Source organism: Triturus cristatus, chromosome 7, assembly GCF_964204655.1.
Source record: "Triturus cristatus chromosome 7, aTriCri1.1, whole genome shotgun sequence".
NCBI classification, from domain to species: domain Eukaryota; kingdom Metazoa; phylum Chordata; class Amphibia; order Caudata; family Salamandridae; genus Triturus; species Triturus cristatus.
Genome location: NC_140590.1, coordinates 6,806,160 through 6,950,338, shown reverse-complemented (window position 1 = coordinate 6,950,338; position 144,179 = coordinate 6,806,160).

Genomic DNA, 144,179 nt, shown 5'->3' with positions numbered 1-144,179 from the left:
GCCATGGATGTTGCTGGGAACGCCCTCAGCAATACCCATTGCACGCCCCTTATCATAGAACACTGCGTCAAAGGGACTGATATTTATCCGGCAGAATTAGGCCCAAAAAAGTGGCTTAGTGCTGCCTGATAAATCTCACGCAAGCTTCCGTGCCACGGAACGTCACAAAAAGTGACGTCCTGGAGGAGCAAGGAGTCTCATAAATGACTCCCAGGGTATTTTGCTGATTTAGCGCCGTCTGCTAATAAGGACAGGGCAAGTATATTCGTTGTTGTTCCCATGCGCTTGCAAAAATCTGTTTGAGTGATGGAGATAATTGATTTTTCTTTTGCCCAGGCGGTGAGGTCATCCAGAAGGAGGCTAGCATAGTATTTGGCCTCAATATCAATTAAAGCTACAAGCCTGTTGCAATTTGCTATGTTCTTGGCCCCTTTTTTGTATATTGGGGATATCTTAGAGCCTCTCCACTAGTCCGGGATGTTGTCTCCTCTTGAGATGTGTGCGAACAATGGTAGTAGTGCGGGAGCCCAGTATTCCGTATCTTTTTTTAATAGCATCAGTGGAATCTCGTTTAAGCCCGGCGAGCCCTCCAGCTTACCTTTGGCTATCCTGCTCTTGATCTGATAAGTTGGAAATGAAGGATAGACATTTGGTGCTGGGACAGTTGGATTGGAAAGGTTTGCCTCAGAGATATAACGGGAGCTCTGCTTCTGTGATGAATTAAAATAAAGCAGCAGGTGTGAGGCCCAAGCTTCCTCTGTCAGGTGTGAGCTAAGTCTTTGCATGTTCGGGTTGTTTAGACTGTTTATTGTGCGTCAGAATTTTGCACTATTGTTCGACTTTGAATCGTGCTGTAGTCTAGCCCACAGATTTTCCTCCGATTCCCTTTTTGACTGGCAGATTTTTTTTTCTTTTTTTCTTTTAATTGCTTTAGCACCTTTTGAATAGTGGGATCTTGTCCTGTACGCCAAAGTCTGCGTTGCATTTTGTTTATTGCTTTCTTGAGCTTCCGAAGGTTGTGAATTTTCGGAGATAATAAAATGGTTCTCTAGATGGTGTGATAAACCATTAGGCATTAGAGCTGAACATGCGCTTGCTGTGTGCTTCTCTCCTAATGTTTTAATGAATGATTCCCAGCGCGATATGACATCTGAGTCAGTCTCTTCCCGATTTTCCCACAGTGACTTGGCTGAGGCCAGCAGTTCTTCTGGGTGGTTGGTTTTGCATTTGATCCTCCTGAAGTTGTCAGTGTGTATGGATTCTGGATCCTCAACAGGCTGGTCTAGTGATGATCTAGATACTCTTACAGAGGTTTCCTGTGTCAGGTGATCACTTTGATCCTGAGTCCCTACCTGGAAGCCTGCAATCTAGCAGAAAAGTGGTAGAGTTACAAAGGTATAATCTATTAGCGCATTTGCAGCTGTGCTGTGAAAAGTTGCCCCGTGGGCTGATCTGCAAGGGAAGCGCCCATTTAGTGCTACCAAGCTTAAATGTTCCGGATCCTTTACAAAGTTCCTAGTGAGTGCTGATTGTTGCTTCCTGTTATTCTGCTCTTGACGCGGAATGATCCGGGCCGTATGTTGGTCCTTCAAGAGCTCGTCCCTCTTCTGTGGCCCAAGTAGGTGCATGTTTAAGTCGCCCGTCAACAGGAGGTTGGACGGTGGTTCTTCTGAGAACATTCTGGTTATTTCTGATCTCACTAGTTTAACTCCTTTGATTTTGTCACGCGGCTGTATATAGATGTTTAGCAGTATTATTTGATGTTTGGTGTTGCCATCCTGTATATCCACTCTGAGTGCTTTAATTGCATTTGTTAAAGTTGTGATAGTGTCAACATCTTTGGTTGCCGTTATGCTCCTTATTGATGTGTGAATTGTTAAACTGCCCTTGAGGTGCCTACATTTAAAGCCTTTTACAGCTGGAGTGTGGTTCTTCTAACCAGGTCTCTTGTACTAGGATGAGGTTGAAGCCTTGTAAGTAGTCCAGAAGATCTTTATCAGAGGTTTTGTTACCCAATCCGTTTATATTCCAGGTGTCAAGTTCCCAACTTCTTCACAGAGACAGAATGATGAATGTTCCCAACGCCCACTACCCAGAACCCACTGCAGCTCAGGCAGCTGTTCCAGGAAGGGGGAAAGGGGAATTGGACAGAGAAGAGACACTCCGACTACTCCTGGACTTCCTCCGCCTTGCTGCCAAGTCTTCGTTTGGCTATTCTATTGGCTGGAATTGGAGTTCACCTAATGCACACAGGAGATAACACCTTGGTAACACTTAAACATAAATATATATATCCGTTCACAGTAGGACTTGATCTAAACCTTCTCTTTTACCCTACCAGGTTCTGATGGAGTCTTGCTTCTCTTCTTTCGCTCAGTAGCCTCAGTTTGTATTGGGACTGAAGACTCCTAATACACACAAGGGAAAATATCTGGGGTTAACACATTACTTTTCCCTCCCCACATCAATGACCAATTTACCTCACATTCCCCACCTGCTATATGCCTGTAAACTATTGTAGAATATGATTTGGTGAGCAGTTAGACAGTTGAAGACAAATTGACTTTATCTCTGCAGACAGCTCAGTTCCTCCTGAAGAGTAGGAAGGAGATGTTCACTGCTTCAAGTTCTTTTGATGCGCGCAAAAGGGGACAAGGGAGGAAAAAGTAGGAAGGAAAGAACAGGAAAAGCGCTAGGACTCTGGGGTTTTACTTTTCATAGCAGTCACAGTCAAATGATGACCAGCAATCCTTATGCCGGTGCCGGAATAGTCTTACTTGTGATGCTGGAAATGGTGTCCTCACCGGAAACTGGCGATTCCCTCTCAGTAAACTTCTGAGCTGAAGGAAATCCGAAAGGGTCGGGGATGAAGAGCTGAGGTTCACCAACTGGATACAGCCGTATCTTACCACGAAGAAGGGAACTCCGAACCCTTCCTGAAGTGGAACAATGAAGTCAAAACGTCCGAGTGACTGGACGTAACACTGCAGGATAAACTCTAGAAGCCTGACATGGGGGAATACTTCCCACAGCAGCTAACATATAAATCTAGAAGAACTCTCCCTGAGACAAATCATTTACGGAGAGTCATTCAGAACCACCACTCGTCTCCTCATACAAATTGAAGTGCGCAGATTTGCGCGCCGACTCGCGTCTCGGCACCTAAAGTCTTGCGATAACTTAGACTCCCATAGACTCCATGCCGCGTAATTGTTAAACTAAGCGGCCATCTTAGAACGTGCAACTCTTCTAGACATTCAACCACAGGTTGCACAAAGAAGGTTTTACGTAGATTCTAGGTCTCTTGTAAAGTCTTCTGCATGTCGCACTGACCTGATTCCTGACAGTAACCCCTCTCAATGACCGATTCATCGGTCTTGGCTTGAAAGGGTGCTGTAAATGAAATCGTTTAATCAACAAGGGAGCATGAACATTCTGTGCTGGCTCCCAAGATCTGTCTTCAGGGCCATAACCCTTCCAGTCAATCAAATAGAATAATTTCTGGTGTACTCTTTTTGAATCCAAAATTTCTTTTACCTCATACTCTGAGTGTCCCTCAATATCTAAAGGAGGTGGTGGATCACCCAATCGAATGTGAGGGACCGTCTTCTTCAACAGGGATACATGGAAAACTGGATGAATACCTAAACTAGAGGGAAGCTTAAGTTTTACTGTTACTGGTCCTAATACTTTCTCAACAGGATAGGGACCTACAAAACGGGGTTGAAATTTCCTATTCCCCTTTAAACGAAGGTTCCGGGATGATAGCCAAACTAAATCCCCTGTGTGAAATATTGGTGCCTCTTTTCGATGTTTGTCTGCTTGTTTCTTGTAATTGTCTTTTGCTTTTATCAAATTAGCTTCAGCTGATTTACGGACTGAGGATAGGTTCTCTAAAAGATCCCCGACAGCGGGTACCCCTAAATCCCCCTGAAAGCTAAAAGGATTTGGATGCAACCCAAAATTCAAAAAGAAGGGGGAGTACCCCGTAGAGACATTGGTAGCATTGTTATGTGTGAATTCTGCCATCCACAAAACATCCGCCCATTCACCACCCCGATCCAGAAGAAACAAACAAATATATTGCTCCAAATCTTGGTTTACTCCTTCAGTCTGTCCATCTGTTTCAGGGTGGTAACTGGTCGAGAGTCGAATTTCTACTCCCAATCCCTGCAGAAATGCCTTCCAAAAACGGGACACAAATTGGGGCCCTCGGTCCGAGATCAAAATCTTAGGAATCTCGTGAATCTTTACTATATTCTCACTAAAGAGTCTAGCTACTTCCTGGGCTGAGGGAACCCCTTTTACCGGGACAAAATGGCTCATCTTGGTGAAGGCATCTACTACCACCAATATAGTATCAAACCCTCGGCTCAGGGGCAGGTCAACAGTTAAATCCAATGTGACTGTGTGCCATGGATGTGTAGGAGTGGGCAAGGGTTGCAAAAGTCCCCGGGGACCCTGTCTACTGGATTTCCCCCGTGCACAGAGTTCACAAGATTCAACATAGCTTTTAATTTGGGAAGTCATACTGGGCCACCAGAAATAGCGTTGAATCAGGTCTTGGGTCTTAAATATGCCTTTATGTCCTGCTAGGGGTTGATCATGGCAGTCTCTCAAAGCTCGTTCTTGGATTTCTTTGGTGGGTAAATATAGAACTCCGTTATGATAAGGCAAGGAGTTGATAATGTCCCTGCCATCTTCCAATTGTGCCCATTCCTTCATCTCCTCCTCAGACATCAATTTTCTGACTTCTTCTTGATAATTGAGCACAGACAAGGAACATACAAACTTAGAAGTTGGAATAATAGGTTGGGGATCCACCGAATGTTCTGTGGTCTCAGTTTGTATCCGTGACAGAGCATCAGCTTTTCCGTTCTTGCTCCCTGGGCGATACGTGATCACAAAATCGAAGTCTGCAAAATATAGGGACCAACGTAACTGGCGAGGTGTTAAAGTCTTGGCAGATCTCAAAAATTGAAGATTCTTGTGGTCTGTGAACACCGTTATTGTATGCCTGGCTCCAAGCAGATAATGTCTCCATTCTTCAAAGGCATCCTTCACCGCCAGTAACTCCTTCTCAGCAATCGTGTAATTGACTTCTGCAGTATTCAGCTTCCTAGACCGGAAGGCCACCGGATGTAATTGCCCCGTAGATTTGTGTCGCTGAGATAAAACTCCTCCAATCGCTTGATCAGATGCGTCGGCTTCCACAAAGAAGGGTTCAGCGGGGTCCGTGTGAAGCAGGATCGGAGCCGAAGTGAAGCTCTTCTTTAAAAAAGCAAAGGCTTGCTCCGCTTCTTCTTCCCACTGAAATTTTACTCCCTTTTTGAGGAGTCTCGTAATGGGAATGATTTTCTGTGAAAATCCCAAGATAAACCGCCTGTAAAAGTTGGCAAACACAAGGAACCGCTGAACCTCTTTAACATCTCTTGGAGAAGGCCAATCAATGACTGACTGAACTTTCTTCATATCCATAGTGATTCCCTCCGGAGACAGGATGAATCCCAAAAATTCCACAGACTGCACACTGAAAGCACATTTCTCCAATTTTACAAAGAGCTGATGCTGACGAAGTCTTTCAAGGACTGATTTGACATGTTCGGTGTGCTCTTGCGGATCTTTGGAAAAGATTAAGATGTCGTCTAAATAAACCACAGCTATTTGTCAATCAAATCTCCCATGATGTCGTTGATGAAATGCTGAAAGGCGGCTGGGGCATTACACAGGCCAAATGGCATCACCTGGTATTCGAACAGCCCATATTTCGTTCGAAATGCCGTCTTCCACTCATGTCCTTCTTTCTTTCGTATAAGGTGATAGGCACCTAGAAGATCAAGTTTGGTAAAAATCTGAGCCTCCTTAATCTGATCCAAAAGAACTGAAATCAAGGGAAGAGGATAGCGATTTTTGATTGTTACTCTGTTTATGGCTCGGTAGTCAATGCACGTTCTCAAGGATCCTTCTTTCTTAGGGATGAAAAATAATGGAGATGAGACCGGGGACTGAGATGGTCGAATAAATCCATTGGCTAGATAGCGGTCTAAATATTCTTTAAGATAGGCATTTTTCCGCTTCAGTCAAGGCATATATTCTACTGCAAGGCAGCACAGCACCAGGTTCCAAATCAATGGCGCAGTCATACGATCGATGAGGCGGCAGTCTTTCAGCTTCTCGCTCATTAAAGACTTCTTGAAATTCTTGGTACTCCCACGGAATCTCTGTTGCTTCAACCACTCCAATTACTCCTGGACTGAATGACAACAAGGCGGCTTGAGAGGGTTCAATATTCTCTTCAGTATTCTCAAGGGTCGAAGGGAAACAATGCTCCAAGCAGAATAAGGAATCCATCTCCACAGTCCGATTCTCCCAATCAATGGTAGGATTATGTATGGTTAACCAGGGGAGCCCCAAAATGATTTGGAACTGAGGGGCATCAATGAGATTGAATTGGATTAGTTCTCGATGTCCATTGGCTTGAATGAGTTCCACAACTTCAGTATGATGGGTGATGGGGCCGGAAGAGAGATTAGTCCCGTCCACTGCCCGAACAGATTCTTTTTTGTCTTTTAATACTGCTTGAATTCCGATCCTCTTAGCGTACTTAATGTCGCAAAAATTGCCTGTGGCACCTGAGTCAATCATTATCGCCACTCCAGTAATTTCTTGTTCCCCAAACTTCAGGGTCATTTGCAATATTAAATGGGGGGCTTGCGTTTGAAGGGTATTCATAACTTGATGGAAGGTTGGAGTCTCGTGTTCCCTTTTCGCCATCTGAATGACTCCTTCTACAGATGGTTTTGCACGTTTCCCGAAGCTGGATTCTTAGGTCTTTTAGGGCATTCCTTCACAAAGTGCCCCGAACCTCCACAATACATACATAATTTCTTCGCTCTCCTTTGTTCCTTTTCTTCCTTGCTCAGCGGACCACGTACCGAGCCAATCTGCATTGGTTCACTCTCAGCAGTTTTTTTCTGAGTTCTTGCCACCCTCAGAACGAACTTTATCAAATCGAGGGTAGTTCCATCGAAAGTCTCTAAATTTCTTTTCGCCTTTTCTTTCAGAGCTGCGAAAATCAATTTCCAAAACCAGATCCACTAACTCTGAAAATTCAGTTGGTCGGTTCGGAATCTGGGCCAAAGTGTCTTTAATCTCATCTTTCAAACCTCGATAAAACAAGGCTGCTCTCTTCTCCTCCGGCCAATTAGTCTCTACTAACAATTTATTAAATTGCGTCAAATATGCAATTAAATCTTTATTGCCTTGTCGCAGTTCTAGCAGTTCATTATCAGTTGCTTGAGAGATCTTGCGTCTGTCAAAAATCCGAAGGAATTCAGCCTTGAATCGATCAAAGTCATACAGCAGCGGATCATCTTGAGTAACTAAAGGCATCGCCCAATTAGCTGCATCTCCACTTAGATAAGAGAGAACGAATGCCACTCTAGACTGTGCATCTGGAAATAGGGTGGAGCGACACATGAAATGTAGGGAGCATTGTGTGAAAAAGATTTGGGCTTTCTGGGGATCCCCACTAAACTTCTCTGGAGGGGCCAATGGGATAATGGGTGAAACAGAATGGAGAACCTGTGTGACAGTGCGTGTATTAAGTTCAGGGGAGGACCTCGTTGGAGCTGTTTGAGAAGAACTAGATGCTCCCCCTGTAATCTCACTAACTCTTTGGGATAATATCAAGGTCTCCTGACGAGAAGCCTGAATTTCTTGCCTCAAATTTTTATTTTCCTCACTGAGGGTTCCTAGCTCTCGTTGAATCCCTATTAACATTTCTCCTACAGCCTTTAAGTTAAATCCTTCCGCCATTATGTCTGGGTGAAAATACTTTGTGGGCACTTCAATCTATCAAGTTCCCAACTTCTTCACAGAGACAGAATGATGAATGTTCCCAACGCCCACTCCCCAGAACCCACTACAGCTCAGGCAGCTGTTCCAGGAAGGGGGAAAGGGGAATTGGACAGAGAAGAGACACTCCGACTACTCCTGGACTTCCTCCGCCTGCCTGCCAAGTCTTCGTTTGGCTATTCTATTGGCTGGAATTGGAGTTCACCTAATGCACACAGGAGATAACACCTTGGTAACACTTAAACATAAATATATATATCCGTTCACAGTAGGACTTGATCTAAACCTTCTCTTTTACCCTACCAGGTTCTGATGGAGTCTTGCTTCTCTTCTTTCGCTCAGTAGCCTCAGTTTGTATTGGGACTGAAGACTCCTAATACACACAAGGGAAAATATCTGGGGTTAACACATTACTTTTCCCTCCCCACATCAATGACCAATTTACCTCACATTCCCCACCTGCTATATGCCTGTAAACTATTGTAGAATAGGATTTGGTGAGCAGTTAGACAGTTGAAGACAAATTGACTTTATCTCTGCAGACAGCTCAGTTCCTCCTGAAGAGTAGGAAGGAGATGTTCACTGCTTCAAGTTCTTTTGATGCGCGCAAAAGGGGACAAGGGAGGAAAAAGTAGGAAGGAAAGAACAGGAAAAGCGCTAGGACTCTGGGGTTTTACTTTTCATAGCAGTCACAGTCAAATGATGACCAGCAATCCTTATGCCGGAATAGTCTTACTTGTGATGCTGGAAATGGTGTCCTCACCGGAAACTGGCGATTCCCTCTCAGTAAACTTCTGAGCTGAAGGAAATCCGAAAGGGTCGGGGATGAAGAGCTGAGGTTCACCAACTGGATACAGCCGTATCTTACCACGAAGAAGGGAACTCCGAACCCTTCCTGAAGTGGAACAATGAAGTCAAAATGTCCGAGTGACTGGATGTAACACTGCAGGATAAACTCTAGAAGCCTGACATGGGGGAATACTTTCCACAGCAGCTAACATATAAATCTAGAACAACTCTCCCTGAGACAAATAATTTACGGAGAGTCACTCAGAACCATCACTCGTCTCCTCATACAAATTGAAGTGCGCAGATTCGTGCGCCGACTCGCGTCTCGGCACCTAAAGTCTCGCGATAACTTAGACTCCCATAGACTCCATGCCGCGTAATTGGAAAACTAAGCGGCCATCTTAGAACGTGCAACTCTTCTAGACATTCATCCACAGGTTGCACAAAGAAGGTTTTACGTAGATTCTAGGTCTCTTGTAAAGTCTTCTGCATGTCGCACTGACCTGATTCCTGACACCAGGTGCAGATTCATAGGTGATGATCGCCTGACAGTGGTTGCTTTGTTTTCAGTCTAGTGCCCTCATCTTGTTGATTTATCGTTCTTGCTAGCCAGGGCCAGTCTTCCAATTTGGTTGCTCGTTCTGATGGTCGTGCATCCATGCTCCGTGCCCCTTTAATCATGGATTGTGGCTGCATGCCCGGTGATGCGATGAATAGAAATCAAATCAATTGTGTCCTTCCCATGATCATAACCTTTTAAAGACATACCACGTCTGAAAGAATTGGAATAAATTAATTTACTGTGGGTCAACATGACTTTTGGATAGGAAGAACCACTCAGTTTAAAATAATACGACTCAGGATTTGACCTATCAAAGTCTGTAAAGTATGTAAACTTATTTATAAGTGTTTTTGAGCTTTCTTTTTACGGTGTTGGGCAATGTTCCTACTTAGTGTAATTAATCACAGGACGTAATGTATTAGTCTTGTTTAGGAAATGATGCCCATAATGTTGATAACAGAACAGATCGGCATAATTGGCAGAGTTCATATATAAATCTTCAGCATCAGAAGCAGCATAATATTTTAAATCAGAAAACAAGGCTTGTATTGCATGCATATCCCAGTTGTCTGAACGTATGTCCTGTGTCACCACATTACCCATAGAAACACAAAATATGTATGGTACATTGATGATCTCAGTCGGACCATGGACCTGATAATCCACTTTATCCCAGACGATACCATCAGAAACTGGGAATGCTGAAATGTTAACAAGTGTCTGGTCATGCTTCATGATGTGGGAAGATGAGTGGGGGGCCAAAATACCAGCAACCAAGTTCACAGCAGAGCGTTCGGGCAAATAGTGACCATTGATGAGCAGGAAAAAAAACGGTTACAAATCCAATCGACATGAAAAGAAAAATCAGGATTAGGACCAACCAGATGTATGTCCATGGAGGGACCAAACAGGTCTCTTCTAACCAGGAGAAAAAAATAACCAATTCCGATGGGCCACTGGAGGATGTGGAGGAAGAGTCGCAAGAAAAACTGCCATGGTTCAAAGGACTGTCTGGCAAATCATGCAAAGAGTTATTTTGTGGGATACGTATATTCAGCCTCCGCATTACAGGAGGAAGCTGGGGGAATAGAAGAATGGTCAACAACAGGGTCCATCTCGAGGACAGTGTTGTGAAGTATACTGAAAGACGTTCCACTCTGACGAGTCTACGAAACTGTGGGACACGAAACAGCAGGTGACACACTATTCAAAATCGGCCAGATGTTTTAGCTTGACATTGTCCACTAAAATGTATCTGTTGTCTTTGCGACCAGGAAGAGAAGGTGAAATCACAATTAAAGTACCCTTTAGGCTAAGCCCTGGAACCGGTGCACGATTAGAGGGACCAAATTATTTTTTGTTCTCCACCTTTTCTTGGACCAGATCTCCAACTTTAGGAAGTCAGCTGACCACCGGATTAAGGAGTGCTGCATCAGTTGCTGAGGACAAATGTTCAGTAGCAGGACTGGTACGGGTCTCTTGTAGGTTCTGTAAAATAGTAGAATGAATATCTACGTCAAGGGTCACGGCAACTGCCACAACGTCTAGACCATCAAGGTCTGGCACAAATATTTTAATGCCAAAGAGCATCTTGTAGTGGGGTCCGTCCACCCAGAGGTCTTCTAGGGAGATTATTAAGTGCACTTTGGACTCCATACAAATGGGCTATCAGTTCCTGCCAGTACCTAAGACTCTAGCTGTCAAGGATTGCTTTAAGTCATGGTTCATTTGCTCCACAATTGAGTTGCCCTCAGGCCTGTATGGAGACAAAAACTGCACCCCCATAGACTTCATCGCATCCTTCTACGCCTTAGAGGCGAACGCTGGACCCTGGTCAGAATGAAAGGTGCCACAGGCAAAAATCCCTACAAAGACATGCAAATCCCTGATGACATTCAGAGCGTCAGCACTGCGTTGTAGCCAAACCCAAAGGAATCTAGTGCACGAATCAACTGCAACTAAAATGTATTTATATGCAGTATCAGAAGAAAATAGACTGCATTGATCAAGATACACACAAGCAAAAGGGTGATTGGCAATGCAAAGCAGTGTTTGTGGTGGTTGTGTTACCATAGAAGGCTTGATTTGCTGACAGATGCCACAAGAATGGATGAAATGGATGAAAAACAGCTGCCTACAACTAAACACCAATAAAACGGAAGTACTCATCATGGGTCCAAACCCAGATGCCTTGAACGACTCCTGGTGGCTCCCCGCCCACCCCTACAGACCACGCACACAACCTGGGAATCATCCTGGACTCAGAGCTCAAAATGGACAGCCAGCTTCCACATTCTCCGCCTCCTATGTAAGACCTTCAAATGGATCCCCCTCGAACACAGAAAGACCATCACTCACGCCCTGGTCACCAGCAGGCTTGACTACGGCAACGCACTGTATGCCGGAATAAACAAAAACCTCACCCGCAAGCTACAGAACATCCAAAATGCCGCCACAAGACTGGTCCTCAACCTGCCAAGACACTGCCACATCTCCCAGCACCTGCGCACACTCCACTGGCTCCCCATCTAAGCTAGAGTCACCTTCAAGATGCTAACCCACGCTCACAAGGCCCTCCATGACACCGGACCAGCAAGGAGAAGTGTGGCTCACTTCTCAATGGTTAGAGCAGCAGACACTGATGCAGAGGTCTGGCCCGGACCAGGGTTCAATTCCCGCCTCGGCGGGTCTTGGGCTCAATTTCCCCGGACCCGATAATTCTCGCCTCGGTGCCTATTCTAATCATGGGACCCACTCTGCAACTCTGGGCAATAGCTTGCTTAATCTCCACAATGGCCCCAACAGCGCTAGGATGCCTGGCTTCACCTTGGGGGTGCCCAGGAGAGGGCACTTTTCACGGGGAAAGGCCAGGAAGGGTTCCACAGCGGTATGTCCACAGCGCCTGAGAGATCCTTTCGGGGTTGTGCGAAGCACTATATAAATGCACTACATTTACATTTAAATTTACCTGAATAGCCGACTCAAATTCCACGCACCCCAAAGGACCCTACGATCAGTGCAGCTCTCCTAGGCCGTGATCCCCTACACCAGAAAGACCAGATCGGGAGGCCGCTCCTTCTCCTTCCGCGCGGACAGAGCCTGGAACGACCTTCCACCTCACCTCAGACAGATAACATTGCTCCCCATCTTCGCAAGAAACCTCAAAACCTGGCTCTTCGACAGACTCCCTCCTTGATGGACTGGAACCTGCAAACCCCCCCCCCACACCCCTCAGCGCCTTGAGACCCTTACGGGTGACTACTCGCACTTAACAAACACCTGATTTGATTTGATTTGAAGAAAGTACATAATTATGGGTTTGTTTACATAAACCACGCCACCAATAACGTTATTGCAAAAGTTTAAAGTGTGTCTGCGGTCCGCGTTGGGAATCAGCCGATCTACAACATCAGGTATTCTAGTAAAAGGAGCTTGTTCGGGAGTTAACTGATAAGAATCTTTTGAAGGTAAGCCCTGTGGATAATTAGAGCCCTCCGAAGTTGCAGCAATTGCTGTCAAAATATAATTATCGATCTCAGTCAAGGACCTTGTAACGGCTGCTATGGAACACATGGCTACTGCAGATTTGGCCGCTTCATCAGCCAAACAATTCCCAACAGCATGTGCTCCCACACGCTGGTGGCCAAGAGAATGAATAACATGTGTGAGTGGCAGACATTGTTTAAGATCCGCCACTCAAACCCAAAGTTTTTTATGCTTAATTGTGCTGCCTTTAGAATCTCGATAATCATTTTGAGACCAAAAGAATAAGTTGTCAATGAAAGACTGAACACAGTAATACGAGTCACATACAATAAGAGTTGACCCCTTTGGATCTGCAAACTCGAGAGCAAGAAACAGCGCGCGCAGCTCGGCCAACTGAGCGGTACAGTCTCCTCGCGCCTGTGTATGCACTACGTTAGACTTGAACTCACCATTGTATCAGCCACAATAGACACGTACTCCTCCAAAGGAAGCAAAGACAGAGGAGGCGGATGAACGTGTTCATACTGCAAGAACTCCTGTGTCTGTAGAGAGGGGTCAAAAATAAACATGACATCCGGAGACGTCAAAGAAGTAGCCCATTGTATCCAACGGGGATGTAATGCTTTGGAGTTCGGCTCACTTGTCTTTGTCACCGCTTCTAAAGCAGTGTTAGGCATAACCACGAAAAGGCATTTCCCCTGTGCCAGTGCAGTGCACGTTCCTTCAGGACCGCCATCTGTACAGCTGTCAAAACTTTCTCAACATTCGAAAACCGCATCTCGGCAGAAGTGTATAAGTGTGATTTATATGTGATAGGTACTGTGTCACCTTCATTGTAAGCAAGTAAGTGAAACCCACTTCACCTGTTACGATTCGTATCACCAGGTTTGTGTGGTTATCACGTGTCAATAAGTAGGGGTGGGCGGAATTTGCGAAATCCACTTTCGCAAATTATCGCGAAAATGTTTAAAATTATCGCAAACAAGCAGAAATATCGCGAAGATGCGGAAGTTTTTTTCCCGCATGTTCGTGAGATTTTCTGCATGGTTGCGGGTCGCCAACTTACCCATGTGGTTGCTCGCGGGGGCGGCCATCTTATTTTGAGTTGTCTCGCGGTGCATGATGGCGAGAAGAAAGACGTGATCGCGCGACGCATGATGTCACTGCGGGCGCGAACTGTCGCGAGACAGCGCAAATGGCTAAAAACAATACAACATCTCATGGAGAACGCAACCGGATCAAGAAAACTTGTCGGCGAACGCAGGGATTCAGGTAAGACGATCGCGCGCACGCGAGAATGTATTATTTTACAGCACGAGCAAGAAACAAATTATCGCCAAGCTGCGGAAAGCGGAAATTTTGACATTTTCGCGCTCTCCGCGGAACGCGAAAATGTCAAATTATCGCAATTTCCGCGAACGGAACGAAATTTTCACCCAGGCCTATCAATAAGTACTTAGATTCAAGCAAATCAGATTGTAAAGAATGTAAAATAGGAGAATTTTTCAGGAGCCAGCTGGCTTTTGAAAAGGTTGGTTGTATCGGGGCATAAAGAGGCTTGATGCGCTTGACATATTCGGGAATATAAGATCGTCCGAAATTCAAAAATCCCAGCAAAGACTGAAGTTTTTTCAGGGTTGTCGGAGATTGCAAATGTGCGCATTCCTCCAGAAAGTGGGGCACCAAGCCCCAACCTTCATTATTGAGCTCATAGCCCAAAAAGAGCACCGCATAACAAGTGATGAGTGATTTTGCAAATTTAAATTTGTATCCGTAGTCCACAAATTCAAGAATTATGCGGTCAACACGGCATAGATGCGGTCATAATTCGTCATCAATATACGAATACGCATCTGGGTCAATGCTGCCTATGAAGGAGACAACACGCGCGGTGAAAACCCTGGGGCTATTCCTATACCCCATAGGTAAACGCCAAAAATGTTCCTGTTTTCCACCGGCCGTGAAGGCGGTCCATTGACTGCATTCAGGGGACAGGTTGTGGCTATAAAAACCATTGGAAATGTCCAATCTGGCTCTGCTAACAAAATGTCATAGGAATCAGTCAGAGTCTCCCAAAAAATCCCAGTGACTACACGCTCAATGTCACCCTCAATGCGAAAAACTATATTATACAGCCGACCAGGGGGGGGGGGGGCATCCTGGGTGTCAGCTGTCTCTACAGTAATGAAAGTTTCAGTTGCTGTCGTTTCCAGACAAGGACGCAGTGCCTCCCGCACTATTGTAACTTCCGCTGCGCTGTCTAGCATGGTTTTACCGCCCAAGTCCAGTCCAGCAGTGGTTCTCACAGTCTGAGGCATATCTCGCTGTCAAAGCGGCAACTTGTTTCTTTTGAAACGGGGCACGGAAGCGTTGTTGTTCCTCCTGTTTCCTCTTGCCGTCAAACTGACGAGGCTGTTCACGTTCCTGTGGTGCAGGATGACTTTTGCCGCGATCCTGGCGCTCCCCACCACTGACCAGTAAGCCAGATGAGTCCTGTGAAGAATGAGGAGAATGCTGATCAGGGACCTGAAATCTATCAGGAATCTTAATTTTCCCACGGTAGTGCAAGTATGCTCAGAAGTCTCAGGTTTCGGTGACCCAGCATGCGACCCTTGCTTCTGTTGCTGCTGCCCCTGCTTTTTATTTTTCCAGTTCTTTTTAGAAAAGACTGGATGCCCATGTGTGTCAGATTGAGCTTTCTGTTGTGTTTGAGACTGTGTTTGCATCTGAGCAAAAGGCTTAGCCCAAACTATTGTGGCCAATTTTTTTATAAGCCTTTGCAATAATTTTTGGTAATTTGCATGGTTTGTCCACATCAGGGATAGCCTCTAAGCCGTTAGCGACTTGAAAGCTTACTGCATCACCCTTGACATTGGCAATCATCAGATAAGCAATCACGTCGAACACCCCCACCAGTCTCATCCCCAATTCCACAGCCACTTCAGCACCATACTCATCTTGAACACGCTTAATCACGGAGGGGAGTACAGTCATAGAGGGAGTGCCAAAACACTTTGAATACACAGCTGCGACCATTTTTCCCCAGGTGTTACAATCAGCCGACTCGGGAAGTAAGTCTTTAGGCAAACTAATAGTCAAAATCCAGTGTTTTTCTACAAGAGATGTATTAGGAAAAACAGTTTCAAGCTGTCCAAATTTTTCGGCATGCCAATAAGGTAATTCATCCTTATTTTGTGGTTGCTTGCCCATCACCGAATTAACCATGACGGGACTGATAGTAACCCCACCAGGTCCCGCAAGCTGTGCAGCAACGCCAGGTGGACCCACCTGGAAGTTCCGCGACATGAACTGAATAACAGCTCTATGTACTGCTATCAGTGAAGTATGTAACGCACGTAGTTCAGGCAGCGTAGCCGCCATCAACGCATGTGGGTGAGGGGTATACCCAGCCAACGCTGGCCAAGTGGCACCGTCAATTGACAAAGGACCTAAATGGACCGGCATGTATGAGTGTGGAAGGGTGCCATTGAACCAAATTCGATGTTGCCAAGCTGTGAGCAGAACCTCAAGGGTCCGATAGAGCTGATACGCAATCGGAACAACCGTGTCAGTGTATTCATGGAACAGGTTATTCGTCCCATCCACCACCGGAAAGGTAACCCAAGAGTAAAAGACTTCGAAGTGGTATGCTGGATCTGCCTCTGCTACAAATATCAGGTCCAATCCAGCATCAGGGAGGCCATGGAGTTGTAAATAATCCCTGAGTGGAGTGCGATTATGTGGTGAAATATTATGTTAAACCACAACAAGTTCTGTTCCTATGGTAGTGACCACTGTAAAATTATGACTGAATTGTGAGTGTAGGCATCTAACAAAATGTGACTACACTCACAATTCAGTCATAATTTCACAGTGGTCACTACACTAGGAGCAGCTCTTGCTGTGGTTAACATTTGTTATTGGAGGCTGATAGCTCCTAGAACCCCGCTCCTCTAGTTCCCTTCTCCACGCATCAACGTGGGGCTCTCTTGTGTTTATGCAAAATATTATGCGCCATTACAAAAAGCAAAGAAGTACAACTTAAAAATCGGCAGCACAACAAGGGTTAAGAACAAAGAGAGAAACCTTTTTAAAACTTCAAGTTTATAAAACCTATAAAAACGTCAATATAGGAGGCTACACCATCACAGCTGTCTCCGGAGGCAGAAATGAGGGAATTGTGGACAAGCGCAAGCACTACTCAAGAGTCTAGCAGATAAGAACCAAACCAAACGTTGGCGGCACCATGTTGCAGGGATTCTGCACATATACAGAACAATGTACAGGAAAACGGGACCTCACTGAATAGGGGTGTACCAACCTACCACATTAATACCCAAATTCCCAAACCGACTAGCTATAGTGTCTCATTCGTTCTCCGACTACAGTGAAGCTGCCAATGATTAGACAAAACAGAAGACGTCACTCTCTCTTGGTAATCGTCGAAGCCAGACAACTCTTATGCGCACTCACTCATACTTATTCACAATGCGAATAAACAGAGACACGGTATAGTTTAAAATGTTTATTTTAACTAACGCGCTCTATGGTACAGTACACGTGCCGTTACTAGCAGCAAAATGCATAAACACAATATAGTCAGCATTGTCACAATTCCATAGAGTACAAACGGGGATATCATTTTATAAAGACAGTGGAAAAGGGACTAAGAGACCTAACCACCCTCCCCGTTGTTAGAAATAGTTTATTTTAAAAAAGAAGACCTCTGGGATTTGTCAGCTGCCCCCATACCTCAAGGCCTAGTTGAAATGTTCACATCACAGGACAAGCGCAGCTCTTCTCTCTGGAAAGGTGTCTCTCTAAGTGTGTCATTACTTGTTTTCGCCGGAAAATTAAAGCACACGATTTCCAGTAGTGCAGCTGTGGGTAGTATGTATGTCTAGGTGCGAGGAACTGACCAGAACAGAATAACAAGGGGCGTTGTTTATTGACCTTGTACATCGTGTGCAGACTAAACCTCAGAACACAGCAAAGAATGCGAGAAGCAGACAGTTCTCATGTGAACGGGGCACAAACAGAGTCTTGCAAAATATATGCTTACAGTGTTGTGCGCAAAAGCAGCCTCATGGCAGCGAAGCTCATGCTAAGTTAGCAAATGTCGACAATGGGCCCATAAGCTCTACTACACAGGAAGAACAGTGACCATCTACTCAGACTATTCATACGTCACCGACACAGTGTACTCGAGCATCAGAAGGTGGAGGAGACAAGGGTTCCTAAAATCAGATGGCACCCCCTTTGCACACCAAATTGCTGATAGATGTGCTAACTTTACTTAAATGTGTAGCTGTGGGCAAGTGTGACACCCACACGGGGGCAACAACTTTGTGCCCAAATGCGTTAGCAGACTGGATGGCATAGATAGCAGCATATGGGTGGGTTTGCGAGGCTCACATACTGCCCTTGCAGCAGAGTGAGCAGCCCAGAATATCACATGACAAACCATACATGGATACAGTAAGTTTATATCTATAGGAAGTACAAGACATGGCCCCAGCTGAAGAGAAGAACTGGTGGGGGGCCAGGGGCTGCCCACAAACTGCACATGACCTCATAGACCGACACCCCACTTTCGGGAAACCTGTTATGCCCGCAGTTCAGTTGGCACAGCCTTACCCCAGCTGCAACTGCCCACATACATGGGTAAAGATAACATGGCACCAAAGCTTCATAGTAACCAGTTTATCCCCAATGTGGTTGAGATAATAACTATATACCTCAATGATTGCACTGTTTGCCAACTATATTTTACAAAGCCCACGGTGAAGGTCATCAGGTGAGCATTCCTCAACCTATAGAGCTGTTCAAAGCCCTACATATCGATCTTGTTGACATATTAGACCGATGAGCCAAATATCGGTACCTGATAGTGGTGGTCTGACCTTACTCCAGGTGGATCGAAGCTGGACCTTGCATGCACTGCAACTCCAGGGCAGCGCCCCCTCTCCTAGTCAGGGAAGTAATACTGAGATGGGGAGTGAGAATAACGTCAGGCAATTTGTCAAATGCATATTTGATCATATCTGCACACTCCTGGGTATCACACACAAATTAGTGTTGTCGTACTACCCGCAAAGCAATAACATGGTTGAGAGACTGAATTGCCATCTCAAGAACTAAATTAGTAAAATTTGTACCAATATTAATAAAAAATGGCTCCACTGCCACACCCTAGACCTCTTTGCGTAAAGAAACACACCCAGCAGCGACCATCACCTTACATCTCACCAAATTATGTCTAATGGGGATGCCCAACCCAATGACATAGACCAAATTAAGTGCCGAAGCTAGCACCCAGCCATTGGGGGATGAGCTGAGCTTGTACCTCTCTGAGCTGACAAGGACTGCCATGTACTTGACCAAACAAGTCCATAATCGGTGCACTCGAGAGCCAAACACCAAGTTACAATAGGAAACACCACAGTTAGGGCAAGAAATCAACATCTGCAACATTGTACGCAAGTAGAAGCAGGTTAGGTTGTAAGGAACCCACTGGGTAATATTCTCAACACCAACTTCCATCAAGGTGGAAGGAAGAGAAGCCTGGGTCCTCCTCTCTGACGTACGACCCAAGCGTTGATCTAGGACATACCTCCCCAACAATCTAAAAGTAAACATCCACCTTTCCTCACAATAGCATGCTGCCCATGCTGGTCGAAAGGACACCCCTGCACCTGTTAAAACGTCATACATTTAAGCAGAGCAGCCCACAGGGAGGAGTTCTGTCCCTTCAATTTCAAGGAGAGGGGAAAAGCCATATTGCGTATAGCCTTAAAAAATGTAAAAGTCACCATTTCCCCCAAAATTCTAGTACCTACTAAAATTGGGTTAAAACCCCACCATTTCACTAAAATTCTATCACCTCCATCCAGTGTAAGAAAAATGTGCCCCCAGTAAAACCAGAGTGTACCATTTACAAATAAACACAGAAATGTTCAAAAATTGCCTAATAATGTGTTTTTTTCCAAGCTAACTAATAACCGGCAGCTCTTATCCTGCAGGTCTGCGATCGAACTACAAGTACACCAACACTGCCATGGTTTGCTATTCCTTTAATCAAAACTTTCAAAGATTTTTACAAGGCCAATCGCTTAAGTATCATAAATTCAGAACCGACTTTTGTAGCCTCGTCTTAAAAGACATTTTTCTGCACCGCACAAGGACAAGACACCTCTGGGGGCCCACACACCAACAACAAACAACAGGCAACAAACAACCAACGATAGGCCCAGACAACACATATCTCCCTTGAAGACAACCCTACAGCCTACAAAATACTTCCCAAGTGATGTGTTTTTGTATTTTTGTACATGCTCTCTCTAGCCTGGGTGCTCTCAAGCTCCTCTGGAAACAAAGGTTTGCATAATCTCATGAGCTCTATTTCTACATTCTTGCAATACATGTGCAGAGACTTCTGTCACCTCACATGCACCTCACACACTACCCGGTATGAGACCAATCCCACTGTATAGTATCTCTTAACCAATCTGAGGGATATCCAATCTGAGGTAGACAGCACGCGTAGGAAAGGCGCTACAGGGGAAGACACTGTTTGGCCCCTGTACTTTGTAGAAAAGAGGTTCCTGGAGGTATCAACAACATCACACCAGTGCACAAATACGTCTGTCTGTGGTCCCTGTGCAGCCCTTAACATCTTTGGAGCCCCTTCTTTAAGGATAAATGGACCCCGGACATGGAATTCCAGTGCAGGACGCTCATCTCAATCATGTGGGTGGCAATGAGTCCCATGGGAGGGCATCAAACTGCAAAGTTTGTTTTTATATATCCCTGCAGGTTTTCAAAACAGATACATAAAAGGCATTGACATTTACAATGCCAATAGCTCAAACTTTCACAAATGTAAGACCTATTGCATTGCAAATCCTTGTTTTGGTTGGGCTCAATACAAAGACATTCAAGAAGAATTCAGACTGTTCACAGAGACTCAGGTAAATGCCCGAGGGTCAATACCCATTTACACCCTACAAATAAAAGCAAACGTCCGCTGGTTAAAAATAAACAGATGGGAGACTATGAAGATGATAAGTAATACTGATCTCATCCTAAACGCTATCAAGGAGGAACTGATGGCCATGCACCTCATGGTGATGCTACATAGGTATGCGTTGGACTTGATGACCACAATGGAGGATGGGCTGTGTGCTAAGATTGGTGCTTCCTGTTGTACTTTTATCCCTAAAAACGATAAGGATGATGGGACATTAACGCATGTCATTCAAGAATTGCATTGTCTGTAAGCCGACATGAAGAAGTAGGGAGGTGCCCCGAAGCAGGACTGGTTGCATGGTATATTTTCATGGATCCCCTTATGGATATCCAAACTATTCATGTCACTAATGCCAATAAGCCGCGGTCCGTGCAGGACCGCGGCTTTTACAATACCAGGAATACCAGGAATGAAAAATAACACGACAATGCCAGGAATGAGAATTACATGACAGGACAATACCAGAAATTACGTGCCCCAAGGGGCGGAGTCAGGCAGGGGCAGCAGGCAAAAGCACACAGAGGAGCACTGGTAGGCAGGGGTCTCGAACACCTCCCAGGCAGAGGATCAAGGCTCAAGGGCAGTGCAGAAGGTGCGGAGCTGCTGGGGAGAGAGTATACCTTCGACCAAGGGTCAGAGGTCTTACTCGCGCTCCCCCACTGCGGCCGGCACCTTCACAAGGCTGGCACCTTTACATGGCTGGCCTGTCCTGGGGGCGTTCCTGTACAACTGGCCCAGCCACAACCTTCATCTCGGTTTAAGAGTGGTGGGGCCGAGAAAGGGGGGATTTCGAGGGATGATGCCGAGGGCAAATTAACTATTTATTTAATTTTCTCTTGGCATTGTCCCTCGAAATCCCCCCTTACCTGGCCACCCCCCCCCCCCACCGCTGTTACCTGCACGGACCGCGGCTGATTCTCATTGGGGGACTTTTGTTATTCCTACAAGCAGAGGATTCCTACTGTCAAAAATCTGTCCTCAAATTTGGTAGTATGCCTATGGCTAGGGAAAAAATAACATACACTACACACACACACACAAACCACACACACAAACACCTACACACACACGCAGAGAAAGGCCCCAGCGACAAACTGACACAAAAAATTAAAGCAAACACATTGTTAAAATAATTCTAGATAGTACAGGGAGAAGTGGGGCCCCTGTTCCTATGGACCACTGTGCCACTGCACGCACTGCACTACAGAGAAAAACTCCCTCCCCCATACAATTCAGCACTTGTCAAGTCCTCTGGCAATCTTCTCTAGCTCCACACCTCTGACCATCAGCCGTCTGTGAGCTCCTCAGCCGCCTTGGCTGATGCACAAAGTAGGCAGCATGGCATCCCAGGGCAGTGTGCCCGAGAGAGTGATGATCCTGTCCTGTCGCAATAGAGATGTGTCTCGAGATGCCCAAGAGCACACTGGTGAAATGATGACTGAGGATTGCCGTGAGTTGAGGACGCCTCCAGACTCTTTGCCATTGAGATGTTGAAGGCCCAGGCTGCCAAGCAGCAGTGTGAGCCGCCATGTCTACCAAGGGCTTGTAGAGTGTGGTGAAGAGGAGTAGAGCTTGCTGGGTCTATTGGCATGTGTTCCACCTCATGGTCATAGGGTCAAATCCCAGAGGGTCCTCTCAGCCATTTATCCTTCTGAGGTTGATGAAAGGAGTATCATTGAGTTGGATAACAATAAACATTGTTACTCAGTGCCAAGATACCCTTAAGTGAAGGTGTGCTTTACAAATACACGTTATGTTATGTTAAGAGTGAGCCGAGCGTGAAGGGCAGTCAAAGTAAGGACATGCTCCTGAGACAACCACCCAGTAGACTCCAGTAATAACGCAGCACAAGGCTGGCACCTTCACACGACTCAATCAATGAATTAATCTGGGAAGTACAAGTGCGCTACTCACCCGTGAGGGTCTCAAGGTGCTGGAGGGGGGTTATGCCACTCCGTTCAGCCGAAGAGCCAGGTTTTGAGAGTTTTCCTGAAAGTGTTCAGGGAGGGGGCGAGTCTGATGTCTGCTGGTAGCTCATTCCAGGTCTTGGCTGCAATGTGAGAGAACGATCTTCTGCCTGCTCTGGCTCTGTGGATGTGCGGGGTTTCGGCCAGTGCGAGGTTGGACGATCGCAGGTTTCTTTTGGGTACGTGGAAGTTTATTCTGTCGTTGAGATATTTGGGTCCGTTGTTGTGTAGGCATTTGTAGGCGTGAGTGAGAATTTTGAAGGTGACTCTTTTCTCCATGGGGAGCCAGTGGAGTCGCCGCAGGTGTTGGCTGATGTGTTCGTGCCGGGGGGATGCCGAGGACGAGTCTGGTCGCGGTGTTCTGTATGGTTTGGAGTTTGCAGAGTAGGGACTTGTTGATGGCAATGTAGAGTGCGTTGCCATAGTCCAGTCTGCTGGTGATGAGTGCATGGGTGACTGTTTTTCTAGACTTGGGGAGGATCCATTTGAAGGTCTTACGGAGGATGTGGGGCGTGTTGAAACAGCTGGAGGTGACGGTGTTGACCTGTCGGTTCTTGGCGAGGGATGAGTCGAGTACAATGCCAAGGTTTTTGCCGTGGTCTGTGGGGGTTGGGGGGCTTCCGAGGGTGGTGGGCCACAAGATGTTGCCCCATGCTGAAGGGTTGGTTCCCAGGATGAGGACTTCTGTATCCTCAACATTGAGCTTTAGGCAGGTGTTAGTCATCCAGACTACGACTTCTTACATTCCTCTCTGGAAATTGAGTTTGGCAGTGGTGGGGTCTTTGGTGAGGGAGAAAATGAGCTGGGTGTCTTCAACGTAGGATACGATGTTAAGGCCATGTTGTCGGATGATGTCTGTGATGGGGGTCATGTAGATATTGAAGAGGGTCGGCCTCAGAGACGACCCCTGTGGGACTCCACAGGTAATTTCCATGGGGCAGAGAGAAAAGGCGGTAGTCTGATCCTCTGGCTTCCTCCAGTGAGGAACGAGCGGATCCAGTCAAGGTCAGTTCCTTGCATGCCAGCGTTGTGTAGTCTGGTGACCAGTGTGTAGTGAGAGACGGTGTCAAAGGCTGCAGACAGATCAAGGAGGACGAGGGCTGTGAAGTGGCCTTCGTCCAGGATAGTGCGGATGTTGTCTGTGGCGGTGAGTAGGGTGGTCTCGGTGCTGTGGCTGGTTCAGAATTCGGATTGGGATGGGTCGAGGACAGCGTGCTCTTCGATGAATTGCATCAGTTCCTTGTTGAATGTTTTCTCTGTCACTTTGGCTGCGAAGGGGAGGAGCGAGATGGGCAGTTTTCTTTTAGGTTAGTGGGGTTGGCCGAGGGATTCTTGAGCAGGGGCCTGACTTCTGCGCATTTCCAGTTGTCTGGGAAAGTGCCTGTTTTAATCGAAGGCGATGTCGGGCGAGAGAGAGTTGAGTAGGTGCCAGATTTCCATGTGTATGGAGCGCATGTTGAGGAGGATGCATCTGAGGGTGTCGTCAGTGCTGGCGTTGTTGGTGTTGAGGGTCGGGGTGGTGGTAAAGGTCCGGCGGCAGCGGAGTCAGGAGAACTGGCCATGGATCGTGTTCTGTGAGGCTTGTTGGCAGTCTGTGGGCCTTCCGCGATTGAGTGCGAGGAGGGCAGCGTAGTCGTAGCGATGGAAGGTCATAGATCCGGGCTTCCTGGTGCCGGCCGAAGTCGGGTCACAAATGGGCAAAGATGGGCTTGCCTTAGGCACGCCTTTGGCGTGCCAGCGGCGTGCCAGATGCGCGACCGCACAGTGGCCGCCATTAAGTAGGTGAGGTGGGAGGGATGAGCAGCTGGGAGGCCGGAGGCAAGAGCAGTTGTGGGCAGAGGGCAGGTTGAAGGGGCAGCAGCGGCGGGAGATAGAAGCGGGGGGAAAAAACTGTGCAAAATGGGCACACAGTTGTATGGAAAAAAAATTAAAAATACTACTTTTACAATACCAGGAATACCAGGAATGAAAAATAACACGACAATGCCAGGAATGAGAATTACATGACAGGACAATACCAGAAATTACGTGCCCCAAGGGGCGGAGTCAGGCAGGGGCAGCAGGCAAAAGCACACAGAGGAGCACTGGTAGGCAGGGGTCTCGAACACCTCCCAGGCAGAGGCTCAAGGCTCAAGGGCAGTGCAGAAGGTGCGGAGCTGCTGGGGAGAGAGTATACCTTCGACCAAGGGTCAGAGGTCTTACTCGCGCTCCCCCACTGCGGCCGGCACCTTCACAAGGCTGGCACCTTTACATGGCTGGCCTGTCCTGGGGGCGTTCCTGTACAACTGGCCCAGCCACAACCTTCATCTCGGTTTATCTCTACAAGGCCTAGAGCTGCTCCTGGAATGGCACTCCTGTGGTTAGCAATGGGTGCTGCATTACAGCAAAGTCTGCCAAACCACCCTGACTGGTGCACACCTGAGGAACAAAGCCAACATACATATCCGGCTCCGGGTGCCCTCTCAGGCCCCCTGCCAGGGAAGGGGATTTAGACGATTGAGTGGCACACATCTGGCACAGAGTCCCCCAGTGAACCCTTTTATGCCAGAGCAGCATCAGAACTGCTGTTCAAGCCCCTGTACTCTCTCATCCGGAGGGTGCATAGAACATAAGGCAGTGATGGTGAGACCCTGGCCCTTCCAGGAGGAGAGAAGAAATATTTAAACACAATGTTGAAGAAAGCTCTGTCTCGTGTTCCTCTTGAGTCTGAAGGTTTTGTTGTGAAGCAGAGATATTTTCGACAAGGGATCCCTACACATCAGGACAGGAGCGAGGCTCCCCAAGACAAGGGAGAGCCCAATGGACGCCACGACACGCAGAGCTCCAGATGTGCAAATATCTTGTTGCATACTGTGGCAAGTATTATTGTGACCAGTAAAGATTTTTGAGAACTGACTTATGTACTAATAGGTCATTTATTATCAATCAGAATCATATAGGGTCAGAATCTGACTTACCTCATGAATATTAATGAGGCGCACTTTAAGCAACCTGGCACTGCCAGTGTGTACGCCATTCTTATAGCCTATGCGCCGTGTCAGAATAAAACAAACCTCAGAGGTGCCCCTTCAGGCTGACCCATCTGGCAGTGCCAGACTGCCCAGACTTCGAGTCCAACACTTATGAAGTAGGTCACACATTTCAAACACCGCGATTAGAGGCTGTGGGGAAAGGAGGTGTGTTATATGGAGGAGTTGTGCGATCTCACTGTGTAATACAGTTACCAACCCCTTTAGGTCCAGGAGGTTTCGTCTGTAAAACCCTCAGCTCGATCCTTGGTATCTGTGGCACTGAGCAGCAAGGCGTACACAGAGGAACAAGTGCGACGCGTTTGAACTGAACCAAAGAAAGTGAAGAAGAAACTGGCACTGCACTCTAGAAACACAACACCAACTCCAAAAATAAACGATTCTTAGAAGAATTAGGACACTAGAACTAAAACATCCACTGGAGGGTTCCGGAGATAAAGGTTTTGCAAGTAGTAATAAATTAAAGCAATTTCACCTAACCACGAACAAGCATTGGAAATTTTACAAATTTGACACTAACTACGCTTTACAAAGAAAACTTAGGTACATGTCTATGCGGTTATTTAGAAGTACTTAGGGCAACCAAATCTGGCAGGGAGCTAGTCAAGGGGAGCAGCAAGGCAAGGCCCTTCAGAACAGTTATACAAAAGAAGGTTATGCCATTCCTCTATTATAAAAACTTTAGGAAGAACAGAGTCGGGGAAGACAAGGAGCCCCACTAACCCAAGGATTGGGATCTGTGTGGGGAATCCATATTCCGGATAGTAATGCCCTCACACACCCTTGCAGGTGTCATGCTTCATCATATGGGCTGCTCCTCGTAGGGTCGGCGGTGCAATACCCGACGGGCTCCCTGTAATAGGGGCTCTTTATCGGAGATCTTCTTATCCGAATGGCGTATGGTGAAGTGCGAGTGTGGGGGCAGAGTGGTGTAGAGTAGTGTAATAGATTAAAATAGGGAGAGGAGTACCGAAGTAAGCAAGTTTCATTCTGGGGGTCTCCTGCCCTAATTAAAAAATTGTAAAGAACAAAAAACAGGGCACTCACCCGAGAGTAGTGTGGTTCCTTGTTTTACTCAGTGTGGCTCAACATGTTTCTCACTAGAGGAATACTATCCTTGCGATTCTTCAGGACCTAAATGATAATAGTGTTCTACACTCACTCGGGTGAGTGCCCTGTTTTCTGTTCTTTACAATATTTTAATTAGGGCAGGAGACCCCCAGAATAAAACTTGCTTACTTCGGTACTCCTCTCCCTATTTTAATCTATTACACTACTCTACACCACTCTGCCTCCACACTCGCACTTCACCATGCGGCATTCGGATAAGAAGATCTCCGATAAAGAGCACCTATTATAGGGAGCCCGTCGGGTATTGCACCGCCGACCCTACGAGGAGCAGCCCATATGATGAAGCATGACACCTGCAAGGGTGTGTGAGGGCTTTACTATCCGGAATATGGATTCCCCACACAGATCCCAATCCTTGGGTTAGTGGGGCTCCTTGTCTTCCCCGACTCTGTTCTTCCTAATGTTTTTATAATAGAGGAACGGCATAACCTCCTTTTGTATAACGTTCATTTGGGCCCCTTTATGCTGGACCTCCCACTCTTTTGAGAGTGGATATAGGCCACTTCGTCCCCCTTGTTTGGTCACACCTTCAGAACAGTTACCTTCACAGAAAAGCAGTCCTTGGCAGTTCCAAGCACTTTATCCGTGTGGCCTGATGCAAGGGATGAAAAGCCTGAGGATGCTGTGCATGTGATGAGGTCGATGGGGGTCTTCCTGTAGGAATTCCTTGGTACAAGAAGATGGTGCGGGGGTCCTTGTCGCAGGGTCAGAGTCCCACAAAGTCCTCGATGGTCAGACCGAAGTCCAGTCACCACTCGACCACCAGTCGCTCTTTGTCGCAGTAACAGGCCAAGTCTTCCTGGGTTGATAGCTTGCCTTCTGAGGGTGCCAGAAACTGAAAGTACACACATAAGGTCTAACCCCCTTGAGGACCAGACCTCTTTGCTAAATACATGTTGGACTTGCTCATTGACAATCCGTGAACATTGGTCCTCATTTACAATCCGTGAACATTGGTCCTCATTTGCCACTACTTGGATGCCTGAATGGTATTGTTGTACATAATTGAATGTTCATACCAGATTAATGTTTATGTTTATCCAATGCATTTTCGCAGCACTTTCATTTTCTGTCAAGGCAAGCCACCTCACTTTTTCCTTCTTTCTTCTATCTCTAATTCGCTGGCTGCCTTGCACTTCTTCCTACCCTTCCAATATGGCGCCCGGAAACACCTACGTTTCTCCCATTCACCTGCACGGCACAGCTCCATGATCACATGACTACCCATGTGACCGCCCACATGATCGCACACACCTACATTATGATGCATGTCAACTCCCCCTTCACAGTCGATACGGCATCGTCCGAACGAGCTGTCCTCTGCATGGCCACGGAACGCATCTCTTTTATTATATTGAGGTAAGCCTTGCCACTGCGGCCCTGCCGCCTGCCCGTTTCGCTCACCCCTCGGATCCTGATATTCTTAATTTTTTCCCCATCAGATTTCCTTTACCGTGTCTTCCACTCCGGAAATTGATGGTCTTAGGTAAGCCTTTTATCCACCGCACTCCCTACGGTCATGCCACAACACTTCGCTCTCCTCCAATTAATTTTTCCCTCCACAGGCATCGTTCCTTCACAACGTGTCCATTTCAATTTACGCACCGTTGGTTGACCGAGACCCGGCGCCTGCTCCGTTGCCTCAACTGGCAACACGAGGTATTCCCCTCACTTGCATTAGCGCCGCTACCCCGTCTTCTCCTGACACCGCCTGTCTCTTCACGTAGCACCCTCCTACGGCTCATCACATCTCTCCGCACTCCGTAATTAGTGAATTTTCTTAGCACTGAAGTGTGTATAAATCACCTACCATTTCTCGCAATCTCTCGTACCTCGCAATTTTTTCTATAACCGCACTTGTTCTCTTTTACCTTTCAGTCTTATTCTTTCCGGTTGGTTTATGCCCGCAATAACACTACTGCATAAGATTGCAAATAGGGACTAGCCCCTGATCTGACATTAATGTTTTTCTGATGTTAAATGTTTCGTAAAATGTAACAATAATTGATTCATTGCTATTTTCTTTTTCCCTTTTCTCCCATGAATTTTTCTCCATACCCATGTGTGTTTTTTCGTTTGCCTTATTGTCCTATGTTTACTCAGGCAATCTAAATATGGGCAATTTAACTAAACAGTCCTGATGATGATCCTGAATCCCTCTGATAAGGATCGAAACGCGGTCGACTCTGTTGTCCACCTTACACATTTAATATTTCTATATATAATACATGGTGAAGGTGGCACCGTTGTACATAGAGGGCAACGTAAAAAACAATGGGTGTTGCAGTGGAACTCCCACGCAACACCCACTGCCCTGCTTAAAGCTGCCTTGTAAATTAGGCGTAGCCCCTATCGCCACCAGAACAACGATAAACGTGAAATTGTGGTGGCGATAGGGGCTCGCCAAATGTTGCTTGGGTTCACATTCCTAAGTAAAAACAGAAGGCAAGAGGAGTTTGCAAAACAGGAACAGTTTCTTTAATTAATCAGTTTGGCACAGTTACAGGCATTAGGTCTGAGGACTATCTTAATTTACATTGTTTTTGTGTGCATCCTATATACAGTATAACAACAAGCAATACAAGTTTCCGGCATACCATATATGGTGAGGAATGTTGGTTACTGCCTTATAGTCTTAAATTAATGGTCAAATGGTTACAGCAGGTGGGTCTCGACCTTTTGTGTACACTGTATGGCCAGTGGGGAATGTGTCCAGAGGTTCGGAATGTGGGGCGGGTGATCACTACGTGTCCTAGGCCCGGATAAGCTCTGTATTCCTAAATCATGTGGCATCTGACTTTAGGGTGTTTTCAGAAGCACATGTACCTCTTCGTGCCATGTGTGCTTTATTGGGGGCAATATCCCCTGACCACTGTAAGGTCACTGCACCTATCCATGGGATTGATCAAGAGTTTCTTGCCTGCCTGTTTGTTTGCCAGATAGGCACCCTCCCCCTGTGAGCCATCAATCAGTAAGACCGGGCCTAGGTCACAGGGCCTCCCTGACCGCACGCCTGCATGTCGAGGGAGGTGTCGAGTTCATGACGGAGGGTCTATTAATAAGGACAATAACTTATTTTTATTGATAAAAGCCTTGATATCCATATTAACAAGACAACGCAGAAGATTCAAAGTAAAGGGAGCTCTTAGGTCTCTCTGGGATATCAACAGGGCTAAATTTGTGCTGGTGGTCACAGGTGGCGCGCACAGGCACAAATCTTTGGGGACTGGCACTTATTTTCTTCTTATAAGACTTTGACTCAGAGCGAGAGAAAGACAAACACAAAAGGGGGAAAGAAGGAGGAAGAGAAAGAAGGAGAAAAATATCCAAGGGAGAAAGTAGGGAAGGTAAAAAACCTCCAAGAGTGAGATAAAGGGGAGGGAGTGTCTGAGGGTGGATAAAAGATACATGAGATGGAATCAAAACTACACAGCCTTGGTATTCATCAACCCTCACATCCTTCAGCGCCGGAGGCAGGGTTCTGAGCAAATTGTGGGCCCCAGCACATGCTCTGTTGCATATGAATCCCTTGACATCAGCCATCCTAACTGATGTAGGCAAACTCCTCCCACACACAAAGAAAGAAATACTGACCTTTGGATGTTTTTCACGTTGCAGCGTGAATGTAGCAAAAAAAGAAATCATGAGTTGGAACCCGATATGGGAAACTAGAGAGAAAAATGACAAAATAAGATACCTGGGGAAAGAGTTCTTCACAACCTTAATGAAATTGCAGACACGAATCTGTAAAAAATCATTAGAGAATCTATAAATAAGATGATGAAATCTTCATTTAACATAATATGCTTAAATGTAAAAATTGATACTTGTATAGCGCACTACTCACCCGCAAGGGTCTCAAGGCGCTTGTACGAATACCGCTGTGGAACCCATCCTGGCTTTCCCTGTGAGGCGTCCACTCCTGGGCACCCCCAAGGTGGAGGCCAGGCATCCTTAGCGTTGTGGGGGCCGTTGGGGAGATTAAGCAAGCTATTGCCCAGAGTTGCAGAGTGGGACTCCATGATTGGAATGGCACCGAGGCGATAATTATCAGGTCCGTGGAATTTTTGAGCCCAAGACCCGCCGAGGCAGGGAATTGAACCCTGGTCCCGGGCTAGATCTCTGCATCAGGGTCTGCCGCTCTAATCATTGAGCCACACTTCTGCAAACCTGGTAAACCTGGTAAACATGTTGGTGCTTATTTACTAGCCCCTTGTGCCGCCACTGAGTCACTTTTTGTGATGCACCGGTGGCCCAACCTGCTGCCCCATATTCACATTACAAGGACATGTAAAGCCACCCTGTGTGGTTTTTCGTGTCCTTTTAAATATGACTCCTTTACACGCAACACTTTGCGTGAAAGGGGTGTGCCATGGGTGTTACTGCGGGTGTTCCTACGCAACACCCATGACTTCTGCTGTATTCCCAGATTTAAGAGAAATCGCAAACCTATAAATGCGTCAGAATGCTACGCATTCCCAGGGGAGGCGAAGGGAGGCGCAATGAGGAGAAATGTTTTAATTTCTCCTCGTTTTTTTCCTCTTTTTATGTGTTCTGCATTCTGCAGCACAATTAGAAAGAGGAAAGTGTCCCTCCTTGCACAAATACAATGCTGCCTACAACCCAGGAACTCTTGCACCATGTTGCAAGGGTGCCTGGGTTGGGACTAGACTGCCAAAACAGCACCAGTGCAGGGGGGGAGGATAGGAATGTGCTGTATTGGATAAATATGGTGCGTTCCTGCCTTTCCCTCTGTGACACAGGGCAGTGCAGCAAGGTGACTTACTGTGTTTCCCCGCACCACAATTTTCATAACGATGGCCCTTTGTGTCGGGTTTGTGTTACTTTTTTAAGACAAACCCGACACAAAGTGTTGTGGTGAGATTTGCAATCCAAGACAAATTGTGATTTGAAAACATGACCTTACCATGAGAACTAAGTCATCCTACAACCGCAGGCCAGAACCAGGAATTATAATCCCAACTTCAATTGCAATCTACAGATATTTCTGGAAGTGACTTACTGTGACATAGACTGCCCGTGTCTCTTATAAATAGGCTATCCTCTTTTCAGTGTTTATTTTTTGTGGATTTCAGTGGTGTTTTTTCAGTGCTGTCCAAGCCTTTTGAAGTCTGTGCTTATCTGTGTTTATTCAGATGCCTAACCCCCAAATAGGCATAAACTGTGTTTTCCAGTGTTTACAAAACTTGTAGTATTTTTGCAGTGATTGCTAGAAAGCGCATATGTAATTGAAAGGAGAGGGGATTCAGGGAACGCAGCGTTTCCCAGCAGCAGCGTATCCAGTGGACCTAAATTACACTGTTTAATCATACAACGTCTTTGCATTGCACTTAGACTCACATCTCATCAACCCCTCTCAAATCTTATTACATCTCACACTCACTCTCTCGGGACCTTGTCTGGTTACAATACTATTACTGGATTGAACATTTGAAACATCAAAGTGTTACAATTGAATGTTTTCTAACTCCATGGACACAGTTGGGAGTCATTCACCTACTCCTTACTAAATATTATGACATTTTAGAGGTGAGGAACATAGTACCCTGTGAAACCTTCACATTTTTGAATTACCAGATTATTTATGGCCTTGCAATCTAAGGCACCTGCAACTTGACATTCCCCATGACAAATTTCTCACTTTTAAGTTAGTCCTGACCTTTTACCAGATATTGCATTGTATTCTGGGACTTGAAATCTTGTTTTTGGCATTGTAACCACAGGCTAAAAACCTCTGCAGCAAAATGATGTTTGGTAAAAGTGAGGATTAGCTGAATGTATCGCATCCAACAAGGAGACAATTGAAATTTGTTGATATGTGGAAAGTCTTGTGTCATGTTTTCAACACTATCCCATGTGCATGTTGAATAATTGTGATAGTATATATTGGGCAACATTTTTATGAGCCAGCCAGTTCACCAATTTGTGAAAGAATTAAACACTGCCAAAAAATCAAATATGCTTTCAGTATTCCCAGATTCTCTACATGCATAAAATAATTAGATTAGACCTAAAACGTGCCCAATGCCCTGCATCTTTAATCCAAGCACGCAAAACTGAAGGAAACAAAAGGAAGAATAAACAATATAACCACCTTTTATGACAAAGTTGCCTTTTGTGGGCAACTTCTGAAAGAAATAAAAATGAATCATTCACTCCCATTTTCCTTTGTTTTAATGGGATTTTAGTTTTTGGTTGTGAAGGTGTTTATCAGTGTTTAAATGTTTACACTTTCTCTTTTGTTGGGGTTTTATCCGTTACTATAGGTTTAAACCTAGAACAGCATATCCTACTCAAAAAGTTCCAGATTCACTCAGAGTTGTGGTTTGTCTAATACCCAGTGTGTCCAGCATTTCTCAGATGCTTCCAATGTTAAATTTATGATAATATATGGACCCACATAAAGATCACTCCGGATAGCCCTCAAAAATCCATGCTGCTTCCAACACATGGAGTCTGCAACACACGGCGAGGGCCGATGTACAGATATAGTATTAGTTAAATGTACTCTGCAGGAACTTGATCCTGACAGTCTTGATACAAGATTGGCTCCTGAGGCGGAAAGCCGGGAGCAGGGCTATTCACTTTTTAAAAACCTGTACTTGTAATACTGTGTTTTTATCTCACTTACCTGCATCACTGGGCTTTCTCAAACAGCGCTACTCGCTGCAACGATCCCCGCCATTCCCGAGGGAGAGGCGAGACACGCCCCCTCGGCTGGACACGCCCCCCGCCATACCTACAAGTAGAGCGTGCCGCCCTACAGCGTCGCATTAAAGATTGGCTCCTGAGGCGGAAAGCCGGGAGCAGGGCTATTCACTTTTTAAAAACCTGTACTTGTAATACTGTGTTTTTATCGCACTTACCTGCATCACTGGGCTTTCTCAAACAGCGCTACTCGCTGCAACGATCCCCGCCATTCCCGAGGGAGAGGCGAGACACGCCCCCTCGGCTGGACACGCCCCTCCAACCTCCTGACCCGCCAACATAAAGCATGTGTCTTGCCAGGAAGCGCAGCGGACGTGCGCAGCGGGCGCGACTTTTGCGCGCCGAAGGCGCGCCTAAGGCAAGCCCGTCTGCGCCCGTCCGCGACCGACCGGGACCAGGGGCCATATCCCCTGTAGGTTCCAGCGCACCTGAGGTAGCCACCATTCGCTACAACCGTAGCGATTTACTTGCCCTGCATAAACCTATCGAAACAACAAACTGCATCCAAACCGGCCCAGGCATATCCTACGGTCCCATCTCATGCCGTTCATGTCAATGGACCAGCTTGGGTCAACTCTCAACTGATCCTCACATAATCCCTACTAACCCCCAGCATGAATTAAAATGTCTATATTTTAATGCCAGATCACTACCCAAGCATGCATTAGACATATGGGACATTTTATCCTCAAAAACGCCAGATTTAGTTTTTGTCACAGAAACGTGGCTATCCGATGTCAGTGCTCCAGACCTAGCCAACGCCCTCCCCCCCAACTATAAAATATTAACACAAAACAGACAAAGTAAGAAGAAAGGAGGCGGAGTCGCCGTAATTTTCAGGGACCACCTAACTTGTCTAACGGATACAACTAATGCGGATCCTGAACATGAGCTATTACCATTTAAAATTCTCGCCGAGAACTATGTTATGTTAGCGGGCGCAGTTGTCTATAATCCACCAGGACAACAAATCAAGCTCAGCGCTAAACTCCTGAATCAAGTACTCCCTTTGTGCTTAAAGCACAAAAACTACCTGATTATCGGAGACTTCAATGTCCACTACGAAAATCCTAATGCTCCTGGAGTCGCACAGCTCAAATATGACATGGAAATCCTCCAACTGAAACAATTAGTCGATGGCCCTACGCACATAGCTGGGCACACCCTGGATCTCTTTTTTACGAACATCGAATCGACCACCCTTAAGGAAACTCTCCCTCTGTCATGGACCGACCATTTCATGCTTTCATTTTCATTTGAACTTCCTGGCAAACCCGTTAAGACCAGATCCACCCCCCTCACCTCTAAGAGAGCTTGGAAATTAATCAATAACTCCAACTTCCAAAATCATTTTCACGAGACAGACGTCTCCCTACCAGACAATGAACCTATCGGTAATAATGTCATCCGGATAGAAACCAGAATTCACCAAACATTGGACAAAATAGCACCCTTACGAGAAGTTAGAAAAAAAACAACCATTAACGAAAAATGGTACACCCCCGCCCTCAAGAATCTTAAAAGGGAATGCCAAAAAACAGAACATCAATGGAGACAAGCGAAAGACCCTCTAACCAGAGCCAACTATACTGCCAAAAGGAAACAATACATTCTTGCCATCCGAGAGGCAAAAAAGGCATTTTTTGTGCAACGAATCAACGAAAACCATAACTCTGCAAAAGAGTTATTTAAAATCGTGAAAGAGCTCAGCAACCCATCCTGCACCTCGCAAACTCTCACCCCTTCCACAGAAGCATGCGAACGGATTAGCACCTTCTTCTCCGATAAAATTAATAAAATTTATTCAACCTTCACCCCTTCCCATCCCGTCCCCCCTTGTGATGACGTATGCTCATCTGCATCCGACTATGACAACGATTGCCTAGACTTGGGCAACTCCCCTTGTCTATCCAATTTCCAACCACTCTCTGAAGAAGAAGTGTTAACAGTCCTTAGAGCAATAAAATCTGGCTCTCCCGCAGATCCCTGCCCGCACTTTGTATTCTCTGAAATTGCACCGACTCTATGCCCACTCATCACCAAATTATTCAATCAGTCCCTCGCCTCCGCGTCCTTTCCAGACTGCTGGAAGCACGCATCTGTAACCCCCCTTTTGAAGAAAGCCGGTTCCGATATTCTCAACCCTGAGAACTATAGGCCTATTTCACAACTCCCCTACCTCTCCAAAGCATTGGAAAAAATGGTTAACTTACAGTTATCCAAATATCTGGAGGACAACTCGCTCTTGGACCCCACCCAAACCGGATTCAGATCCAACAACAGCACCGAGGCTACGCTGCTGGCAGTGTCGGACAGTGTCAGATGCATCACCGACCAAGGGGGCTCGGTGGCTCTGATACTGCTAGACCTGTCGGCGGCGTTCGACACGGTGTCGCACAAATGCCTACTGAACATTCTTCGGAGTAAAGGAATACAAGACACTGCGTTGCAATGGATTGAATCCTTCCTGAGCAACCGCACCCAAGCAGTGCACATGGGCCAATTCCATTCAGAACCCCGTCCCATTGGCTGTGGAGTCCCACAGGGGGCCTCCCTAAGCCCCACTCTCTTTAATGCCTACGTATCATCTCTGGCCAACATCGGAAGAAAGTGGGGCATCGGCATCTGCTCATATGCCGACGATACGCAGCTGATGGTGACCATGGATGAAAGATCGGAAAGGTCAGAAACAACCAAAAATAAACTCCACAGTTGCCTCTCCGAAATGGCAGATTGGATGCGCAACCACTGCCTCAAGCTTAATGCCGGAAAATCTGAGATCTTGCTGTTCGGAGGAGCCAAACTATCGTGGAACGATTCATGGTGGCCACCGTCACTGGGAACAGCCCCGACCCCGAAACAATACGCCAGAAATCTAGGCATTATGATGGATGACGCACTATCTATGAAAGATCATGTGCGCACACTGTGGGGTAAGGGATTTGCAATCGTGAAACTCCTCGCTAAGATTTTCACCTGGATCCCACTCGACTGTCGTCGTACGATTACCCAGGCCCTCCTAGTCAGCCGCCTGGACTATGGCAATGTTCTATTCGAAGGAATGAAAGAGCAGCTATTCTCCCGCCTACAGGTTCTGCAAAACCAGGCTGCTAAACTGGTATGCAACAAAGGCAAACGTGACTCGGCATCAGCATGCCTAAAACAACTCCATTGGCTTCCGATGCGCCAGCGTGCCACATTCAAACTACTTTGTCATGCGCACAAAGCCCTCCACAAAACAGGCCCTACAATCTTGCAAGGGAAAATTGAATTTTATACTCCAAACAGGAACTTGCGATCCACCAACTCAGCCCTAGCAAAACCTAAGCGCATCTATAGAACAAGGACGGGAGGACGGGCCTTCTCCCACCTGGCGGCCAAACGATGGAATGAACTACCGACTGACCTGAGACATACCGTAAACCTTCTTTCATTCCGAAAAAAACTCAAAACACACCTCTTTCCCAAATACTAACCCCTCCTGCATAAACCTCAGCAGCCTTTTCTTTTTTTTAGCGCCTTGATATCCCTTGGGATGAATGCTGCGCTCTACAAATACCAGAAATAAATAAATAAATAAATAAATACAAGGTCAAGGAGGGCGTCTTCATAGTAAGATTTAATATGTGGGAGTGCAAGTCCCCCCTGATCTATTGGTAGTTGAAGGATATTCAATTTAACTCGGGGGGCTTTCTTCTCCCATATGAATTGCCTAAAAAGCGTATCTATTTCCCTAAAAAATACCTGGTTAATTTTAATGGGGACGTTCGTGAATAAAAAAATCAAAAGGGGATTGTTGGAGCCGGCCTCGTGGCGTGGTCCTGTTCCCCCTCGCTCAGCCGCACGAGGCCCCATGCACCTCGGGGCTCCTCCATCTTGGATTACACGTCACTCCACGTGACCACCTCCGTGACCCTGCTCTACCCGGCCTCGGTCCCAGCGAGGCCCGACATCGAGGCGCCAACCCCTGGCCCGGGGGATACCACGTGAGCCCTTCCCACCCCCGGCGGAGGGCAGTATCGATGGGACCCCCAACCGTCCTTCCACACCTAGGTGCGGTCGCCCCACAGCTCTCTGGGGCCTGGCGCCTCTCCTGCTGGGCGTCTGGCCGCGCCTTATCCGGCCTCTCCGCCCTCCTGGGCGCAAGGGTCCGGACATCAAAGGGCTCAAGACCTATATCTGGGGCGACCCGACAACAAGATGACAGTTGTGTCCCGGAGTCAAGAGCCCTGCTGATCGGATCGCGGCTGACCCTACGGAGAAAGACTCTTCCTGAACCTACCTACGGAGCCCTGCTGACGACGTCGCGGCTCCATCGTGCTTACAAGACCTTCACGAACCTTTGGGGCCCTGCTGACGCCGTCGCGGGCCGACCTTGTTGCAACAGACCATCAGAGCCCAGCTGACCTCGTCACGGCTCGACCGAAGCGGACCTACCACCGGAGCCCTGCTGACTGTGTCGCGGCTCGACCCAAGCGGAACTACCACCTGAGCCCTGCAGACGCCGTCGCGGCTCTCCACGTCCGAGCCGCTCTGAGACCAGCACCCAAGGTCTGGCGCAGAGCCTTCCCGTACCTGACTGGTACCAAGACTGTCCCGCTACCCAATCCCTCCAAGAACATTGAGACTCTTACCGGATCACTCGATCCCATTGTAGATATTGAAACGTACTCCTTTTTATATAAAGAACCAAGATAAGCAACTGATACGGAGTCCTGTGTGGTGGTGTTACTGGGCCTAGTACGATTATAGGAGAAGGACCTCTCCTAGGAGGCTTCTCAGCGGCGCTCGGCTATAACTTGGCGGTAGGAAGGTGCCCGGAGTAGTCCCTCCGACTCCCCGGTGGTCCTCCCTCCAACAGGGAAGTATCGACATTTTAATCAAAGATACACGCCCAACTATCGATAATGGAAGAAGTGACCATTGATCCAGTAATTTCGTTACTTTTGTCTTCATTCTTAAATAATTTAAATCATAAAGTTGAGAAAACTGTGAGGAGACATAGATCCCTAGATATCTTATGGGGTTGGTCCTGGCTGCCTGTGGTTTTAAAGAGTTAGGGAAAGGATCGATATCCGTGTTCAAGGCAAGAACTTCAGTTTTATTTGCATTGATTTTGTAGCCACCTATCTTTTCAAATTGAGAGAATTCACCCAAGACCTCCTCGAAATTAGACCTATTAGGGGCCAGAATAAAATAATATCATCGGCAAACAACTTAAGTTTAGACATATCTGGGATAGGGGGATGAATAGCAGCATTATTGCGGATACTTAAAACCAGGGGTTCTATAAAGAAAGTAAAAAGTAGAGGGGAAAGTGGGCAGCCTTGTCTCGTTCCCCGCTTAATTCGTATCATTCCTGCACAGGTAGCATTTATTACGAGTTTGGCTGTAGCATCCTGATAGATATTGTTTAGCATTCCTACCACCTTAGAGGGGAACCCAAATTGACCTAGAGTAAAAAATAAAGTCTTCCAGTTTACAAGGTCGAAAGCCTTTTCCGCATCGACCATTATGATACTTGCGGGGATATGGTTTATATTGATATACTCTAATGCCTGTATTAAGAATTGGGTATTGGCAGCCATTGATCTACCCGCAATAAAGCCCGTTTGATCTCTGTGAATAACCTCCTGAGCAGCTGGTAGTATGCGATCAGCCCAGACCTTCATAAAAAGTTTATAATCGGAATTTAAAAGACTTATAGGCCGGTATGAGTTCATGTCATCAGGATTTTTATCTTTTTTAACGAATGAAATTATGATCGCTTCTTTGAATTCGCACGGGACCTGGCCTCCTTCTTTTATAAAATTAAACAGGTTTCTCAGGGGAACAAGTAATTCCTCTGCAAACACTTTTAAGAACTCGATCGGAAAGCCATCTTGCCCACAAGCTTTTGATCCTGGGGTTGATTTAATGGCTGCCAAAATTTCGCCTCCCTCCACTTGACTTTCTAGCTTGAGAGCCCATTCTGGAGATATCTGAGGGAGAACTAGAGTTGAGAAATACTCTTCGATTGAATTATTCTGTATTTTGTACTCAGTGGAATAAAGTCGGGTATAGTGATCCTGAAAAAGTTGGGCAATTCTAGAGCTATCGACTATTTCCAGACCAGTAGAGGGATCTAATATTTTTGTTATTGAGGCTGATTCCTGTTTTTTTCTTGTAGAGTTAGCCAGGAGTCTGCCGATCAACCGTGTAGAGTCAACGATGCTGTGGCTCGTCTACTCAACAGCAACATTGCAGCAGACATTAAAACCAATGGTAGTGGCAGATACGGTCCCTATAAACAAACAAATGATAAGGCTTTAGTCTAGCATTAACGGTATCTCTTAAGGTATCACCTCACGAAAACCTTTCAAATCTCAACCAACCTTTAGTTTTGTTGTTGTTTTATTTTCATTTAGATTGTCCACAGAGGCTCCTTTATCAAAATTTCCAAAACTGCAGTGAGAATGATTCCAGCATCAAACCCACAAAGCAAATGTGGACAGGTGAAGCTTCACCCAAGTCCTCTCTGGCAGAGCCCTGCCAATAGGATCTACAAGTTGAACAAAAACACTGGTTAGCTTTATTTGCAGCACGGTTTTGCGACTGAGCTCGGTGCGTAGTAAAATCAAGTCTGTTAATGTGTCCCTCCTTTTCTTCTTGTTCTTTTTTCCGTCCAGCTGCAAGACTACTGCGAGACGTTCTTTGCGCTGAGGTCGAAGCGGCAAGATCAAGGGAGCTAGCAAGACAGAGTCCTGGAAGCAGGGAAGCAAGTAATTGGCAGGCAAAGAGACTAAGCGAAGGAGAAGAGTTTGGACGGTCTTTAAATAAGACTGCTTTAGAACGTTCATTAAGGTCACATTCTAATTGTTTGTAACAAGGAACAGGTGCAGATGATTAATTTGATGAGGCTGCCTTCTAGATGGTGTTTTAGAATGTTCTCAAAGGTCGCATTCTAACTGCTTATAGCAAGGAACAGGAGGAAGGGATTAATTTGATGAGGGCTGTCTTCCGGAAGGTTCATGTTAAGGTCATCTATGCTGGTTGCTTTATGCTTATTCTGGTGGATTTTCTGGATGTTTCCATGGCACCTGAAACTGGACCTTGGACATGTATGGTAAAACATTTGTAAAAGCTATTAAGCCTTTTCGAACAAACTGAATTGCAATCTCCTAATCAATAGTTGAGGCAAGCGTGAAATACTTCACGGGGCAGATCTCCTGTGTTTGTATTTCTATCATCTCGTTCTAAGTTAGCCCAAAATATATTCAGTTGTGCGTGGTCATTCCATCTCGCCTCATCCAATATTTCCCAGGGCACAACATAGCCAAGCAACATAGTGATATCTTTGAGGGTCATGGGGGCAAAATGAGTGGCGTGTTACAAATTGTCATAGAATTGCTTGGGATCTAGTCTAGGATTTGGGTGATCATTTTTATTGCCATTAATTCTGTTTTTGTCTAAGCGGTATGCACAAACTGGGCGACAGGGTTACCTTGTCCAGCCGGAGTGTGCACAGCATATATTTCACTCATTGGTAACATTTTCTCTGCACTATCATCTTCCTGCTCACTGCTATAGTCTAGGTCTGGTATTTCCAAAAGTGGACATGAGGCACGTGCGTGTCACGCATAACATTGCTCAAACCAATCTTCACATTCGCGCTCAGAGAAAGTGGAAACATCTCTGTTCCTCCATGATTGTCTTAATTCCTGTGAGACTGCTTCACTACCTCCTGTTCGTGTCTCTAATTCCCTAAATAAATCAGTTAGGCAATGTGCCATACATTGGAGAATATAATGTTTAGTTCGTGGAGGCATTGGGTGGAATTTATTAAATGCATTTTCTTTCGTTATTACCCCTTTTTCCATCCGTTCATGAACCATTTCAGACCAGCCCACTGTACCTGTGACATAGTGTGCTGTTGAAATGTGCAAGTGGAAACCCATTGTCTAAATCCTTATACAATTCCATCTCCTTCCATTTCACATTAGTTTGTGTACCTCATCCATGTAAATGTTAATTCCTTTTAGCCTTAATCATAATGTACTTTTTAAATTCTGTGATTGGACATGCCAATAATCAATCCTCCCTTAAGGGAGTCTTTAATGTGCATATATTGTGAATCCCCTTAACCCGTTCAGTGCCCGCCCCTTTCCCCGCCCTGTGCCGGCCGTTACATTAGCGGGCGGGGTTTATGACGAGCTGGACTCCTCATGGGCACAGCGCAACCGCGGCCCATGACGAGTCCAGCTCGTCATGGGCACCGAAGAGGTTAATAAGCAAGCGTGAGTGGGCTGGTCTGTGCAAGCACACTGCAACCAGCATGATGTTGTTTATTGTGTCTTTTTGCCCTGAAGAAGTCGTGGGGTAATACTGACATGATGAAACACGTGTTGGCTGAAGCCTTAATGAAGAAATAAAATAAAGATAGACAACAAGAGAAATAGATTGTATTTGTATATTAAGAACCCAATGTGTGATAGTTTTGACGGCGAGTGTGTGCTCAGGGCTATGATTAAATAATTTGTGGATCCTGTAGCAGGTCCTAAGTGGTGGGTTTAAGGGTGATTACCTCCTCCCTCTGAGCACCACTAAACTTGAATATTTAGAAGAACACAGACACGGCAAAACAGTGAGCGCTGATTCACTCCCTCGATTTTAATCTCACCCCCTCAGACTCATACGTCACAACTTCCTACTCACCAGGCCCGTAAATGGCAGAGGTCGGCCAGAAAATTTGCTTGCCCGATGGTTTATTGCTGCTTCTGGGGATGGCCCAGATGTGCTTCACCAGTCTCCGGCGTTGACCAGCACCATGCACCAGACTACAGAAATATTTAAAGCATAGAAATGTCCACATTTGTATGAGGGGTATTTCCAAGAGAGTTATGCCAAGTCCGCCTTTACCATTGGAAAGGGTTTGTCGCTGCAAATCCATTGATAGGAAACATCATGAGGCTGTACCACTGCAATCCACTATTGCAACTCGAAGCACCGTCGACCCCTTTCCCATGTTAATCTATAGGAAGAGCAGGCGTCATAGGTAGGGAAACATGCATGGGTATTCCCTACTTCCTGGGCAGGGCACACACATGTGCACCTGAACGGCCCTTTACCTTCCACTCCAAGTGGAAGTGAAAGGTCCCCTGAGGATGGACAGTGGTTTCAAAACGCCAGACTGAGCACACGCCCAATGGCACCATCATAGACCTGCCTTGGTAGGTTGGACACGTTTCAAATCATGTTCAGTGCAAGTGCGCACACAGGCCTGCAATGGCAGGCCGGACACTGGTCTACAGTCCCCCGCGAGCATAGGCAGTCCTGCCATAGCAGACCTGCGCCATGTTTAGCACCACTTCTTAACATGTATAGGGAGCATGTGTGCACTTTCACACTGCATGTAAAGTAGTAAAATGACCTGGAGCCATAAGGCCACACAAGAGAAGCAGGAAAACTCCAGATGGAAAAGCAAAGCTTTAGGGAAACGCTAAGTGAATAGCATCAGCTCCAACAATCAGCCGCTCACTTCCATATCTCAATATGTAAACACCTTTCCCGTCACCCCTGACCCTCAGCTGCTCATTTCCATGTCTTGATATGTAGACATCTTTCCTGTCACCCCTGACCATGAGCCGCTCACTTCCATATCTTCATATGTAGACACCTTTCCTGTCACCCCTGATCATGACCCGCTCACTTTCATATCTTCATATGTAGACACCTTTACAGCCACCCCTGACACTCAGCCATTCACTTACATATCTTCATAGGGAGACACCTTTCCCCTCACCCATGACCATCAACGACTCACTTCCATATCTTCGTATGAAGACACCTTTCCCGTCACCCCTGACCATGAGCCGCTCACTTCCGTATCTTCATATGTGGACACATTTCCAGTCACCCCAGACCATGAGCCGCTCACTTCCATATCTTCACATGTTGACACCTTTCCCGGCACCCCAGACTCTCAGCCGCTCACTTCCATGTCTTCATACGAGGACACCTTTCCCATCACCCCTGACCATGAGCTGTTCACTTATATCTCTTGATATGTGGACACCTTTTCCGTCACCCCTGACCATGAGCCTCTCACTTCCATGTCTTCATACGTGGACACCTTTCCCATCACCTCTGACCATGAGCTGCTCACTTATATCTCTTCATATGTGGATATCTTTCCCGTCACCCTTGACCATTAGCCACTCACATCCATGTCTTCATATGTGGATACTTTTCCAGTCACCCCCGACCATGACCCGCTCACTTCCATATCTTCACATGTGGACACCTTTCCCGGCATCCCTGACCATGAGCCGCTCACTTCCATATCTTCATATGTAGACACCTTTCCTGGCACCCCTGACCCACAGCTGCTCACTTCCATATCTTCATATGTAGACACCTTTCCCAGCACCACGGACCATGACCGCTCACTTCCATATCTTCATATGTAGACACCTTTCCTGTCACCCATGACCATCAACCACTCACTTCTATATCTTCATATGTAGACACCTTTCCTGTCACCCCTGACCCTCAGCTGCTCACTTACATATCTTCATATGTGAACATCTTTCCCGTCACCCCTGACCATGAACCACTCACTTCTATCTCTTCATATGTGGACACCTTTGATGTCACCCCTGACCATCAACCACTCACTTCCATATCTTCGTATGTAGACACCTTTCCCGTCACCCCAGACCATGAGTCGCTCACTTCCATATCTTCATATGTGGACACCTTTCCAGTCACTCCTGACCATGAGCCGCTCACTTCCATATCTTCCCATGTTGACACCTTTCCCGTCACCCCTGACCATGAGCCGCTCACTTCTATATCTTCATATGTGGACACCTTTCCCGTCACACCTGACCCTAAGCTGCTCACTTACATCCCTTCATATGTAGACACCTTTCCCGTCACCCATGACCATCAGCCATGACCATCAACCACTCACTTCTATATCTTCATATGTGGACACCTTTCCCGTCACCCATGACCATGAGCCACTCACTTCCATGTCTTCATATGTGGACACCTTTCCCATCACCCCTGACCATGAGATGCTCACTTCTATCTCTTGATATGTGGACACCTTTTCCATCGCCCCTGACCATGAGCCGCTCACTTCCATCTCTTCATATTTGGAGACCTTTGCCATGACCCCTGACCATGAGCTGATAACTTTCATATCTTCATATATAGACACATTTAATGTCACCCCTGACCCTGGGCCGCTCACTTCCATCTCTTTATATGTAGACGTCTTTCAAGTCAAACCTGACCATGAGCCGCTCACTTCTATATTTTCATATGTGGTCACCTTTCCCGTCACCCACGACCCTCAGTTGCTCACTTTCATCTCTTCATATGTAGACACCTTTCCCCTCACCCATGACCATCAACAGAAAACATGACAGCCCTCAAGAACGCCACCCGGAAACACCACCAGCTGATCCGCACCACCAAAAGGACATCATTCAAAGACCGACTGGACAACAACACCCACAATAGCAAAGAACTCTTCAGCATAGTCAGAGAGCTCTCCAACCCCAGCGCCAGCAACAACTACATCACGCCATCGCAAAAACTCTGCGACTCACTCGCCACGTTCTTCCACCGCAAGATCACCGACATACACGACAGCTTCGGCACTCAGACTGCATACCCAGCCACCGAACCAACGCCCCCCACCACCACCCGGTGCACCTGGAACCCCGTCAGCATGGATGACACCACCCTCATGATGAACACCATCCACTCCGGCTCCCCAGCCAACCCCTGCCCACACCACATCTTCAACAAAGCCGACTCCATCATCGCACCCCATCTCCGGGATATCATCAACAACTCCTTCACGTCGCCACATTCCCGGAGAGCTGGAAGCATGCAGAGATCAGCGCCCTCCTGAAGAAACCCACCGCGGACCCCACAGACCTCAAGAACTTCCATCCCATCTCGCTCCTCCCCTTCCCCGCTAAAGTCATCGAGAAAACCGTCAACAAACAGCTGACCACCTTCCTTTAGACGAACGACTCCCTCGACCCATCGCAGTCCGGATTCCGAGCGAACCACAGCACCGAGACTGCCCTTATCGCAGCCACCGACGACATCAGGACCCTGCTCGACAACGGTGAAACTGCTGCCCCCATCCTCCTCGACTTGTTGGCCGCATTCGACACTGTCTGCCATCGCACCCTGACCACCCGCCGCCACCACGCCGGGATCCAAGGGAAGGCCCTGGATTGGATCACCTCCTTCCTCTCTGACAGAACTCAGAGAGTTCGTCTCCCACCCTTCCGCACAGCGGCCACCAAGGTCATCTGCGGCGTACCCCAAGGTTGCTCGCTCAGCCCCACCCTCTTCAATGTCTACATGAGCCCCCTCGCAGCCATCGCACGCAAACACAACCTCAACATCATCTCCTACGCCAACGACAAACAAATGATCCTCTCCCTCACCAACGACCCCGCCACCGCCAGAGCCAGCTTCCAGGAAGGTATGAAAGACATCACGGAATGGATAAAGCTCAGCCGTCTGAAACTGAACTCAGACAAAACGGAAGTCCTGTTCCTCGGACCATCCCCCTCCGCCTGGGACGATTCCTGGTGGCCACCTGCTCTGGGCACCGCTCCCAAGCCCATGGACCACGCACGCAACCTGGGTTTCATCCTTGACTCCTCCCTCACGATGACCAAGCAAGTCAACCCCATCACATCTTCCTGCTTCAACACCCTCTGCATGCTCCAAAAAATCTTCCGGTGGATCCCCACTGGAACCAGGAAGACAGTCACCCAGGCCCTCATCACCAGCCGACTGGACTACGGGAACGCCCTCTACGCTGGCACCACCGCCAAACTACAGCAAAGACTCCAGCGCATTCAGAACGCAGCCGCTCGACTCATCCTGGACCTTCCCCGACACAGCCACATCTCTGCTCACCTGAGAGACCTGCACTGGCCCCCCGTCAGCAAGAGGATCACCTTCAGACTCCTCACCCACGCACACAAGGGTCTCTACGACGCGGGCCCCGAATACCTCAATACCCACCTCACGTTCTATGCCCCTACCAGCCAGCTCTGCTCTGCCAGCCTCGCCCTCGCCACCGTCCCACGGATTCGCAGAACCACCACCGGAGGAAGATCTTTCTCCTACCTGGCAGCCAAGACGTGGAACTCCCTCCCCACCCCTCTTCGACTGACCCAGGACCATCTCTCCTTCAGGAAGCACCTCAAGAACTGGCTCTTCGAGCAGTAGCAGCACCCCCTCTCCCAGCGCCTTGAGACCCTAGCGGGTGAGTAGCGTACTCTACAAATGTCCTGATTGATTGATTGATTGATCAGCGACTCACTTCCATATCATCGTATGTAGACACCTTTCCAGTCACCCCTGACCATAAGCCGGTCACTTCCATATCTTCACATGTGGACACCTTTCCCATCATCCATGACCATCACTCACTTCCCTATCTCTATATGTAGATACCTTTCTTGTCACCCCTGACCATGAGCCGCTCACTTCCATATCTTCATTTGTGGACACCTTTCCATTCACCCCTTACCCTCAGAAGCTCACTTCCATATCTTCATATGTGGACACCTTTACGATCACCCCAAACCATGAGCCGCTCACTTCCATATCTTCATTTGTGGACACCTTTCCATTCAACCCTGACCATAAGCCGCTCACTTCCATATCTTCCCATGTTGACACCTTTCCTGGCACCCCTGACCCTCAGCTGTTCACTTCTATATCTTCAAATGTAGACACCTTTCCCGTCACCCATGACCATGAGCAACTCACTTCCATGTCTTCATATGTGGACACCTTTCCCATCACCCCTGACCATGATCCACTCACTTCCATATCTTCATATGTAGACACCTTTCCCATCACCATGGACCATGAGCCGCTCAATTCCATATCTTCATATGTAGACACCTTTCCTGTCACCCATGACCATCAACCACTCACTTCTATATCTTCATATGTGGATACCTTTCCCGTCACCCATGACCATGAGCCACTCACTTCTATATTTTCATATGTGGTCACCTTTCCTGTCACCCATGACCATCAGCCACTCACTTCCATGTCTTCATATGTGGACACCTTTCCCGTCACCCATGACCATCAGCCACTCACTTCAATGTCTTCATATGTGGACACCTTTCCTGTCACCCATGACCATCAGCCACTCACTTCCATGTCTTCATATGTGGACACCTTTCCCGTCACCCATGACCCTCAGCCGCTCACTTCCATATCTTCATATGTAGACACCTTTTCCATCACCCCTGACCATGAGCTGCTCACTTCCGTAACTTCATATGTGGACACCTTCCAGGTCACCCCTGACCATGAGCTGCTCACTTCCATGTCTTCATATGTGGACACCTTTCCCGTCACCCCTGACCATGAGCCACTCACTTCCAGGTCTTCATATGTGGACACCTTTCCTGTCACCCATGACCATTAGCCACTCACTTCCATGTCTTCATATGTGGACACCTTTCCCGTCACGCATGACCATCAGCCACTCACTTCCATGTCTTCATATGTGGACACCTTTCCCATCACCACTGACCATGAGCCGCTCAATTCTATATCTTTATATGTGGACACCTTTCCCGTAACCCCTGACCATGAGCTGCTCACTTCTATCACTTCATATTTGGCCACCTTTTCTGTCGCCCCTGACCATGAGCCACACACTTCCATGGCTTCATATGTAGACACCTTTACTGTCACCCCTGACCCTCAGCCGCTCACTTCCATCTCTTCATATGTAGACACCTTTCCCGTCACCCCTGACCATGAGCTGCTCACTTCTATATCTTCATATGTAGACACCTTTTCCGTCACCCCTGACCATCAGCAGATCACATCCATATCTTCATATGTAGACACCTTTCCTGCACACCTGAACATCAGCCACTTATTTCCAGATCCTGTAATACAAAAAGGCTTCAAGCTAAAGATGGACCTGCCGGACTGGGGAGATATGGAAAGTACCAGGAGGCCTGCCTCTGGCGTAAAAGTGACGTCCCCAAGTCCTTCCCAGAACTGTCCTACAGCAGGTCACCTCTTCATCACCACTGGTCAAAATCTGGTGGGGATCTGGAAGCAGTTTCTGCAAGGCACGGCTATCTTAAACCGATGAGGTGACACAGGAGCACTTGACCTGAAGAAGGCCTTCTGTCCACTGTGAAGACCCACAGTGTACCCTCCCTCCACAGTGGTCACTTCAGAGGCTTTGGTGCCCATCTAGACGTCCATGGCTGTTGTGAAGAGATTCATGGACTCTCTGCAAATGTCTCAAGGTGCAAAGTCAGTCAGTCTTTCTAGATACTCAATTCAGGAGTAACGCCATGCCAAGATACCCTCGGGTGTTAGTGCATGTTATAAATCTAATTTTCATTTTGACCCCCAAGTGTGAGAATCCTCCAGCCAATGGGGCAAGTGAAACTGGGAAAGAGGCAGCCTGTACTGCAGGGTCATTCCAAAATGACCGAAGCCACTGCACCAAGGTGAGAGGCTCCCTCCAGTGCAAGAGCCAGTGCCACCGTGTGTGAGCCTCACTTCCAATGAGTGACACTAAACCAAGGTAAGAGGTTCCCTCCCATCAAATGGCCAGTGCCACAGGGTGTGAGCCTCACTCCCAATGAGTGACACTACACCAAATTTGAGAGGCTTGTGCAAGAGCCAGTGACACAGGGTGTGAGCCTCACTCCCAAAGAGTGACACTGTACCAAGTTGAGAAGTTCCCTCCAATCAAAATGCCAATGCCACAGATAGTGAGCCTCACTCTCAATGAGTGACACTGCACCAAGGTGGGAGGTTCCCACAAGTACAAGAGCCAGTGCCACAGGGTGTGAACCTCACTCCTAATGAATGACACTGCACCAATGTGAGAGGTTCCCTCCAGTGCAAGAGCCAATGGCACAGGGTGTGAACCTCACTCCCAATGAGTGACAATGCACCAAGGTGAGAGGTTCCCTCCAGTGCAAGAGCCAGTGCCACAGGATATGAGCCTCACACTCAATGGGTGACATTGCACCAAGGTGAAAGGCTCCTTCCAAGACACAGGCCAATGCCACATAGTGTGATCCTCACTCCCAATGAGTGACACTGTACCAAGGTGGGAGGTTCCCTCCAGTGCAAGAGTCAGAACCAGAGGGTGTGAGCCTCACTCCCAATGAGTGACACTGCACCAAATTTGAGAGGCTCCCTTCAGTGCAAGAGCCAGTGCCACAGGGTGTGAGCCTCACTCCCAATGAGTGACACTACACCAAGGTGAGAGGTTCCTTCCCATCGAATGGCCAATGCCACAGGGCGTGAGCCTCACTCCCAATGAGTGACACTACACCAAGGTGGGAGGTTCCCACAAGTACAAGAGCCCGTACCACAGGGTTTGAGCCTCACTCCCAATGAGTGACACTGCACCAATGTGGGAGGTTCCCTCCAGTGCAAGAGTCAGAACCAGAGGGTGTGAGCCTCACTCCCAATGAGTGACACTGCAACAAAGTGAGAGATTCTCTCCAAGATGAATGCCAAAGCCGCAGGGTGTGAGCCTCACTCCAAATGAGTGACACTGCACCAAGGTTAGAGGTTCCCTCCAGTGTAAGAGCCAGTGCCTCAGGGTGTGAGTCTCACACCCAATGAGTGACACTACACCAAGGTAAGAGGTTCCTTCCAAGACAAAGGCCAATGCAACAGGGTGTGAGCCTCACTCCCAATGAGTGACACTGGACCAAGGTAAGAGGTTTCCTCAAAAACAAATGGTCAATGCCACTGGTTGTGAGCCTTACTCCCAAAGAGTGACACTGCTCCAAGGTGAGACATTTCCTCCAATTGAAAGGGTAATGCCACAGGGTGTGAGCCTCACTCCCAATGAGTGACACTACACCAAATTTGAGAGGCTCCCTCCAGTGCAAGAGCCAGTGCCACAGGGTGTGAGCCTCACTCCCAATGAGTGACACTACATCAAGGTGAGAGGTTCATTCCCATCGAATGGGCAATGCCACAGGAAGTGAGCCTCACTCCCAATGAGTGACACCACACCAAGGTGGGAGGTTCCCACAAGTACAAGAGCCAGTGCCACAGCGTGTGAGCCTCACTCCCAATGAGTGACACTGCACCAATGTGAGAGGTTCCCTCCAGTGCAAGAGCCAATGGCACAGGGTGTGAACCTCACTCCCAATGAGTGACAATGCACCAAGTTGAGAGGCTCCCTCCAGTGAAAGAGCCAGTGCCACAGGGTGTGAGCCTCACTCCCAATGAGTGACACTAAACCAAGGTAAGAGGTTCCCTCCCATCAAATGGCCAGTGCCACAGGGTGTGAGCCTCACTCCCAATGAGTGACACTACACCAAATTTGAGAGGCTCCCTCCAGTGCAAGAGCCAGTGCCAGAGGGTGTGAGCCTCACTCCCAAAGAGTGACACTGTACCAAGTTGAGAAGTTCCCTCCGATCGAAATGCCAATGCCACAGATCGTGAGCCTCACTCTCAATGAGTGACACTGCAAAAAGGTGGGAGGTTCCCACAAGTACAAGAGCCTGTGCCACAGGGTGTGAACCTCACTCCCAATGAATGACACTGCACCAATGTGAGAGGTTCCCTCCAGTGCAAGAGCCAATGGCACAGGGTGTGAACCTCACTCCCAATGAGTGACAATGCACCAAGGTGAGAGGTTCCCTCCAGAGCAAGAGCCAGTGCCACAGGATATGAGCCTCACACTCAATGGGTGACATTGCACCAAGGTGAAAGGTTCCTTCCAAGACACAGGCCAATGCCACAGAGTGTGATCCTCACTCCCAATGAGTGACACTGTACCAAGGTGGGAGGTTCCCTCCAGTGCAAGAGTCAGAACCAGAGGGTGTGAGCCTCACTCCCAATGAGTGACACTGCAACAAAGTGAGATATTCTCTCCAAGATAAATGCCAAAGCCGCAGGGTGTGAGCCTCACTCCAAATGAGTGACACTGCACCAAGGTGAGAGGTTCCCTCCAGTGCAAGAGCCAGTGCCTCAGGGTGTGAGCATCACTCCCAATGAGTGACACTGCACCAATGTGAGAGGTTCCCTCCAGTGCAAGAGCCAATGGCACAGGGTGTGAACCTCACTCTCAATGAGTGACAATGCACCAAGGTGAGAGGTTCCCTCCAGTGCAAGAGCCAGTGCCACAGGATATGAGCCTCAAACTCTATGGGTGACATTGCACCAAGGTGAAAGGTTCCTTCCAAGACACAGGCCAATGCCACAGGGTGTGAGCCTCACTCCCAATGAGTGACACTGCGCCAAGGTGAGAGGTTCACACAAGTACAAGACCCAGTGCCACAGGGTGTGAGCCTCACTCCCAATGAGTGACACTGCACCAAGGTGAGAGGTTCCCTCCAGTGCAAGAGCCAGTGCCACAGGATATGAGCCTCACACTCAATGGGTGACATTGCACCAAGGTGAAAGGATCCTTCCAAGACAATGGCCAATGCCACAGGGTGTGAGCCTCACTCCCAATGAGTGACAATGGACCAAGGTAAGAGGTTTCCTCAAAGACATATGGTCAATGCCACAGGTTGAGAGCCTTACTCCCAATAAGTGACAATGCTACAAGGTGAGAGGTTCCCTCCAATCGAAAGGCCAATGCCACAGAGTGTGAGCCTCACTCCCAATGTGTGACACTGCACCAAGGTGGGAGGTTCCCTCTAGTGCAAGAGCCAGTGCCAAAGGGTGTGAGCCTCACTCCCAATGAGTGACAGTGGATCAAGGTAAGAGGTTTCCTCAAAGACAAATAGTCAATGCCACTGGTTGAGAGTCTTACTCCCAATGATAGACACTGCTCCAAGGTGAGAGGTTCCCTCCAATTGAAAGGCCAATGCCACAGGGTGTGAGCCTCACTCCTAATTAGGGGTGGGCAGAATTTGCTAAATTAACTTTCGCAAATTATCGCAAAAATGCTAAAAATCTCCGCAAACATGCCGGAAATATAGTGAAGATGCGGAAGTTTTTTCCCGCCTGTTCGCGGTATTTTTTGCGTGATCGCGGGTCGCCAACTTACCCATGCGGTTGCTCACGGGCACGGCCGTCTTGTTTTCACTTGTCCCGCCCTCTCGCGATGCTTACTTCCTGTTCCGGGTCGCGCAATGCATGTTCGCGCCCGTTCGCGGTAGATATTCACTGTTTGTGACCCCTTTTACTTGATCGCGTTGCTTTTTGCTTGCTTGGGGAGAAAATATTGCGCGAACTTGCGCACGTGGTCACAATGGGTGCGGCCATCTTGTTTTTCACCCTATTGCATGGATCTGGGGCCTGATTTTCAATCCTCCCAAAACCTTTTCAATCCTTTGTATAAACCCACTTTTTTTTTATCTTTCTTAATAATTATTTCTCTAACTATTTTCCATCTTCTATATTTTTGGTTTTTGTCTCCTTTTTTTGTTTTTTAGCTACTTTTTCTCTTTCTATTGTAAGAGTTTATTTTAGAGAAATTAAGTTACGTAATGCTACAGTGACTCTAGTCCACTCCTTACTTTGTCCTGTCACTAATAGATAGGGGCGGATTGATACTTAGGTTTAGGTACTTTGTATGAGTTTTAATTTGTTAGTGGTATGCGTGATGCCCCCTCAGTTACGTGACGTGCTGCTAGTACGGCAGTCTTTATTAGAACCTTTTCTAGTTTGTTCAATGAGTGGTGGTAATTGACTTAGCACTAGCAGAACATCAGCATCAATCAATCAACCCAAAATTTGGTGTATACAAAAAATGTAGTCATGTGTCCTCCATTTGACCATATGCATTGTTGAGGAATAAAAGAAGTGGAAATGCATACTTAATGTACAATTGGCATGCCTGGAATAGGTGGACTAGGTTGGGTGGTACGTCGTACTTAGGCTTAGTTGTAACTTAGTATTCTGGAATCAGAATGGAAGACGGGATTACTGTTGATAAATAGTAACTTAAGTAGTCGATCCGCGAATACCCCGATACTACTTGTTGACCAGATGAGATCGGTCAATTTAGTTATTGCAATTGTTGTTTACATAAGTGTTTTTTGACCGTTGTTGAAAAATATTGTATTTGTTTGACACCATCCATCAATGTTTGTCTCTTTCTTATATCTTTCCTGTTCATCGGTACCCAGGGGCAGACAGACTGGGAGTGGGGGTTCGGCGGGACAACAGTCCGATCAGCACCAGGAGGACACCAATGAGGGCTCCTCTGCTGGCCCCAGTAAGTCTTCTTGTTTTTAATAATATTTCTTATTCCATAACTTTTACTGCCCCATATTTTTCACGAACTATTGTTTCAGTTTCCAAATGCTATTTTTTTACCAACAATTATCCTTCGATCTGTACGGTTTCAAAAATCTTATCCCTGCCTCTGCTATGATGACTCTCAGTACTACTACTACTACTACATACTATCAGTCTGTCTGTACTGTAGTAGCTAGTCTTGCCCAGTTGGCCAGTGCCACTCTTTATGTGAAAGGTTGTAATATAAAACTCATATTCACCAGTAGCTCTAGCCATTGAGTCCAATCCTTTGGGTCGTCCTCTTGTGCTACTTCTAGTCTTATTGATCTTGAGTCTTTGTTAATCTTGAGGCTTTGAAAATTCACAGCAACAAAAGCCCAACCAGATGTATTACTATTTTGTTATGATAGCCTATAGGACATACTACTACTGTTGTAGGGATCTTGCACATACACAGACCTTTGCACAAGAAAATAGGATGTTGGTGACGGTAGGTTGGACCTTCCTCACACACCTCAATCAGAAATTCAGAACCCACCACAATCCCCTGCTCGACTATAGTACTGTCTTGTCATAACTATTAGGTCTCCGAACCCTCCCCCCAAGATATCCAACAAGTAGACAACCCAGAACATAACACACCCAACCTCTCAGTCGTGGAAGCAATGCACATGCACACCCTTACTTTAATTTGCTCACTCGTTGTAGGAGAGTAGGATCTGCACTTTTGCTGCCCCCACTTTTTTTCTGGTGTATACACTGGTTTCTGGCTATAGTCTGGCTGGGTCCCTGCTAATCAGGGCCACAGTCTCACTGATCTCTCTAAACAACTTGGTGTGCATACTAGATGCACTAGTAATTTGATACTGTGGTACTTTATGAGCCCCTAGTATATGGTACTTTAGGTACCTAGGGCATTGGTACTTCACAGGCCTATCAGGGGCTGCAACATGTATTATGCCACCCCTGGGAAGCATTCTCAATCTGACACCACAGGCCTGCTACTGCAGCCTGTGTGAGGTAGTGTTAGCACTCCTCACTGAGGTATAGGTGTTGAAGATTGGATTAATCTCTTAGCATGAGCTGAAAGCCATTTCGTACTTGGCAGCCATTTTAGTTAGCTATGTGCTGGCCATTTGCTGTTTCCCTCTCCCAGAGTATTGCACATGCTCAGATGGGCCTAGCTAGTAGAGTGCACCTATTCCTAGTATAGAACTGTCAGGCTGTTCTAACTGATGTCAGCAACTTATTACTCCACCTACTTGTTGACTGTGCAGTTTCTGTATGACCATCTATGTGCATAACTCTTCTCATGTGTACTTGTACCGCCTTTTTCAGCCCCTGTGTGGGTATAAAAGGACCATGCTCTTTCTGTTCGGGGTGCTACTTCACTCAATACCGAAGGGTGCTGTGTGAATGTAGTTCCACTTCATGAGGTTTATTAAACTTTATATTTTCTATTCCAGTTTCTGTGCCAACTTCTTCCTATTGGTCTGAGGACTCTGTGCAGAGAAGGGCGAACCCCTTGCACTGGTAGGCCTTGCTGAGGTCACCATCAACAAATTGGCGCCCAACTACTGGGGCTCATCGGTGACTCGGATGCCCAAAGGATTGGTCGCGACGAAAGGATTGGAATCTCGCTCTGGACGCGATCGCTGCCCGGTGAGACTCGAGTCTTGGCAACCACGGCGTTTTTCCTTTCTTTCTGATCTGACCATCCAGGTGGTGCCGGTCCTCGACTGAGATCTCTTCTGTTGACCCACCGTGCAGTGACCATTTGGTCGATTTTAGAACTTGGCAGTTGGAACCTGGACACCAAGTGATTGGTAAGTGTCCTTCTGTGGCGCTTGCTGTTGGTTTTGATGCCTGGGATTGGTAAGGTAGTTTAGTAACCCTTACTGTGGCTTTTGGATTTCGGAAATGGTGTTGGCCAACTTGGTTTGTTATGAGATTTATATATGTATTGCAATCTATATAGGCAGGTAATGAGGAGAATTTTCTCTATCTGAATTGATTTGAACGGCACATCGTACTAAAGGTACCTTAAGTGCTACTTTGATTATAGTACTGCATATTCTGCACTATTTTTGGCATGCCTGTTTTTAGCACACTTCGTAGGATGTGTTGCTTTTGTAGTGGTACCAGTTTGAGACTCGATGAAGCACAACCGGCCCCCCCAGAGGGGACACCTAATAGGGATATGTATATTAGGTATGGTCTTTCTTCTATAATGTACAGCGCATTATGGAATAAATACACTCGTAAGGATCCTGAGTTGTGTTGGTCTATGTATGGGTCATTTGATTTACGAAAGATTGAGTATGTGGAACAATGTATGTTTAAGCGAAAGACTAGGCAAGAGATGTTTGATTGTGTATGAATGTGGGAGAAAGAAGTGCGTGAACAAATGAAGCGTGAGCAAGCCTTGATTGAAAAAAGAACAGCGAAAGAACATTTATGTGAAAGCATTAGAGCTGAAGAACAAAGAAATAAAAGAGTTGTCTTTTTGTTTTCCTCCAGGCGAATTTATGAATGTGTTGCTTTCTTGGATGTACCATTTTTAAACTTGTATATAATTAGCCGGCTCCCCTAGAGGGGATACTTAACTAGGTTTAGGTATATAAAAGTATTTCTTCTTTAGTGACTAGTACCCCAAGGAACTAAATATGTACATAGAAAGGATCCTGGTCTGTGCACTTAGTAACATTCATAAGTGGTAATATGCAGAGCGTTTTTTCCTGGTGTTCTGCCAGCCAAATCTAGTGAATATGACTTACAACTAGTATTTACAAATGGTTTGGTTTAAGTACAGTCTGTGGGCTGTCTTTTTTTTCTGTCTTAAGTGTTGATCTGTGGGTTAAATGTGTGTTTAAATGTCTGTGGTTTGTCATTAGTGGTACTTGTGTGAGTAAGTAGCGATTGCGCTCTTGGTGCAAGAATGGCTCACCTTAAGCTCTCTGTGTTATGTGTTCTAAGTATATGACACCGTTTTGAAAATGTCTGGAATGAGCTCAATGTTTTTTTGTCATCATTTTGCTGTGCAAAACATCATTAACATAAAATATATTTTAAAAGATTCCAACAATGAATTATATAATATATGCTAAATAGCTGCACGCTATCATTAAATTAACTATACATGTGCGCAAATGTAAGATAAAATTAGAATCCACATTGAATAGGAATAAAAAAGCTTCAAAAAACGAAATTGTGTGTTTTGCAATAGATAAAATTAAGATACCAAATGTCACAGCGTTTATCCTTCTGTATTAGGTATTAAAAGGCATTCACATTATCTGAGTGAGTTGGTTGTTCCTGAACTAAAGTACACATTACAGAAGGACAGATTTGTGCTGGCTTGAAAGGTTGACGCGAAAGGCGTGTGAACTCAACGCCTTTACGTGTCAAGCAGCTGTGTCAGCACGAGACTATTTCTGACTCCGGCCACAGAAAACACCTAAAGTCACTACACCTTAAGTCAGTGCAAACACGGAGTAAAATCCTGCATTTCAGACTTCTGTTTTAAAAGTTAGAAATGTTGTTTCATTATTTTTGATAAACAGAGGACAGATTGACAGTGGGGATTTCTTTTCTTAATACCTTTTTAAATAAGGATAAGAGAGGTTTTTGATGTTAAATAATAATGACTGTCCTTTAAAAGTGGCGCAGACTTAAGATGTTTCAAGTTAAGCTTCTGTTCTTAGGGCTGTGAATGAATGCGTTTAAATATGATAGGCAAGGGATGCAGCTCGCTTTTCATATGTGGACTCATCAAAATGATTAAATTTATTTAAAAATATATATATTTTGATTATATACAAAATGTTATTTAAAATAGGTGCATTAAATTCGTTTTTTAATATTCATAATGCCTAATCATGATGCTGTGACTTCCTAGCATCCAAATTGAATTTAAGCCGTGCTATACAGCAATAGGGGGTCACTTACATGTGAAATATCACTTTACCCAGGCGTAAAACTTATTTTTATAAGGGTATACATTATACATTTCTGATGCCACATCTCTGGGATATGTAGAGGACATTCTGGGGATGACTATTATGCAAAAACATTGTAGGATATTCATTTTTAAGTGCCCTAAACATCAAAGTCGAAATTAAGTAAAATTCACTATTTAAATGAGGTTATTCCAGTCAGAGCAGGTTTTAAACTGCCTTAGGCTCCAGTAAATGCACATATGTAAGTATAGAATGAATAGCTGACATCTATACTGCTGGACAAGCACTCAGCACACTGCTTACAAATATAAATATGTACAAAAACTGGCAGAAGTTATTAAGCTTACCTCTGAATTGCTGGTAGACAGGAATAGAGTGGGTTGCTGTTGCGCTCTCAGTCTCCAGGGTCACTTTGAATTAGTAAAACTGCATGAAAACCTTGCATACAAGATGGAACAGCTGCATAGGTTAAAGGCCGAAGTCCTACATTTAGAAGCCTGGCAGGGCTCAGCGCAACATGTGCTTTGACATTTCGGCATTTGAAAGACGAAATGGCAGGGCAGGGAAAGAAAGAGGTTTTGCTTACTTTTTTGGGGGGGCAAAAGCAAGTTTTTGTTCATTTATATGAACAATAATGGTATATGTGAACTTTTATTAGGACAGTGGCTCTGCCATATATATATATATAGCACTAATGCTTTTAGGGCTGAATTCAGGAAGCAATGGGATTTAGTTTGAATTCATACGGCCTCATGTTACACTACTACATTTGCTAACGGAATATGTTCTTTAGCTAGCTCAATGTGCTATTTAGCTCCTCAGAGTTTGTTTATGCCCAGTTGCTACAAATTGGGGTTGATAGTGTTGACAGAATGATACCTCTTACAGGGTTCCTACTTTCGGTATTCACAGAAGGCATTTAGGAGTCCTAAAGTTAGGACTCCTAACTTCTGTGAATACCGAAGTGAGTAAGTGTCTTCTGTGAATACCAAAATGAATAAGTGCCTTCTGTGAATACTAAAATGGTAGTAAGTTTAGGATTTTGTCTTAAGTTAGTTCTGTGAATCGGGCCCTATGTGTGCTTTGAAGTCCTGCACTGGGGGAGCAGTAGGCTCCTCTGTGCATATGCCAGCTCAAACCGGTTCAGGGGCTACCTGCCCCTGCTCTGGCGCAAAACTGGACAAAGGGAAGTGGGTGTAACCACCCACTACCCTGACCCTCCTAGAGGAGTGGTCATAGAGCTAGTCCCTCCCCTATCTTCACTATAAGATAGCAAGCATTGCCAATGCTTGCTATGGTGGTGGAAAAGTGTGGCTCACTGGTTAGAGGCGGCAGACCCGTAAGCAGAGGACGGCCCGGGACCAGGGTTCAATTCCCGACGCGGCAGGGTCTTGGACCAGGGTCAGCGGACTCGATAATTCTCGCTTCGGTGCCTACTCTAGTCAGGGACCACACTCGGCAACTCTGGGCATCAGCTTGCCTCATCTTCCAACGGCCCCCCCAGACCGCCAGGGATGCTTGGTCGCACCTTGGAGATACCCATTAGGGACCATCTCTCAGGGTGAGCCAGGACGGGTTCCCCAGCGGTCGAAGCGCAGAGATACTCCTCCGGGAGTCGATTCTAGCGCTATATAAACCCACAATTAAATTAAATTAAATTAAATTAAATGCAATTCAGATAAAACCTGGACGACGCTCTACAAAGAAGAATCCTGGCCCTTCGACGTTCCACTACCTTTGGAAGACAGAAGAATCTCCCTTGGAGTCAAGGAGGGACTCCCCTGCTTGGCAGGCACCAAAACCCTTAACCAACGGTTGCAAACTTTTCCGCCGGAGTTCGAAGTCCCTGCTACCCCAGAAGCAGATTTCCTGACATCCCGACGGCCCCTGTGAGTCCCGAGCGAAGCTGTGGCGAGTGGACCCCACGAGTGACGAAGAACAGTAATACCCGGGGACCGTGCACTATTGTCGAGTGCAAACCCTAAACAACGTTCTACAAAGTTGTGCATTGGACCAGTTCCGGCCCAAGCCCCCAACAGGTCTTGCACCAAAAATCAGCTGCCTACCCCGTCCTGAGTGACCGTGGGCTCCTGTGAAGCATTTCCTGAGGCGGCGTATTTGCAATAACTTGCCCATTGGCTAGTGGGTCCCCCGAAGACTTCTTCAATGACTCAAAGGGCTCTCCTAGTTGCACTGGGCCTGCCCTCACTTACCTTTGCTGGGTGAGTCCATCAGACCTTGCTGGTCTGCATCATCGACTATCTTCAGTCTACAGGAGACTTGCAGTGGCCAAGGCTTGTTGGCTCCAATCCGGTTGCCGACACCGTCATCAGCTGCAGACATTGTGGGACACTCCGAATCCAGCTGCTGGTCATCTTCGATCCCTCCTGGACCTCGTGAGCAAAGAGTCAAAACACCATCGATGACCTGAAACGACGCGACATCCATGGTCATCCATCTTGCTGGCCACCGGTCACTGGCAAGTGACTCTGAACACTGTCCCTTCAATTTTCAGGTCCTCTCCATCTTCAATCCACCTTCAGATTCCAGCGGACACCTTTCCAGTCATCACAAGTAGCAAGTCTTCATTGGTCTCCATTGAAAACAGCATCTCGACCCAACACCAAAAGACACCTATGCACCCGGCTTCCCTGGGTGAGGTAACTCATGCACTCCGATGCCCAAGTGTGTGTTGGCCCTCAAAGTACTCACCTTGCTTGTTGACTTCCTCGAAGTGCCCTAAAACTTTAAAATACACACCGCGACTTGCTACATTGTAACCAATAGGAAACCCGCGGCTGTGTTTAGACACTGCATGCGTCTCCCCTGGGCTTGTTACTTACCTGCTAACACTGCAGTAGTGAAGCCCCAGCGATTCCCAAGGCCCTAGGCTTTGTCATTGTGCAAGTCGACTTTGTTAACCCATTTTCTTAGTATATGGTCTGGTACGCCCCTAGGGCTCCAGCCATATTTGTGCTTAATTTATTGAGAACTGTTGACATTTGAATGTGTACCTGGTTTCTGATCTCATAAAGAGATTAGTAGAGTGTGTCTAGAAATAAATACATATATATTTGATATATATACCTGTGTGGTGTCCTTTCATTTAGTGATTCAAGAGATTATAAGGTAAAACAAGCTGCTTTACATTCCTCAGAGACTTAGCCTGAAGGCTGCTCTCCAGAGCTACCACTAGGATAGCTTTCTTTAAAAGGTTGTCTTAAACCTATCTACCATAAGAGTCGAATTGGACTGGTGCAAGGTGGCCACTATAACTAGTGACCAGCACATGCCAGGCCAACTTCTCACATTGGTGGGCAGCGTGTGGGATTCCAGCTTGCCATTGTTTTACCAGAAAATCTCTATTTGAATTACTAACTGAAAACCACTAAAGGTACTCAAGATACATATAGAGTCAAGCTAGTATCAATAAGTTCTACTAAACTTAGAGCTGTTTGTGAAGGGATAAGCACACCCTTGCTACAGCTCAAGCTAGGTCCAGTAAGCCTCAACTAGTGTAGGTAGTACAACACTGCACAACACTAGTATGTCCTACAAAGGTGGAGCCAGTGGGTCCACCCCATCTCAGTACAAAGACATAGCCTACACTGACCTGAAGGCCTTATGCTTTGAAAGACAACTGAGAGTAGGCAGGAGTCCCTCCTCACAACACCTGATAGATTTGTTAATAGCAGATGATCTCAGACTAGCTCTAGGAGCTAGTGGGTCTGCATCAGGGAGTGGGTCAACCATAGTCACTTGGTCTGATGATGAAAATCAAGATGACCTGTGGGTGAAGAGCCAGACCTAGAAAGGTCTGAACAGGACAGAGGATTTCTCCCTAAGAGAACTGACAGAGTGGAAGAGAGGTCTAGGTTCCCCTCAAGGGACTCTGACCATTCATATCACTCTGGAAGAGAATCTGTTCACCAGAGGAGCTCAAACTATCCCAGAGAGTCCTCCTCTGAAAGAAGGTACAAGATGCTCCAGTATGAGGAAGCTAGGCTTGCCCTCAGAACCAAGCAATTGGCCTTAGATAGGGAAGCCTTTGAGCTCCAGAGAGCTTCCAGGAAGGAGGGGTTAGATACCCCTGGTGGCAGCAACAGTGTCCCTAGAGGCAGAGATTACATTCCAGACCGTAGTAACATGTCCAAGGTTGTTCCTCCCTACCAGAGTGGGGATGATATCCACAAATGGATAACTGCTATGGAGAGGGCCTGTAAAGTTCAACAGGTCCCCCAGACACAGTGGGCAGCAATCTTGTGGCTCTCCTTTTCAGATAAAGGTAGAGACAAGCTACTCACTGTTAGAGAAAAGGATGCTAATGATTATGAAGCCCTGAAGAGTGCTTTGATAGATGGGTTTGGCCTAACCACTGAACAGTACAGGTTGAGGTTCAGAGACACCCAGAAAGCACAGACTCACTTTGTTGATTGTGCCACCAAGGCTCTAGAAGGTTGGCTGGTTGGTAGTAGAGTAACTGATTTTAAGGTATTGTATAATCTTATAATGAGAGAACAGATCCTTAATAATTTCCAAAACCAGTTGTTGCATCAGTACTTGGTAGACTCTGATCTGACCTCTCCCCAAGAATTGTGAAAGAAGGCAGACAAATGGGTCAGAACCAGGGTGAGGCAGAAAACCCAGAACCAAGGTGGTGACACTAAGAAGCAAGATCCTAAAGGCTCAAATAAAGGTGGGGATAAGGCAAAAGACCAGAAGTCTTCGCAAAGGCCCACAAATCTGCATCTGGTGGGTAGTCACAATCTACGAAGGGAAAAGGCCAAAAGAAGCCCTGGTGCAAATTCTGCAAACAGAAAGTGCAGTGGACTTCTGATTGTACAAAGTCCAAAGACCAGACCACCACCACTCCAGCCCCTAAGGCAACTGTTTCCCCTAGTGCAGTAATTGGTGGAGGTAATACTCAGAATAAGGGTGTAGTAGGGTTGACCCTGGGTTCTGATGTGGACTCTGGCCTAGTCAGAGTAACAACACAGGCATTGCTAGTTTGTGAGGGAGACCTTGATATGTCCTTCCCAGTGAGCCCCAGTAATCTGGGCAAGTACACACAGCAGCCTATAATAAATGGCAAACAGGCTTTGGCATTCAGGGACACAGGTACTAGTGTCACCATGGTGGCAGAGAACCTAGTGGACCCTGCACAGATCATCCTGGGTGAAATGTACCAGGTAACCAATGCAAGCAATACCAAGACCAACCATAGTCTGGCAGTTGTGAATTTCTCCTGGGGAGGGGTAACTGGCCTCAAAAAGGTAGTAGTCAGTGCAGACCTCCCTGTCGAATGTTTGTTAGGCAATGATCTGGAGACTTCAGCCTGGTCTGAAGTAGAATTATGGACTCATGCTGAGATGTTGGGCATACCTGCAGAGGTATTTGCTGTGACCAGGTCACAAGCCAAAATGCATAAAGCTGAACCAGCTCTGGATCCTGAAACTATGGACCAGATGCTACCCAAGAGGAGGAGCAGTAGGGTTAAGGCTGGGCCTTCCCCTCTGTCTCAGATCTCACATTTCCCTCCTGAGGGAGGAAAAGCAGATCCTGAAGAAGGAACTGCCCCAGAGGAACTTGAGCCTGGTCAGGTTGAGTTCTTGGGGGCAGGGGGACCTTCCAGGGAAGATCTGAGCAAAGAGCAACAGTGCTGCCCCACTCTTGAACCCCTCAGACAGCAGGCTGCTGCTGAGGCTGCTGGGAGTGCTAGTGGGTCCCATAAAGTTTATTGGGATGAGGGGCTCCTATTTTCTGAGGCTAGAGATCCTACCCCTGGAGCCACCAGGAGGTTGGTAATACCTCAGAAGTTTAGGGGGTTCCTCTTGACCCTAGCACATGACATCCCATTAGCAGGACACTTGGGCCAAAACAAGACCTGGGACAGGCTTGTACCACATTTTCATTGGCCACACATGTCTGAGGACACCATGGAGTTTTGTCTCTCCTGTGTCACTTGCTAAGCCAGTGGCAAGTCAGGTGGCACAACAAAGACCCCCCTGATATCACTACCTGTGGTGGGGGTTCTCTTTGAAAGGGTAGGGATTGACATTGGTGGTCCCCTTGACCCACCAACTGCATCTGGGCACAGATTTATATTGATGGCAGTGGATCATGCCACCAGGTATCCAGAAGCTATACCCCTAAGGACTACCACAGCTCCTGTGGTAGCAAGAGCCCTCATTGGAGTCTTCTCCAGAGTGGGTTTCCCTAAGGAGGTCATCTCTGACAGAGGTTCTAACTTTATGTCAGGATATCTAACTGCAATGTGGAAGGAGTGTGGTGTAAACTACAAATTCACTACTCCCTATCACCCACAATGCAATGGGTTAGTTGAGAGATTCAACAAAACCCGAAAGGGAATGATTAAAGGACTCCCAGAGAAGCTTAGGCGAAAATGGGACCTTTTACTTCCCTGCCTTCTGTTTGCATACAGGGAGGTTCCTCAGAAGGGGGTTGGCTACAGCCCTTTTGAACTTCTGTTTGGGTACCCTGTTAGAGGACCATTATGTCTGGTGAAGGAGGAATGGGAGTTACCTCTCAAACCTCCTAAACAGGATGTGATGGACTATGTACTTGGTCTCCACTCCCGAATGGCAGAGTATATGAAGAAGGCCACTAAAAACCTGGAGGCAAGCCAAGAATTACAAAAAGCTTGGCATGACCAAAACGCTGTCTTGACTGTTTATCAGCCAGGCCAGAAAGTGTGGGTGTTGGAGTCTGTGGCCCCAGCAGCTCTCCAAGACAAATGGAGTGGCCCCCACACAATTGTTGTGAAAAAGGGAGAGGTCACCTACTTGGTAGATCTGGGCACTCCCAGGAGCCCCCTTAGGGTGCTCCATGTCAACAGACTTAAGCCATATGTGGACAGGGCTGACATGGGCTTGCTCATGGCAACTGATGAGGATCAGGAGGAGGAGAGTGACCCTCTCCCTGACCTGCTCTCACAGAACCCTGATGATGGATCAGTTGATGGTGTTACTTTGGCAAGCAGCCTCACTGAACATCAGCAAACTGAATGTAGACAAGTGCTACATCAGTTTAGACATATGTTTAGCCTGACCCCAAGTCAGACTTCCTGGTGCACCCATGAGGTGGACACTGGAGACAGTCTGCCTGTAAAGAGTAAAATCTACAGGCAACCTGACCATGTCAGGGATTGTATCAGGACTGAAGTCCAGAAAATGTTGGAGCTAGGTGTTATTGAGCCCTCAGACAGCCCTTGGGCTAGCCCAGTAGTCCTTGTGCCAAAACCTCATACCCAGGGTGGTAAGAAAGAGATGAGGTTTTGTGTTGACTACAGAGGCCTCAATGCAGTCACCAGGACTGATGCCTACCCAATACCAAGGGCAGGTGAACTAATAGACACTTTGGCCTCAGCCAAGTATCTCAGTACATTTGACCTTACAGCTGGCTATTGGCAAATCAGGTTAGCTGATGATACCAAGGCTAAAACAGCATTTTCGACCCCTGGTGGGCACTATCACTTTGTGGTAATGCCCTTTGGTTTGCAGAATGCACCTGCCACATTTCAGAGGCTGGTGAATAAAGTTCTGACTGGTATGGAAACCTATTGCTCAGCCTATCTGGATGATATTGCTGTCTTTAGTTCCACCTGGCAGGATCACCTGGTCCACCTCAGAAATGTACTGGAGGCCCTGCAGAAAGCAGGCCTCACTATCAAGGCCACTGAGTGCCAGATAGGCCAGAGTCAGGTTGTGTACCTGGGCCACCTTGTAGGTGGAGGCCAGGTTCAACCATTGCAGAGCAAGATCCAGACCATAATGGAATGGGTAGCTCCAACCACCCAGACACAGGCGAGAGCCTTCTTGGGCCTGACTGGGTATTACAGGAGGTTTGTTAAGGGATATGGATTTATAGTGACCCCCTTAAATGATCTGACCTCCAAGAAAATGCCAAAAAAGGTTCAGTGGACAGCTAGCTGTCAAAAGGCATTTGATGACCTCAAGCAGGCAATGTGTACTGCCCCCATTTTACAGAGTCCAGATTACAAAAAGAAGTTCATTGTTCAAACAGATGCTTCAGAGCTGGGTGTGGGAGCTGTACTGTCTCAACTTAATGATGAAGGTCAAGACCAGCCAGTAGCTTTCATAAGTAGAAGGCTGACCCCTAGAGAGAAACGTTGGTCAGCTATTGAGAGGGAGGCCTTTGCTGTGGTGTGGGCCCTGAAGAAGTTGAGGCCATACTTGTTTGGCATTCACATCATAGTTCAGACTGACCATAAGCCCCTCCTTTGGCTCAAACAGATGAAAGGTGAAAATCCTAAACTGCTGAGGTGGTCCATTTCCCTACAGGGGATGAACTATACAGTGGAACATAGACCTGGGACCAAACATACCAATGCAGATGGACTCTCAAGGTATTTCCACTTAGAAAATGAAGACTCGACTGGTCAAGGTTAGTTTAATGTCCCTGCGTTTGGGGGGGAGGTTGTGTAGGAGAGTAGGATCTGCACTTATGTTGCCCCCACTTTCTGGCTATAGTCTGGCTGGGTCCCTGCTAAACAGGGCCCCAGTCACACTGATCTCTCTAAACAACTTGGTGTGCATACTAGATGCACTAGTGATTGGATACTGTGGTACCTTATGAGCCCCTAGGATATGGTACCTTAGGTACCTAGGGCATTGGTACTTCACAGGCCTACCAGGGGCTGCAGCATGTATTATGCCACCCCTGGGAAGCATTATCAATCTGACACCACAGACCTGCTACTGCAGCCTGTGTGAGGTAGTGTTAGCTGAGGTATAGGTTCCTATATCTCACCATACACACACATATAAACTTATCAGCCACCCCTATAGCAGGCCCTATCATTCCTGAGGGCAGGGTGCTTGGTTTACTATGTGAGGGGGTGCATCTGCCTGAGCAGGACCCCTCTGCAGCTGGCAGAGTCTATTCTCTGCTGCTGTTTGTGGATGAGGTTAAACCATATACTCGTAAGTGCATTATAACCTCGCGGTAAATGCTAACTTTGGAATGACTGCATCAAAACATGTCGTGTTTGGTGTCAAACAACTTGGAATCATACCCTAACTGGTGTGGGAGTATAATCCCACCCTTCTAGAGGGGACGACATGTACCCACTGTACTAAACGGTAGAAATCTCCAAGAGCCCTGGCATCACAAAATGGATGTCACCAGCACAGACACTGGGCTGCCCTCCTGTTGCTGACCGAAACTCGCAGTGGAGGAAGCCCAACAAAAGGTATCCTGTCACAGGGAGGTGTCACCACCTCCCAGACAGGATTTAGTGTATTTGAGCTGGGAGGGTGCACTCTAAGAGTGCTTTGAAGTCCTGCACTGGGGGAGCAGTAGGCTCCTCTGTGCATATACCAGCTCAAACCGGTTCAGGGGCTACCTGCCCCTCCTCTGGCACGAAACTGGACAAAGGAAAGTGGGTGTAACCACCCACTACCCTGACCCTCCTAGAGAAGTGGTCATAGAGCTAGTCCCTCCCCTATCTTCACTATAAGATAGCAAGCATTGCCATTGCAAAACAGATAAACCTGGACGATGCTCTACAAAGAATAATCCTGGCCCTTCGATGTTCCACTACCTTTGGAAGACAGAAGAATCTCCCTTGGAGTCAAGGAGTGACTACCTGCTTGGCAGGCACCAAAACCCTTAACCAACGGTTACAAACTTTCCAGCTCCCGCCGGTGTTCGAAGTCCCTGCTACCCTGGAAGCAGATTTCCTGACTTCTCGGCGGCCCCTGTGAGTCCCCAGTGAAGCTGTGGTGAGTGGACCCCACGAGTGACGAGGAACAGCAATACCCTGGTACAGTGCACTATTGTTGAGTGCAAACCCTAAACAACGTTCTACAAAGTTGTGCATTAGATCATTTGTGGTCCAAGCCCCCAGCAGGTCTTGCACCAACAATCAGCTGCCTACCCCATCCCGAGTGACAGTGGGCTCCTGTGAAGCATTTCCTGAGGCCGCATCTTTGCAATCACTTGCCCATTAGCCAGTGGGTCCCCCGAAGACTTCTTCAACAACTCAAAGAGCTCTCCTGGTTGCTCCGGGCCTGCCCCCACTTACACTTGTAGGGTGAGTCCATCAGACCTTGCTGGTCTGCCTCATCGACTATCTTCAGTCTACAGGAGACTTGCAGTTGCGAAGGCTTGTTGGCTCCAATCCGGTTGCCGACACCGTCATCAGCTGCAGACATTGTGGGACACTCCGAATCCAGCTGCTGGTCATCTTCGATCCCTCCTGGACCTCGTGAGTGAAGAGTCAAAACACCATCGACAACCTGAAATGACGCAACATCCGTGGTCATCCATCTTGCTGGCCACCGGTCACTGGCAAGTGACTCTGAATACTGTCCCTTAAATTTCCAGGTCCTCTCCATCTTCAATCCACCTTCGGATTCCAGCGGACCCTTTCCAGTCGTCACAGGCAGCAAGTCTTCCTTGGTCTCCATTGAAAACAGCATCTCGACCCGACACAAAAAGACACCTATGCACCCGGCTTCCCTTGGTGAGGTAACTCGTGCACTCTGGTGCCCAAGTGTGTGTTGACCCTTGAAGTACTTACCTTGTAAGTGGCTGGCTTGTTGACTTCCTCGAAGTGCCCTAAAACTTTAAAATACAAACCGCGACTTGCTACATTGTAACCAATAGGAAACCCACGGCTGTGTTTAGACACTGCATGCGTCTCCCGTGGGCTTGTTACTTACCTGCTAACACTGCAGTAGTGAAGCCCCAGCGATTCCCAAGGCCCTAGGCTTTGTCATTGTGCAAGTTGACTTTGTTAACCCATTTTCTTAGTATATGGTCTGGTACGCCCCTAGGGCTCCAGCTATATTTGTGCTTAATTTATTGAGGACTGTTGACATTTGAATGTGTACCTGGTTTCTAATCTCATAAAGAGATTAGTAGAGTGTGTCTAGAAATAAATACATATATATTTGATATATATACCTGTGTGGTGTCCTTTCATTTAGTGATTCAAGAGATTATAAGGTAAAACAAGCTGCTTTACATTCCTCAGAGACTTAGCCTGAAGGCTGCTCTCCAGAGCTACCACTAGGATAGCTTTCTTTAAAAGGTTTTCTTAATCCTATCTACCATAAGAGTCAAATTGGACTGGTGCAAGGTGGCCACTATAACTAGTGACCAGCATATGCCAGGCCAACTTCTCACACTTGTGTAAGTTAGTCCACACCAAATACCACCAAGTCTATGTAAGTTCAAAATGGTTATTTTGAATTGAGAAGCTCTGTACATTGTTTTATTATAAAATGCGGCACCAACCTGAAAATCAATAACATTAAAACTATAAACATTGTTACACTTATACAGTTGGGAATTAAATCATGATAACTGAACAGTGGTGGAAGGCAGCACCACCATCCCATAGCAATTTACTTTAAATAAATTTATAAAAGAAGATGTGAGTGAAGGGACCCCTCACCTTAGAAGAACCTAGTACTGGCAGTTGTTGCATCATTCAGAAGCTCTGGTTCGTAGAAGGGAATCTTCCGTCTGTAATTCGAAAAATGAAATGGTGCGCGTTAGTATATTGCAACTTGCAAGCATTTCTCAGCCGTGCCAAAAAGTGTAGCATTTATGGATAAGCAATATGGACTAACAGTACACCAGTACTTTCTAAAAAAGTGGCTTGTTAATGTTTTTGTTGACCTCTTGTACGCAGCGCGTAGACAGTAGCAGTGTGAGGCAGGTCATGTGGGCTCAAAGGTGTCTTATACAAAAAGCTGCAAGGTAACGTCACATGTGCAAAAATAAAAGACACAAAGGCAAAATGGTAGCATGGCTAGGGCTAACTAAGCAAAGGCTACAATGACCATATATAACTGTTAGTGTCTACTCTACTACTACCTGATTTGTACTAGTGATGTATGTTAGTATTAACTCATTTTTCAACCTTGCTACTGATCAATAGGGGGGAGGTGTATATGACGCCTAATAAATGTGTAATGTTTTCTTGGCGCACTACCGACCACCATTGCCGGGGCCAGCTAAGGCGACGCGGAGGGCGAGGATGCGGCAGTTGCTGCAGATAGCAACGGAGCAGTAGGGGGAGTGGCAGCACCAGTGGCAGGCGGTGGTAAGTTAGATTCATAATCCTTAACTATTGTTGAACTTGACAGTACACTCACTGCAAGGGTGTACTGTATGTATATGTATACTGTACTGTTGAGACTTAGGGCCCCATTAGGATGGCGGGCGTATTGCCCCCGCCAGGCCGGCGGTATTCACCGCCGACACCGCAGGGGCAAACCTCCCGCCATCCCTGTTCGAAAGAGTCAGACCCCCACATGTCGACTAGGCGGAAAAGGGTTCAATATGGCGGTGGTGTCTCTCTGAACACACCGCCAGCCATATAATCTGCATTTTGGAATGCCTTTGCGTGGCGGCATTGCCGTTCGCCAAGGAAAGGCATGCAGACATTGCAGAGTATGCTTGGGGGCCCCCATGGAGGGTACCTACCTATGCTATGGTACCCCCGCTGCCTTTCAAAGCAAAACAGGACAGGCTCCGTGCGGGGCCCATCATGTTGTGCTTGGAAAAGCAGCACAACATGTATTTTTAGCATTGCTTTCGGCACCGCCAACCAAAATGTAAAAAAAACAGGATGCTCCCGCCACGGTGCCGGGCGCATCATCCTAATTAATTGTCCCCACGGCCACCCTTTTTAGCGTGAGGATGGCGGGCGGACAACGTCCGCTCACCATCCGATGTCGTAAGTAAGTATGAGTTGTTGTGAACGTTTGAAGAGTGAACTAGAAGACTAGAATCCCTTTAATTGCCAAAGGAGCTGGAGTATTGATTAACCAATGGCCTCATCTATATGATTTCAACTCCGCTTTGAAAGTTTTATGGAGAAGAGCACCTGGTGCACTGTTCAACTAAAAAGTGAAAGACGGGTGGTTGGAAGAAGGATGGGCGAGATTTCAAATGTTATGTACTACTGTGCTTTATAGTGCTACTCTACCATGCCACTATGTGTATAAATAATTAACTTGTCTCACTGTTTTTCTAAGAGTATATTTTATAATTGTCTTGTTTTTTTCTTTTTGATACACAGCTACTCCTAAACTAAACCGCAAGGAGTTGGCCGCCAAGGCACGGCGCCGGAGGCTGGAGGCAATCCAGCGGGAATACCGGCGGCTGGTGGTCCTAGCAGAGGAGGAGGAGGAGACTGCGGCAGCAATTGAAGCCTCCTCCAGTGCCCCGGGCCCCAGCCACTGCCCTCCAGCGGTACGGCGCCACCGTCTGGCGGCTACCCGCCGCCACCATTGTGCCATCTCCGGTGCCTCCGCCCACTGTAGCTGCAACTGCCGCGCCCTCAGACGCTGCGTCGCCTGTTTAGAGGAGCAGATGCGTGTCCTCCTTGAGTCCCGCCCCACAACTTAGTCCCTGTCATCTTGTTCTGCCCCTTTTTTAATTCTTGTTTCGGTGGGTGGGAACTGGTTTGGGCGTTGGTTTGGGGTTTTTGCTTTACAGACTTTTTCTCCTGGACTTTCCTATGGACATTGGTTGGGGTTAGGGAGGGGGGTGGGTCAGCTTTTGTGGGTTTAGTTTATTTTTTTTAGGGTAAATTAAATATATTTTTCTATGTTACATGCAATGTTGTTAATGTTTTGTAGGTGGGGTAACTGTTTTACATCACACTGTTTCCTTGCTGGTGCAGGGCCGCCCATACCCTGTGTTTGATTTAAATAATTGGCTGACTGTGTAAGACACAAACAGATAGATGCGACACACCTCACTGATTGACTTGTCCTTCTAGTACTTTCAGTCTGTCCTCTAGTCTATGCATTCTTTATCTGGACTGGTGTGTGAAATTGAAATCATTGACAACATGTCCATTATTAATTCTGCCTCCCCCAAACTTCTCTCTTACCTGTGCTTGATGTTTATGTCCAACTTTGGCACAGCAATGGCTGCATGATGAAGATGGTTTCCTTTTTCTAACATGCCATGATTGGGGTGGTGGTGGTGGTAGTGTAGTAGTAGTAGTAGACACTGGCAGGGCGGCAGCATTTGCAAAAAAAGAAAAGGAGACAGTCAATTGCCTTTGAGAGACTGTTAGAGGAGTAGTTGAATGAAGTACAGTACAGAACTTACCGAGCAACAATAATATGCTAAAATATTTTACAACAAAACATAATGGTGGTTGGGATAGCCTACTAGACAGAGTTACAAACTATAGTTGTGTCGAGTCACTTGATTAGGCCTAAAGCCTAACAGTTAGTGCTGTATATGAGGAATGACAACACACAAATCCAATCAATGCCGGCAATTCATGCTGAGGTATATGTTCCTTTGTTAAATAAAATAACCTCTAAAATATCCTACTCATGGGTGGGCAAGCAGAAGAAGATCATCACTCTGCCTTGAAATTGAAGTACTGTTGCTTTTGCCACATTCGTGCCAGCAAGTGTGTGATTAAGTATTGGTGTACATTTAATTTAGTCACACCTCGACAATAAGTCACACCGCCCGGGAGAAGAGGGTTAGGGTTTGTTGACTGGATGGGAAGGGGGTTTTTGGGAAAGGTTTGACATAGAAAAACAGTATGCATGGACAAACAAACGACAATCATTGAAGACTACCATATCCATATGTTAAGGGAGAAAAAGGAAATGCATGCATGATGATGAGAGACCCGGATTACATACACTTCTAGTTCTTGTTCTGTTGTTCCGGCCTCAATACTTTTACAGATAGCAAATAGAAATTTTAAATATTGGTAGGGAAGAATCGTAAACACGGAGCAAACCTAATGATGATAATAACAACTCCAAGAACACACTGTTGTAAAGATTGTATACAAAATATTAATCAAATTATTTAAAAGAAAATAAAAGTGGATACTGTTACTGTGTTATCCTGGTAAAAAATGTGGACTGGATTTGCATCTCGGCATTCCTCTTGCTCCTCTCATCCATCAATCTTGGGTGTGTCGCCTCGCCACTCGCCACTGCCTGGCTGGGAAAAAAATGTCGATTTATTGGTAAGGTAATTATGCATTGTAATGTTTTACAAAGTATAGGGCAAGGCCGGGCCTGTAATTGTAGATGGAAAACCAAAGGGGATATTGAGAAACAAAGTTGAAACAAATGCACAAGTGATGGTGTAGTGCAACAAGAACACTTTCCGAGGTGGCATGTATGCATATGCATCCTCTCTACTCTAGTCTGTTTCCAGCATTGACCTTCAACAATAACAGGAGAGAGCAGGCCCACAGTGCTTAGCAGTAGCACATCCTACGTTAACACTTTAGAGTCCTTTTTTTTCTCTCTCAAAGAGTTGGAGAAACGCAAAGCACATTATCCATTCCAAACATAGCATTTTACAGTTTAAGTTAGTAAAATCAATGCACTGCAGTCATCCCACCGCTACACTCTATTCAACTTCTACACAGACATTTGGGTCTGCTGTGGTTGTTGTTGACGTGTTTACCTTTAGGCTTTTAAGTTTTATGCCACTCATGAAACGTCCTCCTGACTTCACGATCATCTCCGATACTTTTACTGACTGACTGTGAAGATCGGCCTGCAGTAGAAGTAAAATTGTTACACACAACAAGAGTAGAAATATTGACTTGAGTCAGTCTTTAGTGTGTACAGAAATATAGATTACTAGTACACTTTGACTTTACTTTGTGCACAACAAACAAACAACGAAAACACAAAGACAAATCGCTCAGAGGCAGGTTTCCAATGCATGCCATTAATTATCATTACCTGTTCCTTCTCATCTTAAGTTAACGGGCCGTCTATTTCACCATCATCATGATGGACGGTGCTGTTGTGTCAATCATACTCATTGCGCAGATTGAGTGAGTCCCCTTCCTGTATTGAATTAAAAGCAATGTATCACCTAGCTGTAGGAGAAGTACAAATTTCTTATTTGCAAGAAGGGGAAAATTGAATTCACCTTGAGTTAAGTTTAGTGTGTTCTGTAGACAGTTGATTAGTGGCAGTGCACAGTTACATAAATTCATGCACAACAAACACAACAAAATCATTCAGTCTGCGACTCTGCGTCCAATGCATGGCATCAATCATTACCTGTTCCATCTTATTTTCAGTTAATGGCCAGTCTCTCTCGGCTCTGAAAGGAGTATAGCTATAGTAGCCATCTGATTCATGCTCCACTTCTTTTGGCAGGACTAGGAAAGTTTGAATTTGTTCTTGTAGTATTTTACCATCATCCAATCATCATTCATGAGGGCAATGGATTTGGGCGGGAGATTCAGTATGATGGAGCGGAGGAGCTGGATTCGGAGGACTGTACTGTCAAATTGCAGACGCCTGAAACTTGTATATTAAATAAAAGGAGAAGAAGACGGTGGTAATGGATTTGTTGTGATTCACAAGTTTGTAACCGATATGACAGACACACAAATAAAGGGGGAAAAAAGGGAGGAAGACAGTAAGTGCAAGCCTAATTTTCAGGGAAGTATAGCTCGTCCTAAAACTCTGGGGGTTCAGCCAGTAGTAGGTAATCATGTGACACAATACTTCCGTCACCTGGGCCTCTGTCCTCATCTTCCTCCATTGCTTCATGTATTGTGTAATTCGGTGGTATGAAGTGCTGATTCATTTTGATCATTGTTAACCTCTCCACGTTTTTGGGCGAGAGACTGGTCCTTGTCAATGTTACAATGGAACCAGCAGCACTGAAAACACGTTTGGAAGAGACACTTGCAACAGGGCAAGCCAGATAGCTTATCGCCAGCCTGCTGAGCTGTGGCCATTCAGACCTTTTCCTATACCAATACTGCAATGGGTTTTGATCAATGTACACCTCTGTTGGGTCGTCCAGATAGGCCTGGACCATCCGCTCAATGTTCAGGGTTGCTGCTGGTAAGGTTTTGTGCTATTTTCTCTGTGCATCAGCACTGTGCTTATTAATGCCTAACTTTACATACCAATCGTGTAATGATTGTACTCCGCCTAATGATCCAGTTATTGTTGCTGTGGTTGATAGTGATGGTGAGTGTTGTGATCCAAACGCACTGGCCTCAGCCGACGAAGTTGCACTTGATCCTGCATGGCCTGCTGCAGTACTTCTTGTGGGTTGATCTTGCGGGCTTTTAATTAGCAGCCGTTCGTTTTCCAACTAACTGGCTGCTTCAGCTATGCAAGTTTTGTAGCCGGCAACATCAATCTCGGAAAAAGCAAAGAATGTCTTCAGTCCAAATTTTGCACTTGAATCCAGAATTGTGGCCCAAATGTAATGTTCTTGTGACAAAATTTTATTTTGTATCCTTACATTTTCAGCTAAGCGACGGGATAAGCTCTCCACCAAGTCATGTGCTTCCCTTTTGTCCTCTACACCTTTGTATGATTCAGACACATTATTCAGCTGATGCTCTAGCATTTGCAATAATGGGATAGCTTGGCCCATTGTACAGTCCTCCTTGCTGACTTCACGTGTGAAGACCTCAAAAGGACAAAGCATCTCAGTCAGGCATTTAATTAGGCTCCATCTCAAGGTTCATGCCTTTAACAGTAGCATCCCCTCTTCTTTTCCAGACATATTCATGGAGTGACCTGTACTGCTCATACAGACGATCAAGCATGTAATACGTTGAGTTCCAACGTGTTGCCACCTCCTGGATGAGTGCCTTGACTGGCATCCTATGTTCACGTTGGATGATCCTCGGCTGCTTCAGAGCTTTAAAAGAATGGCTGAAATGAGTGCATATTCATCGACAGATGGCCAGTAAATTGCTGACTATGGGTTCTTTTTTCAGAAAGTCTTGAACTATAATGTTTATGCAGTGCGCCAAACATGGAACCCTGAAATAGGAACCAAGTTCCATGGCCTTAAGTACATTACTGCCATTGTCTGTGGCAACAAAACCAATACCAAGCCCTCTTGGCCGCAGCCATTCAAAAACCTTGCTACGAAACTCGTGTAAAATGTTTTCAGCCGTATGAGATTTCTCCATGGCGAACATGGCTACAGTTGCATGTTTCCGAGTACCTTCAAAAATCGCAGCTGTGTCAACAGCACCTTGTGCAGATAGCTTATCTCTAACCCCCACAAAAGAGATCCAGTGTGCAGTGATGCACATGTAATCTGTGGCTTGGCAACTGGTCCACATGTATGTTGTCAGGTGGATATTGTGAACAGCACTCTGCTGCAAAGCTTGTCCAACCAATTCCAGCACATCATGATGTAGTGCCGGAACAGCAATTCTTGCGAAATAGGACCGTCTGGGAACCTTCCATTTAGGGCAGATGGCAGACACAAATTCAAGGAAACCCACCCCTTCCACAAATGAAAAAGGAAGAAGGTCCAGCGCTAACTTTTTAGCCCGCTTCGCATTGTACAATCGTGCCGTTGGGTGGTTGCGTTGGAACTGCCCCTCCAACCTAAACATGCTCTCAATGGTAGGCTGGATTACTTTCCTTTGTGGTGCTGTTTTCATTAACCCACTAAGGCTCAACGACACAGATTGTCTCATTGCGGTACTCGGTCGCCTTGGTGTCTCAGCCTGACTCAGAGTATGGCTCTTACTGCGGTGCCACTCTGACGTTACTGAGGAGGATGTGGGCGGTACCACTGCACTACTGGGGACAGGGCTAGAAATGCCTCCCTCTTCTTCACCTTCCACCCCAATAATATCACTCCCTGATTCTTCCTGACCAACTTCAATGGGTTGAGTTTTTCTACTTTCTTTAAACTGAAGTAGGTGATTCTCCCACACCATAGTGTGGTGTATTCTGAGATGACTTGCTTGTCCTCTGGTACCATAGTTTGTACCAATCTTACCACACCGAACACCTTGCTGACAAATTGAGCATATAGCAACGTTCTCCTCCTTGGCGCTAACAGAAAAGAAGTCCCAAACTGGGGAGGAGAACATTCTGGCACTGCTGGATGTGCCACTTTCAATACCAGATGAACTGGAGGGTGTGCTTGAAATGTGACCCTGTGCACCTAGACTGTGACTTTTACTACCACTACCGACTGAGATGGTTGAGCTGGATGTAGGTCCTTGCCGGGCCTTGGAAAATATGGCAGCTGGAGGTAGTGGTGGTGTAACCTGTGTTGGTGATATCCGTGCTACATCCCGCTCAGTAGCAGCCTTTCTGGATAGGGTGAGAATGTTGGTCTCCAATCTTTTTGGGGCAGGAGTAATGTGCGTGATGACTAGCTCATCTTCATCAACATCATCATCACCCCCCTCTTCTACATCTACCTCCATAACTCTAAGTTTTTCTGGGACCTTCTTTTTCAGAAGCATTGTCTTGTGGCGTATATCACCCTCAGACTGAGCTGGTGGGACACAAGTGGCATCACGATCATCAGAAGCGGGGCTTGAAGAAGAAGATGATGGACTAAGCCTCCTTTTCCTTGCTGGTGGTCTGGAAGACAATATGTCTTCTGAAACAGTGGTTTGACTTTGCTCCACTTTGTCTGCAGGAAGCTCGATTTCCTGAAATGCCCCTACGTCAGGAGCAACAACTACTATGGTGGGCTGTTGCGGCCGCTGCTGTTCTTGTTGCGGCCGCTGCTGTTCTTGTTGCGGCTGCTGCTGTTCTTGTTGCGGCTGCTGCTGTTCTTGTTGCGCCTGCGTTGAACTTGATTGTGCACTACTTGGCGGTAATGACATTTCTTCAACATCACTGCTCATTAGTAGACTGGCTACCTCTACGACACTAAAGCCCTTGGGCCTAGGTTGGTGGGGTTGGACCGCTGTGCTGCTCCCAGCTTGGTTCCCGGACAACGCTGCTGCAGGCGTAACTTTTTTGGTGCCAAAAAAACACATTGGCCGGCACACCACCAGTCATGGTTAATGGCACTTCCTTTTTCTGTTCCTTCTTCTCACCGGCAACTTTCTTGGTACTGGACCTGGTACCTTTCTTTGGGGCCATCTTCTTCAGATGTCAGGCAGGATGCAGATGCACAACAAGTTCTGGTCACACGTGGACGTGATGCGCAGCAGGACTTCTGTCTGGCTGGCAGTACAACGGGTAGCCAGGTGATGCAGATGACACCTCCTACTCTGTCTTTTGTGCACCTAAAAGCAAATAAGCCAGGAGAAGAACATCAGTGAAATGTTGCATTTGTTGTTGTGGTTCAGTTACTTACTACTGTACTAGTGCAAACAAAAGATATAGTCTAGCCATTTATCACTTTTTTTTAACAAGGGCTATGTTATACTACTGTGTACAGTCACACACTACACTCTCAGGAAGGATAGGAAAGTTAATAATAACCACCAAAATAAAAATGTAATGGAAGTGGGGTGGACCCTATTTGCCATTAAATTATTTGAGCATCTCAGCATCCATGGAGCTGCTGCTGGCAAAGGGGGTGGATGGATGGAAGCAGTAAGCCAAAGAGCCAATAGGAAAAGCATGCAGGCCTATGGCAAAAGCAGGACACTAATAACTCACAGTCCAAACACCAAAAAAGGTCACCACCCACATGGACACTCACAAATCACAAACAAGCCGGGGGCCTCGGAAACACCAGGAGCTGACAAAAGGCCTATAAAAGCCAGGTAAAGGATGCATGCTAAAGCACACTGCTCTGCCTTTTTATTGCAACAAAATGGAAAGACGAACATTCACAGGCCCCAAAAAGGTCTGCAGGGTGCATGCATTGCACACCAACACACCAGACACATACAACAAAAGCATGTCTTTAAGACAACCAACATCAGAAAGGCCACCCCAAAAAAACACACTTCCCCAACTCAATCCAATGCCATAGATGCCCTAAATGATGTCTAAATTCAACAGACCACACAGAAAACACTTGATTAATAAAGCTGTGGCTACCTGCTCTGATCCTAGTGGAAGAAAAAGTAGGCCTGTTGGCAGACAAGGCCAGGGAAGCTTGCAGGCCTAGGCTTCAAAATGGCCACCAGCCACATGGCCAGGCCCAACAACATCAGAAAGGCCACCCCCAAAAAACACTCTTCCCTAACTCAATCCAATGCCATCCATGCCCTAAATGATGTCTAAATTCAACTGATCACACAGAAAACACTTGATTAATAAAGATGTGGCTACCTGCTCTGATCCAAGTGGATGAAAAAGCAGGCCTGTTGGCAGACAAGGCCAGGCAAGCTTGCAGGCCTAGGCTTCAAAATGGCCACCAGTCACATGGCCAGGCCCAACAACATCAGAAAGGCCACCCCAAAATAACACACTTCCCCAACTCAATCCAATGCCATCCATGCCCTAAATGATGTCTAAATTCAACAGACCAAAAGGAAAACACTTGATTAATAAAGCTGTGGCTACCTGCTCGGATCCTAGTGGATGAAAAAGCAGGCCTGTTGGCAGACAAGGCCAGGCAAGCTTGCCGTCCTAGGCTTCAAAATGGCCACCAGCCACATGGCCAGGCCCAACAACATCAGAAAGGCCACCCCAAAAAAACACACTTCCCCAACTCAATCCAATGCCATCCATGCCCTAAATGATGTCTAAAAATTCAACAGACCACACAGAAAACACTTGATTAATAAAGCTGTGGCTACCTGCTCTGATCCTAGTGGATGAAAAAGCAGGCCTGTTGGCAGACAAGGCCAGGCAAGCTTGCCGTCCTAGGCTTCAAAATGGCCACCAGCCACATGGCCAGGCCCAACACCATCAGAAAGGCCACCCCAAAAAAACACACTTCCCCAACTCAATCCAATGCCATCCATGCCCTAAATGATGTCTAAATTCAACAGACCAAACAGAAAACACTTGATTAATAAAGCTGTGGCTACCTGCTCTGATCCTAGTGGATGAAAAAGCCGGCCTGTTGGCAGACAATGCCAGTCAAGCTTGCAGGCCTAGGCTTCAAAATGGCCACCAGCCGCATGGCCAGGCCCAACAACATCAGAAAGGCCACCCCAAAAAAACACACTTCCCCAACTCACTCCAATGCCATCCATGCCCTAAATGATGTCTAAAAATTCAACAGACCACACAGAAAACACTTGATTAATAAAGCTGTGGCTACCTGCTCTGATCCTAGTGGATGAAAAAGCAGGCCTGTTGGCAGACAAGGCCAGGCAAGCTTGCCGTCCTAGGCTTCAAAATGGCCACCAGCCACATGGCCAGGCCCAACACCTTCAGAAAGGCAACCCCAAAAAAACACCCTTCCCCAACTCAATCCAATGCCATCCATGCCCTTAAATGATGCTTGAAAAGGAAATACATTAAAAAACACCAAAGGAACAGTTGCTTCATCATGCACCCACACACCCATGAGGCCATGCCCATGACTAGCTCGGGCCTACTACTGACTACTACTACCCACAACATTTAAAAAAAAGGAATGATGATAGTTACCAAAAATAAATTGTAGTTACAACAACTGCAATGCCCCCAATCAAACAGACACAACAACCACTTACTTGTAAAATATCCAAATCAAAAAATCTAAAAATCCAATTGCAATGATGCAACAGACAAAAAGAGTGATCTTTCCAGCTCAAAATCCAAAGGCAGAATGAGCAGGAGATGGACAAAGCACTGGGAGGAGCCTGCTGGACAGGAACAGGAAGTTGGAGATTCTGTGTCACTTCCTCCCTCTCCCCACCTTTTTAAAAAAGGACTCCTTGCACAAAAAAGGAAAGCCAAATGTCAATCTGAGGAGTTGTTTTCATCCAAAATCCTCATTTGCAGAAGGTTTCATGCTGACAGAGCTGATATTCTTCTCCAAATTAAAAATTTTACATGTTCGAGTTCTCGAGCTTCACATTACTTCCGCCGGATGTCGATGGTCTGTCGAAAATGACTTCATCGCGTTCTCTCGCTCTCTGTCGCGTTGGATATGACGTGTTCGGGGTCTCTTTCTCCTTTTCGCGTTCGATTAGACGTGCCCGCGTCCTCTCTCTCTCACTCGCGGTGGAGAATGACGTGTTCGAGATCTCAATCTTCTCATACTCGCGCGGTGCATGATCGCGAGAAGAATGACGTGATCATGCGACAAATGACGTGATTGCGTGACAAGTGACAATAATGCAAGCGCAAACTTTTGCGAGACAGCGCAAAATGGCTAACAACAATCCAATATCTCGTGGAGAACGTGACCGGGTCGGGAAACTTGTCAGCGAACTCGGGGATTCAGGTAAGGCGATCGCGCGCACGCGAGAATGTATTTTTTTACAGCGCGAGCAAGAAACAAATTATCGCTAAGCTGCAGATTGCGGACATTTTGATATTTTCGCGCTTTCTGCGGAACGCAAAAATGCCAAATTATCGCAGTTTCCGCGAACGGAGCGGAATTTTGGCCCAGGCCTACTCCTAATGAGTGACACTGCACCAAATTTGAGAGGCTCCCTCCAGTGGAAGAGCCAGTGCCACGGGGTGTGAGCATCACTCCCAATGAGTGACACTGCACCAAGGTGAGAGGTTCACTCCAATCAAAATGCCGATGCCACAGGGTGTGAGACTCACTTCCAATGAGTGACACTGCACCAAGGTGGGAGGTTCCCACAAGTACAAGAGCCAGTGCCAGAGGGTGTGAACCTCACTCCCAATTAGTGACACTGCAACAAGTTGAGAGGTTCCCTCCAAACCAAATGCCAATTCCACAGGGTGTGAGCCTCACTCCCAATGAGTGACACTACACCAAGGTGGGAGGTTCCCACAAGTACAAGAGACAGTGCCAGAGGGTGTGAGACTCACTCCCAATGAGTTACACTGCACCAATGTTAGTGGTTCCCTCCAGTGCAAGAGCCAATGCCACAGGGTGTGAGCCTCACTCCCAATGTGTGACACTGCACTGAGGTGAGAGGCTCCCTCCAGTGCAAGAGCCGGTGACACAGGATATGAGCCTCATACTCAATGGGTGAAAGTGCAGCAAGTTAAAAGGTTCCTTCCAAGAAAAATGCCAATGCCACAGGGTGTGAGCATCTCTCCCAATGAGTGACAATGCACCAAGGTGAGAGGATCCCTCCAGTGGAAGAGCCAGTCCCACTGGGTGTGAGCCTCACACCCAATGGGTGACACTGCACCAAGGTGAGAGGTTCCCTCCAGTGCAAGAGCCAGTGCCACAGGATATGAGCCTCAGACACAATGGGTGACATTGCAGCAAGGTGAAAGTTTCTTCAAAAACAGAGGCCAATGCCACAGGGTGTGAGCCTCACTCCCAATGAGTGACTGTTAGAATCCGGATTCTCTGATTGGCAGTGGTACAGGTAGGTACCTAGGACAAGCAGAGGGTCCTTCTTCTAGTCAGGGTAAGGGGGTGCTCTCTAACAATAACCCCTGCTCACCCTCTAGGTAGCTTGGCGCTAGCAGACAAGGCGTTATCTCAGGGCGTTTAGGTTAAGCATTTGTGAATACCCACACAGTAATACAGTGACCCTCCACAAATGGACTCCACACTGGGTATATATCAAAATTAATTCTTTATATATTTATCAGGCTTAGCACAAGTCTAAACTAGCGTTTGAAATGGCCCACAATACTTAGTTGCAAAGAGTTCTTGACTTTAACGAAGATTTCCATGACTGTGCGCTTCGTTCCCAGGCGTACGCTTCGTACGCGGTTGAAAATAGGCTTGGGAACGGATCGTACACTTCGCTCCCAGGCGTACGCTTCGTACGCGGTTAAAGATGGGCTGGGGAGCGGGACGTACACACAGTACCTTAAGCTTCAGAGTTTGTCACGGACACTTCCTTGGCAGCAGGCGCACAGTACGGTGCGATGTCCTCCGGGCGGCGCATACTACGGTACGGGAGACCTTGGGCATGCGCGGCTCAGGTGACGAGGCGAGATTTCGGCTCGTACTGCCAGACGCTGTGTACGCGTCATACCGGGATCGCTGGGCTTCACTTGGGCTGCTGATACAGGCGAACAGTACGCTCCGTGCAGGAGACGTACGACCTTTCTTTGCGGTGCGAGCTACTGCCCGTAGAGGGGCCCCAGACGCGTTGTTCGTGCCGGACAGCAGGATATCAGCTTACGGGGAGTACGCTACGATCAGCGAGACGTACACAGCAGTTCGAAGTGAAGTTGCGAGGAAAACGGTACGTTTTCCAAGTCGATTCAACGGCGGGGAAGTCCACTGGTCCTGGGACTTCGTTCAGGGGGCAAGCTCACTCACAAGCCCTTGGAGATCTTTAGGCACAAGCAAAAAATAAAAGTCTCTCTAGTCTTTGGTCCTCTTCTTCAGCAGCAAGGCAACCACTGCAGGCCAATCCCCCAGGTCAGGGACAGTACTCCTCCATGCAGCTTTTCCAGTTCCTTCAGGTCGGACAGAGTTTTCTTCTTGGCAGAACAGGATCTAGTTTCTTAGGAGCAGGGCTCCTACATTTATACAACAAATCTTTTGTTCTCCCAGGCCAGGGGGGCCCTTGCCTAGTTCAGTCCAGTTCTGGAGCACTTTGTTGATGCGATGCAGGCTTCTTCTTTCAGGGTGCAGGGCAGAGCCATCAGACGCTCCACAGGGGGCGGAGCCAGCATTGTGGTGGCAGAGCACAGCCCTATTCAGAGTCCAGGTGTACTGCTCCCACCCATCTAATGTCAATCTTTCTATTTACCACCAGGTTACCTAGCCCTGCCCCTCTGGGTTTCCCCAGCCCTGTCACTCACACAAGCCAGACAGCAGATACACATCATTGCAGAGGCGGGCTGAAATGGTTAGGCAAGCAAATGACAACTTTCTAAAAGTGGCATTTGCAAACGCAGAATATTAAAATAAACCTTGCTAAAAGATGTACCTTATTATCCTGAGTTCAGGCATACTAAACTCGATCTTCTACCATGTTCCCTGGGTCTGTTAGGATCATAGGCTGTAACAATCTTAACAGCCCATTCTGGCCTATGAGAACAGGGTAGCCTTACAATAGTGAAAAACGAAAATGGCTGTAATTCACTATTAGGACATGCCACACACATCAGGGCTTGTCCTACCTTATGCTACAACGCACCCTGCCCTTGGGCCTGCCATAGGGGTGACTCACATGAGTAAAGGGAAGGTTTAGGGACTGGCAAGTGGGTGCACTTGCGCAGTCAGCATGACAGTACCAGACTGCACGCAGGTTCTGCAATGGCAGACCTTAGACACGTTTTAACAGGCTTCTTCTGTGGGTGGCACAACCAGTGCTGCAAGCCCACCAGCAGCATTTGTATTTACAAGCCCTGGGCACTCCTGGTGCACTGTACTAGGGGCTGACAATAAACCAAAAAAAGCCAATCATGGAATCCAACCAACATATACAATTTATATAGGGAGCACTTGCACTGTGGCACTGGTTGGCAGTGGCACAGTGGTCTGAGCAGCTAACACCAACAAAAACACATGAGGCACAACGACAAAAAATGGAAGGGAGACCCACGCCAAGGTGTCAGGTCTAACAGTGACACTGAACCAAGGTAAGAGGTTTCCTCAAAGACAAATGGTCAATGCCACAGGTTGTGAGCCTCACTCCCAATGAGTGACACAACACCAAATTTGAGAGGCTCCCTCTAGTGCAAAAGCCAGTGCCACAGGGTGTGAGCCTCACTCCCAAAGAGTGACACTGCACCAAGGTGAGAGGTTCCCTCCAGTGCAAGAGCCAATGCCACAGGGTGTGAGCCTCACTCCCGATGAGTGACACTGCACCAAGGTGGGAGGTTCTCTCCAGTGCAAGAGCCAATGCCACAGGGTGTGAGCCTCACTCCCAATAAGTGACACTGCAACAAGTTGAGAGTTTGCAACCAAGACAAATGCCAATTCAACAGAGTGTGAGCCTCCTTCCCAATGAGTGACACTGCACCAAGGTGGGAGGTTCCCACAAGTACAAGAGCCAGTGCCACAGGGTGTGAGCCTCACACCCAATGAGTGACACTAAACCAAGGTGAAAGGTTCCCTCCATTGCAAGAGCCAGTGCCACAGGATATGAGCCTAAAGCTCTATGGGTGACATTGCACCAAGGTGAAAGGTTCCTTCCAATACAAAGGCCAATGCCACAGGGTGTGAGCCTCTCTCCCAATGAGTGACACTGCGCCAAGGTGAGAGGTTCCCTCCAGTGCAAGAGCCAGTGCCACAGGATATGAGCCTCAAACTCTATGGGTGACATTTCATCAAGGTGAAAGGTTCCTTTCAAGGCAAGAGCGAGTGCCAGAGGGAGTAAGTCTCACTCCCAATAAGTGACACTGCAACAAGTTAAGCGGTTCTCTCCAAGACAAACGCCAATTCCACAGGGTGTGAGCCTCACTCCCAATGAGTGACACTACACAAAGGTGGGAGGTTCCCGCAAGTACAAGAGCCAGTGCCACTGAGTCTGAGCCTCACTCCCAATGAGTGACACTGCACCAATGTGAGAGGTTCCCTCCAGTGCAAGAGCCAGTGCCAAGGGTGTGAGCCTCACACCCAATGAGTGACACTGCACCAAGGTGAGAGGTTCTCTTCAGTGCAAGAGCCAGTGCGAGAGGATATAAGCCTCACGCTTAATGGGTGACATTGCACCAAGGTGAAAGGTTCCTTCCAAGACAAAGGCCAATGACACAGGGTGTGCGACTCACTACCAATGAGTGACACTGTACCGGGGTGAGAGGTTCCCTCCAGTGGAAGAGCCAGTGCCACATGGTGTGAGCCTCACACCCAATGGGTGACATTACACCAAGGTGAAAGGTTCCTTCCAAGGGAAGAGGGAGTGCCAGAGGGTGTGAGTCTCACTCCCAATAAGTGACACTGCAAAAAGTTAAGCGGTTCTCTCCAAGACAAACACCAATTCCACAGGGTGTGAGCCTCACTCCCAAAGAGTGACACTACACCAAGGTGGGAGGTTCCCTCAAGTACAAGAGCCAGTGCCACAGATTCTGAGCCTCACTCCCAATGAGTGAAACTGCACCAATGTGAGAGGTTCTCTTCAGTGCAAGAGCCAGTGCCACAGGGTGTGAGCCTCACACCCAATGAGTGACACTGCACCAAGGTGAGAGGTTCTCTTCAGTGCAAGAGCCAGTGCAAGAGGATATAAGCCTCACATTTAATGGGTGACATTGCACCAAGATGAAAGGTTCCTTCCAAAACAAAGGCCAATGCCACAGGGTGTGAGACTCACTACCAATGAGTGACACTGTACTGGGGTGGGAGGTTCCCTCCAGTGGAAGAGCCAGTGCCACGTGGTGTGAGCCTCACACCCAATGGGTGACATTGCACCAAGGTGAAAGGTTCCTTCCAAGGGAAGAGCGAGTGCCAGAGGGTGTGAGTCTCACTCCCAATAAGTGACACTGCAAAAAGTTAAGCAGTTCTCTCCAAGACAAACACCAATTCCACAGGGTGTGAGCCTCACTCCCAATGAGTGACACTACACCAAATTTGAGAGGCTCCCTCTAGTGCAAAAGCCAGTGCCACAGGGTGTGAGCCTCACTCCCAAAGAGTGACACTGCACCAAAGTGAGAGGTTCCCTCCAGTGCAAGAGCCAATGCCACAGGTTGTGAGCCTCACTCTCAATGAGTGACACTGACCAAGGTGGGAGGTTATCTCCAGTGCAAGAGCCATTGCTACAGGGTGTGAGCCTCACACCCAATGAGTTGCACTGCACCAAGGAGTGGGTTTCCCTCCAGTGCAAAAGCCAATGTCACAGGATATGAGCCTCACACTCAATGAGTGACAGTGCATCAAGGTGAAAGGTTTGTTCCAAGACAAAGGCCAATGCCACTGGGTGTGAGCCTCACTCCTAATGAGTGACATTGGACCAAGGTAAGAGGTTTCCTAAAAGACAAATGGTCAATGCCACAGGTTGTGAGACTTACTCTCAATGAGTGACACTGCACCAAGGTGGGAGGTTCGCTCCAGTGCAAGAGCCAGTGCCAGAGGGTGTGAGCCTCATTCCCAATAAGTGACACTGCAACAAGTTGAGAGTTTGCAACCAAGACAAATGCCAATTCAACAGAGTGTGAGCCTCCTTCCCAATGAGTGACACTGCACCAAGGTGGGAGGTTCCCACAAGTACAAGAGCCAGTGCCACAGGGTGTGAGCCTCACACCCAATGAGTGACACTAAACCAAGGTGAAAGGTTCCCTCCATTGCAAGAGCCAGTGCCACAGGATATGAGCCTAAAGCTCTATGGGTGACATTGCACCAAGGTGAAAGGTTCCTTCCAATACAAAGACCAATGCCACAGGGTGTGAGCCTCTCTCCCAATGAGTGACACTGCACCAAGGTGAGAGGTTCCCTCCAGTGCAAGAGCCAGTGCCACAGGATATGAGCCTCAAACTCTATGGGTGACATTGCATCAAGGTGAAAGGTTCCTTTCAAGGCAAGAGCGAGTGCCAGAGGGAGTAAGTTTCACTCCCAATAAGTGACACTGAAACAAGTTAAGCGGTTCTCTCCAAGACAAACGCCAATTCCACAGGGTGTGAGCCTCACTCCCAATGAGTGACACTACACAAAGGTGGGAGGTTCCCGCAAGTACAAGAGCCAGTGCCACTGAGTCGGAGCCTCACTCCCAATGAGTGACACTGCACCAATGTGAGAGGTTCACTCCAGTGCAAGAGCCAGTGCCAAGGGTGTGAGCCTCACACCCAATGAGTGACACTGCACCAAGGTGAGAGGTTCTCTTCAGTGCAAGAGCCAGTGCGAGAGGATATAAGCCTCACACTTAATGGGTGACATTGCACCAAGGTGAAAGGTTCCTTCCAAGACAAAGGCCAATGACACAGGGTGTGCGACTCACTACCAATGAGTGACACTGTACCGGGGTGAGAGGTTCCCTCCAGTGGAAGAGCCAGTGCCACATGGTGTGAGCCTCACACCCAATGGGTGACATTGCACCAAGGTGAAAGGTTCCTTCCAAGGGAAGAGGGAGTGCCAGAGGGTGGGAGTCTCACTCCCAATAAGTGACACTGCAAAAAGTTAAGCGGTTCTCTCCAAGACAAACACCAATTCCACAGGGTGTGAGCCTCACTCCCAATGAGTGACACTACACCAAGGTGGGAGGTTCCCTCAAGTACAAGAGCCAGTGCCACAGATTCTGAGCCTCACTCCCAATGAGTGAAACTGCACCAATGTGAGAGGTTCTCTTCAGTGCAAGAGCCAGTGCCACAGGGTGTGAGCCTCACACCCAATGAGTGACACTGCACCAAGGTGAGAGGTTCTCTTCAGTGCAAGAGCCAGTGCAAGAGGATATAAGCCTCACATTTAATGGGTGACATTGCACTAAGATGAAAGGTTCCTTCCAAAACAAAGGCCAATGCCACAGGGTGTGAGACTCACTACCAATGAGTGACACTGTACCAGGGTGAGAGGTTCCCTTCAGTGGAAGAGCCAGTGCCACATGGTGTGTGCCTCACACCTATTAGGTGACGCTGCACCAAGGTGAGAGGTTCCCTCCAGTGCAAGAGCCAGTGCCAGAGGATATAAGCCTCACATTTAATGGGTGACATTGCACCAAGGTGAAAGGTTCCTTCCAATACAAAGGCCAATGCCACAGGGTGTGAGCCTCTCTCCCAATGACTAACACTGCACCAAGGTGAGAGGTTCCCTCCAGTGCAAGAGCCAGTGCCACAGGATATGAGCCTCAAACTCTATGGGTTACATTGCACCAAGGTGAAAGGTTCCTTCCAAGGCAAGACCGAGTAACAGAGGGTGTGAGTCTCACTCCCAATAAGTGACACTGCAACAAGTTAAGCGGTTCTCTCCAAGACGAACGCCAGATCCACAGGGTGTGAGCCTCACTCCCAATGAGTGACACTACACAAAGGTGGGAGGTTCCCACAAGTACAAGAGCCAGTGCCACAGAGGCTGAGCCTCACTCCCAATGAGTGACACTGCACCAATGTGAGAGGTTCCCTCCAGTGCAAGAGCCAGTGCCACAGGGTGTGAGCCTCACACCCAATGAGTGACACTGCACCAAGGTAAGAGGTTCTCTTCAGTGCAAGAGCCAGTGCAAGAGGATATAAGCCTCACATTTAATTGGTGACATTGCACCAAGATGAAAGGTCCCTTCCAAAACAAAGGCCAATGCCACAGGGTGTGAGACTCAATACCAATGAGTGACACTGTACCAGGGTGAGAGGTTCCCTCCAGTGGAAGAGCCAGTGCCACATGGTATGAGCCTCACACCCAATAGGTGACCCTGCACCAAGGTGAGAGGTTCCCTCCAGTGCAAGAGCAAGTGCCACAGGATATGAGCCTCAAACTCTATGGGTGACATTGCACCAAGGTGAAAGGTTCCTTCCAAGGCAAGAGCGAGTGCCAGAGGGTGTGAGTCTCACTCCCAATAAGTGACACTGCAACAAATTAAGCGGTTCTCTCCAAGACAAACGCCAATTCCACAGGGTGTGAGCCTCACTCCCAATGAGTGACACTACACCAAGGTGGGAGGTTCCCGCAAGTACAAGAGCCAGTGCCAAGGGTGTGAGCCTCACACCCAATGAGTGACACTGCACGAAGGTGAAAGGTTCTCTTCAGCGCAAGAGCCAGTGCCAGAGGATATAAGCTTCACACTTAATGGGTGACATTGCACCAAGGTGAAAGAATCCTTCCAGGACAAAGGCCAATGCCACAGGGTGTGAGACTCACTACCCATGAGTGACACTGTACCAGTGTGAAAGGCTCCCTCCAGTGGAAGAGCCAGTGCCACATGGTGTGAGCCTCACACCCAATGGGTGACATTGCACCAAGGTGAAAGGTTCACTCCAATGAAAATGCCAATGCCACAGGCTGTGAGACTCACTTCCAATGAGTGACACTGCACCAAGGTGGGAGGTTCGCTCCAGTGCAAGAGCCAGTGCCAGAGGGTGTGAACCTCACTCCCAATAAGTGACACTGCAACAAGTTGAGAGGTTCCCTCCAAGACAAATGCCAATTCCACAGGGTGTGAGCCTCACTCCCAATGAGTGACACTACACCAAGGTGGGAGGTTCCCACAAGTACAAGAGACAGTGCCAGAGGGTGTGAGACTCACTCCCTATGAGTTACACTGCACCAATGTGAGTGGTTCCCTCCAGTGCAAGAGCCAATGCCACAGGGTGTGAGCCTCACTCCCAATGTGTGACACTGCACCGAGGTGAGAGGCTCCCTCCAGTGCAAGAGCTGGTGCCACAGGAGATGAGCCTCATACTCAATGGGTGACAGTGCACCAAGTTAAAAGGTTCCTTCCAAGAAAAATGCCAATGCCACAGGGTGTGAGCATCTCTCCCAATGAGTGACACTGCACCAAGGTGAGAGGATCTCTCCAGTGGAAGAGCCAGTGCCACTGGGTGTGAGCCTCACACCCAATGGGTGACACTGCACCAAGGTGAGATGTTCCCTCCAGTGCAAGATCCAGTGCCACAGGATATGAGCCTCACACACAATGGGTGACATTGCAGCAAGGTGAAAGTTCCTTCAAAGACAGAGGCCAATGCCACAGGGCTTGAGCCTCACTCCCAATGAGTGTTAGAATCCGGATTCTCTGATTGGCAGTGGTACAGGTAGGTACCTGGGACAAGCAGAGGGTCCTTCTTCTAGTCAGGGTAAGGGGATGCTCTCTAACAATAACCCCTGCTCACCCTCTAGGTAGCTTGGCGCGAGCAGACAAGGCGTTATCTCTGGGCGTTTAGGTTAAGCATTTGTGAATACCCACACAGTAATACAGTGACCCTCCACAAATGAACTCCACACTGGGTATATATCAAAAATAATTCTTTATATATTTATCAGGCTTAGCACAAGACTAAACTAGCGTTTAAAATGGCCCACAATACTTAGTTGCAAAGAGTTCTTGACTTTAACGAAGATTTCCATGACTGTGTGCTTCGTTCCCAGGCGTACGCTTCGTACGCGGTTGAAAATAGGCTTGGGAACAGATCGTACACTTCGCTCCCATGCGTACGCTTCGTACGCGGTTAAAGATGGGCTGGGGAGCGGGACAGACACACAGTACCTTAAGCTTCAGAGTTTGTCACGGACACTTCCTTGGCAGCAGGCGCACAGTACGGTGCAATGTCCTCCGGGCGGCGTGTACTACGGTACGGGAGACCTTGGCCGTGCGCGGCTCAGGGGACGGGGCGAGATTTCGGCTCGTACTGCCAGACGCTGTGTACGCATCGTACCGGGATCGCTGGGCTTCACTTGGGCTGCTTATACAGGCGAACAGTACGCTCCGTGCAGGAGACGTACGACCTTCCTTTGCGGTGCGAACTACGGCATGTAGAGGGGGCCCAGACGCGTTGTTCGTGCCGGACAGCGGAATATCAGCTTACGGGGAGTACGCTACGATCAGCGAGAGGTACACAGCAGTTCGAAGTGAAGTTGCGAGGAAAACGGTCCGTTTTCCAAGTCGATTCAACGGCAGGGAAGTCCACTGGTCCTGGGACTTCGTTCAGGGGGCAAGCTCACTCACAAACCCTTGGAGATCTTTAGGCACAAGCAAAAAATAAAAGTCTCTCTAGTCTTTGTTCCTCTTCTTCAGCAGCAAGGCAACCACTGCAGGCCAATCCCCCAGGTCAGGGACAGTACTCCTCCATGCAGCTTTTCCAGTTCCTTCAGGTCGGACAGAGGTTTCTTCTTGGCAGGACAGGATTTAGTTTCTTAGGAGCAGGGCTCCTACATTTATACCACAAATCTTTTGTTCTCCCAGGCCAGGGGGGCCCTTGCCTAGTTCAGTCCAGTTCCGGAGCACTTTGTTGATGCGATGCAGGCTTCTTCTTTCAGGGTGCAGGGCAGAGCCATCAGACGCTCCACAGGGGGCGGAGCCAGCATTGTGGCGGCAGAGCACAGCCCTATTCAGAGTCCAGGTGTACTGCTCCCACCCATCTAATGTCAATCTTTCTATTCACCACCAGGCTACCTAGCCCTGCCCCTCTGAGTTTCCCCAGCCCTGTCACTCACACAAGCCAGACAGCAGATACACATCATTGCAGAGGCGGGCTGAAATGGTTAGGCAAGCAAATGCCAACTTTCTAAAAGTGGCATTTGCAAATGCAGAATATTAAAATAAACCTTACTAAAAGATGTACCTTATTATCGTGAGTTCAGGCATACTAAACTCGATTTTCTACCATGTTCCCTGGGCCTTTTAGGATCATAGGATGTAACAATCTTAACAGCCCATTCTGGCCTATGAGAACAGGGTAGCCTTACAATAGTGAAAAACGAAAATGGCTGTAATTCACTATTAGGACATGCCACACACATCAGGGCTTGTCCTACCTCATGCTACAACGCACCCTGCCCTTGGGCCTGCCATAGGGGTGACTCACATGAGTAAAGGGAAGGTTTAGGGACTGGCAAGTGGGTGCACTTGCGCAGTCAGCATGACAGTACCAGACTGCACGCAGGTTCTGCAATGGCAGACCTTAGACACGTTTTAACAGGCTTCTTCTGTGGGTGGCACAACCAGTGCTGCAAGCCCACCAGCAGCATTTGTATTTACAAGCCCTGGGCACTCCTGGTGCACTGTACTAGGGGCTGACAGTAAACCAAAAAAATCCAATCATGGAATCCAACCAACATATACAATTTATATAGAGAGCACTTGCACTGTGGCACTGGTTGGCAGTGGCACAGTGCTCTGAGCAGCTAACACCAACAAAAACACATGAGGCACAACGACAAAAAATGGAAGGGAGACCCACGCCAAGGTGTCAGGTCTAACAGTGACACTGAACCAAGGTAAGAGGTTTCCTCAAAGACAAATGGTCAATGCCACAGGTTGTGAGCCTCACTCCCAATGAGTGACACTACACCAAATTTGAGAGGCTCCCTCTAGTGCAAAAGCCAGTGCCACAGGGTGTGAGCCTCACTCCCAAAGAGTGACACTGCACCAAGGTGAGAGGTCCCCTCCAGTGCAAGCGCCAATGCCACAGGGTGTGAGCCTCACTCCCAATGAGTGACACTGCACCAAGGTGGGGGGTTCTCTCCAGTGCAAGAGCCATTGCTACAGGGTGTGAGACTCACTCCCAATGAGTTACACTGCACCAATGTGAGTGGTTCCCTCCAGTGCAAGAGCCATTGCCACAGGGTGTGAGCCTCACTCCCAATGTGTCACACTGCACCGAGGTGAGAGGCTCCCTCCAGTGCAAGAGCCGGTGCCACAGGATATGAGCCTCATACTCAATGGGTGACAGTGCACCAAGTTAAAAGGTTCCTTCCAAGAAAAATGCCAATGCCATAGGGTGTGAGCATCTCACCCAATGAGTGACACTGCACCAAGGTGAGAGGATCCCTCCAGTGGAAGAGCCAGTGCCACTGGGTGTGAGCCTCACACCCAATGGGTGACACTGCACCAAGGTGAGAGGTTCCCTCCAGTGCAAGATCCAGTGCCACAGGATATGAGCCTCACACACAATGGGTGACATTGCAGCAAGGTGAAAGTTCCTTCAAAGACAGAGGCCAATGCCACAGGGCGTGAGCCTCACTCCCAATGAGTGACTGTTAGAATCCTGATTCTCTGATTGGCAGTGGTACAGGTAGGTACCTGGGACAAGCAGAGGGTCCTTCTTCTAGTCAGGGTAAGTGGGTGCTCTCTAACAATAACCCCTGCTCACCCTCTAGGTAGCTTGGCGCGAGCAGACAAGGCGTTATTTCTGGGCGTTTAGGTTAAGCATTTGTGAATACCCACACAGTAATACAGTGACCCTCCACAAATGGACTCCACACTGGGTATATATCAAAAATAATTCTTTATATATTTATCAGGCTTAGCACAAGATTAAACAAACGTTTAAAATGGCCCACAATACATAGTTGCAAAGAGTTCTTGACTTTAACGAAGATTTCCATGACTGTGCGCTTCGTTCCCAGGCGTACGCTTCGTACGCGGTTGAAAATAGGCTTGGAAACAGATCGTACACTTCGCTCCCTGGCGTACGCTTCGTAAGCGGTTAAAGATGGGCTGGGGAGCGGGACGGACACACAGTACCTTAAGCTTCAGAGTTTGTCACGGACACTTCCTTGGCAGCAGGCGCACAGTACGGTGCGATGTCCTCCGGGCGGCGTGTACTACGGTACAAGAGAACTTGGGCGTGCGCGGCTCAGGGGACGGGGTGAGATTTCGGCTCGTACTGCCAGACGCTGTGTACGCATCGTACCGGGATCGCTGGGCTTCACTTGGGCTGCTTATACAGGTGAACAGTACGCTCCGTGCAGGAGACGTACGACCTTCCTTTGCGGTGCGAGCTACGGCTCGTAGAGGGGCCCCAGACGCGTTGTTCGTGCTGGACAGCGGGATATCAGCTTACGGGGAGTACGCTACGATCAGCGAGACGTACACAGCAGTTCGAAGTGAAGTTGCGAGGAAAACGGTCCGTTTTCCAAGTCGATTCAACGGCGGGGAAGTCCACTGGTCCTGGGACTTCGTTCAGGGGGCAAGCTCACTCACAAGCCCTTGGAGATCTTTAGGCACAAGCAAAAAATAAGAGTCTCTCTAGTCTTTGTTCCTCTTCTTCAGCAGCAAGGCAACCACTGCAGGCCAATCCCCCAGGTCAGGGACAGTACTCCTCCATGCAGCGTTTCCAGTTCCTTCAGGTCGGACAGAGGGTTCTTCTTGGCAGGACAGGATCTAGTTTCTTAGGAGCAGGGCTCCTACATTTATACCACACATCTTTTGTTCTCCCAGGGCAGGGGGGCCCTTGCCTTGTTCAGTCCGATTCTGGAGCACTTTGTTGATGCGATGCAGGCTTCTTCTTTCAGGGTGCAGGGCAGAGCCATCAGACGCTCCACAGGGGGCGGAGCCAGCATTGTGGTGGCAGAGCACAGCCCTATTTAGAGTCCAGGTGTACTGCTCCCACCCATCTAATGTCAATCTTTCTATTCACCACCAGGCTACCTAGCCCTGCCCCTCTGGGTTTCCCCAGCCCTGTCACTCACACAAGCCAGACAGCAGATACACATCATTGCAGAGGCGGGCTGAAATGGTTAGGCAAGCAAATGCCAACTTTCTAAAAGTGGCATTTGCAAATGCAGAATATAAAAATAAACCTTACTAAAAGATGTACCTTATTATCGTGAGGGTAGCCTTACAATAGTGAAAAACGAAAATGGCTGTAATTCACTATTAGGACATGCCACACACATCAGGGCATGTCCTACCTTATGCTCACAATGCACCCTGCCCTTGGGCCTGCCATAGGGGTGACTCACATGAGGAAAGGGAAGGTTTAGGGACTGGCAAGTGGGTGCACTTGCGCAGTCAGCATGACAGTACCAGACTGCACGCAGGTTCTGCAATGGCAGACCTTAGACACGTTTTAACAGGCTTCTTCTGTGGGTGGCACAACCAGTGCTGCAAGCCCACCAGCAGCATTTGTATTTACAAGCCCTGGGCACTCCTGGTGCACTGTACTAGGGGCTGACAGTAAACCAAAAAAATCCAATCATGGAATCCAACCAACATATACAATTTATATAGAGAGCACTTGCACTGTGGCACTGGTTGGCAGTGGCACAGTGCTCTGAGCAGCTAACACCAACAAAAACACATGAGGCACAACGACAAAAAATGGAAGGGAGACCCACGCCAAGGTGTCAGGTCTAACAGTGACACTGAACCAAGGTAAGAGGTTTCCTCATAGACAAATGGTCAATGCCACAGGTTGTGAGCCTCACTCCCAATGAGTGACACTACACCAAATTTGAGAGGCTCCCTCTAGTGCAAAAGCCAGTGCCACAGGGTGTGAGCCTCACTCCCAAAGAGTGACACTGCACCAAGGTGGGAGGTTCTCTCCAGTGCAAGAGCCATTGCTACAGGGTGTGAGCCTCACACCCAATGAGTTGCACTGCACCAAGGAGTGGGTTTCCCTCCAGTGCAAACGCCAATGCCACTGGGTGTGAGCCTCACTCCTAATGAGTGACACTGGACCAAGGTAAGAGGTTTCCTAAAAGACAAATGGTCAATGCCACAGGTTGTGAGACTTACTCCCAATGAGTGACACTGCACCAAGGTGGGAGGTTCAATCCAGTCGTAATGCTAATGCCACAGGGTGTGAGCCTCACTCTGAATGCGTGACACTGCACCAAGGTGGGAGGTTCGCTCCAGTGCAAGAGCCAGTGCCAGAGAGTGTGAGCCTCACTCCCAATAAGTGACACTGCAACAAGTTGAGAGTTTGCAACCAAGACAAATGCCAATTCAACAGATTGTGAGCCTCCTTCCCAATGAGTGACACTGCACCAAGGTGGGAGGTTCCCACAAGTACAAGAGCCAGTGCCACAGGGTGTGAGTCTCATACCCAATGAGTGACACTAAACCAAGGTGAAACGTTCCCTTCATTGCAAGAGTCAGTGCCACAGGATATGAGCCTAAAGCTCTATGGGTGACATTGCACCAAGGTGAAAGGTTCCTTCCAATACAAAGGCCAATGCCACAGGGTGTGAGCCTCTCTCCCAATGAGTGACACTGCACCAAGGTGAGAGGTTCCCTCCAGTGCAAGAGCCAGTGCCACAGGATATGAGCCTCAAACTCTATGGGTGACATTGCATCAAGGTGAAAGGTTCCTTTCAAGGCAAGAGCGAGTGCCAGAGGGAGTAAGTCTCACTCCCAATAAGTGACACTGCAACAAGTTAAGCGGTTCTCTCCAAGACAAACACCAATTCCACAGGGTGTGAGCCTCACTCCCAATGAGTGACACTACACAAAGGTGGGAGGTTCCCGCAAGTACAAGAGCCAGTGCCACTGAGTCTGAGCCTCACTCCCAATGAGTGACACTGCACCAATGTGAGAGGTTCCCTCCAGTGCAAGAGCCAGTGCCAAGGGTGTGAGCCTCACACCCAATGAGTGACACTGCACCAAGGTGAGAGGTTCTCTTCAGTGCAAGAGCCAGTGCGAGAGGATATAAGCCTCACACTTAATGGGTGACATTGCACCAAGGTGAAAGGTTCCTTCCAAGACAAAGGCCAATGACACAGGGTGTGCGACTCACTACCAATGAGTGACACTGTACCGGGGTGAGAGGTTCCCTCCAGTGGAAGAGCCAGTGCCACATGGTGTGAGCCTCACACCCAATGGGTGACATTACACCAAGGTGAAAGGTTCCTTCCAAGGGAAGAGGGAGTGCCAGAGGGTGTGAGTCTCACTCCCAATAAGTGACACTGCAAAAAGTTAAGCGGTTCTCTCCAAGACAAACACCAATTCCACAGGGTGTGAGCCTCACTCCCAATGAGTGACACTACACCAAGGTGGGAGGTTCCCTCAAGTACAAGAGCCAGTGCCACAGATTCTGAGCCTCACTCCCAATGAGTGAAACTGCACCAATGTGAGAGGTTCTCTTCAGTGCAAGAGCCAGTGCCACAGGGTGTGAGCCTCACACCCAATGAGTGACACTGCACCAAGGTGAGAGGTTCTCTTCAGTGCAAGAGCCAGTGCAAGAGGATATAAGCCTCACATTTAATGGGTGACATTGCACCAAGATGAAAGGTTCCTTCCAAAACAAAGGCCAATGCCACAGGGTGTGAGACTCACTACCAATGAGTGACACTGTACTGGGGTGAGAGGTTCCCTCCAGTGGAAGAGCCAGTGCCACGTGGTGTGAGCCTCACACCCAATGGGTGACATTGCACCAAGGTGAAAGGTTCCTTCCAAGGGAAGAGCGAGTGCCAGAGGGTGTGAGTCTCACTCCCAATAAGTGACACTGCAAAAAGTTAAGCAGTTCTCTCCAAGACAAACACCAATTCCACAGGGTGTGAGCCTCACTCCCAATGAGTGACACTATACCAAATTTGAGAGGCTCCCTCTAGTGCAAAAGCCAGTGCCACAGGGTGTGAGCCTCACTCCCAAAGAGTGACACTGCACCAAAGTGAGAGGTTCCCTCCAGTGCAAGAGCCAATGCCACAGGGTGTGAGCCTCACTCTCAATGAGTGACACTGCACCAAGGTGGGACGTTCTCTCCAGTGCAAGAGCCATTGCAACAGGGTGTGAGCCTCACACCCAATGAGTTGCACTGCACCAAGGAGTGGGTTTCCCTCCAGTGCAAAAGCCAATGTCACAGGATATGAGCCTCACACTCAATGAGTGACAGTGCATCAAGGTGAAAGGTTCGTTCCAAGACAAAGGCCAATGCCACTGGGTGTGAGCCTCACTCCTAATGAGTGACATTGGACCAAGGTAAGAGGTTTCCTAAAAGACAAATGGTCAATGCCACAGGTTGTGAGACTTACTCCCAATGAGTGACACTGCATCAAGGTGGGAGGTTCAATCCAATCGTAATGCTAATGCCACAGGGTGTGATCCTCACTCCCAATGAGTGACACTGCACCAAGGTGGGAGGTTCGCTCCAGTGCAAGAGCCAGTGCCAGAGGGTGTGAGCCTCACTCCCAATAAGTGACACTGCAACAAGTTGAGAGTTTGCAACCAAGACAAATGCCAATTCAACAGAGTGTGAGCCTCCTTCCCAATGAGTGACACTGCACCAAGGTGGGAGGTTCCCACAAGTACAAGAGCCAGTGCCACAGGGTGTGAGCCTCACACCCAATGAGTGACACTAAACCAAGGTGAAAGGTTCCCTCCATTGCAAGAGCCAGTGCCACAGGATATGAGCCTAAAGCTCTATGGGTGACATTGCACCAAGGTGAAAGGTTCCTTCCAATACAAAGGCCAATGCCACAGGGTGTGAGCCTCTCTCCCAATGAGTGACACTGCACCAAGGTGAGAGGTTCCCTCCAGTGCAAGAGCCAGTGCCACAGGATATGAGCCTCAAACTCTATGGGTGACATTGCATCAAGGTGAAAGGTTCCTTTCAAGGCAAGAGCGAGTGCCAGAGGGAGTAAGTCTCACTCCCAATAAGTGACACTGCAACAAGTTAAGCGGTTCTCTCCAAGACAAACACCAATTCCACAGGGTGTGAGCCTCACTCCCAATGAGTGACACTACACAAAGGTGGGAGGTTCCCGCAAGTACAAGAGCCAGTGCCACTGAGTCTGAGCCTCACTCCCAAAGAGTGACACTGCACCAAGGTGGGAGGTTCTCTCCAGTGCAAGAGCCATTGCTACAGGGTGTGAGCCTCACACCCAATGAGTTGCACTGCACCAAGGAGTGGGTTTCCCTCCAGTGCAAACGCCAATGCCACTGGGTGTGAGCCTCACTCCTAATGAGTGACACTGGACCAAGGTAAGAGGTTTCCTAAAAGACAAATGGTCAATGCCACAGGTTGTGAGACTTACTCCCAATGAGTGACACTGCACCAAGGTGGGAGGTTCAATCCAGTCGTAATGCTAATGCCACAGGGTGTGAGCCTCACTCTGAATGCGTGACACTGCACCAAGGTGGGAGGTTCGCTCCAGTGCAAGAGCCAGTGCCAGAGAGTGTGAGCCTCACTCCCAATAAGTGACACTGCAACAAGTTGAGAGTTTGCAACCAAGACAAATGCCAATTCAACAGATTGTGAGCCTCCTTCCCAATGAGTGACACTGCACCAAGGTGGGAGGTTCCCACAAGTACAAGAGCCAGTGCCACAGGGTGTGAGTCTCATACCCAATGAGTGACACTAAACCAAGGTGAAACGTTCCCTTCATTGCAAGAGTCAGTGCCACAGGATATGAGCCTAAAGCTCTATGGGTGACATTGCACCAAGGTGAAAGGTTCCTTCCAATACAAAGGCCAATGCCACAGGGTGTGAGCCTCTCTCCCAATGAGTGACACTGCACCAAGGTGAGAGGTTCCCTCCAGTGCAAGAGCCAGTGCCACAGGATATGAGCCTCAAACTCTATGGGTGACATTGCATCAAGGTGAAAGGTTCCTTTCAAGGCAAGAGCGAGTGCCAGAGGGAGTAAGTCTCACTCCCAATAAGTGACACTGCAACAAGTTAAGCGGTTCTCTCCAAGACAAACACCAATTCCACAGGGTGTGAGCCTCACTCCCAATGAGTGACACTACACAAAGGTGGGAGGTTCCCGCAAGTACAAGAGCCAGTGCCACTGAGTCTGAGCCTCACTCCCAATGAGTGACACTGCACCAATGTGAGAGGTTCCCTCCAGTGCAAGAGCCAGTGCCAAGGGTGTGAGCCTCACACCCAATGAGTGACACTGCACCAAGGTGAGAGGTTCTCTTCAGTGCAAGAGCCAGTGCGAGAGGATATAAGCCTCACACTTAATGGGTGACATTGCACCAAGGTGAAAGGTTCCTTCCAAGACAAAGGCCAATGACACAGGGTGTGCGACTCACTACCAATGAGTGACACTGTACCGGGGTGAGAGGTTCCCTCCAGTGGAAGAGCCAGTGCCACATGGTGTGAGCCTCACACCCAATGGGTGACATTACACCAAGGTGAAAGGTTCCTTCCAAGGGAAGAGGGAGTGCCAGAGGGTGTGAGTCTCACTCCCAATAAGTGACACTGCAAAAAGTTAAGCGGTTCTCTCCAAGACAAACACCAATTCCACAGGGTGTGAGCCTCACTCCCAATGAGTGACACTACACCAAGGTGGGAGGTTCCCTCAAGTACAAGAGCCAGTGCCACAGATTCTGAGCCTCACTCCCAATGAGTGAAACTGCACCAATGTGAGAGGTTCTCTTCAGTGCAAGAGCCAGTGCCACAGGGTGTGAGCCTCACACCCAATGAGTGACACTGCACCAAGGTGAGAGGTTCTCTTCAGTGCAAGAGCCAGTGCAAGAGGATATAAGCCTCACATTTAATGGGTGACATTGCACCAAGATGAAAGGTTCCTTCCAAAACAAAGGCCAATGCCACAGGGTGTGAGACTCACTACCAATGAGTGACACTGTACTGGGGTGAGAGGTTCCCTCCAGTGGAAGAGCCAGTGCCACGTGGTGTGAGCCTCACACCCAATGGGTGACATTGCACCAAGGTGAAAGGTTCCTTCCAAGGGAAGAGCGAGTGCCAGAGGGTGTGAGTCTCACTCCCAATAAGTGACACTGCAAAAAGTTAAGCAGTTCTCTCCAAGACAAACACCAATTCCACAGGGTGTGAGCCTCACTCCCAATGAGTGACACTACACCAAATTTGAGAGGCTCCCTCTAGTGCAAAAGCCAGTGCCACAGGGTGTGAGCCTCACTCCCAAAGAGTGACACTGCACCAAAGTGAGAGGTTCCCTCCAGTGCAAGAGCCAATGCCACAGGGTGTGAGCCTCACTCTCAATGAGTGACACTGCACCAAGGTGGGACGTTCTCTCCAGTGCAAGAGCCATTGCAACAGGGTGTGAGCCTCACACCCAATGAGTTGCACTGCACCAAGGAGTGGGTTTCCCTCCAGTGCAAAAGCCAATGTCACAGGATATGAGCCTCACACTCAATGAGTGACAGTGCATCAAGGTGAAAGGTTCGTTCCAAGACAAAGGCCAATGCCACTGGGTGTGAGCCTCACTCCTAATGAGTGACATTGGACCAAGGTAAGAGGTTTCCTAAAAGACAAATGGTCAATGCCACAGGTTGTGAGACTTACTCCCAATGAGTGACACTGCATCAAGGTGGGAGGTTCAATCCAATCGTAATGCTAATGCCACAGGGTGTGATCCTCACTCCCAATGAGTGACACTGCACCAAGGTGGGAGGTTCGCTCCAGTGCAAGAGCCAGTGCCAGAGGGTGTGAGCCTCACTCCCAATAAGTGACACTGCAACAAGTTGAGAGTTTGCAACCAAGACAAATGCCAATTCAACAGAGTGTGAGCCTCCTTCCCAATGAGTGACACTGCACCAAGGTGGGAGGTTCCCACAAGTACAAGAGCCAGTGCCACAGGGTGTGAGCCTCACACCCAATGAGTGACACTAAACCAAGGTGAAAGGTTCCCTCCATTGCAAGAGCCAGTGCCACAGGATATGAGCCTAAAGCTCTATGGGTGACATTGCACCAAGGTGAAAGGTTCCTTCCAATACAAAGGCCAATGCCACAGGGTGTGAGCTTCTCTCCCAATGAGTGACACTGCACCAAGGTGAGAGGTTCCCTCCAGTGCAAGAGCCAGTGCCACAGGATATGAGCCTCAAACTCTATGGGTGACATTGCATCAAGGTGAAAGGTTCCTTTCAAGGCAAGAGCGAATGCCAGAGGGAGTAAGTCTCACTCCCAATAAGTGACACTGCAACAAGTTAAGCGGTTCTCTCCAAGACAAACGCCAATTCCACAGGGTGTGAGCCTCACTCCCAATGAGTGACACTACACAAAGGTGGGAGGTTCCCGCAAGTACAAGAGCCAGTGCCACTGAGTCTGAGCCTCACTCCCAATGAGTGACACTGCACCAATGTGAGAGGTTCCCTCCAGTGCAAGAGCCAGTGCCAAGGGTGTGAGCCTCACACCCAATGAGTGACACTGCACCAAGGTGAGAGGTTCTCTTCAGTGCAAGAGCCAGTGCGAGAGGATATAAGCCTCACACTTAATGGGTGACATTGCACCAAGGTGAAAGGTTCCTTCCAAGACAAAGGCCAATGACACAGGGTGTGCGACTCACTACCAATGAGTGACACTGTACCGGGGTGAGAGGTTCCCTCCAGTGGAAGAGCCAGTGCCACATGGTGTGAGCCTCACACCCAATGGGTGACATTGCACCAAGGTGGAAGGTTCCTTCCAAGGGAAGAGGGAGTGCCAGAGGGTGTGAGTCTCACTCCCAATAAGTGACACTGCAAAAAGTTAAGCGGTTCTCTCCAAGACAAACACCAATTCCACAGGGTGTGAGCCTCACTCCCAATGAGTGACACTACACCAAGGTGGGAGGTTCCCTCAAGTACAAGAGCCAGTGCCACAGATTCTGAGCCTCACTCCCAATGAGTGAAACTGCACCAATGTGAGAGGTTCTCTTCAGTGCAAGAGCCAGTGCCACAGGGTGTGAGCCTCACACCCAATGAGTGACACTGCACCAAGGTGAGAGGTTCTCTTCAGTGCAAGAGCCAGTGCAAGAGGATATAAGCCTCACATTTAATGGGTGACATTGCACCAAGATGAAAGGTTCCTTCCAAAACAAAGGCCAATGCCACAGGGTGTGAGACTCACTACCAATGAGTGACACTGTACCAGGGTGAGAGGTTCCCTTCAGTGGAAGAGCCAGTGCCACATGGTGTGGGCCTCACACCTAATAGGTGACGCTGCACCAAGGTGAGAGGTTCCCTCCAGTGCAAGAGCCAGTGCCAGAGGATATAAGCCTCACATTTAATGGGTGACATTGCACCAAGGTGAAAGGTTCCTTCCAATACAAAGGCCAATGCCACAGGGTGTGAGCCTCTCTCCCAATGACTAACACTGCACCAAGGTGAGAGGTTCCCTCCAGTGCAAGAGCCAGTGCCACAGGATATGAGCCTCAAACTCTATGGGTGACATTGCACCAAGGTGAAAGGTTCCTTCCAAGGCAAGACTGAGTAACAGAGGGTGTGAGTCTCACTCCCAATAAGTGACACTGCAACAAGTTAAGCGGTTCTCTCCAAGACGAACGCCCGATCCACAGGGTGTGAGCCTCACTCCCAATGAGTGACACTACACAAAGGTGGGAGGTTCCCACAAGTACAAGAGCCAGTGCCATAGAGGCTGAGCCTCACTCCCAATGAGTGACACTGCACCAATGTGAGAGGTTCCCTCCAGTGCAAGAGCCAGTGCCACAGGGTGTGAGCCTCACACCCAATGAGTGACACTGCACCAAGGTAAGAGGTTCTCTTCAGTGCAAGAGCCAGTGCAAGAGGATATGAGCCTCACACTCAATGGGTGACATTGCACCAAGATGAAAGGTTCCTTCCAAAACAAAGGCCAATGCCACAGGGTGTGAGACTCAATACCAATGAGTGACACTGTACCAGGGTGAGAGGTTCCCTTCAGTGGAAGAGCCAGTGCCACTGGGTGTGAGCCTCACACCCAATGGGTGACACTGCACCAAGGTGAGATGTTCCCTCCAGTGCAAGATCCAGTGCCACAGGATATGAGCCTCACACACAATGGGTGACATTGCAGCAAGGTGAAAGTTCCTTCAAAGACAGAGGCCAATGCCACAGGGCTTGAGCCTCACTCCCAATGAGTGTTAGAATCCGGATTCTCTGATTGGCAGTGGTACAGGTAGGTACCTGGGACAAGCAGAGGGTCCTTCTTCTAGTCAGGGTAAGGGGATGCTCTCTAACAATAACCCCTGCTCACCCTCTAGGTAGCTTGGCGCGAGCAGACAAGGCGTTATCTCTGGGCGTTTAGGTTAAGCATTTGTGAATACCCACACAGTAATACAGTGACCCTCCACAAATGAACTCCACACTGGGTATATATCAAAAATAATTCTTTATATATTTATCAGGCTTAGCACAAGACTAAACTAGCGTTTAAAATGGCCCACAATACTTAGTTGCAAAGAGTTCTTGACTTTAACGAAGATTTCCATGACTGTGTGCTTCGTTCCCAGGCGTACGCTTCGTACGCGGTTGAAAATAGGCTTGGGAACAGATCGTACACTTCGCTCCCATGCGTACGCTTCGTACGCGGTTGAAGATGGGCTGGGGAGCGGGACAGACACGCAGTACCTTAAGCTTCAGAGTTTGTCACGGACACTTCCTTGGCAGCAGGCGCACAGTACGGTGCGATGTCCTCCGGGCGGCGTGTACTACGGTACGGGAGACCTTGGCCGTGCGCGGCTCAGGGGACGGGGCGAGATTTCGGCTCGTACTGCCAGACGCTGTGTACGCATCGTACCGGGATCGCTGGGCTTCACTTGGGCTGCTTATACAGGCGAACAGTACGCTCCGTGCAGGAGACGTACGACCTTCCTTTGCGGTGCGAATTACGGCATGTAGAGGGGCCCCAGACGCGTTGTTCGTGCCGGACAGCGGAATATCAGCTTACGGGGAGTACGCTACGATCAGCGAGAGGTACACAGCAGTTCGAAGTGAAGTTGCGAGGAAAACGGTCCGTTTTCCAAGTCGATTCAACTGCAGGGAAGTCCACTGGTCCACCAAGCTACCTAGCCCTGGCCCTCTGGGTTTCCCCAGCCCTGTCACTCACACAAGCCAGACAGCAGATACACATCATTGCAGAGGCGGGCTGAAATGGTAAGCAAGCAAATGCCAACTTTCTAAAATTGGCATTTGCAAATGCAGAATATTAAAATAAACCTTACTAAAAGATGTACCTTATTATCGTGAGTTCAGGCATACTAAACTCGATTTTCTACCATGTTCCCTGGGCCTTTTAGGATCATAGGATGTAACAATCTTAACAGCCCATTCTGGCCTATGAGAACAGGGTAGCCTTACAATAGTGAAAAACGAAAATGGCTGTAATTCACTATTAGGACATGCCACACACATCAGGGCTTGTCCTACCTTATGCTACAACGCACCCTGCCCTTGGGCCTGCCATAGGGGTGACTCACATGAGTAAAGGGAAGGTTTAGGGACTGGCAAGTGGGTGCACTTGCGCAGTCAGCATGACAGTACCAGACTGCACGCAGGTTCTGCAATGGCAGACCTTAGACACGTTTTAACAGGCTTCTTCTGTGGGTGGCACAACCAGTGCTGCAAGCCCACCAGCAGCATTTGTATTTACAAGCCCTGGGCACTCCTGGTGCACTGTACTAGGGGCTGACAGTAAACCAAAAAAATCCAATCATGGAATCCAACCAACATATACAATTTATATAGAGAGTGTTAGACCTGGCACCTTGGCGTGAGTTTCCCTTCCACTTTTTGATGGTGTGCCTCGATTGTTTTGCTGGTGTTGTCCGCTCAGGGCACTGCGCCACGGCTAATCCGTGCCGCAGTGCAAGTGCTCCCTAAGTAAAGTGTACCTGTGCTCTGCCACCACAAAGCCGGCGCCACCCCCTGTGGGGCGGCTGATGTCTCTGCCCTGCTGCTGAAAGGAAAGAGCAGAGCCACAATAACAAAGTGCTCCAGAACTGGACTGAGCCAGGCCTAGGCCCCCTGGCGCTAAAGAACAAAAGAATCATGGTATAAAATTAGGAGCCTGGCTCCTAAGAAATCGGAATCCTGTTTACCACAAAGAACCTCTGCCCGACTAGAAGGAGAAGAAGACGCCGGAGGAGCTGGCCTGCTGCTTGCCTTGCTGAGAGAGGAGAGGAAGAGACTTACTGAAAAGATTTTGCTACTTTGTGCTTGAACATTCTCCAAGGGCTTGATCTGAGCTTGCCCCCTGAACTGAACCCCAGGAACAGTGGGTTCTTTGTGCTTCTTGCTCGTCCTCCAATTCGAGCCGTGTGTGCATCCCGCTGGAAAAGAGACTGCGCCCCTCATCGCCCCTCCTAGGGCCGTGACACCCAGAAGCTCGCCTGCCTCAATCCCGTGAGAGCCCCGCTCCGTCCCGAGCCGCTCTCTGTCCCCGGGCCAGGCCGCCTGCGTCCCTGTCACCGCCTGCTACTGGAGCGCGCTGAACGTGCTATCACCCCTCCTGCCGGAAGCCGACCGACGACTGTGATCTACGCCGGGTCACCCAGCTGCACTGACTGTGCCCTGTGGCCCCGCTTCGCTATCCTCGGACATCTCAGGCCGCGCCGCCCCCGCTGTGGAGATCCTCCTGCACCGCCGTGCTAAAGGGTCGCTGGCCGCGCCTGCCTACTTGCCCACACCTGCTGACTGAGGACCCAAGAACACTTCCCGAAGTTGAGAGGCGCACCGACCTGTGCCGACTCTCCTAATCACGAAAGAAGTCCAGTATCGGGCTCGGGGCCCGCAACGCCTTATTTCCCCGTTCGCAGGAACCGATCTCTGGGAGTACTGGAACTACAAGTAAAGAGACTACAAAGTATCCATTTGAAACTACGAACGCAGAACATTTGCCTGCTGTATAACCTGGTGGCCTAGCGAAAACGTTATTGGTCTTGTGATAAGTCTGTTGAGATATATATACCTTATTTTTACATAAAGAATCGTATTTTTATATATATCCAAGTCTGGTGTCCGTTTCTGGGGGGATTGATGTATTTACTGTGTGTACGATTGTAAGTGCTTAACCAACAACGCCTGAGGAATCGCCTTGGCTGCTCACGCCACGCACCTAGAGGGTGAGCAAGGGTCATTCGCGAGGGGTTATCCTGCGCCCTGACGTGGAGGAGAGGGTTCCTGCTTGACACAAGGGTAACCTTGCGCCAACCAGAGATCCCCGACTCTAACATTGGTGGCAGCGGTGGGATTTCGGATTTGCACTTGTAATTTGCATACAGTGAATTATTAATCACCAGATAGTGAGAGCAGACCAAATAACGCAGCCACAGGTTTGTAATTGTTGAACTTTGTTGAGACATCTGCCATTACTGCAACCATGCCTGACTCACACTCCGCTGGGAGAGCACTCTCTGTGATTTCTGGAATCGATGAGGTGGATTGGGAGAGACTGGAAGGTTACACAACGGAGCAATTGAAAGGCTACAGTGTAAAATTCAGAGTTCCCCATGCTGGATTCAGGAAGAAGAACCAGTACCTCAAGGCGCTGAGAGCCTGGAAGGAGTCACGAGACCCACGGAATGCGGGGGACATCGTTCCACCCGACAATCTTGAGGAGCCCAGCAGAGTCCGGTCGCCAGAGGAGCTGGCAGACAGGGCAGCAGACAGAGCGCATGCAATGGAGATGGCAAAGTTGGCAGGACAGATGGAAATGGAAAAGCAGAAGTTGGCCCTGGAGGCACAACAACGCCAAATGGATCATGATATCAGATTGAAGGAGTTGGAGCTGAAGGCGAAAAGTTTGGACACCGCTCCTTCTGGTGGCAGCACTCCACCAGCGCAGGTAGAGTCCAAGGTGTACATCCCCAAAGATGTAGTAAAGGAGTATTTCAGAAAGGATGACATAGGGCAGTGGTTTAGGGCCTACGAGGTGGCCATGTCCTCACACCGGGTCCCTGAGAAAGACTGGGGAGCGGGGTTGTGGGGAAGGTTCCTTGCTGAAGGGCGTGACACACTGTTAGATTTACCCTTAGATCTCCAAACCTCATACCCCCATATGAAGGAAGCTTTAATGACCAGGTATGGGTTAACTCCTGAGCTATATAGACAGAGGTTCAGGGAGACCAAGAAGATCCCTGAGAGTACGTATGTGGAATATGTGACCTTTTTCTGCAGAGCGCTGGATGGTTGGGTGAAGGGTAGCAAAGTGAATGATTATCAAGGGCTGCTTGATTTAATTGCATGGGAGCACTTGTCCAGTCAATGTTTTCCTGAGCTACGCCAGCACCTGATAGATAGCAAGCTGTCCAACCCGAGGAAGCTTGCTGAGGAGGCGGACCGCTGGCTCAGCACCAGGGTCCACAAGGGTCAAGTGGGAGACTCCGCCAAAGGTGGGCAGGGTCCCCAGCAGAAGAGTGGGGGGGACAAGGGTAAGCAGAAGGGGTTCCAAAAAGGCCCCCAAAGTAATTCCCAAGGGAACCAGCAGAAGGGTTCTCAGCCTCCCCCAACCCCGCAGCAGAACGGGGCCCCGACAGGTAGACCTGTTCCAAAGGGGCCCTTCAATTGTTATAAGTGTGGTGATCCGGGTCACATTGCCTCTGATCCTAAGTGTCGCCTGTTTGGTAAGACCGCACCCACTGGTGCTCCACCCCGGCAAGTAGCTAGTGTTAACTTTGGGGAGGAGGTAGCAGTCCAGGAGGGTGGGGGTCCCGGGCAGATGACCCTAGTCTCGCTAGGAGACAGTGAGATGGTCCCTGTAACCTACCTGCCCTCTAACACTAAGAAATATGGGAAGGTGGTGACCATCAATGGAAAGAAGGTTGAGGCTCTTAGAGATACAGGAGCCAGCGTGACCTCGGTGAGGCAACACCTGGTGTCTCAAGAGCAGATTGTACCCAATGCCTACTGTAGGGTTGTCAATGCTGACAACGTAGAGAGTCGTTGTCCAATGGCTCAAGTTCCCTTTGAGTGGGGGGAGGTCTCTGGTACTCTACAAGTCGCTGTGAGAACTGACATGCCGGTAGACTGTCTGCTAGGGAACGACCTGGAGAGTTCCCCTTGGGAAAAGGTGGAGAAGACCACGCATCTGAGGATGGTGGGTCTACCCGACTGGGCGTGCGTGACCACCCGGTCCATGGCAGCCAGTAGGGGTGTTGAGAGGGTCCTGGGGCCTGAGGGAGAGGTCCAGGAACCGGCCTTAGGGAGAAGGCGCAGGAGGCGCGGGAAACCGGCCCCCGAAGTTCCCACGGCCCAGGAGGAAGTAGACCCTGAGGGGGATGCTCTGGAGCCTACCGGGGAACAGATTGCCGAACTGGGAGATCTGCCTGAGCTGACCCATTGGCAGCAAGAAGGAGGTCCCTCCAGGGAGGAATTCCGCAGGGAGCAGAAAGAATGCCCTTCTCTCGTGGGTATGCGGCAACAGGCTGCAGACCAGGCCAATGGTGTTCAGGCCAAAACACATTACGTGTACTGGGAGAGTGACCTCCTGTATTCCGAGCCTAAGGCTGCTGAACCTGGGTCAGCCCGTGTGCTGGTGGTACCCCAGAAGTTCAGAACCTTCCTACTGGGGCTGGCTCATGATGTGCCGTTAGCAGGACATTTGGGGATGGACAAGACCTATGACAGGCTTGTCACCCACTTTTACTGGCCCCAAATGCATAAGAATTCAGATTCCTACTGCAGAACCTGTCAGACTTGCCAGGCAAGTGGTAAGAGCGGAGGGAAGCACAAGGCTCCTCTGCAACCTTTCCCTGTGGTCGGTACGCCATTCCAACGAGTGGGTATTGATATTGTGGGGCCTCTGGATCCCAAGACAGCCCTGGGCAACAGGTTCATCCTGGTCTTGGTGGACCATGCCACCCGGTACCCTGAAGCCATCCCTCTGAGGACAGTGACGGCCCCCGTGGTGGGACGGGCACTGATGGGGATTTTCTCCCGAGTGGGATTCCCTCTAGAGGTGGTGAGCGACAGGGGGACCAATTTCATATCCACGTATATGAAATCCCTGTGGAAGGAGTGTGGGGTAACTTACAAGTTTACCACTCCTTACCACCCCCAAGGAAATGGGTTGGTTGAGAGATTCAACCGAACCCTCAAAGGCATGATCATGGGCCTGGACGGTCCAATGAGGCGTAAGTGGGACGTCCTCTTGCCATGCCTGCTCTTCGCTTACCGAGAGGTGCCACAGAAGTCTCTAGGGTTCAGCCCCTTTGAGCTTCTGTATGGTCACCCGGTAAGAGGACCTCTGAGTTTGGTAAAGGAAGGCTGGGAGCAATCTCCCAGGAAACCTCCCCAGAATGTATATAGTTACATGCTGGCCTTCCGAAACCAGACTCGGCGTTTCAGGCAACTTGCTGAGGCAAATCTGGAAGCCAGCCAGGAGGAGATGAAGCGGTGGTACGACCGGAATGCCACTCTGGTAGAGCTTCAACCTGGACAAAAGGTGTGGGTCTTGGCCCCAGTGGAGCCGTGTGCACTTCAGGATAAGTGGACAGGTCCATTTGAGGTTGTGGAGCGCAAAAGTCCTAGCACCTACTTGGTGGACATGCAGACTCCCAGGAACCCTTTGAGGGTCCTACATGTTAACCGCCTTAAGCCCCACTTAGAGAGGACCGAAGTGGGCATGCTGCTGGCCACTGATGATGGAATGGAAGAGGAGACCGAGCCTCTTCCTGACCTCTTAGTGGCCTCTGAGAAAGATGGGTCAGTGGAAGGAGTTAACCTCTCACCCTCCCTGACGCCCGAACAACAGGAAGATTGCCGCCACTTGCTGGGACAATTTTCCGACCGATTCTCCCTGGTTCCTGGTGTCACAGATTGGTGCGTCCATGATGTGGACACAGGAGACAGCTTACCTGTAAAGCACAAGGCTTACAGGGTAACTGACAGGGTCAGAGCCTGCATTAAGGAAGAGGTCTCCAAAATGCTTGCGCTAGGGGTGGTTGAGTCCTCCAGCAGTCCTTGGTCCAGCCCCGTGGTCTTGGTCCCAAAGGCTGCTGCGCCGGGAGCCACACCTGAACTCCGGTTCTGTGTGGACTACAGAGGACTCAATTCAGTCACGAAGACTGACGCGCACCCCATCCCCAGAGCTGATGAGCTCATTGATCGGCTGGGGGCTGCCCGGTTCCTCAGCACGTTTGATTTAACGTCTGGGTACTGGCAGATCGCCTTGACCGATGGGGCCAAAGAGAGGTCAGCATTCTCTACACCAGATGGGCACTTCCAGTTCCGAGTCATGCCATTTGGGATGAAGAATGCCCCTGCCACCTTTCAGAGGTTGGTCAACCAGGTACTGGTTGGGCTGGATGCGTTCAGTGCCGCCTACCTGGATGACATCGCAGTGTTCAGTGCCACCTGGCCTGAACACCTGCGCCACCTCTGGGAAGTGTTGATGGCGCTGCGCCGAGCAGGCCTCACGATCAAGGCAAGCAAGTGCCAGATCGGGCAGGGTTCCGTGGTGTACTTGGGACACCAAGTGGGGAGTGGCAAGGTGGCACCCTTGCAACCCAAAATTGAAACCATCCTGGCTTGGGAACCCCCCAAGACGCAGACCGCAGTGAGGGCCTTCCTGGGGCTCACTGGGTACTACAGGAGGTTTGTCAAGGGCTATGGAACGATCGTTGCCCCCTTGACAGAGCTGACTTCAAAGAAGCAGCCCAGGAACGTGATTTGGACTGACACCTGTCAGAAAGCTTTCGACACCCTGAAGACTGCCATGTGCACGGCGCCCGTGCTCTTGGCCCCTGACTTCTCCAAGGAATTCCTAGTCCAGACAGACGCTTCAGAGCATGGTGTAGGGGCTGTTCTCTCACAGATGACTGAGGAGGGCTGGGACCAACCCGTAGCCTTCATCAGTAGGAGGTTACTTCCACGGGAAAGTAGGTGGAGTGCAATTGAGTGAGAAGCATTTGCTGTGGTCTGGGCGCTGAAGAAGCTAAGACCCTACTTGTTTGGGTCTCACTTCCGGGTTCAGACGGACCACAGGCCCCTCAGATGGTTGATGCAAATGAGGGGTGAAAACCCGAAGCTGTTGAGGTGGTCCATCTCCCTACAGGGTATGGACTTTACGGTGGAGCACCGTCCTGGTACAGATCACGCCAACGCTGACGGTCTGTCCAGGTATTTCCGCCTTAGTGACGAGGAACCCCCTGGGCAAGGGTAGTTCTCCCCACATTTCAGCTGGAGGGGACACGTGTTAGACCTGGCACCTTGGCGTGAGTTTCCCTTCCACTTTTTGATGGTGTGCCTCGATTGTTTTGCTGGTGTTGTCCGCTCAGGGCACTGCGCCACGGCTAATCCGTGCCGCAGTGCAAGTGCTCCCTAAGTAAAGTGTACCTGTGCTCTGCCACCACAAAGCCGGCGCCACCCCCTGTGGGGCGGCTGATGTCTCTGCCCTGCTGCTGAAAGGAAAGAGCAGAGCCACAATAACAAAGTGCTCCAGAACTGGACTGAGCCAGGCCTAGGCCCCCTGGCGCTAAAGAACAAAAGAATCATGGTATAAAATTAGGAGCCTGGCTCCTAAGAAATCGGAATCCTGTTTACCACAAAGAACCTCTGCCCGACTAGAAGGAGAAGAAGACGCCGGAGGAGCTGGCCTGCTGCTTGCCTTGCTGAGAGAGGAGAGGAAGAGACTTACTGAAAAGATTTTGCTACTTTGTGCTTGAACATTCTCCAAGGGCTTGATCTGAGCTTGCCCCCTGAACTGAACCCCAGGAACAGTGGGTTCTTTGTGCTTCTTGCTCGTCCTCCAATTCGAGCCGTGTGTGCATCCCGCTGGAAAAGAGACTGCGCCCCTCATCGCCCCTCCTAGGGCCGTGACACCCAGAAGCTCGCCTGCCTCAATCCCGTGAGAGCCCCGCTCCGTCCCGAGCCGCTCTCTGTCCCCGGGCCAGGCCGCCTGCGTCCCTGTCACCGCCTGCTACTGGAGCGCGCTGAACGTGCTATCACCCCTCCTGCCGGAAGCCGACCGACGACTGTGATCTACGCCGGGTCACCCAGCTGCACTGACTGTGCCCTGTGGCCCCGCTTCGCTATCCTCGGACATCTCAGGCCGCGCCGCCCCCGCTGTGGAGATCCTCCTGCACCGCCGTGCTAAAGGGTCGCTGGCCGCGCCTGCCTACTTGCCCACACCTGCTGACTGAGGACCCAAGAACACTTCCCGAAGTTGAGAGGCGCACCGACCTGTGCCGACTCTCCTAATCACGAAAGAAGTCCAGTATCGGGCTCGGGGCCCGCAACGCCTTATTTCCCCGTTCGCAGGAACCGATCTCTGGGAGTACTGGAACTACAAGTAAAGAGACTACAAAGTATCCATTTGAAACTACGAACGCAGAACATTTGCCTGCTGTATAACCTGGTGGCCTAGCGAAAACGTTATTGGTCTTGTGATAAGTCTGTTGAGATATATATACCTTATTTTTACATAAAGAATCGTATTTTTATATATATCCAAGTCTGGTGTCCGTTTCTGGGGGGATTGATGTATTTACTGTGTGTACGATTGTAAGTGCTTAACCAACAACGCCTGAGGAATCGCCTTGGCTGCTCACGCCACGCACCTAGAGGGTGAGCAAGGGTCATTCGCGAGGGGTTATCCTGCGCCCTGACGTGGAGGAGAGGGTTCCTGCTTGACACAAGGGTAACCTTGCGCCAACCAGAGATCCCCGACTCTAACAGAGAGCACTTGCACTGTGGCACTGGTTGGCAGTGGCACAGTGCTCTGAGCAGCTAACACCAACAAAAACACATGAGGCACAACGACAAAAAATGGAAGGGAGACTCACGCCAAGGTGTCAGGTCTAACAGTGACACTGAACCAAGGTAAGAGGTTTCCTCAAAGACAAATGGTCAATGCCACAGGTTGTGAGCCTCACTCCCAATGAGTGACACTACACCAAATTTGAGAGGCTCCCTCTAGTGCAAAAGCCAGTGCCACAGGGTGTGAGCCTCACTCCCAAAGAGTGACACTGCACCAAGGTGAGAGGTCCCCTCCAGTGCAAGCGCCAATGCCACAGGGTGTGAGCCTCACTCCCAATGAGTGACACTGCACCAAGGTGGGGGGTTCTCTCCAGTGCAAGAGCCATTGCTACAGGGTGTGAGACTCACTCCCAATGAGTTACACTGCACCAATGTGAGTGGTTCCCTCCAGTGCAAGAGCCATTGCCACAGGGTGTGAGCCTCACTCCCAATGTGTCACACTGCACCGAGGTGAGAGGCTCTCTCCAGTGCAAGAGCCGGTGCCACAGGATATGAGCCTCATACTCAATGGGTGACAGTGCACCAAGTTAAAAGGTTCCTTCCAAGAAAAATGCCAATGCCATAGGGTGTGAGCATCTCACCCAATGAGTGACACTGCACCAAGATGAGAGGATCCCTCCAGTGGAAGAGCCAGTGCCACTGGGTGTGAGCCTCACACCCAATGGGTGACACTGCACCAAGGTGAGAGGTTCCCTCCAGTGCAAGATCCAGTGCCACAGGATATGAGCCTCACACACAATGGGTGACATTGCAGCAAGGTGAAAGTTCCTTCAAAGACAGAGGCCAATGCCACAGGGCGTGAGCCTCACTCCCAATGAGTGACTGTTAGAATCCTGATTCTCTGATTGGCAGTGGTACAGGTAGGTACCTGGGACAAGCAGAGGGTCCTTCTTCTAGTCAGGGTAAGTGGGTGCTCTCTAACAATAACCCCTGCTCACCCTCTAGGTAGCTTGGCGCGAGCAGACAAGGCGTTATTTCTGGGCGTTTAGGTTAAGCATTTGTGAATACCCACACAGTAATACAGTGACCCTCCACAAATGGACTCCACACTGGGTATATATCAAAAATAATTCTTTATATATTTATCAGGCTTAGCACAAGATTAAACAAGCGTTTAAAATGGCCCACAATACATAGTTGCAAAGAGTTCTTGACTTTAACGAAGATTTCCATGACTGTGCGCTTCGTTCCCAGGCGTACGCTTCGTACGCGGTTGAAAATAGGCTTGGAAACAGATCGTACACTTCGCTCCCTGGCGTACGCTTCGTAAGCGGTTAAAGATGGGCTGGGGAGCGGGACGGACACACAGTACCTTAAGCTTCAGAGTTTGTCACGGACACTTCCTTGGCAGCAGGCGCACAGTACGGTGCGATGTCCTCCGGGCGGCGTGTACTACGGTACAAGAGAACTTGGGCGTGCGCGGCTCAGGGGACGGGGCGAGATTTCGGCTCGTACTGCCAGACGCTGTGTACGCATCGTACCGGGATCGCTGGGCTTCACTTGGGCTGCTTATACAGGTGAACAGTACGCTCCGTGCAGGAGACGTACGACCTTCCTTTGCGCTGCGAGCTACGGCTCGTAGAGGGGCCCCAGACGCGTTGTTCGTGCTGGACAGCGGGATATCAGCTTACGGGGAGTACGCTACGATCAGCGAGACGTACACAGCAGTTCGAAGTGAAGTTGCGAGGAAAACGGTCCGTTTTCCAAGTCGATTCAACGGCGGGGAAGTCCACTGGTCCTGGGACTTCGTTCAGGGGGCAAGCTCACTCACAAGCCCTTGGAGATCTTTAGGCACAAGCAAAAAATAAGAGTCTCTCTAGTCTTTGTTCCTCTTCTTCAGCAGCAAGGCAACCACTGCAGGCCAATCCCCCAGGTCAGGGACAGTACTCCTCCATGCAGCGTTTCCAGTTCCTTCAGGTCGGACAGAGGTTTCTTCTTGGCAGGACAGGATCTAGTTTCTTAGGAGCAGGGCTCCTACATTTATACCACACATCTTTTGTTCTCCCAGGGCAGGGGGGCCCTTGCCTTGTTCAGTCCGATTCTGGAGCACTTTGTTGATGCGATGCAGGCTTCTTCTTTCAGGGTGCAGGGCAGAGCCATCAGACGCTCCACAGGGGGCGGAGCCAGCATTGTGGTGGCAGAGCACAGCCCTATTTAGAGTCCAGGTGTACTGCTCCCACCCATCTAATGTCAATCTTTCTATTCACCACCAGGCTACCTAGCCCTGCCCCTCTGGGTTTCCCCAGCCCTGTCACTCACACAAGCCAGACAGCAGATACACATCATTGCAGAGGCGGGCTGAAATGGTTAGGCAAGCAAATGCCAACTTTCTAAAAGTGGCATTTGCAAATGCAGAATATAAAAATAAACCTTACTAAAAGATGTACCTTATTATCGTGAGTTCCGGCATACTAAACTTTATTTTCTACCATGTTCCCTGGGCCTTTTAGGATCATAGGATGTAACAATCTTAACAGCCCATTCTGGCCTATGAGAACAGGGTAGCCTTACAATAGTGAAAAACGAAAATGGCTGTAATTCACTATTAGGACATGCCACACACATCAGGGCTTGTCCTACCTTATGCTACAACGCACCCTGCCCTTGGGCCTGCCATAGGGGTGACTCACATGAGTAAAGGGAAGGTTTAGGGACTGGCAAGTGGGTGCACTTGCGCAGTCAGCATGACAGTACCAGATTGCACGCATGTTCTGCAATGGCAGACCTTAGACACGTTTTAACAGGCTTCTTCTGTGGGTGGCACAACCAGTGCTGCAAGCCCACCAGCAGCATTTGTATTTACAAGCCCTGGGCACTCCTGGTGCACTGTACTAGGGGCTGACAGTAAACCAAAAAAATCCAATCATGGAATCCAACCAACATATACAATTTATATAGAGAGCACTTGCACTGTGGCACTGGTTGGCAGTGGCACAGTGCTCTGAGCAGCTAACACCAACAAAAACACATGAGGCACAACGACAAAAAATGGAAGGGAGACCCACGCCAAGGTGTCAGGTCTAACAGTGACACTGAACCAAGGTAAGAGGTTTCCTCATAGACAAATGGTCAATGCCACAGGTTGTGAGCCTCACTCCCAATGAGTGACACTACACCAAATTTGAGAGGCTCCCTCTAGTGCAAAAGCCAGTGCCACAGGGTGTGAGCCTCACTCCCAAAGAGTGACACTGCACCAATGTGAGTGGTTCCCTCCAGTGCAAGAGCCATTGCCACAGGGTGTGAGCCTCACTCCCAATGTATCACACTGCACCGAGGTGAGAGGCTCCCTCCAGTGCAAGAGCCGGTGCCACAGGATATGAGCCTCATACTCAATGGGTGACAGTGCACCAAGTTAAAAGGTTCCTTCCAAGAAAAATGCCAATGCCACAGGGTGTGAGCATCTCACCCAATGAGTGACACTGCACCAAGGTGAGAGGATCCCTCCAGTGGAAGAGCCAGTGCCACTGGGTGTGAGCCTCACACCCAATGGGTGACACTGCACCAAGGTGAGAGGTTCCCTCCAGTGCAAGATCCAGTGCCACAGGATATGAGCCTCACACACAATGGGTGACATTGCAGCAAGGTGAAAGTTCCTTCAAAGACAGAGGCCAATGCCACCGGCGTGAGCCTCACTCCCAATGAGTGACTGTTAGAATCCGGATTCTCTGATTGGCAGTGGTACAGGTAGGTACCTGGGACAAGCAGAGGGTCCTTCTTCTAGTCAGGGTAAGGGGGTGCTCTCTAACAATAACCCCTGCTCACCCTCTAGGTAGCTTGGCGCGAGCAGACAAGGCGTTATCTCTGGGCGTTTAGGTTAAGCATTTGTGAATACCCACACAGTAATACAGTGACCCTCCACAAATGGACTCCACACTGGGTATATATCAAAAATAATTCTTTATATATTTATTAGGCTTAGCACAAGATTAAACAAGCGTTTAAAATGGCCCACAATACATAGTTGCAAAGAGTTCTTGACTTTAACGAAGATTTCCATGACTGTGCGCTTCGTTCCCAGGCGTACGCTTCGTACGCGGTTGAAAATAGGCTTGGAAACAGATCGTACACTTCGCTCCCTGGCGTACGCTTCGTAAGCGGTTAAAGATGGGCTGGGGAGCGGGACGGACACACAGTACCTTAAGCTTCAGAGTTTGTCACGAACACTTCCTTGGCAGCAGGCGCACAGTACGGTGCGATGTCCTCCGGGCGGCGTGTACTACAGTACAAGAGAACTTGGGCGTGCGCGGCTCAGGGGACGGGGCGAGATTTCGGCTCATACTGCCAGACGCTGTGTACGCATCGTACCGGGATCGCTGGGCTTCACTTGGGCTGCTTATACAGGCGAACAGTACGCTCCGTGCAGGAGACGTACGACCTTCCTTTGCGGTGCGAGCTACGACTCGTAGAAGGGCCCCAGACGCGTTGTTCGTGCTGGACAGCGGGATATCAGCTTACGGGGAGTACGCTACGATCAGCGAGACGTACACAGCAGTTCGAAGTGAAGTTGCGAGGAAAACGGTCCGTTTTCCAAGTCGATTCAACGGCGGGGAAGTCCACTGATCCTGGGACTTCGTTCAGGGGGCAAGCTCACTCACAAGCCCTTGGAGATCTTTAGGCACAAGCAAAAAACAAGAGTCTCTCTAGTCTTTGTTCCTCTTCTTCAGCAGCAAGAAAACCACTGCAGGCCAATCCCCCAGGTGAGGGACAGTACTCCTCCATGCAGCGTTTCCAGTTCCTTCAGGTCGGACAGAGGTTTCTTCTTGGCAGGACAGGATCTAGTTTCTTAGGAGCAGGGCTCCTACATTTATACCACACATCTTTTGTTCTCCCAGGGCAGGGGGGCCCTTGCCTTGTTCAGTCCGATTCTGGAGCACTTTGTTGATGCGATGCAGGCTTCTTCTTTCAGGGTGCAGGGCAGAGCCATCAGACGCTCCACAGGGGGCGGAGCCAGCATTGTGGTGGCAGAGCACAGCCCTATTCAGAGTCCAGGTGTACTGCTCCCACCCATCTAATGTCAATCTTTCTATTCACCACCAGGCTACCTAGCCCTGCCCCTCTGAGTTTCCCCAGCCCTGTCACTCACACAAGCCAGACAGCAGATACACATCATTGCAGAGGCGGGCTGAAATGGTTAGGCAAGAAAATGCCAACTTTCTAAAAGTGGCATTTGCAAATGCAGAATATTAAAATAAACCTTACTAAAAGATGTACCTTATTATCGTGAGTTCAGGCATACTAAACTCGATTTTCTACCATGTTCCCTGGGCCTTTTAGGATCATAGGATGTAACAATCTTAACAGCCCATTCTGGCCTATGAGAACAGGGTAGCCTTACAATAGTGAAAAACGAAAATGGCTGTAATTCACTATTAGGACATGCCACACACATCAGGGCTTGTCCTACCTTATGCTACAACGCACCCTGCCCTTGGGCCTGCCATAGGGGTGACTCACATGAGTAAAGGGAAGGTTTAGGGACTGGCAAGTGGGTGCACTTGCGCAGTCAGCATGACAGTACCAGACTGCACGCAGGTTCTGCAATGGCAGACCTTAGACACGTTTTAACAGGCTTCTTCTGTGGGTGGCACAACCAGTGCTGCAAGCCCACCAGCAGCATTTGTATTTACAAGCCCTGGGCACTCCTGGTGCACTGTACTAGGGGCTGACAGTAAACCAAAAAAATCCAATCATGGAATCCAACCAACATATACAATTTATATAGAGAGCACTTGCACTGTGGCACTGGTTGGCAGTGGCACAGTGCTCTGAGCAGCTAACACCAACAAAAACACATGAGGCACAACGACAAAAAATGGAAGGGAGACCCACGCCAAGGTGTCAGGTCTAACAGTGACACTGAACCAAGGTAAGAGGTTTCCTCAAAGACAAATGGTCAATGCCACAGGTTGTGAGCCTCACTCCCAATGAGTGACACTACACCAAATTTGAGAGGCTCCCTCTAGTGCAAAAGCCAGTGCCACAGGGTGTGAGCCTCACTCCCAAAGAGTGACACTGCACCAAGGTGAGAGGTCCCCTCCAGTGCAAGCGCCAATGCCACAGGGTGTGAGCCTCACTCCCAATGAGTGACACTGCACCAAGGTGGGGGGTTCTCTCCAGTGCAAGAGCCATTGCTACAGGGTGTGAGCCTCACACCCAATGAGTTGCACTGCACCAAGGAGTGGGTTTCCCTCCAGTGCAAACGCCAATGTCACAGGATATGAGACTCACACTCAATGAGTGACAGTGCATCAAGTTGAAAGGTTCCTTCCAAGACAAAGGCCAATGCCACTGGGTGTGAGCCTCACTCCTAATGAGTGACATTGGACCAAGGTAAGAGGTTTCCTAAAAGACAAATGGTCAATGCCACAGGTTGTGAGACTTACTCCCAATGAGTCACACTGCACCAAGGTGGGAGGTTCAATCCAATCGTAATGCTAATGCCACAGGGTGTGAGCCTCACTCCCAATGAGTGACACTGCACCAAGGTGGGAGGTTCGCTCCAGTGCAAGAGCCAGTGCCAGAGAGTGTGAGCCTCACTCCCAATAAGTGACACTGCAACAAGTTAAGAGTTTGCAACCAAGACAAATGCCAATTCAACAGAGTGTGAGCCTCCTTCCCAATAAGTGACACTGCACCAAGGTGGGAGGTTCCCACAAGTACAAGAGCCAGTGCCACAGGGTGTGAGCCTCACACCCAATGAGTGACACTAAACCAAGGTGAAAGGTTCCCTCCATTGTAAGAGCCAGTGCCACAGAATATGAGCCTAAAGCTCTATGGGTGACATTGCACCAAGGTGAAAGGTTCCTTCCAATACAAAGGCCAATGCCACAGGGTGTGAGCCTCTCTCCCAATGAGTGACACTGTACCAAGGTGAGAGGTTCCCTCCAGTGCAAGAGCCAGTGTCACAGGATATGAGCCTCAAACTCTATGGGTGACATTGCACCAAGGTGAAAGGTTCCTTTCAAGGCAAGAGCGAGTGCCAGAGGGAGTGAGTCTCACTCCCAATAAGTGACACTGCAACAAGTTAAGTGGTTCTCTCCAAGACAAACGCCAATTCCACAGGGTGTGAGCCTCACTCCCAATGAGTGACACTGCACCAAGGTGGGAGGTTCCCACAAGTACAAGAGCCAGTGCCACAGAGTCTGAGCCTCACTCCCAATGAGTGACACTGCACCAATGTGAGAGGTTCCCTCCAGTGCAAGAGCCAGTGCCACAGGGTGTGAGCCTCACACCCAATGAGTGACACTGCACCAAGGTGAGAGGTTCTCTTCAGTGCAAGAGCCAGTGCCAGAGGATATAAGCCTCACACTTAATGGGTGACATTGCACCAAGGTGAAAGGTTCCTTCCAAAACAAAGGCCAATGCCACAGGGTGTGAGACTCACTAAAAATGAGTGACACTGTACCAGGGAGAGAGGTTCCCTCCAGTGGAAGAGCCAGTGCCACATGGTGTGAGCTTCACACCCAATGGGTGACGCTGCACCAAGGTGAGAGGTTCCCTCCAGTGCAAGAGCCAGTGCCACAGGATATGAGCCTCACACTCAATGGGTGACATTGCAAAAAGTTGAAAGGTTCCTTCCAAAGGCAAGAGCGCGTGCCAGAGTGTGTGAGTCTCACTCCCAATAAGTGACACTGCAACAAGTTAAGCGGTTCTCTCCAAGACAAATGCAAATTCCACAGGGTGTGAGCCTCACTCCCAATGAGTGACACTACACCAATGTGGGAGGTTCCCTTCAGTGCAAGAGCCAGTGCCAAGGGTGTGAGCCTCACACCCAATGAGTGACACTGCACCAAGGTGAGAGGTTCTCTTCAGTGCAAGAGCCAGTGCCAGAGGATATAAGCCTAACAGTTAATGGGTGACATTGCACCAAGGTGAAAGGTTACTTCCAAGACAAAGGCCAATGTCACAGGGTGTGAGACTCACTACCAATGAGTGACACTGTACCGGGGTGAGAGGTTCCCTCCAGTGGAAGAGCCAGTGCCACATGGTGTGAGCCTCACACCCAATGGGTGACATTGCACCAAGGTGAAAGGTTCCTTTCAAGGGAAGAGCGAGTGCCTGAGGGTGTGAGTCTCACTCCCAATAAGTGACACTGCAACAAGTTAAGCGGTTCTCTCCAAGACAAACACCAATTCCACAGGGTTTGAGCCTCACTCCCAATGAGTGACACTACACCAAGGTGGGAGGTTCCCTCAAGTACAAGAGCCAGTGCCACAGAGTCTGAGCCTAACTCCCAATGAGTGACACTGCACCAATGTGAGAGGTTCTCTTCAGTGCAAGAGCCAGTGCCACAGGGTGTGAGCCTCACACCTAATGAGTGACACTGCACCAAGGTGAGAGGTTCTCTTCAGTGCAAGAGGATATAAGCCTCACATTTAATGGGTGACATTGCACCAAGATGAAAGGTTCCTTCCAAAACAAAGGCCAATGCCACAGGGTGTGAGACTCACTACCAATGAGTGACACTGTACCAGGGTGAAAGGTTCCCTCCAGTGGAAGAGCCAGTGCCACATGGTGTGAGCCTCACACCCCATAGGCGATGCTGCACCAAGGTGAGAGTTTCCCTCCAGTGCAAGAGCCAGTGCCAGAGGATATAAGCCTCACATTTAATGGGTGGCATTGCACCAAGGTGAAAGGTTCCTTCCAATACAAAGGCCAATGCCACAGGGTGTGAGCCTCTCTCCCAATGACTGACGCTGCACCTAGGTGAGAGGTTCCCTCCAGTGCAAGAGCCAGTGCCACAAGATATGAGCCTCAAACTCTATGGGTTACATTGCACCAAGGTGAAAGGTTCCTTCCAAGGCAAGACCGAGTGCCAGAGGGTGTGAGTCTCACTCCCAATAAGTGACACTGCAACAAGTTAAGCGGTTCTCTCCAAGACGAATGCCAGATCCACAGGGTATGAGCCTCACTCCCACTGAGTGACACTACACAAAGGTGGGAGGTTCCTCCAAGTACAAGAGCCAGTGCAACAGAGGCAGAGCCTCACTCCCAATGAGTGACACTGCGCCAATGTGAGAGGTTCCCTCCAGTGCAAGAGCCAGTGCCACAGGGTGTGAGCCTCACACCCAATGAGTGATACTGCACCAAGGTGAGAGGTTCTCTTCAGTGCAAGAGCCAGTGCAAGTGGATATAAGCCTCACATTTAATGGATGACACTGCACCAAGATGAAAGGTTCCTTCCGAAACAAAGGCCAATGCCACAGGGTGTGAGACTCACTACCAATGAGTGACACTGTACCAGGGTGAGAGGTTCCTTCCAGTGAAAGAGCCAGTGCCACATGGTATGAGCCTCACACCCAATAGGTGATGCTGCACCAAGGTGAGAGGTTCCCTCCAGTGCAAGAGCCAGTGCCACATGATATGAGCCTCACACTCAATGGTTGACATTGCAAAAAGGTGAAAGGTTCCTTCCAAGACAAAGGCCAATGTCACAGGGTGTGAGCCTCACTCCCAACGAGTGACACTGCACCAAGGTGAGAGGTTCCCTCCAAGGCAAGAGTGAGTGCCAGAGGGTGTGAGTCTCACTCCTAATAAGTGACACTGCAAAAAGTTAAGCGGTTCTCTCCAAGAAAAATGCCAATTCCACAGGGTGTGAGCCTCACTCCCAATGAGTGACACTACACCAAGGTGGGAGGTTCCCGCAATTACAAGAGCCAGTGCCACAGAGTCTGAGCCTCACTCCCAATGAGTGACACTGCATAAATGTGAGAGGTTCCCTCCAGTGCAAGAGCCAGTGCCAAGGGTGTGAGCCTCACACCCAATGAGTGACACTGCATGAAGGTGAGAGGTTCTCTTCAGTGCAAGAGCCAGTGCTAGAGGATATAAGCCTCACACTTAATAGGTGACATTGCACCAAGGTGAAAGATTCCTTCCAGGACAAAGGCCAATGCCACAGGGTGTGAGACTCACTACCCATGAGTGACACTGTACCAGGGTGAGAGGTTCCCTCCAGTGGAAGAGCCAGTGCCACATGGTGTGAGCCTCACACCCAATGGGTGACATTGCACCAAGGTGAAAGGTTCCTTCCAAGGCAAGAGCGAGTGCCAGAGTGTGTGAGTCTCACTTCCAATAAGTGACACTGCAACAAGTTAAGCGGTTCACTCCAAGACAAACACCAATTCCACATGGTGTGAGCCTCACTCCCAATGAGTGACACTACATTAAGGTGGGGGGTTCCCGCAAGTACAATAGCCAGTGCCACAGAGTCTGAGCCTCACTCCCAATGAGTGACACTGCACCAATGTGAGAGGTTCCCTCCAGTGCAAGAGCCAGTGCCACAGGGTGTGAGCCTCACGCCCAAAGAGTGACACTGTACCAAGTTGAGAAGATCCCTCCAATCGAAATGCCAATGCCACAGATAGTAAGCCTCACTTTCAATGAGTGACACTGCACCAAGGTGGGAGGTTCCCGCAAGTACAATAGCCAGTGCCACAGAGTCTGAGCCTCACTCCCAATTTGTGACACTGCACCAAGGTGAGAGGTTCTCTTCAGTGCAAGAGCCAGTGCCAGAGGATTTAAGCCTTACACTTAATGGGTGACATTGCACCAAGGTGAAAGGTTCCTTCCAAGACAAAGGCGAATGCCACAGGGTGTGAGACACACTACCAATGAGTGACACTGTACCGGGGTGAGAGGTTCCCTCCAGTGGAAGAGCCAGTGCCACATGGTGTGAGCCTCACAGCCAATGGGTGACATTGCACCAAGGTGAAAGGTTCCTTCCAAGGGAAGAGCGAGTGCCAGAGGGTGTGAGTCTCACTCCCAATAAGTGACACTGCAAGAAGTTAAGCGGTTCTCTCCAAGACAAACACCAATTCAACAGGGTGTGAGCCTCACTCCCTATGAGTGACACTACACCAAGGTGGGAGGTTCCCTCAAGTACAAGAGCCAGTGCCACAGAGTCTGAACTCAACTCAACTCAACTTGTTGAGTGACACTGCACCAATGTGAGAGGCTCCCTCCAGTGCAAGATCCAGTGCCACAGGGTGTGAGCCTCACACCCAAAGAGTGACACTGTACCAAGTTGAGAAGTTCCCTCCAATCGAAATGCCAATGCCACAGATAGTGAGCCTCACTATTAATGAGTGACACTGCACCAAGGTGGGAGGTTCCCACAAGTACAAGAGCCAGTGCCACAGGATGTGAACCTCACTCCCAATGAGTGACACTACACCAATGTGAGAGGTTCCCTCCAGTGCAAGAGCCTGTGCCACAGGGTGTGAGCCTCAAACCCAATGAGTGACAATGCACCAAGGTAAGAGGTTCTCTTCAGTGCAAGAGCCAGTGCAAGAGGATATAAGCCTCACATTTAATGGGTGACATTGCACCAAGATGAAAGGTTCCTTCCAAAACAAAGGCCAATGCCACAGGGTGTTAGACTCAATACCAATGAGTGACACTGTACCAGGGTGAGAGGTTCCCTCCAGTGGAAGAGCCGGTGCCACATGGTGTGAGCCTCACACCCAATAGGTGACGCTGCACCAAGGTGAGAGGTTCCCTCCAGTGCAAGAGCCAGTGCCACATGATATGAGCCTCACACTCAATGGGTGACATTGCAAAAAGGTATAAGGTTCCTTCCTAGACAAAGGCCAATGTCACAGGGTGTGAGCCTCACTCCCAATGAGTGACACTGCACCAAGGTGAGAGGTTCCCTCCAGTGCAAGAGCAAGTGCCACAGGATTTGAGCCTCAAAATCTATGGGATACATTGCACCAAGGTGAAAGGTTCCTTCCAAGGCAAGAGCGAGTGCCAGAGGGTGTGAGTCTCGCTCCCAATAAGTGACACTGCAACAAGTTAAGCGGTTCTCTCCTAGACAAACACCAAATCCACAGGGTGTGAGCCTCACTCCCAATGAGTGACACTACACAAAGGTGGGAGGTTCCCACAAGTAAAAGAGCCAGTGCCACAGAGTCTGAACCTCACTCCCAATGAGTGACACTGCACCAATGTGAGAGGTTCCCTCCAGTGCAAGAGCCAGTGCCACAGGGTGTGAGCCTCACACCCAATGAGTGACACTGCACCAAGGTGAGAGGTTCTCTTCAGTGCAAGAGCCAGTGCCAGAGGATATAAACCTCACACTTAATGGTTGACATTGCACCAAGGTGAAAGGTTCCTTCCAAAACAAAGGCCAATACCACAGGGTGTGAGACTCACTACCAATGAGTGACATTGTACCAGGGTGAGAGGTTCCCTTCAGTGGAAGAGCCAGTGCCACATGGTGTGAGCCTCACACCCAATGGGTGACGCTGCACCAAGGTGAGAGGTTCCCTCCAGTGCAAGAGCCAGTGCCACAGGATAAGAGCCTCACACTCAATGGGTGACATTGCAAAAAAGGTGAAAGGTTCCTTCCAAGACAAAGGCCAATGCCACAGGTTGTAAGCCTCACTCCCAAAGAGTGACACTGCACCAATGTGAGAGATTCCCTCCAGTGCAAGAGCCAGTGCCAAGAGTGTGAGCCTCACACCCAATGGGTGACATTGCACCAAGGTGAAAGGTTCCTTCCAAGGGAAGAGGGAGTGCCAGAGGGTGTGAATCTCACTCCCAATAAGTGACACTGCAACAAGTTAAGCGGTTCTCTCCAAGACAAACGCCAATTCCACAGGGTGTGAGCCTCACTCCCAATGAGTGACACTACACCAAGGTGGGAGGTTCCCTCAAGTACAAGAGCCAGTGCCACAGAGTCTGAGCCTCACTCACAATGTGTGACACTGCACCAATGTGAGAGGTTCCCTCCAGCGCAAGAGCCAGTGCCACAGGGTGTGAGCCTCACACCCAATGAGTGACACTGCACGAAGGTGAGAGGTTCTCTTCAGTGCAAGAGCCAGTGCTAGAGGATATAAGCCTCACACTTAATAGGTGACATTGCACCAAGGTGAAAGATTCCTTCCAGGACAAAGGCCAATGCCACAGGGTGTGAGACTCACTACCCATGAGTGACACTGTACCAGGGTGAGAGGTTCCCTCCAGTGGAAGAGCCAGTGCCACATGGTGTGAGCCTCACACCCAATGGGTGACATTGCACCAAGGTGAAAGGTTCCTTCCAAGGGAAGAGCGAGTGCCAGAGGGTGTGAGTCTCACTCCCAATAAGTGACACTGCAACAAGTTAAGCGGTTCTCTCCAAGACAAACACCAATTCAACAGGGTGTGAGCCTCACTCCCTATGAGTGACACTACACCAAGGTGGGAGGTTCTCTCAAGTGAAAGAGCCAGTGCCACACCATGTGAGCCTCACTACCAATCGGTGACACTGCACCAAGGTGAGAGGTTCCTTCCAAGACAAATGCCAATCCCACAGGGTGTGAGCCTCACTGCCAATGAGTGACACTGCACCAAGGACGGGAGATTCCCACAAGTACAAGAACCAGTGCCATAGAGTGTGAGCCTCACTCCCAATGAGTGATACTGCACCAATGTGAGAGGTTCCCTCCAGTGCAAGAGCCAGTGCCACAAGGTGTGAGCCTCACACCCAATGAGTGACACTGCACCAAGGCGAGAAGTTCCCTCCAGTGCAAGAGACAGTTGCACAGGATATGAGCTTCACACTCAATGGGTGACATTGCACCAAGGTGAAAGGTTCCTTCCAAGACAAAGGCCAATGCCACTGGGTGTGTGCCTCACTCCCAATGAGTGACACTGGACCAAGGTAACAGGTTTCTTAAAGACAAATAGTCAATGCCACAGGTTGTGAGACTTACTCCCAATTTGTGACACTGCTCCAAGGTGAGAGATTCCCTCAAATTGAAATGCTAATGTCACAGGGTGTGAGACTCAATCCCAATGAGTGACACTGCACCAAGGTGGGAGGTTCTCTCTAATTGTAATGCCAATGCCACAGGGTGTGAGCCTCACTCCCAATGAGTGACACTGCACCAAGGTGGGAGGTTCCCACAAGTACAAGAGCCAGTGTCACAGGGTGTGAGCCTCACACCCAATGTTTGACACTGCACCAAGGTGAGAGGTTCCATCCAGTGCAAAAGCCAGTGCCACAGGATATGAGCCTCACACTGAATGGGTGACATTGCACCAAGGTGAAAGTTTCCTTCCAAGACAAAGGCCATTGCCACAGGTTGTGAGCCTCTCTCCCAATGAGTGACACTGCACCATTGTGAGAGGTTCCCTCCAGTGGAAGAGCCAGTGCCACAGGGTGTGAGCCTCACACCTAGTGGGTGACACTGCTCCAAGGTGAGAGGTTCCCTCCAGTGCAAGAGCCAGAGCCACGTGATATGAGCCTCACACTCAATGGGTGACATTGCACCAAGGTGGAAGGTTCCTTCCAAGACAAAGGCCAATGCCAGAGGGTGTGAGCCTCACTCCCAATGAGTGACACTGTACCAAGGTAAGAGTTTTCCTCATAGACAAATGGTCAATGCCACAGGTTGTGAGCCTTACTCCCAATGAGTGACACTGCTTCAAGGTTCGAGGTTCCCTCCAATTGAAAGGCCAATGCCACAGGGTGTGAGCCTCACTCCCAATGAGTGACACTACACCAAATTTGAGAGGCTCCCTCCAGTGCAAGAGCCAGTGCCACAGGGTGTGAGTCTCAATCCCAAAAAGTGACACTGTACCAAGGTGAGAGGTTCCCTCCAATCAAAATGCCAATGACACAGGTTGTGAGCCTCACTCCCAATGAGTGACACTGTACCAAGGTGGGAGGTTCCCACAAGTACAAGAGCCAGTGCCACAGGGTATGAGCATCACTCCCAATGAGTGACTCTGCACCAATGTGAGAGGTTCCCTCCAGTGCAAGAGCCAATGGAAACAGGGTGTGAGCCTCACTCCCAATGAGCGACACTGCACCAAGGTGGGAGGTTCCCTCCAGTGAAAGAGCGAGTGTCAGAGGGTGTGAGCCTCACTGCCAATAAGTGACACTGCAACAAGTTGAGAGATGCCTCCAAGACAAATGCCAATTCCACAGGGTGTGAGCCTCACTCCCAAGGAGTGACACTGCACCAAGGTGGGAGGTTCCCAGAAGTACAAGAGCCAGTGCCACATGGTGTGAGCCTCACTCCCAATGAGAGTTACACTGTACCAATGTGAGAGGTTCCCTTCGGTGCAAGAGCCAGTGCCACAGGATATGAGCCTCACACTCAATGGGTGATATTGCACCAAGGTGAAAGTTTCCTTCCAAGACAAAGGCCAATACCACAGGGTGTGATCCTCAATCCCAATAAGTGACACTGGATCAAGGTAAGAGGTTTCCTCAAAGACAAATGGTCATTTCCACTGGTTGTGAGACATACTCCGAATGAGTGACACTGCTCCAAGGTGAGAGGTTCCCTCCAATCGTAAGGCCAATTCTACAAGGTGTGAGCCTCACTCCCAATGAGTGACACTACCCCAAATTTGAGAGGTTCATCCAGTGCAAGAGCCAGTGCCACAGGGAGTGAGCATCACTCCCAATGAGTGACACTGCACCAAGGTGAGAGGTTATCTCCAATCAAAATGCCAATGCCACAGGGTGTGAGCCTCAATTCCAATGAGTGACACTACACCAAATTTGAGAGGCTCCCTCCAGTGCAAGAGCCAGTGCCACAGGCTGCGAGCCTCACTCCTACTGAGTGACACTGCACCAAGGTGAGAGGTTCCCTCCAGTAGAGGAGCCAGTGCCACAGGGTGTGAACATCACACCCAATGGGAGACACTGCACCAAGGTGAGAGGTTCCCTCCAGTGCAAGTGCCAGTGCCACAGGATATGAGCCTCACACTCAATGGGTGACATTGCACCAAGGTGAAAGGTTCCTTCCAAGTCAAACGCCAATGCCACAGGGTGTGAGCCTCACTCCCAATGAGTGACAATGGACCAAGGTAAGAGGTTTCCTCAAAGACAAATGGTCAATGCCAAAGGTTGTGAGCCTTACTCCCAATGAGTGACAATGCTACAAGGTGAGATGTTCCCTCCAATCGAAAGGCCAATGCCACAGAGTGTGAGCCTCACTCCCAATGAGTGACACTACACCAAATTTGAGAGGCTCCCTCCAGTGCAAAAGCCAGTGCCACTGGGTGTGAGCCTCACACCCAATGGGTGACACTGCGCCAAGGTGAGAGGTTCCCTCCAGTGCAAGAGCCAGTGCCACAGGATATGAGCCTCACACTCAATGGGTGACATTGCACCAAGGTGAAAGGTTCCTTCCAAGACAAACGCCAATGCCACAGGGTGTGAGCCTCACTCCCAATGAGTGACAATGGACCAAGGTGAGAGGTTCTCTCCAGTAAGAGCCAGTGGCAATGGTTGTGAGCCACAATCCCAATGAGTGACACTGCACCAAGGTGAGAGGTTCGTTCCAAGACAAATGCCAATCCCACAGGGTGTGAGCCTCACTCCCAATGAGTGACACTGCACCAAGGTGGGAGCTTCCCACAAGTACAAGGACCAGTGCCACAGGGTGTGAGCCTCACACCCAATGATTGACACTGCACCAAGGTGAGAGGTTCCCTCCAGTGGAAGAGCCAGTGCCACATGGTGTGAGCCTCACACCCAATGGGTGACAATGCACCAAGGTGAGAGGTTCCCTCCAGTGCAAGAGCCAGTGCCACAGGGTGTGAGCCTCACACTCAATGGGTGACATTGCAGCAAGGTGAAAGGTTCCTTCCAAGACAAAGGCCATGCCACAGGGTGTGAGCCTCACTCCCAATGAGTGACACTGTACCAAGGTAAGAGTTTTCCTCATAGACAAATGGTCAATGCCATAGATTGTGAGCCTTACTCCCAATGAGTGACACTGCTTCAAGGTGAGAGGTTCCCTCCAATTGAAAGGCCAATGCCACAGGGTGTGAACCTGACTCCCAATGAGTGACACTACACCATATTTGAGAGGCTCCCTCAGTGCAAGAGTCAGTGCCACAGTGTGTGAGTCTCACTCCCAAAAAGTGACACTGTACCAAGGTGAGAGGTTCCCGCCAATCAAAATGCCAATGCCACAGGTTGTGAGCCTCACTCCCAATGAGTGACACTGTACCAAGGTGGGAGGTTCCCACAAGTACAAGAGCCAGTGCCACAGGGTGTGAGCCTCAGTCCCAATGAGTGACTCTGCACCAATGTGAGAGGTTCCCTCCAGTGCAAGAGCCAATGCCACAGGGTGTGAGCCTCACTCCAAATGAGTGACACTGCACCAAGGTGGGAGGTTCCCTCCAGTGCAAGATCGAGTGTCAGAGGGTGTGAGCCTCACTCCCAATAAGTGACACTTCAACAACTTGAGAGGTTCCCTCAAGACAAATGCCAATTCCACAGGGTGTGAGCCTCACTCCCATGGAGTGACACTGCACCAAGGTGGAGGGTTTCCAGAAGTACAAGAGCCAGTGCCACATGGTGTGAGCCTCACTCCCAATGAGCGACACTGCACCAATGTGAGAGGTTCCCTCCAGTGCCAAAGCCAGTGCCACAGGATATGAGCCTCACACTCAATGGGTGATATTGCACCAAGGTGAAAGTTTCCTTCCAAGACAAAGGCCAATGCCACAGGGTGTGATCCTCAATCCCAATAAGTGGCACTGGATCAAGGTAAGAGGTTTCCTCAAAGACAAATGGTCAATTCCACTGGTTGTGAGCCTTACTCCTAATGAGTGACACTGCTCCAAGGTGAGGGGTTCCCTCCAATCGAAAGGCCTATGCCACAAGGTGTGAGCCTCACTCCCAATGAGTGACACTACACCAAATTTGAGAGGTTCATCCAGTGCAAGAGCCAGTGCCACAAGGAGTGAGCATCACTCCCAGTGAGTGACACTGCACCAAGGTGAGAGGTTATCTCCAATCTAAATGCCAATGCCACAGGGAGTGAGCCTCACTTCCAATGAGTGACACTACATGAAATTTGAGAGGCTCCCTCCAGTGCAAGAGCCAGTGCCACAGGGTGTGAGCCTCACTCTCAATGAGTGACACTGCACCAAGCTGATAGGTTCCCTCCAATCGAAATGCCAATGCCACAGGGTGTGAGCCTCACTCCCAATAAGTGACAATGCACCAAGGTGGGAGGTTCGCTTCAGTGCAAGAGCCAGCGCCAGAGGGTGTTAACCTCACTCCCAATAAGTGACACTGAAAAAAGTTAATCGGTTCCCTCTAAGACAGACGCCAATTCCACAGGGTGTGAGCCTCACTCCCAATGAGTGACACTGCACCAAGGTGGGAGGTCCCCACAAGTACAAAAGCCAGTGAAAACAGGGTGTGAGCCTCACTCCCAATGAGTGACACTGCATCAATGTGAGAAGTTCCCTCCAGTGCAAGAGCCAGTGCCACAGGGTGTGAGCCTCACACCCAATGAGGGACACTGCACCAAGGTGAGAGGTTCCCTTCAGTGCAAGAGCCAGTGCCACAGGATCTGAGCCTCACACTCAATGGGTTACATTGCACCAAGGTGAAAGGTTCCTTCCAAGACAAAGGCCAATGCCACAGGGTGTGAGACTCACTACCAATGAGTCACACTGCACCAAGGTGAGAGGTTCCCTCCAGTGGAAGAGCCAGTGCCACATGTTGTGAACCTCACACCCAATGGGTGACACTGCACCAAGGTGAGAGGTTCCCTCCAGTGATTAGCCAGTTCTGAGATAACCTCTTTTAAAAATTAAATAAACGTAATACTGTGATTGTATTTTAAATTACTGTGATCCACTTACTTGCACTTTAAAAGCAACCATCACTTCGCCTTTGGCGATATTACACGATCGTAGGGACATCCCCCCTGCGCCATCTTTGTTGGTGCTCTAGCGGCCCACTGTACTTAAATGAGTGGAACGCAAGCGCGCAGCGCGTGCGCCGGAGGCCCGCCAGAGGCAAGCCCGTCTGCGCCCGTCCGCGCCTCGGTCGCGCCTAGCACTACTAACGCTGCCCTAACTTTCACAGGCAGACGCTGCTATTCTAGTGATACTCTCTTCAATTTAGGCAATAGGCAGCAGAAGGAGCTTCAACAGGTTTTGACTTGCGGCCTGATTAATAGCAGGTCTCTTGTGAGGCACTATCAAGACATTTGTAACCTGCTGGAAGACCTTGACTTGTACTTGTTGTTCATAACTGAGACTTGGATAAGTTCGAACTCCTCAGTGGAATTAGGAATGGCATGCCCTGCTGGCTATAAGATTCTTCAGAAACCACGCTTAACGGGGAGAGGAGGCGGGGTAGGACTAATCTTTAAGAAGAAGTGGGACTGCGCCCCTCTACCAATCAAAGATATAGTGGGATATGAAACCCTGGCCTTTTCTCTACAGGAGGCCAAGGGGAGAATGCTGACGGGGATGGTCTGTTACAGACCCCCAGGTATGGAATTTAACCACCAGGCATTACTGGATACTATCGTTGCCTTGGCTGCGGGGAACAACCTTTACAACGCAACTGTTACAACGCACTACACTTACAACGCATTTTTTACAACGCAAAATCCATTACAACGCACTACACTTACAACGCATGACACTACAACGCATTTTTAAAAACTACCTTTACAACGCATTCCATTACAACGCCTACTATTACAACGCATAATATTACACTACACTATCCAACACTTACCCTACTGTTGCACCCCCTGGAGTTAGAATAGTAATTTTTACCCCTATACTATCCAACACTTACCCTACTGTTGCACCCCCTGGAGTTAGAATAGTAATTTTTACCCCTATACTATCCAACACTTACCCTACTGTTGCACCCCCTGGAGTTAGAATAGTAATTTTTACCCCTATACTATCCAACACTTACCCTACTGTTGCACCCCCTGGAGTAAGAATAGTAATTTTTACCCCTATACTATCCAACACTTACCCTCCTGTTGCACCCCCTGGAGTTAGAATAGCAATTTTTACCCCTATACTATCCAACACTTACCCTACTGTTGCACCCCCTGGAGTTAGAATAGCAATTTTTACCCCTATACTATCCAACACTTACCCTACTGTTGCACCCTCTGGAGTTAGAATAGTAATTTTTACCCCTATACTATCCAACACTTACCCTACTGTTGCACCCCCTGGAGTTAGAATAGCAATTTTTACCCCTATACTATCCCACACTTACCCTACTGTTGCACCCCCTGGAGTTAGAATAGCAATTTTTACCCCTATACTATCCAACACTTACCCTACTGTTGCACCCCCTGGAGTTAGAATAGTAATTTTTTCCCCTATACTATCCAACACTTACCCTACTGTTGCACCCCCTGGAGTTAGATTAGTAATTTTTACCCCTATACTATCCAACACTTACCCTACTGTTGCACCCCCTGGAGTTAGAATAGTAATTTTTACCCCTATACTATCCAACACTTACCCTACTGTTGCACCCCCTGGAGTTAGAATAGTAATTTTTACCCCTATACTATCCAACATTTACCCTACTGTTGCACCCCCTGGAGTTAGAAAAGTAATTTTTACCCCTATACTATCTAATACTTACCTTAAATGCAATGTAATATTATGCGTTGTAATGGTATGCGTTGTAAAGGTAGTTTTTAAAAATGCGTTGTAGTGTCATGCGTTGTAAGTGTAGTGCGTTGTAATGGATTATGCGTTGTAAAAAATGCGTTGTAAGTGCATGCGTTGTAAAAGTGTGCGTTGTAACGTCATACATCCCTTGGCTGCCACACATTCTAGATTGCTGCTTTTGGGGGACTTTAATCTATGGGGAACAGGGAGTCTTGGAAATCACCTACAAACCCTGAACCATACTTGTGAGAACTGCGGCCTTCGTCAGCTTATCCAACAATCTACGCATGAGGGAGGCCACATGCTTGACTTGGTGTTTGCAAACCCGTCTGAGACAGAGGTATTTAGCATCTCTCCTTTAAACTGGACGGACCACTTCTTAATACAGTTCAGGCTGTTTCTACATGGAGGAAAATCAGTAGGGAACAAACCAGCCAACTTCAGGTGGGGAAGGGACTGGGCTAAGCTCTCTAAGAGGGACACAGCCCCTCCTCTCTTCTCTGGATGGAATTTGTTTGACCCAGAGAAGACGCCTGGAGAGAACTACAACAGCTATAGTAACTCCATCCATCAAGTGCTGGAGGGACTTATACCAAATAAAAAGCTTAGAATGCGTAATACCCCATCAGCCCCTTGGTTTAGTGAGGAGCTTAGAGCGCTACGTTTAGCGTGCCGTCAGGCCGAAAGAAGCTGGCGCAGCCGGTATTCAGAAGCAGATAAAAAAGTCCTAAAAACAGTACAACATCAATACAAGATGGCTATCAGGGAGGCTAAGTCGCAATTCTATGCCAATTACATTTTGCAGGCTTCCAATGGAACCAGGGCTCTGTTTAACATCGTCAGAGACCTTAGCAACCCGGGATGTCTAGCCAGCACTGTTCAGCCATCACAAAACCTGTGCAATGAAATTGCCACATTTTTCATTGACAAGGTGAATAACATCGTAGGTGGGTTTGATCAGAGTAGCATTGAAACTCCCCCGACTATGGTAGTCGGTAGGAGAGATTTCTCTCTGAGCCACTTCCTACACCCCACGGAGGACTCCTTTAACAGCACAGCGTGTGAGGTTTCATCCGGGTCACCTCTTGATCCCCTTCCTCATAAGATCTGGAAGGAACTTGGCCCTGACCTATTCTCGGATTTGTGGCATATTTGCTGCCAATCCCTGAACGAAGGAATTGTACCAAGTGGTTGGAAGCAGGCGATAGTCACCCCATTATTAAAGAAACCATCCTTAGATCCATCGTTGCCGGCCAACTTCCGCCCCATATCCCTTCTACCATTTCCAGTTAAAATGTTGGAGAAATTGGTCAGCAAGTCCTTGTCTAATTTCCTGGAAGAACATCTGCTTCTGGATAGGGACCAGTTTGGCTTCCGGCCAGGGCATGGGACGGAAACCACGTTGACAACCGTTTTGGATAAACTTCGAATGAGAGCCGACTGTGGTAGCTCCTCAGTTATGGTGCTGCTGGATATGTCGGCCGCTTTCGATACGGTTAGTCACGCGGTGTTGCTGGCAAGATTGGAAGGTTTGGGGGTGACAGGCCGGGCCTTGGAATGGTTACAGTCTTATTTGACTGACCGTCAACAGGCAGTGACCTTGACGCCATTTACTTCCCCTTGGTCCCCGGTATGCCATGGAGTACCTCAGGGCTCAGCCATCAGCCCAATCCTCTTCAATGCCTACTTAGGGCTTCTGATCCCTCTAATTAAATCTTTTGGGATCGAGGTAGTTAACTATGCGGACGATATTCAGCTGATGTTCTTCTTGGAAGGAGAGCATGCAGTCCCTCTAAGTTCTTTCCAGACATGTATGAGGAAGGTCTCCGAATGGCTGAGGGCCAATTCACTGCAGCTGAACGCCGGGAAAACGGAGCTATTACACTGCTGAACAGCCAAAATATCCAAACTTCCTTTGGCCGAGTTTCGGCTCTGGCCAGAGGACGCCCCTATACCTGCAGCAAAATCAGTCCGTAACCTGGGGGCCATGATGGACGGAGACCTTCAGTTGCAATCTCAGGCCAATAAAACAATTGGTACCTGTATTGCTTTACTGAGAGCTCTTCGTCAAATCCTCCAGTTGCTCCCTAATGAGGCAAGGTCTCTGGTGGTTCAGAGTACGATCCTGAGTAGACTGGACTATTGTAATTCACTGTACTTGGGTGTTCCCCTCTATATTGTACAGGGATTGCAAAGGGTTCAGTCTACTGCAGCCAAACTGGCCCTCAGGAGACAGCGCGAATCATCTGGGACGCTGGCACTAAGGGACCTCCACTGGCTGCCTGTCAAAAAGAGGATTGAGTTCAAGTCGTTAGTTATGGTCTATAAGGCACTACATAACTTCGGCCCGTTACCTTTGCGGGAACGATTCTCTGGGTACAAACCAGAAAGACTCCTTTGATCTACCAGTCAAAGTTTGGCAGTTGTTGCTAGAGTAAAGCGTGTCAGGATGGGAGGCAGGGCTTTCAGTACGGCGGCAGCTCCCCTCTGGAATCAGATCCCCCTAGAACTGCGGCAGGCCAAAACGCTGCTGGGCTTTAGGAAGGATCTCAAGACATGGCTATTTCGTCAGGAATAGTTGGGCATCGACCCTGACCATTGGCTAGTCGTTCTGCGTTGCTTTATGCTATCGTAGTCTCGTAGCGCCAGGATACCCGATGGGTGGCAGAAAGCGCTTTATAAGAGCTTATACAATACAATACAATACAATACAATACAATACAGTGATAGAGCCAGTGCCACAGGATATGAGCCTCACACTCAAAGGGTGACATTGCACCAAGGTGAAAGGTTCCTTCCAAGACAAAGGCCAATGCCACAGGGTGTGATCCTCGCTCCCAATGAGTGACACTGGATCAAGGTAAGTAGTTTCCTCAAAGACAAATGGTCAATGCTCAGGTTGTGAGCCTTACTCCCAGTGAGAGACACTGCTCCAAGGTGAGAGGTTCCCTCCAATCGAAAGGCCAAAGCCACAGAGTGTGAGCCTCACTCCCAATGAGTGACACTACACCAAATTTGAGAGGCTCCCTCCAGTGCAAAAGCCAGTGCCACTGGGTGTGAGCCTCACACCCAAGGGTGACACTACGCCATGGTGAGAGGTTCCCTCCAGTGCAAGAGCCAGTGCCACAGGATATGAGACTCACATTCAATGGATTTCATTGCACCAAGGTGAAAGGTTCCTTCCAAGACACAGGCCAATGCCATAGAGTGTGAGTCTCAATCCCAATGAGTGACCCTGCACCAAGGTGAGAGGTTCTCTCCAGTAAGAGCCAGTGCCAATGGTCGTGAGCCACAATCCCAATGAGTGACACTGCACCAAGGTGAGAGGTTCCTTCCAAGACAAATGCCAATCCCACAGGATGTGAGCCTCACTCCTAATGAGTGACACTGCACCAAGGTAGGAGCTTCCCACAAGTACAAGGACCAGTGCCACATAGTTTGAGCCTCACTCCCAATGAGTGATACTGCACCAATGTGGGAGGTTCCCTCTAGTGAAAGAGCCAGTGCCACAGGGTGTGAGCCTCACACCCAATGATTGACACTGCACCAAGGTGAGAGATTCCCTCCAGTGGAAGAGCCAGTGCCACATGGTATGAGCCTCACACCCAATGGGTGACACTGCACCAAGGTGAGAGGTTCCCTCCAATGCAAGAGCCAGTGCCACAGGGTGTGAGCCTCACACTCAATGGGTGACATTGCAGCAAGGTGAAAGGTTCCTTCTAAGACAAAGGCCAATGCCACAGGGTGTGAGCCTCACTCCCAATGAGTGACACTGTACCAAGGTAAGAGTTTTCCTCATAGACAAATGGTCAATGCCATAGATTGTGAGCCTTACTCCCAATGAGTGACACTGCTTCAAGGTGAGAGGTTCCCTCCAATTGAAAGGCCAATGCCACAGCGTGTGAACCTGACTCCCAATGAGTGACACTGCACCAAGGTGGGAGCTTCCCACAAGTACAAGGGTCAGTGCCACAGGGTGTGAGCCTCACACCCAATGATTGACACTGCACCAAGGTGAGAGGTTCCCTCCAGTGGAAGAGCCAGTGCCACATCGTGTGAGCCTCACACCCAATGGGTGACAATGCACCAAGGTGAGAGGTTCCCTCCAGTGCAAGAGCCAGTGCCACTGGGTGTGAGCCTCACACTCAATGGGTGACATTGCAGCAAGGTGAAAGGTTCCTGTTGGAAGGCGGACCCCGAGGAGTCGGCGAGACCACCAAGGGGGGCCCTCACACTGTACGAAGTAGCCGAGCGCTGCCGAGAAGTCTCCTGAGAGATCCTTCTCCTATCACGTACTAGCCCAGTAACACCACCACACAGGACTCAAGGAGGTTGTCTCAAGACAAGCAATTATTTATCAGCAATAAAAAGGTTACAAGGTCAATATTTACACGAAGGGATCGAGGGATCCACCAAAAGTCTCAGTGTCTCTTTGGAAGGGTAGGGGTAGCGGGACAGTCTTTGGCAGGAGTGCGGTACGAGGGTACCTGGGGCCCAGTTCTTATCCTCAAGCTGGAGGACCTCCGGATCTCGGAGGGGTCGAGCCGCGACGGCGTCAGCAGGGCTCTGGCGTACAGTTCGTGGAGAGCCGCGATCCAATCAGCAGGGCTCTCAAGATGGTTTCTGCTCAGCTCGAGCCGCGACGTCGTCAGCAGGGCTCCGAGGGAGGTTTCAGCGAGGTTGGGCCATGACAGCGTCAGCAGGGCTCCGATGTTCCAGGTGGCTTCAAAGTGTTCACAAGAAGGAGCCGCGACGCAGTCAGCAGGGCTTGTGATGGTTCCGACAAGAGTTCTTCTCCGTAGGGTCAGCCGCGATTCAATCAGCAGGGCTCTCGACTCCGGGATACAACTGCCGATCTGTGGCGGGGTTGCCCCAGATATAGGTCTGGAGCCCTTTGATGTCCGGACCCAGGCACCCGGTGGGGGCGGAGAGGCCGGGTGGAGGTGGCCAGACGCCCAGCAGGAGAGGCGCCAGGCCCAGGGGAGTTGCAGGGCGATCACACCTTGAGAGGGGAGGACAGTTGGGGGTCCCATCGATACTGTCCTCCGCCGGGAGCGATGAATGGTTCCTGCGGCACCCCCTGGCCAGTTCATGGTGCCTCGATGTCGGGGCTTCGCTGGGGTCGAGGTCGGGTTGAGCGGGGTCGCGCTGGCTGGCGCACAGAGTCACGTGGGTGCCAACAAGATGGCGGAGCCACGAGGGGTATGCGACCTCGTGCAGCTCAGGATGAAGGGCCTCGGTGCAGTTCAGAAGGGTGGCCCGTGAAGGCCGGGGCGGGGAACGGGCACAATCCACGGGGGTAAGGACCATGCCACGAGGCCGGGTCCAACAGGCGTCCCCCCCAGCCGAAGGCATGGAGAGTCACCCATCTCCTTGGGGATTCTCCTCGTCAATGCGGAAGAAGCGGGACAGGCCGTCGGCGTTGGCGTGGTCATTGCCGGGCCGGTGTTCAACGTCAAAGTCCATCCCTTGTAGCGAGATGGACCACCGCAGCAGCTTGGGGTTCTCGCCCCGCATTTGCATTAACCACCGCAGGGGCCGGTGGTCGGTCTGGACCCGGAAGTGGGTACCGAAGAGGTAGGGCCGGAGTTTCTTAAGGGCCCACACCACAGCGAAGGCCTCACGCTCGATGGTGCTCCATCGTTGCTCCCGGGGCAGTAGCCGTCGGCTGATGAAGGCCACTGGTCGGTCAAGCCCCTCTTCATTGGCCTGGGACAGGACGGCCCCGATCCCATACTCGGAGGCGTCCGTCTGCACCACAAACTCCTTATTGTAGTCAGGGGCCTGTAGCACCGGGGCAGTACACATTGCGGTCTTTAGGGTGTCGAAGGCTGCTTGGCAGCGGGGTGTCCAGTGCACCTTCTTGGGCTGCTTTTTGGACGTTAGCTCTGTGAGGGGGCCAACACTGCTCCCATAGTCCCGGATAAACCGCCGGTAGTATCCAGTGAGACCCAGGAAGGCCCGGACAGCGGTCTGGGTAGTGGGGGGTTCCCAGGCCTGGATGGCATCTATTTTTGGTTGGAGAGGGGCCACCTGCCCGCTCCCCACTTGATGGCCCAGGTAGGTCACGGATCCGTGGCCGATCTGGCATTTGCTGGCCTTGATCGTGAGCCCGGCCCGCTGGAGGGCGGCCAGGACGGCTTTAATGTGAAGGAGGTGCTCTGCCCAGTGGTTGCTGTACACGGCAATGTCATCTAGGTAGGCCGCGCTGAAGGCCTCAAGCCCGGCCAAAACCTTGTTCACCAGTCTTTGAAAAGTGGCCGGGGTGTTCTTCATTCCGAAGGGCATCACCCGAAAGTGGTAATGCCCATCCGGGGTCGAAAAGGCCGATCTTTCTTGGGCGCCGGGGGTGAGCTGGATCTGCCAGTACCCGGCGGTGAGGTCCAGCGTGCTCAAGTAGCGAGCGGCCCCTAAGCGGTCGATGAGTTCGTCGGCCCTGGGTATAGGGTGGGCGTCCGTCTTGGTCACAGCATTCAGGGCTCAGTAGTTCACGCAGAATCGCAACTCCGGGGGGTGGCCGGGAGCTGCGGCCTTTGGCACCAGGACGACAGGGCTGGCCCACGGGCTGTCGGAGGGTTCGATGACCCCCAGGGCCAGCATCTTCGTTACTTCGGCCTGGATGCATGCCCGCACTCGGTCGGGTACCCGGTAGGCTCTGTGTCGCACGGGGGGGCTCTCCCCGGTGTCGATGTCGTGGACGCACCAGTGGGTCACCCCCGGGGTGAGGGAGAAGAGGGCTGCGTAGTTCTGCAGCAGTTGCCGGCAGTCGTTGCACTGTTCCGGAGTCAGGGAAGAGGCGAGTTGGACACCCTCGATTGTTCCATCATGGACGTTGGACTGCAAGAGGTCGGGCAGGGGCTCGGAGTCGTCCTCGCCCCCCTCGTCGGTCGCCAGTAGCAGGCTCAGTTCGGTCCGGGCAAAGTGGGGTTTTAGCCTGTTAGCATGTAGGACCCGGAGGGGGTTCCGGGGGGACTCCAGGTCGACCAGGTAGGTGACGGGACTTTTCTTCTCCACTACCTTGAAGGGCCCGGTCCACTTGTCCTGGAGGGCGCCGGGTTCAACCGGGGCCATGACCCATACCTTCTGACCTGGCTCGAATTCTATGGTAGAGGAGTTCCGATCGTACCACCGCTTCATGTCCTCCTGGCTGGCCTCGAGGTTGGCTTCGGCCATGGCTCGGAACTTGCGGGTCTGGTTTCGGAGGGTCAGGAGGTATCGGTAGACGTCCGGAGGGGCGCCTTGGGGCTTCGTCTCCCAGCTCTCTTTGACCAGGCTGAGCGGTCCGCGGACCGGGTGTCCGTACAATAGTTCAAACGGGCTGAACCCCAGGGACTTCTGCGGGACCTCCCGATAGGCAAACAGGAGGCACGGCAGCAGGACATCCCATCTCCGCCTGAGGGGCTCTTCCAGGCCCTGGATCATTCCCTTTAATGTTCTGTTGAACCGCTCAACCAGTCCGTTCCCCTGATGGTGATAGGGGGTCGTGAACTTGTATGTGACCCCGCACTGCTGCCACAGGGACCGCATGTATCTGGAAATACAGTTTGTGCCTCTGTCGCTCACCACTTCGCGGGGAAATCCCACTCGGGAGAAGATCCCCATTAATGCCCGGCCTACCACGGGGGCCGTTATAGTTCTTAGCGGGACCGCCTCCGGGTACCTGGTGGCGTGGTCCACGAGGACCAGGATGAAGCGGTGGCCCAGGGCGGTCTGGGGGTCTAGGGGCCCCACGATATCGATTCCGACCCGTTCGAACGGGGTGCTGACGGCTGGAAAGGGTTGGAGGGGGGCCTTGACCCGACCCCCCGTCTTCCCGCTGGCTTGGCAGGTCTGGCAGGACCGGCAGTGGTTGTCCACGTCTCTCCGCATCCGGGGCCAGTAGAAGTGGGTCACCAGACGGCTGTACGTTTTGTCTTGCCCCAAGTGTCCGGCGAGGGGCACATCATGTGCCAGGTTGAGCAGGAACTCCCGGAAGCAGAGGGGGACCACCAACACTCGGCTGGCCCCGAGTTCTGCCACTTTCTGCTCACTGTATAGCAGGCCCTCGGCCCAGTAGACCCAGTGGGTGCCGGTCTGGTCCCCGTTGGTTTGGGCGGACACTTGTTGGCGGACCCCTTCGAGAGTGGGGCAGGACTGCTGCTCTTGTTGGAACTGCTCCCGGGTGGGGCCCCCTTCGTGTCGCCATTGTGTCAGCTCTGGTAGGGCGCACGGGGAAGCCATCTCTTCGGGGGAGGATTCACTAGGTCCGGGGTCGGTGTCCGCCTCCCCCTCGCTGCTGGCGGGAGGTGGTGCGAGCCCCTCGGGCTGGGCGGCCCCGGAGGCCGAGGATGAGCGGGGGGCCCGGGTGGTCATGGACCGGGTGATGGCACAGGCCCAGTCAGATAGTCCCAGCATTCGGAGGTTCTCTCGTTGCTCTACTTGAGCCCAGGGGGAACTCTCCAAGTCGTTCCCCAGGAGGCAGTCGACGGGGGCGCCGTCGCGTACCGTCACCATCAGCAGGCCCGTCACCCCTCCCCACTCGAAGGGGACCAGGGCCATCAGGCACAGGCTTTCGCTGTTGTCGGCCGTCCGGACGGGACACAGCACATTCGGTAGGATCTGTTCGGGGGTCACCAGGTGGCAGCGGACAGCGGTGACACTAGCGCCGGTGTCACGAAGGGCTTCGGCCCGTTGTCCATTGACCGTGACCTGCTGCCGGTACTTCTGGGTGTTGCTTGGGATGGGGGTGCAGGGTACCATTTCTCGGCTACCCAGGCAGACCAGGGACATGGCTGCCGGCTCCCATTCAGTGGTCCCTCGGTCGAGGGTCTCCTCTTCCTCTTCTCCTTCTCCCAGGGCGGCGGCCGCCAGCTGTCGGGGCGGGGGCCCGCCGGCCCCGTTTCTTCGGTTCAGGGAGCAGACCGGATCGCTGGCATAGTGTCCTGTTTGTTGGCAGCCGTAGCACGTTACTGGTGGCCGTGGTCCGGGTCTGGCCGGGGGCGCCCCCCTTCGGGCTAGGCTCGGGGAGAGTTGTTGCTGCAGTGGCCCTCGAGGGGGGCTCCTGTGGGCCCCGGCGGGAGGGTCTCGGTTCCTGTTCGGCCCTCCCCCTCCACCGCGTTGGCGGGGGGGTCCGGTGGGGTTCCTCTGGTACTCCCCCATTGAGTTCCGGGGGACCCGGGAGTTGACCCATCGATCGGCCTCGACGGCGAGTTTTCGCGGGTCGGTCATTTTGCTGTCGAGGAGGTGCTGTCTCAGTTCCACGAAGCAATTGTTGGAGAGATGTTCCCACACGATGAGGTCGACCAGCTGCCCGTAGGTGGTTACTTTGCTACCTCTGATCCACCCTTCTAGGGACCGACTGAAAAAGTCCACATATTCCACCCAGGTGGTGCCCGGGATTTTCTTGCAGTCTCTGAACCGCTGGCGGTACATTTCTGCGGTTAGCCTGTAGCGGGTGAGCAGAGCCTCCTTCATGTGATCGTAGGAGGTCATCACCTCCTCCGGCAGCTGGAGCAGTGTGTCTCGACCCTCACTCAGGAACCGCCCCCACAGGCCCGCGCCCCAGTCTTTTCGGGGCACCCGATGAGAGGTCATGGCCACCTCGTAGGCCTTGAACCATTGTTGGATGTCGTCATTCTTGTAGTACTCCTTGACGACCTCTTTCGGGATATGTACCTTGGTCTCGGCAGGCGATAGAGTGTCTCTAGTACTGGGGGCGTTGGTCCCTCCGTTCTTGGCCTTGTTTTCGAGCTCCTTGAGGCTGCGCTCGTGCTCAAGGGTCAGTTTCTTTTCCTCCAACTCCCGGTGTCGCCTCTTCTCCTCTATCTCCTCTTGAAGCCGTAGCTGCTCTAGGGCCAGTTTCTTTTCTGCCAGCTGGAGTTCGCCGTCCAGCCGCAGTCGTGCGAGCTCTAGCTCGTGGTTCCGGACCTTCTCCCGCTCTCGTATTTCTTCTTCGGAGAGGCCGGTTTCTAGGCACTTTCTTCCTCCGGTTGCCGGAGTCAGTGCGGTTGATGTGGTCTCAGTCAGGGGCAAGGGACCTTCTTCCTGGGAGGGGCCTGCCCCGGCCTCCAGCCACGTCCTCAGAGCTTTCTGCATGTCCTCTTTGGTACCTAGGCCGGTGGTTGCAATGCCTTTGTCTTTGCAGAACTGTTTTAACTCTTTGTGCGTATATTCTTCCAGCCGTTCGGGCTGGAACTCCATTGTCGCGTTGTTTTCCTGGCTGCTCATGATTACTGTCCGTTTGGATGGGTAGCTAGTGGGTACTGGCTGGTACGTACTGCATTCGGCTCGGATCCCGTCGCTGGCCACCAAATGTTGGAAGGCGGACCCCGAGGAGTCGGCGAGACCACCAAGGAGGGCCCTCACACTGTACGAAGTAGCCGAGCACTGCCGAGAAGTCTCCTGAGAGATCCTTCTCCTATCACGTACTAGCCCAGTAACACCACCACACAGGACTCAAGGAGGTTGTCTCAAGACAAGCAATTCTTTATCAGCAATAAAAAGGTTACGAGGTCAATATTTACACGAAGGGATCGAGGGATCCACCAAAAGTCTCAGTGTCTCTTTGGAAGGGTAGG